The 107,697-nt window shown below is 40.0% G+C and overlaps 15 protein-coding genes across 25 annotated transcripts; 10 read left to right on the forward strand and 5 right to left on the reverse strand.

The window, feature by feature from the left end:
* Nucleotides 1-2,248: 2,248 nt before the first annotated feature.
* Nucleotides 2,249-8,702, forward strand: LOC148403943 (plastin-3-like). 2 transcript variants are annotated; one of them, XM_088384947.1, is made up of 16 exons: nt 2,249-2,385; nt 3,145-3,213; nt 3,729-3,880; nt 4,185-4,314; nt 4,393-4,525; nt 4,972-5,053; nt 5,475-5,640; nt 5,787-5,926; nt 6,136-6,231; nt 6,386-6,572; nt 6,940-7,018; nt 7,144-7,258; nt 7,348-7,481; nt 7,607-7,730; nt 7,941-8,065; nt 8,181-8,702. In XM_088384947.1, the coding sequence occupies exons 2-16, from the start codon at nt 3,153-3,155 to the stop codon at nt 8,311-8,313; spliced, it is 1,857 nt and encodes a 618-aa protein (XP_088241073.1). In that variant the 5' UTR covers nt 2,249-2,385; nt 3,145-3,152; the 3' UTR covers nt 8,314-8,702. The 2 variants fall into 2 exon arrangements, with proteins under 2 accessions (XP_088241073.1, XP_088241081.1); XM_088384955.1 differs by having other exon boundaries at nt 2,306-2,392.
* A 540-nt stretch (nt 8,703-9,242) lies between these two features.
* LOC148403944 (wee1-like protein kinase) lies at nt 9,243-11,749 on the forward strand. The gene is made up of 9 exons (XM_088376383.1): nt 9,243-9,640; nt 9,815-10,014; nt 10,093-10,141; nt 10,214-10,386; nt 10,488-10,756; nt 10,834-10,902; nt 11,097-11,182; nt 11,272-11,442; nt 11,627-11,749. Exons 1-9 carry the CDS (start codon nt 9,314-9,316, stop codon nt 11,711-11,713), a joined length of 1,431 nt encoding a protein of 476 aa, XP_088232509.1. The 5' UTR covers nt 9,243-9,313; the 3' UTR covers nt 11,714-11,749.
* Nucleotides 11,750-12,530: 781 nt separating this feature from the next.
* Nucleotides 12,531-13,816, forward strand: LOC148403945 (uncharacterized). The gene is made up of 2 exons (XM_088376405.1): nt 12,531-13,127; nt 13,239-13,816. The coding sequence occupies exons 1-2, from the start codon at nt 12,531-12,533 to the stop codon at nt 13,503-13,505; spliced, it is 864 nt and encodes a 287-aa protein (XP_088232531.1). The 3' UTR covers nt 13,506-13,816.
* A 150-nt stretch (nt 13,817-13,966) lies between these two features.
* LOC148403946 (cyclic nucleotide-gated channel alpha-2-like) lies at nt 13,967-19,559 on the forward strand. Of its 2 annotated transcripts, XR_015858626.1 has the most exons (16): nt 13,967-14,726; nt 15,014-15,103; nt 15,288-15,398; nt 15,469-15,660; nt 15,735-15,842; nt 15,958-16,064; nt 16,190-16,677; nt 16,765-17,043; nt 17,121-17,219; nt 17,321-17,698; nt 17,870-17,959; nt 18,291-18,424; nt 18,864-18,923; nt 19,007-19,123; nt 19,217-19,321; nt 19,395-19,559. XR_015858626.1 is itself a non-coding variant. In XM_088376365.1 (11 exons), exons 2-11 carry the CDS (start codon nt 15,015-15,017, stop codon nt 18,053-18,055), a joined length of 2,037 nt encoding a protein of 678 aa, XP_088232491.1. In that variant the 5' UTR covers nt 13,967-14,726; nt 15,014; the 3' UTR covers nt 18,056-18,148. The 2 variants fall into 2 exon arrangements, 1 of the variants encoding a protein (XP_088232491.1); XM_088376365.1 differs by lacking the exons at nt 18,291-18,424; nt 18,864-18,923; nt 19,007-19,123; nt 19,217-19,321; nt 19,395-19,559 and having other exon boundaries at nt 17,870-18,148.
* Nucleotides 18,360-19,559, forward strand: LOC148403947 (calmegin-like). Its single transcript, XM_088376417.1, has 5 exons — nt 18,360-18,424; nt 18,864-18,923; nt 19,004-19,123; nt 19,215-19,321; nt 19,395-19,559. Exons 2-4 carry the CDS (start codon nt 18,864-18,866, stop codon nt 19,314-19,316), a joined length of 282 nt encoding a protein of 93 aa, XP_088232543.1. The 5' UTR covers nt 18,360-18,424; the 3' UTR covers nt 19,317-19,321; nt 19,395-19,559.
* A 154-nt stretch (nt 19,560-19,713) lies between these two features.
* Nucleotides 19,714-22,226, forward strand: fgl1 (fibrinogen-like 1). The gene is made up of 7 exons (XM_088376394.1): nt 19,714-19,854; nt 20,005-20,164; nt 20,232-20,400; nt 20,487-20,584; nt 21,186-21,274; nt 21,397-21,584; nt 21,715-22,226. The coding sequence occupies exons 1-7, from the start codon at nt 19,786-19,788 to the stop codon at nt 21,905-21,907; spliced, it is 966 nt and encodes a 321-aa protein (XP_088232520.1). The 5' UTR covers nt 19,714-19,785; the 3' UTR covers nt 21,908-22,226.
* A 527-nt stretch (nt 22,227-22,753) lies between these two features.
* Nucleotides 22,754-24,657, forward strand: LOC148403949 (N-acetyllactosaminide beta-1,3-N-acetylglucosaminyltransferase 2-like). The gene is made up of 2 exons (XM_088376178.1): nt 22,754-23,075; nt 23,203-24,657. Exon 2 carries the CDS (start codon nt 23,207-23,209, stop codon nt 24,563-24,565), a length of 1,359 nt encoding a protein of 452 aa, XP_088232304.1. The 5' UTR covers nt 22,754-23,075; nt 23,203-23,206; the 3' UTR covers nt 24,566-24,657.
* Nucleotides 24,658-25,201: 544 nt separating this feature from the next.
* Nucleotides 25,202-27,368, reverse strand: eif1ad (eukaryotic translation initiation factor 1A domain containing). Its single transcript, XM_088376211.1, has 5 exons — nt 27,206-27,368; nt 26,678-26,789; nt 26,401-26,509; nt 26,207-26,315; nt 25,202-26,114 (listed from the first exon to the last, which is right to left on the reverse strand). Exons 2-5 carry the CDS (start codon nt 26,762-26,764, stop codon nt 25,901-25,903), a joined length of 519 nt encoding a protein of 172 aa, XP_088232337.1. The 5' UTR covers nt 26,765-26,789; nt 27,206-27,368; the 3' UTR covers nt 25,202-25,900.
* Nucleotides 27,369-27,659: 291 nt separating this feature from the next.
* ctsf (cathepsin F) lies at nt 27,660-32,459 on the reverse strand. Its single transcript, XM_088376168.1, has 14 exons — nt 32,085-32,459; nt 31,380-31,490; nt 31,071-31,152; nt 30,470-30,525; nt 30,265-30,337; nt 29,784-29,897; nt 29,529-29,677; nt 29,306-29,402; nt 29,150-29,230; nt 28,949-29,068; nt 28,706-28,770; nt 28,537-28,627; nt 28,244-28,302; nt 27,660-28,135 (listed from the first exon to the last, which is right to left on the reverse strand). The coding sequence occupies exons 1-14, from the start codon at nt 32,322-32,324 to the stop codon at nt 28,061-28,063; spliced, it is 1,413 nt and encodes a 470-aa protein (XP_088232294.1). The 5' UTR covers nt 32,325-32,459; the 3' UTR covers nt 27,660-28,060.
* A 240-nt stretch (nt 32,460-32,699) lies between these two features.
* aup1 (AUP1 lipid droplet regulating VLDL assembly factor) lies at nt 32,700-37,009 on the forward strand. 2 transcript variants are annotated; one of them, XM_088376189.1, is made up of 13 exons: nt 32,700-32,798; nt 33,171-33,227; nt 33,591-33,728; nt 33,868-34,018; nt 34,226-34,413; nt 34,596-34,668; nt 34,789-34,862; nt 35,157-35,223; nt 35,361-35,463; nt 35,544-35,675; nt 35,956-36,095; nt 36,250-36,338; nt 36,662-37,009. In XM_088376189.1, exons 2-13 carry the CDS (start codon nt 33,187-33,189, stop codon nt 36,705-36,707), a joined length of 1,242 nt encoding a protein of 413 aa, XP_088232315.1. In that variant the 5' UTR covers nt 32,700-32,798; nt 33,171-33,186; the 3' UTR covers nt 36,708-37,009. The 2 variants fall into 2 exon arrangements, with proteins under 2 accessions (XP_088232315.1, XP_088232323.1); XM_088376197.1 differs by having other exon boundaries at nt 32,797-32,815.
* A 550-nt stretch (nt 37,010-37,559) lies between these two features.
* On the forward strand, nt 37,560-41,301 carry fnta (farnesyltransferase, CAAX box, subunit alpha). Its single transcript, XM_088393266.1, has 9 exons — nt 37,560-37,749; nt 38,039-38,124; nt 38,468-38,582; nt 38,761-38,865; nt 39,015-39,141; nt 39,450-39,598; nt 39,795-39,857; nt 40,042-40,231; nt 40,300-41,301. Exons 1-9 carry the CDS (start codon nt 37,628-37,630, stop codon nt 40,447-40,449), a joined length of 1,107 nt encoding a protein of 368 aa, XP_088249392.1. The 5' UTR covers nt 37,560-37,627; the 3' UTR covers nt 40,450-41,301.
* A 3,813-nt stretch (nt 41,302-45,114) lies between these two features.
* Nucleotides 45,115-46,525, forward strand: tmem271 (transmembrane protein 271). The gene is made up of 2 exons (XM_088395544.1): nt 45,115-45,271; nt 45,335-46,525. Exon 2 carries the CDS (start codon nt 45,511-45,513, stop codon nt 46,303-46,305), a length of 795 nt encoding a protein of 264 aa, XP_088251670.1. The 5' UTR covers nt 45,115-45,271; nt 45,335-45,510; the 3' UTR covers nt 46,306-46,525.
* A 5,385-nt stretch (nt 46,526-51,910) lies between these two features.
* On the reverse strand, nt 51,911-74,214 carry pigg (phosphatidylinositol glycan anchor biosynthesis class G (EMM blood group)). Of its 2 annotated transcripts, none has more exons than XM_088381780.1 (13): nt 73,814-74,214; nt 73,523-73,728; nt 69,826-70,032; nt 69,209-69,397; nt 68,117-68,255; nt 67,603-67,815; nt 65,830-66,047; nt 65,196-65,480; nt 64,509-64,894; nt 63,550-63,741; nt 57,365-57,674; nt 56,092-56,255; nt 51,911-53,329 (listed from the first exon to the last, which is right to left on the reverse strand). In XM_088381780.1, the coding sequence occupies exons 1-13, from the start codon at nt 73,962-73,964 to the stop codon at nt 53,107-53,109; spliced, it is 2,883 nt and encodes a 960-aa protein (XP_088237906.1). In that variant the 5' UTR covers nt 73,965-74,214; the 3' UTR covers nt 51,911-53,106. The 2 variants fall into 2 exon arrangements, with proteins under 2 accessions (XP_088237906.1, XP_088237915.1); XM_088381789.1 differs by lacking the exon at nt 73,814-74,214 and adding an exon at nt 72,945-73,197 and having other exon boundaries at nt 73,523-73,663.
* A 476-nt stretch (nt 74,215-74,690) lies between these two features.
* Nucleotides 74,691-79,978, reverse strand: guf1 (GTP binding elongation factor GUF1). The gene is made up of 17 exons (XM_088374971.1): nt 79,604-79,978; nt 79,411-79,522; nt 78,831-78,979; nt 78,586-78,666; nt 78,427-78,504; nt 78,085-78,168; nt 77,938-78,002; nt 77,652-77,855; nt 76,812-76,951; nt 76,528-76,651; nt 76,234-76,366; nt 75,960-76,103; nt 75,713-75,846; nt 75,424-75,525; nt 75,169-75,288; nt 75,030-75,066; nt 74,691-74,946 (listed from the first exon to the last, which is right to left on the reverse strand). Exons 1-17 carry the CDS (start codon nt 79,790-79,792, stop codon nt 74,812-74,814), a joined length of 2,031 nt encoding a protein of 676 aa, XP_088231097.1. The 5' UTR covers nt 79,793-79,978; the 3' UTR covers nt 74,691-74,811.
* A 1,675-nt stretch (nt 79,979-81,653) lies between these two features.
* gabra2b (gamma-aminobutyric acid type A receptor subunit alpha2b) lies at nt 81,654-100,275 on the reverse strand. Of its 7 annotated transcripts, none has more exons than XM_088400925.1 (11): nt 100,104-100,275; nt 99,691-99,717; nt 99,253-99,322; nt 98,025-98,140; nt 93,797-93,864; nt 91,688-91,908; nt 90,496-90,578; nt 90,038-90,181; nt 83,945-84,097; nt 82,623-82,825; nt 81,654-82,475 (listed from the first exon to the last, which is right to left on the reverse strand). In XM_088400925.1, the coding sequence occupies exons 3-11, from the start codon at nt 99,318-99,320 to the stop codon at nt 82,167-82,169; spliced, it is 1,365 nt and encodes a 454-aa protein (XP_088257051.1). In that variant the 5' UTR covers nt 99,321-99,322; nt 99,691-99,717; nt 100,104-100,275; the 3' UTR covers nt 81,654-82,166. The 7 variants fall into 7 exon arrangements, with proteins under 7 accessions (XP_088257051.1, XP_088257209.1, XP_088257384.1 ...); XM_088401083.1 differs by having other exon boundaries at nt 99,253-99,325; XM_088401258.1 differs by lacking the exon at nt 99,691-99,717 and having other exon boundaries at nt 99,253-99,325.
* Between the last annotated feature and the right edge of the window lie 7,422 nt (nt 100,276-107,697).

A 107,697-nucleotide genomic window follows, 5' to 3' on the forward strand; every position in this document is an offset into this window, starting at 1 on the left:
TGGCACATACAGGCAGTGAAGTAAGACAGGAAATCATATGATTGTGTTTGCAAGCTTGCAAAAGTGGCTCGTTTGACCAGCATGTATTTGTTCTCTACTGCCTTGTGCACCATGACTGCAGTGTTCGGCATTTGGAGGGCCATACAAACACAGGATGTGATAGCACATCCTCTTGCGCTTTTAATACCTCTCCCACGTGTTGATAAACTCTCCGTGTTGGCGGCATTGAAGAGTAAACAAAAGGGAACAAGATTTGCTATTAAGCCTAATAGTCACTTCCCGAAACTGGAGAAGGACAAAGGGGAGTTTGAGGAAACACAAAAAGAGAGAAGGCCGTGAGAAATTTGATAGTAGGTGTTTTTTTTGCATGGGATAGAAAAAACAAATGTGATCAATGGAAAGAAAGAGCGATGTGAATTTCCAATCACTGGCCCTGCACAAAATACAAACTTAGGACATTCTGATAATCATTGATGTTATGTTATGTCAAAGGAGACCTAATGTGTGTTTTTGTTTTCTTGCAAGAGCAGGGATGGGAGGACCCAAAATGAATAAATGTGCTTTAAAAAAGTATGTGTTTTGAGATTGGCATTATTGGCATTATGGCTCTGTGAATATCTGCTTCATGTTTATCTTGCAACACACCATTTCTTGAAGTAATTTGTCCATTTGTTTCTTGCCAGCAACCATTCTTCCTCTTTGGTGGAGAACCTCAGTGTTGGGCTGGGTTAGGCAAATTAAGTTATATCTGTAAATAAGAGAATTACCATGCCATGCAACAAGAAATGTAAAAACTGGCACCAAGCAACTCTGCCGCCTTAAGAAAAATCCTATCAGTAAAGTTAATGTAATGGGAACAAGTGCTGCTCTGGAGCGTAACGTTTGCACTCTGGAGAAAGGTCATGTGAAAGCAGATTTACAGGCACATCAGTGTAAGAAGACAGGCGGATGAAATGAAACAGCCTTTGTCCTTGAATGCAATCCATTCCTTTTCTGTCTTGGGTGAGACGGTACCTATTACCCTAATTACCTAAACCATTTCTAACATACTGGCTTCATATCAATAAAATACAAGAAAACTTGCTAAAAATGTTTTTCTTTATGTATATTCTCAGTCACCCACAAAATCTACAAAATTTGAATTGAGACAACTGTGCTTTTTGTTGAATTTGTGTTTTTTTCATGACTATGGCAATAATGCTATTAGCTTAACGACATGCTAATAACTGCAGTAGTGCAGCTTGAATGACCGAACACATATCGTAATACTTTGATTTTATTTTCATCAGACAGAACTATGCCACAATTAAATGTTTTCTTTTATTAAAATAATAGCATCTAAATAGAATTTGAATGCTATCATACACAGATATGGAGTTTGAACTATGAAAGGGGCTTAATTAATGTTTTTTGTTGATTCACTATAGTGCTAACTTTCTGAGCACTGAGATATTTTAAAAACTACATAAGTGAACATGTTTGTGCAAGAAACAAGTTTTCAACTATAGACTGAAATTCACCAACGTACTAAAATAAAGTTGACAAAATAAGGCCTTCTCAAAAGTGTTTAGTGGGAATCGGCTACACGAGAGGAATTTACTCCGACAAGATTCAGCACATCACTGGGAGGTGGGGTGGGGAAGGGGATAGACTTGGGAAAAGAGGAGGGCTCACTTGCAAAGGTATGAGTGGAGTAGGGATGTGGAATTCATGCATGTAGAGACTGGTAGAAGCAGCAGTGCAACCTTTGGAGACCATGTTACAATCAAAGCAGATTGTCCCAATGTAACATTGTAAGAACAGGACTTTCAAACTGTGTGTCATTTCAAATTTGCTGTAGACATACTTGAGCTATGATGCACTCTGCATTCTTGCACAAGAAGCCATATTTTATTTCAAACTTGACTGAGGCTCTTCTTTCCAGATTTACAAAAGTATCTATGGTTAATTCTGACAAACCGTATTCAATAAAATAGTTTATTTACTAAAATACATGCAGTGTCTGTTTACAAATGTTGGGAGTTAAAAAAAAAAGCGTCAAGATTTTATTTTCTAATTGACTCCTTTCTTTCCACCACTGCAAATGAATTATATGGCAAAAATCGTACGCCTCTGATTTTGAATGGGAACTTTTCTTCCAAACGCATAATGAAAATGATGCTTTTCTTAGGAGGTCACTCGTCTGACTCCTGCTGATGGGAGAAACAAGGAAGAGGGAGTGCGAGGTTCGATTTAAAAGAAAAGATAGCACGGATGGGCGGAGCTACTTTTCTCGCCGCCGGGCGGTGTCGGCTGAAGAAAACCGGTCGCTTCCTCAAGCTGACACAGCAAGGACTTCTCTCCCAGGGGGATTTAATTTTACTCAAGTCACTTGTCGGACTTCAGGTAAGAGGTGAATCTTTCTCTTCCACTCATCCATGCTTCCCATATAACGTTGCACCTGTCATATTACACACCAGTCTAGAAAGATGCAAAAGCAGTGCAGTAGTATCATTATACTGTACATTTGCTTGCTATTCAATTCATCCATTTTATACATATCGTCTTCTTGGCATTATTGTATGTATTATCATTCTAATAGTCATATGGTGTAAATTAGAAGAAATAAATCCTAAGAGTTGAACCTGTAGTAGTCTAGGGTAGAGTGTAATGTAAGGGTATTTTTCAATGAATAATACCTTAACAAACTCCCTCGTCATTGTCAACGTGTGTGACTGTGAGAATGCGGATGAAATTGAAGTTACCGTACTCGCATTGTGTAATGGACAATATAAGAATGTGATACCTGAGATGATTGTGGTTATTGTGCCAATATGACTTTATGACCTTTCAGCAACTGAGGGAGAGGGGGGGTCAAGCTTACTAAAATTATTAAAGTTATTTTATTTTCTGACATTGATATACTTTAGACATACAATATACCGCATTTAAGAAGGAAAAAAAATTAGAATTCAGAGGGCGGAAAAACGGAAAACGTGTTCCTCCAGAAGCAGTGCCATCTGGTGGAAGTAAGGACAAGTGGCCGTGGGATAGAATATTATGCCGATTTAAACTATTTTACATTACTCTCTTCAAAAGACACGTCATAATTACATTCCAGCCACAGTACCTAAATGTAGCTTGTTCTCCTATGGCCTCTGTCAGGTGTTACAATGTCGCAGGAGATAAATGCAGAGGAAATGGAGGAGATCCGAGAGGCCTTCCAGAAAGTAGGTGAGTAAAACATTGATGTTGTGTATTGTTTTCACAGTCAGATTGACTTTTAGGTGAGCGATGGACCAAATACCCACAGCAGGGGTCATCCACCTTTCTTAAACCGAGAGCTACTTCCTGGGTACTGATTAAGGCAAAGGGCTACCCAGTTTGACACACGCTTCTGAAATAGCCAATTTGCTCAATTTGGCTTTCACTATGTGTTATTATTGTCATTACATTGTCATGTCATATTGTCAGTTGCAAACAAGATCTCATATGACATCATTTTGTTGTGACACAGTATATGTTATGGAATATTGATGAAATAGATTGCTGTCCAGGAGAGGATGCAGTATCACCGACAAAGCCCCGATTTAAGACTGAAACCCTGAACCTAAAGAAAAACACATTTTGAAAAATAAAGAGACAGATGTCACCCCCATCCTAAAAGAAATTGTCAAGAACAAAAGTATGCAAATGTTTTTTTACTTATGCTTTCTGTTCTCACTTTCTACCACATCCAATGCCTACAGACGTGGACAGCAATGGATACATCTGCATCAAGGAACTTGGTAATCTCTTTCGTGAGGTTGGTTTTTCTGTACCTGGCTTCCAGCTCCGGGAGATCATCCAAAAACTTGACAGAGACAAAGACGGCCACATCAACCTTGAAGAATTCACCTCTGTAGGTAACACACTAACTAACTAACTAACTAACTAACTAACTAACTGACTGACTGACTGACTGACTGACTGACTGACTGACTGACTGACTGACTGACTGACTGACCGACCGACCGACCAACTAACTAACTCACTAACTAACTAACTCTTGTCAAAATCGTTTTACATAGATCGTAAAGCTGCCTTCCAACTACAGTATTCCAATAATTGTAGTTGAGCAATGCTGCTTTAAAATCGTTCATATAATATAAAGAGAAGAATCAAGTTTAGGTTTTGAAATTGTGTGTTTTTGTGGACTCCTTCAGCTATTCAAGGAATTAAAGAACGACCGCATCGCCCAAGGGTTCAGAAATGCTCTCAACAGGAAGGAAGGCATTGTTGCCATTGGGGGCACCAGTGAAATTTCAAGTGAAGGAACACAACATTCAATTTCTGGTAAGAAATTCTTCTTCATGTTCATACCAGAATTTCTAAGTAAACATTTAAAGTTTACAAACTAGTCATGTCCTCCAGAACAAGAGCGCTATGCCTTTGCAAACTACATCAACTCTACTTTGGAGAAGGATCTCGACTGCCAACACGTGCTGCCCATCAACCCAAACACCGGAGCTCTATTCAAAGCGCTGGCTGATGGCATCCTACTTTGGTAGATTTCTAATGGACTGCCTAGCAGCATATTTATGCAATATAGGATCAGTAATCACATTAATATTTCATGGCCAAATGGATGATGAGAACAACTCTTGTTATTGCCATCACCTAATGTGGTCAAATAGACAGTTTTACCCTTTGATGTGTTTGTTGGTGGTTAACTGCCCAACTCAACATGTTGGCACAGATTTTTAATGAAATTTGGTGTGGGGTCTTTGGTTTGACACACGAAGTAAATTCACTTTGGATTTTTTTTAATGCTACTAATAAATGAATGCTTGGATATATTTTCATCTACCCTGCCAGCTATAGTTCCCTCAGGTCTATACTATGGATCTATGTATGTTTTTTTATTTCAATATGTACTAGCTTAGCGTTGTTTTATTGACTTAACTCAAACAATGTAGTTTATCCTACTGAACCTCTGATTTGTTTGCGCAGCAAACTCATCAACCAATCTGTTCCCGAGACCATTGATGAGCGAACCATCAATACAAAGAAACTCACTGCATTCACTACGCAGGTGGGGTGCCTGTTTGTATTCTGTTGTTTAGAATAGCATTAATGCGCCATTAGCATTGAGTCAGTAACCTTTTTTTTTTCCTCTTACAAATGTATCATGAAATTGACAAAGCAGACTGCAAAGCAGGTGTAGCCATGCAATCCATGTATTGATAACTTACGTAACTAACGTAATAATTTTACATGATTTGTTTCATACATAAATAGCTCTATAGGAGCTGGCTGACGTGTGAATTTTCCTACACCAACGGTTACAAGAAGTACTGTGATATGTACATGGAATTATATACTGTGTTCCTAAAAACATGTATGATGATGTGCTGCAAAAGCATGACACTGATAATAACATTTTCCTTGAGAAATCCAAAATATATTCTCACTCTTGGGAATTGTTTGCCTTTAATTGTGTTTGTCAAAAATAGGAGAATCTCAATTTGGCTCTGAACTCAGCCTCGGCAATCGGCTGCCAAGTTGTCAACATTGGGGCTCAAGATCTGAAAGAGGGAAAACCTCATCTGGCCCTCGGGCTCCTCTGGCAAATTATAAAGATCGGACTCTTTGCAGATATCGAGCTGAGCCGTAATGAAGGTACGGACACAATAACGTACTTTTACACAGTAAGATTGGTGGTGGATGGGAAATTGTAAACATCACAAAACCTACAGCCCGTTTATAATAGTAATACTAGGAGATAAAAATGTTGATTTCATCATTGTCCTGCTTCTTATGTGCAGCCATTGCGGCACTGCTGCTAGAGGGAGAGACTTTGGAGGAGTTGATGAAACTCAGCCCAGAGGAGTTGTTGCTACGCTGGGCCAATTTCCACTTGAAGAATGTTGGCATGACCCTGTCAAACTTTTCAGGGGACATTAAGGTTCGCTAACATGACTGTAATGCAAGATTTTGTACTGCACTTGTTTTGTGATTGTGCATGAATTCCATGATTGCATTCAAGGAAACTCATGGGAGGCACACAAGCCATAGTTTTTAATTTTGACAACATGAGTCATGCAGAAGAATTTCATGGTCTTTTGGGGGCTTTCAGGGCTTTAATTGAACCTTTTTCTCTTACTGTGTACGTAGGACTCCAAGGCGTATTTCCACCTACTGGAGCAGATCGCGCCAGATGGCAGCAAAGAGGACGTTGAGCGAGTTGAAATTGATATGACTGGACTTTATGTAAGATACCAAAGCAAAACCTATATGTACATATAATTTTTTCTTACGGACTACAGTATCAGGTCACTGAAAAACATATGCTATAAAAGATTCATCTGTATAGGGTTGTAGAGCTCATTGTCTCTATCTTAATAAGCTCTACGTGTGTCCTCAGGAGAAAGATCTCGCAAAGAGAGCAGAGCTTATGTTGCAGCAAGCCGACCTTCTTGGCTGTCGACAGTTTGTGACAGCTACCGATGTCGTGTCCGGAAACTCCAGGCTCAACATGGCCTTTGTGGCCACGCTCTTCAACAAACACCCGGCTCTGACGAAACCAGAGAACCAAGACTGGAATCTTGAGAGTAAGACTCATTCAGTTAACATTGCTTCGCAGTCTACTGTCTCAAAGTCAGGCATGTTTAAATTTCCGATGTAAAGAATATTAAATTCCCAAATAGGAAATAAAGGAGCACAAAACTAGGGCCAGACAGATATGGATTCATTTTCAGCCAATTCCAATGTTTGGCAGAATACAATTTTGATAATCTAATAATTGGCCAATTTAATAAAGATATATCATGAATATAATTTGTTTTTGGTCCCTTAACAACAGTAGGGATATGAATTGCAGTTTGAACATTTGTCTACTTAGAATGTCTTATATAAGTATCATGTAGTACATACATCTAACCCTGAAATGTTTGCCTCGCTTCTTCTTCTACCTCCAAGGTGAGACCAGAGAGGAGAGGACATTCAGGAACTGGATGAATTCCCAAGGGGTCTCCCCATATGTTCACCACATCTATGGGTCAGTTTCTCCACTCATCCAGTGACTTCCTGTCAAAAGCCACATGTTGGAGCAGTCGCTCTGTCTCCCTGTTGCTGTATTGATACTCGGACACCTAACTTTAGTGTGGATGTGGTTTCATGCAGTGATCTGCAGGATGCCTTGGTTATTCTCCAACTATATGAAAAATGTAAGGTTCCAGTGGACTGGAACAGAGTCAACAAGCCTCCATTCAAGGCCGGGTCAGGCCATTTGAAAAAGGTCAATTTAAAGTGTGCCGCCTTACACATTGGTAACTGGTTCCCAAAATTTGGGGGAGAAATGCATTTGTGTGTGTATCTCTGTGGCAGATCGAAAACTGTAACTACGCTGTGCATCTGGGAAAGAAAGGAGCTGGTTTCTCCCTAGTGGGAATCGCAGGACAGGATCTCTATGATGGAAATTCCACTCTCACCCTTGCGCTGATGTGGCAGCTGATGAGAAGGTGATTTATTGTTCATAACATCCCCCATGAGAGCAGGACTGAATGTACTGGACTCAATAAATCAGATTCCAAACAGGACCACGTCTTTTATTTTCTGATAAATATGATTTTTTATCCTAATCTAGGTACACGTTTAATCTGCTCGAAGACCTCGGGGATGGAGATGTGGCTGGAGAGGATTTAATAATCACATGGGTGAACAAAACTTTGTCTGAAGCTGACAAGACGTCCTCTATCAAAAGCTTCAAGGTAATAACAATATTTGTGAGGGTGAGCCTGGTTTATCAATATGTTCTGAAATTGGTTCATGGGCTAGTTGAAACAAAAATAGATGTTGAATGGTGATATGATGATATTTTTAAAGCTCACTTTGTATGTTTTAATCTTTAAATCTCACAGTTGTGTTCCAACAAAGGGTGATGCTTATATGGTAAAAATTTTATCTGTTTTGCTGTCCAGGACAGGTCACTCAATACTAGCCTTCCAGTTTTGGACCTAATCGATGCCATCCAACCGGGGAGTGTGAACTTTGAGCTGGTTCTAAAAGAAAATCTCACAGATGAGGACAAACTCAAGAATGCCAAGTAAGACCCACTTGTTCTCTGACTGAGCATTTTATAAAATCATACATATTGTACCATCCATTCCTGATACATCTTATGCCAGCGTGGCTGTAATCATGACTTTATTCTGCACTAGGTATGCTATTTCTATGGCAAGAAAGATTGGTGCTAAAGTGTACGCCCTGCCGGAGGACTTGGTAGAGGTCAATCCCAAAATGGTGATGACCATCTTCGCCTGCCTGATGGGAAGAGGCATGAAAAGGGTTTAAAGGGATGTTGATATTCATTTTGCTGGTTGGACTGCCGCACTGGTCCTCGGGTAGCCAAATGGGTACAAGGGGTCAATTTAGCAGCTTGGTGTTTCTTCATTTATAATTTTTATTTGGGGGGGCAACATAGTGGCTGAGTTGTTTTTGGGATCTCAAATCTGCGGTATATCAGCCTACAGCTTTGTCCGGTGCATGCTGGGGAATTCTGCAACCTCACTGTGAATAGGGCGAAGCCTGTTAAGAAATAGAAATCCAGAAATCAAAAGCCCTGTTTTTTTTTTTTACATACATTCTGTACTATTTTACATGGGGACTCATTTTAAGACTGTATGTAAGTTGTTATTTTAACCAGCATATACCGTGTTTTAATAAAACAATGTAAAACAGTCCTTTCACCTTTCACAATCTGTGATTCATTTACCATAATTTAATGAAGCTGCATTTATGGTATTTCGTACGATTATTCCAGTGGTTAATTTGATTTTAACAGAGAAGAACTATTTCGGAGACAGTTCAATACTGCTCTGCATCATGTGAGTGGCGTGTATGCTTTTATGATGATGAAGGTCATGATTATTATTACTATCATTAGTAGTGGTATCGACTATTAATGCAGCATATTTTATTGAAAGCAAAACTTCAAACTGAAGCATTATTTGTTGCCCATATTGTTAGGTGACAATATCCTGCCTACCTGAATATTTAGTATTTTTTATTTAGTAATTTAAAAACGGATTTCCATATATTTATCAAACACAAAGAAAAATACTCTCCAGAATCCTATTCGTACCATTTCTGTACATTTCGAACCAATCAAATGATGCGAGGATGTTATACTAGAAAATTTCGGTAGATGGCGACAGCGGCACTTTTATGGTTGCCAGCTGCCAACCATTCAAACGATGAAGTAGCACAACGAACCGCTGATTGGCTCCATCCCATGACGTAACCAACTGCCTGGCGGTGCTTTGAAAGCGTACGGGAGAAGACAAACGAAGCCATGGAGACGACACCGAAGCCGAGTGGGGACATCGAAAAGAGCGTTCCAATGCGCGAGCGACGAAGCACCGCTGTCAAGCGGCTAAAATTCCACAGTAGCCCCGTGAGGATTCGTTCATGCGGGGGTGACGAAGTCACGCTGTGGGGCCTGAAAGGCTGCGGATCACCCAGCACTGTTGTCTTGGCCACATGCTCCACGCCTACCAAAAAGCCTTCACGATTCTACGAGGACTCACCGGAACGAACCTCACCGCAAACCACATCTACGAACACTCGGTGCAAAAACGTCAGGAGACGAAGACTTTTGGACACGCCGCTTGATGCAACGGTTTGTATTAGACGATAACGTTCTCTGAGTATTCCAACTATTGTACATCGCCGTTGTTATTTTTCCTAGCGTGTTGCGTCTGTTATTTAACGGTCGAATTTTAAATAGGAGCTTCAAAAGTGACCGTTGAAAAATTACCTGTATTGATGAATATCACTTTGGATGTTTGCGCAGAGTGTGTTATCCCCAGCAAAGAACTCCAGCATCACCTTTCCCTGCAAGCGATCTCTATTCAAGAATGGGAAACGTTCCGCAAGGTCCAGTACAGAGGGCAGCAGCATCAGACCTCAGGTCAACTCAAATCCTTTCAGTCCCCTCTCGCTCCTCATCCAGTCTCCTCCACCGCAGAAGAACCAGTGCAAGAGAGCACACATGTATGTCCATTTTTCTGATCATTGGAGATCAGTGCCCATGTTCACATGCTTTCTCCACTGACTGTTTTTGTTGTCCAGGTCTCATGGAGAAGACAAGAATGCAAGTAATGCTAAAGGAGACTCTAAGGTAAACATTTTCTCTGAAGGTGATGTATAAGTCACGGGAAACGGTGGTAACCCCCATGTTTGCTACTTTTAGAGGTTAACTGCGCTAAGAAACGATGTGACGTCCCGGTATACCTCAGAGTTCCTCGAGCTGGAGACGATTGGAAGTGGACAATTCGGCGCGGTTTTCAAATGTGTGAAAAGGCTGGATGGCTGCATCTACGCTATCAAGCGATCAAAGACACCACTTATGGGATCGGTAGATAAGTAAGTGGAGCGTTTCATATGGCAAAAAATGGATATTGTGAAAAGTCAAGGGTTCTCATACATAGTGAAAACATTGAAATGTCTCTTTTCTTCCCATACAGACATTGCGTCATGCGGGAAGTGTTTGCCCACGCCGTACTGGCCCAGTATCCCAACGTGGTGCGTTACTACTCGTCTTGGGTCGAGGACGACCACTTGCTCATTCAGAACGAGTACTGCGACGGCGGCACGCTAGCTGACGCCATTGAACGCAACTCGAAGCGGCTCGCCTCCATGTCGGAAGCGGACCTCAAAGATCTACTGCTACAAGTTGCGCGAGGCCTGGAGTGCATCCACTCAATGTCGCTGGTGCACATGGACATCAAACCGAGTGAGTTTTAGTGGTTGTGCTACAAATAGATGCAGTGCAAATGGGAAAACTGACCGAGTCTTGTTTTGGATTCCAAGGCAACATCTTCATAGCCAAGAAGCCCGGATGCAGCTGTGACGAGGATGACAAGCCAACCTACAAAATCGGTATGCCCTTTTTTTTTTTTTCTCCCTTCTGTTCTGTTGCTTGTTTAACCCTTAAGTCATTGTGCAGGATGTCCTTGGTTTACGTTTCCAGGTTACGAATGGTGTGCACAGCATAAAAATACCTCAGTCGTAAATGAAGCCTGCCCCCCTTTCACTTGATTGACATTGGATATTAAATATGTGCCTTCTTCCAGGTGATCTTGGTCATGTGACCCAAGTAAACAATCCTCAAGTGGAAGAAGGTGACAGCAGATATCTGGCCAATGAAGTTCTACAAGAGGTTTGTCATCAATAGAGGGAAAATGGGGAAAAAATTGTACATTTGAGAACTTCACACATTCTAACCTCATCCCTTTGTTACTTTTGTAGGACTACAGTAACTTGACAAAGGCCGACATTTTTGCCCTTGCTCTTACTGTTGTTAGCGCCTCAGGGGCGGAGGCTCTGCCCTCCAACGGGCACAAGTGGCACAAAATCCGACAGGGTCATCTTCCCACCATGCCATGTGTGCTTGAGCCAGAGTTTTTCAGTCTTCTCGAGGTGACTGCAAAGTGTTTTTATACTGCCATCTAATGTACATGTTGACAATTACATACATTTGAAACCACTAACATGGATCAAAGGATCATTTTTAGACTGTAAATTGTTTCAGTCGGTCAAAAAATGCATCATGAAATTGAAAAACATTTTCATTAGTATATCCTGTACCTATTTTGCTTTTCAGATGATGATACACCCTGACCCAACAAGACGGCCTTCGACTCATGACATCATCAGAAATTCAGTAATCCAGACAACACACAGATTGTAAAGAAAAATATCAATAAAACTCTTGTGTAAAGTATGAGTCACATTTTCAGATTCTTACACATTTGCCTCAAAAAGTCACCCCCTCATTACCACAAATCCTGATTTTTTGTTCTCTAAACCTTTATCTCAATAAACATCAATAATTATGCTCAGACATGTGCTAAACTGTACCTGTCATAAAAAGCAGGATTACAGGAGATGGCATTCAATTTTCAACAAAACCTAGGCTGTGGTATAATACAGTTGGGTTCTTCTTCAAATTAGCGTTGTTGGCTACTAGAATGCCCTGCCATCGAGTGGCTGAAAGTAAAATTACATCCAACGTAAATGAGTCGCCCCAAAATAAGACGAGTCGTACAATTTTTTTTTATACTGAACCTGGGTAGGTGTGTGTTACTGTGCTGAGTGGAGTGTACAGGAATAAGAATGACATTTCTTCCAATTGGGTAGCGCTGCTGGAATCACTTTTGGGTAATTCTAGTAGGAAGTGGACAGCTTCCTGTTTCCCCTTTGAAGACATGGTAAAGAAAATTCAAGAAGTCGGCATGCGATCTCTACTGTAAGTTTGCCATGAAGTATTTTTAACATTTCTCATACAAAGAGTACACATACAAACAAATAGGATATACAGTATCTTCAACTTTTATGTGACTATCATCATGTGACATTAAGACATCAAGGCCTCAGATATCTTTGAAGGTTTTGCTTTTGGGAAGGTTTGGCCACGTCCAAGACAAATAAGAGTCAACATTATTTGGCATACATGTGAGTGGAACATTTTGTACTTGTTTAGCGTAAGTAAATTCAACTGGTAAATTATGCTTTTGAATGGATTGATGCTGATTGTCTCACTGGGTTTTAGCCTGGTCTACCAATTGTTGTCAGTCCTGCTGTCCTGGGTTCTGCGTAAAAGAAGAGGACGTGGCGCCGGTCCGATGGGTTGTGGTTCATCCAAGTCACGTGACCTAACGCCCAGCTATGACCTCCAGATTCCATGCAGGAGCGTCTGCAGGTTTCCCAACACGTTCCACAGCACCTGGATCAGTGCAACTCTACAAGCGGTGCTCCATCTGAAAGTGGTACAAAAGAATTTTGGACCCAAACGCTGCCGCCTTTTGGCTGAGGTGTCATCCATGACAAAGTTCGCTGAGGTATTCTGCAGCGCTCTCCGACATCCTGGACGGACATTCACTGACAAGGAAATGTTTGGACTTTGCCAGGAGCTTGTTTTGTTATGGCAGAACGACTCACTGGATCTCGTGCAGCCCTTGTTGTTTTGGTTCCAACAATGTGGTCTTCGGACCACTATGTCCGTAAAGGCAGTCAAGACGTGCCAACACTGCAAAAAAACAACATCCAAAACCTTGGACCTGGGCAACCTCTTTGTCCTGCCAGGACCTGCCACAAAAGAAAGTGTATCCTCTCTGTTTCGCCGTGCTATCGTTTCTGAGCAAGTGTGTGCTGCATGCACGCACGTGACAAAGACTGAATATTTCTGGACATTTCCTGACATCCTGACTGTTCAGCTCCCACGAGGAGACGCAAGTGCGCACGTCGGCGCCAGCGAAGAGATAGACATACATGTGGAGCCCCACCAGAAGCTTACATACACGCTGACATCCGTCTTGGCTCACAGGGGTCACGGCACTTACGCGGGTCACCTTTGGACCTACCTTCTGTTGCCGCACGGCACCATCAAAGCAGACAACTGCCAAGTGTCACTCATCGAGGGACGACCGCAAGAACTTCACAGTAGCGGTGTCCTCTTTTTCTACGAACGCCTGAGCGGCTAAAACAAAAAGCCGACCTTGAAGCTGTTGTAACTTTGTGTACTAGCCTAATTGGCATTAATTTTGTTGTATGCACACTTGAAGTCGTTGAAGTGTCCTGTCTTGTTACTTTGTTCAAATTATTATTAGGACCTTCAATATGTTGCCTCCTTGAAGTATAAAATGGTGTTTCCTAGAAATGACAGTTTCAAATTGCTCAGTGATTGAAATAGTTTACGTACAACGCACCTACAAAAAGAATGGTTTTGTGTGATGTCAGCTATGAAAAATCTGGTCAAAAAACACTTTCAAATGACTAAAACAGTTTAAGGTCATCATTTCTCAGCGTTTTCTTTGAACCTTTCATTTTGTCTTCTACCCAGGGAGAACTAAAAATATCCAACGATTGTTCATTCGGGCAAAAATTCAGAGACGGCAATGACCGGGTCAAAATTACTGTGATATTTCAAACGCCGACCCCTGTCCTAAAAACTCTATTGGAGGATTTTAGAAACCTTTGACATTCTCACGAGGGTTGCAAGGATAGACTAATTGGTGATTCGGACCCTCTATCGGTCTGTCGTTAATAAATTGATAAATAAATTAAGGCAAAGCTCTTAATTTACAGGATGTTTCTACCTTCATCTATGGTCATGAGCTGTGGGTTGAAATATAATTAATATAAGATCCCAGAAATAAGAGATCAAAATGAATAACGTCCACAGGGTGTCTGGGCTCTCCTTATTTACAATTAGTAACATTAACCTTCACAATCTTCGTGAAGCAACATCTAACCCACACGTCAAAATAGAATCAACACATTCTTAAGTTTGTTATAATGCACATTTCCCTCAAGTACTGTTTCCATGTCATTTATCTGTGCATGATTTCATATCATAAATAATCAAAATCCTTCCTTGTTTTAAGAAAAAATAGATAAGTACTTGAAACCAAAGGCTAGGTCTCTGTGTGCTGAGTCCCACATCTCTGTAATCAGGAGACACTTGTGGTTGTGAGGCCACTTCAAACGATGCTCTTGAATTCAGATGAGTAAAAAGCAACACATGCACATACACACAATTTGCATTTTAAAGTATTCTTTTGTCAACGCTTGCGTGTCATGTGATCATGTAGGAGATGTGTTCAGTCCTCACAATATTAGTCTTCACAATTGGTACGGCCTGAATCCACATAGTACATGAAGATTTCTTCATGAGCTGAACATCACGTCAGGAAATTTACCAGGTGTGTTGAACATCTTTCTTTCATCTTTCTTGAATAATGTGAAACAATTTTCCATCTTATTGGCATGACATTTGGTTTCCATGGTGATGCATGCTACTAAATGACTATTATGGTTTTGCCAATGGATGTGTTGTTTAGTATGTTTACTGACATGAATGTCCTTCAATCTCACAAAATTTAATCTTTCTTGCCATAATATGTGTACAGCATGACATCATCGCGTACATACAAGCTGAATGTTAAATAATGTTTCTTGACTCAACGTAACAATGAGCATTTGTGTGCAGTATGCCACATCCAGTGCACGATTCTCAAAGGTTGTCTGTGAAAACATGGGAAGAGGAGGAGAGTGACCATGCCGACAGCCCACTTAGCAGGTTCACGCACACTCCTTTGGCCTCTTGACAATTATATAAAACTAAGGTTCAAAATTGGAGACAGGAGTATCCAGACAATTTGATATTAGGATACTGAAAATCCTTTGACGAATGCTAATGATTGTTGTTTCATCTTTACTGCTTAGTAGCCCAGCTGATTTATCATGGCATTTGTATTTTGTAGAGGGCAGTCGATGTGCGATGACACTTCCTCAGAACTACAAAGAATGGCGGCCATTGACAGGAGAGATGCCAATTCACAGAATTCCCATCATGGCCGAGGTGCTCTCTCCAGGTATGAGATTGATCGATAAGACGAGCGGTTTTGGTGTCGCCGAGTTATTTTAAGATTTTGATTTTTTTAGGATAGTGAACATGGTGATGACTCTGAGAGAATGGGCACAAAAAAGCGTAGCTGAGGAGACACAACGGCCTGATTCTTTTTTGGAGCGTTTCCGAGGTCCCGCCCACTTGGACATACATGCCCCACCCAGCCGATTTAGTCACAGCCACAATGGCTCGGATACAGATGGTGAAATAAGATGCTCAAAAAGAAAGTAAGGAAAAGAACAATTTCAGAGAATGAAATAAAAGTTGCTTCACTCTTTATTACCGTATTTCTCTATTTTAGGAGGAAATGTAACAATGTTATCCTTTCGCCATCGGATGATGCGTATTACCACTGGCTGATGGTGATTGGTCCTGCTGTTTTTTATAACTGGACCCTGTTAGTTGTCAGGTTGGAAAGAGGTTTTTTTTCCTCTAATTGCTAAAGATCAAATATCTCAGATTCTTCTTCAATCACAGGTCTTCGATTCGTCACTCATTGTTACCCGTTGCATCTGGTTTTGTAGGGCCTGTTTTGACGAGCTGCAGACGAGAAATATTTTAGTGTGGCTAGTCATGGACTACATCTGCGACGGAGTCTACATCCTGGACATCGCTGTTCGTCTCCACACGGGTACTTAGCATTTATTCGGAAAATTCAAGATTGATGAGCCACGTGTGATGACATCACAGACTGTACTGTGGAACAATTTTAGTAACTTATTTGATATTGCTTTCCATTTACGCGTATTTCCCAAGGTTTCCTGGAGCAGGGCCTGATGGTGAAAGATGGGCACCGTTTGAGGGAAACCTATATTCGAACTTTACAATGCAAGCTGGACATCTGCTCCATCCTTCCAACCGATCTGTTGTATTTGACTTTCGGAGTCAGTCACACGCCTCTTCTCCGATTCAATCGTCTGCTGCGCCTGCCGCGGCTCTTTGAGTTCTTTGAACGTACGGAAACAAGAACGGGCTACCCAAATTCCTTCCGCATCTGTAAACTTGTTGTCTACATCTTGGTGATCATCCACTGGAATGCCTGCGGCTACTACAGTTTCTCCAAAGTCCTGGGACTGGGTTCCGACTCCTGGGTTTATCCCAATGCCTCGGATCCAGAGTATGCCTCCCTGGCCCGAAGTTACATATACTGCCTGTACTGGTCCACTTTGACGCTGACTACCATTGGAGAAACTCCGCCTCCTGTGAGAGATGAGGAGTATCTCTTCCTAATATTTGACTTTCTGGTAGGTCATTCAGTAACTTTTGTTCATCTAACACAGCAGTTGATGTCCCACAGTTGCTAACTGAGCAGTTTTTTGTTGTTGTTCCAGGTCGGCGTTCTGATTTTTGCTTCCATTGTGGGAAATGTTGGAGCCATGATCTCAAATATGAATGCTACAAGAGCAGGCTTTCAGGCTCGCGTGGATTCTCTGAAGCATTACATGCACTTCAGGCATGTCAATAAGGTGTTAGAACAGCGCGTCATTCGGTGGTTTGACTACCTCTGGACCAATAAGAAGACCATCGATGAACAGGAAGTTCTGAGGAGCTTACCCAGTAAATTAAGAGCAGAGATTGCAATCAATGTTCACCTGGACACACTGAAGAAGGTATTGATCATGTTGTAGAGTGTGCACATTCCAGCTCCTCCTGCAACAAGGAAATATTTGTGATTGTGCATATCTAGGTGCGTATTTTCCAGGACTGCGAGGCAGGCCTTTTGGTGGAGCTGGTGCTCAAACTTCAACCACAGGTTTTCAGTCCAGGAGACTATATCTGCAGAAAGGTCCGTTTGAAATAGAGAGCCAGCTTCAACAGAATACACATGAAGTACACTGCAAAACTTAAGCTTATGATTAAAATGTTATTGTTGATTCTTTTTCCAAGGGAGATGTGGGCAAGGAGATGTATATCATTAAAGATGGCCGCCTTGCTGTGGTGGGGGAGGATGGAGCCACGCAGTTAGCTGTACTCACAGCCGGTAGCTGCTTCGGAGAGATCAGCGTCCTGAACATCAGTGGCAGCAAGATGGGAAACCGCCGCACGGCTAATATCCGCAGTCTGGGATACTCGGACCTTTTCTGCCTTTCCAAACAAGACCTGATGGACGCGCTGCAGGAGTTCCCTGACGCCAGGGCTCAACTGGAGCAGAGGGGTCGGGATATCCTGCGGAAGGAGGGGCTCCTGGAAGAAGTTAATGTGTCTGCTGGGGAGGAGCTGGAGGAGAAAGTGGAGAGGTTGGAAACCAGTGTGGATCGACTGCAGGTCAGTTGACACCTTACCAGTTGCAGTCAAATTCTATCAATAGCGTTTTCACTCCTTTCAATAGGCGGAATTTGAATTACGAGCGTGGTCACGGAATAAATTAAACTCACAAGTCAAGGCACCATTGCCTTTTATAATGCGTGTTGGTTTCTCTCATGGTCTAATTTCCAGACAAATTTGGCGCGTCTGCAGAGTGAGTTCAACTCCGCTCAGCTTCGAATGAAGCAGCGAATGACAGCCCTCGAGCACAACATCACCACGGTAACCACAGGCAGCGGTTTTCTGTCAGACACAGATGGCAACGACAGCGTATCTGGTGGCGGCAGGGTGCGAAGCCAAATAAATATTCGGCTCTAAGTCCTCCTACGATATATATATATATTTCTTTTTTTTCTTGTAACCCTGATGGTATCGACATTACAGTACAATAAATTTCAATTTTAATCCTGACAGGATAGTTTGATATTAATTAAATAAATATTTCTGCAATTCTTTTAAATATGTACATACATGAATTCGCAGAGTCGTTGGTGCAAATGTTAAAGTAAAGATCATAAAACCACATGAAATTTCTTTTTCGGGATATGGAAAGTGCATGCCCTGCAGCTGTGTCAGCCAATGACTATTAACGACCAAAGGTCAACATAACTTTTCTGCAAGACTCCAGGAAGTGACTGTGGGAGTGTCCTGTGCAAAGAGTGAGAACACTGTATTTGTGGGAAAAAGGTAATTGTCTATCTATTCTTACTTGTGTTTTTTCTTCTTTAAATGGGCAATTGTGACTCTTTTCATCAATTTATCTCCATCTTCTAAGAGCTACAGTTTTTTAAAAAATACAAACCTCCTTTTTGTTGTGCAATGACCGATCAAGAGTAAAACAGAAAATCAAACTGTCTTTTATTTACTCTTTATCGCACGCTGATTATTTATTTTTCACGTGCGCGTGTGCACTGTACACTTTTCGTCTCTTTTTATGCTCACGCTTTGTGTGCTTATGTAGACACGATTATATACAATGCTTAATGAGTTCTTATCAGACACAATTAATTCATGCCTGAGGAACCCTAATCAACAGCACAAGAATTTCCCAAGCGTAATTGTTTAAATGTTTCTGTAAGTGTCAAGTGTTGTGGCGTATGTTTGCGCTGAGTGTGCTTCTTCACAGATGGCGCTTTGCATTGCGTTGATAGCAGCCAGTGTGGTGCCAGTGTCTGCAGCAGAACCGGTAAAACCTGCTTCAAAATAATTATAATTTTAATCTTGCTCATTGACAGAATTGTAACAGAATTGTTACATTTGTTGCAGCAGAGCCTCATCGAAGGTCTTCTTTTGGCCACGCATGAGCGGCCCTGGCTCTGGGCCGTCTACGTTTTCATCGTTGGACTTCCCGTTATTCTTTTCATCAGCTTGATGTGGCCTGACATGGTGCTTTGAGCTAGATGTTTTCTCTCTCAAAATCAGCTCGTTTGAATAGTCTAAACTTTAGACGACTAACTTTATACCTGTTTGAATTTAGAGGTTTGGCCCCCCTTATCAACAATATTACTATAAAAAGTCTGATGATGTACAACCGGATGACCCCAAGAGCTCGGAAAGGAAGCAATCAATCCATGTATAGCACAGGTAATTCTACTTCAAGTAAAGTGATTCACTCTGAACAATGCATGCAGAATAATGTGCTCTTCTTTTGTGGTAGGCAAAACTGACAGAACATTGGCAAGAAGAAAAGACACACGCTGTCACCAGAGGAACTGAATAAGATCCGACAGCTCCACGACTATGCTGTTCTTGACCTCCCCCCCATCCTCACCAAAATGCAACAAAAGAAGCGAAAATATCAGCAAATAAAAAGTGGAACATTTCTTTTGTTCAAATCTACTCAGTTACCCATAACAACAATATGAGTGTCCATCTGTTCCTAATATTTCCTGCATATTTTGAAAGTTCTATCACTGCAGCTAATCAGGCATTTCGTCAATGTCCTGGCCCTGGTGTTGTTATGTTGGGAAGAGAAAAAGAAAAAAAACACTGAATCCAGAAAGGAGGTTTGTTCACTTGGGATTAATTTTGAACCGACTCAGAAGAGGATGGCTGCACAACTGCATCTGATTGGCATTCATCTAAGCGTCTTCATAATTTGTTTTCATTCTTTCTGCGTAAGTCTCACCACATATAAAGCTGCAGCCCATTTACATTTGGAATAGCAGCTTTCCCAAATTCTATGAATTATTCTTTTATTGACTGTATGGCGAACGTGCGTAGTTACCAGTGACAATGATTTTGGCTGTTCTTGTACGCCCGTGCAGGCATCAGACCAATGTGACAAGGAACTGAAGAGGCTGCAAGAACAGGAGAATCATCTGAAAAGACAGCTTCAAAAACAAGATCTCCTCCTACGCAGGCTACGGCTGTTTAACCAAGCTGACGATGAAGCAAATACCAGAGTCAACCAAACCAAGCACGGAGGTCAGGATGTGAAAAGGTCAGCCACTCTTTTCCTGCGAGTTTATTTTTGTTTTATTTGATTTCACAGAGTTGGAAGACTGCTCCCACATCTACAGCGCTGGCTCTAAAGCCAGCGGTTACTACAATATCCGACCGCATGGCTCCAATGCTTCGGTCAGAGTCTTCTGTGACATGAGTGAAGGAGGTGGTTGGACTGTGATACAAAAAAGGATCGACGGAGCAGAAAATTTTAACAGGTGCTTCTGTTGTAGCCTCAGTAATGAAATGAATACAAATCAGACGGAATAGTGAGGAAGGTCGAAACATCTGTCTGTCCGTCCAGATCCTGGGTGGAATACAAGGATGGCTTTGGAAACATGGTTGCAGACCTTGATGAGTTTTGGCTTGGGAATGACAACTTGCATTCTATCACAGCACAAGGTCAGTATGTGTTGATCGTATCCTTTGAGCATCCATTTTTCACTAAGCGCTATACATACATTTGTTAGGATTGTTCTTTTTGTTTTGTTTTGTTGCATTTTATTTATGTTATATCAATGTTCCTTTGCTGAAATGAATTGAAATTCCACAAGATCATTCTTTGTTGAAGAAAAATAGCATTGTGTTGCAAGGCAAGGCAATTTTATTTAGCACAGCATCTCGTGTTTGAATTGTCAAACTAACAATTAACATAGGTAACAATGTGGAAGGGCTGCTCCCATAAGTGAAATACCAATAATATTTTGTTTGTTCGTCATTCATTTTTCTCTTTATAATCTGAGTTGCTTGAGAACAAGTGCTGCAAATTGTTGTCATGGTAACAAAAGCAGAACTCAGACAGCTTGAGTGAGAGGAGTGGTTTATAAGTAATTTCTCAGAGATTTTATTTGTATTTTTAAATTATTTCATTTTCTCAAAAAGAGCTCATTTGAATGAGCTATATATTGCATCTCTATACGTAGTATGGTTCGAAGAGAACAAGCTATTTTTAACTCAAATTGGTCAATAATTTGTCCAATGGAAGTTTTTCTTTTTGTTTTAGGCAACTACACACTGAGAATTCATCTGGAAGACTTTGAGGGCAACCATCGCTATGCCGACTACAGAAACGTCAATGTTGCCGATGAAAAGGTTTTAGTATCATATAGCACGATTATTCAAATCTTCTATCTCATACTTCCCCCATCACTTGTTGTGTCGCACTGATTTCAAATTAATTTCCTCTTGACCACATCTTCCATTTATCTTTGCAGGATCACTACAGACTCACCTTCGGCGCCTACACGGGCACGGCTGGAGACGCTCTGTCTGGCAACTACCAGGTCGGTGTGTCAGACTGGGCCGCTCACCAGGGCGTCCAGTTCAGCACCTATGACAAAGACAACGACAACTATCAAGGCAGTTGTGCGCGGGAAGATAAAGGAGGCTGGTGGTTCAACAAGTAGGCCATCTTTCAGGTTGCAAGTGAACACTTTGAAGCTATCTGAAATGGATATTTTTGGTACCTTGTTGGTTTCAAATACCTGCATCCTGATGCTTTGCCCTTTTCATTTGATTCTGTTTCTCCCCAGGTGCCACTCTGCCCATCTCAATGGCAGGTACTACCCCGATGGGTACTATAGTGGACTGACAGATGATGGTGTGGTTTGGTACACCTGGAGAGGATGGTGGTATTCCCTGAAACGCAGCATCATGAAACTACGACCTGACAACTTCAAAATGGACCCTTTGGATGACCCTAATGTTGTCCGTGGTGATCCTTAAGTCCAACTTGGATGGTGCCTTGAAATGTTTAATGAGTTTAATGCAACGGCCATTCATCTGTTCAATCGAGGCGCTCACAACTCGTCGATAAATTGCAGACATATTAGTTGCCTTTTGCAGAGGATAAAGAATATATGCATGAAGCTTCTTTTTCAAGAATTGCTCACTATCTGCTGAATTGCTGCTTTTTACGAAGTGACGAGTCCTTGGATCTCAAAATTTCAGCAACAAAGAATCCACTGAACGGCGGCTCTTAGCTTAAAAATGCATATTTCTTTGACTTTGTAGCAATTTACATAAAGCAACAAACTAAATAATATTTTGTTTTCTTAATGTATCAACTGGGGATGGCTAGGGTGTGCTACAGGCCCGTCAGGAATCTGCGTAAGCCCACACTCTAGCATTTGATTTGATTTTCTAAAATATATTTATAAATGATTTCCCCACCCTCCTTTGTATCACTCAAGGCCCCCGTAGAGGCAAAATCTTGGCCTGCTACCAATTCTACTTCATCAGGGCTGCTCTCTTTGACTCAATTCCAAATGTACCATAAAAGCATCACCGACGTTGAAATCACAATTCCGGTCAAACCTGACGGGGGCTAGGAAGTGATTTAACCAACAATATGCATTCATGTCTTCAGGACACTTTCACAGAAAGATTTGCAACATTCAATTAGGTGCTAGACTGGTTCTTCAGGGTGGGGGGGCTTTCAGGTGGGGGTGTTTAAGAAGAATGTGACCAATGTTAATGCAAATTTTAGTCAGCTTAAGATTTTGGGTGGGGGGAAGGATTGGAGCTGGAAAAACAGATAAGATTTGTTTTCCCAGTGTCAGACCCAGTGGATGTGTGCAGTGGTTTAATTTCAGTGGTTCCCCTTCACCATTGTGTGAATCGTTTTGTGGGCGCCTTCACTTCAGTTGTACCTGATGAGGCAACAAGTGGGCGGACTTCTTCTGCACATACCAGCAGCCTTTAAATTGGCTCCTCTGAAGGAGCAGTTGCAGTTTATCTCTCCTCTGAAATTAGAAGGATGTCATTGGTCAACAGACCAAATTATTGAAATCATATTTAAGCGCGTGAGGAACAATTGGAGTCATCATTGCAGCATGGGAAATTAATTCTATTTGCTTATCAGAAGAACAGAATAAGTCCTGGGCCAAATCAGGTGAGCAGAAAAAAATTTTTTTGAATTTACCCATTTAAAAAAAAACATACGTACATCTCAAATGCCAACTCAGCACTACTGCCAAGGATCCATTATTGAAACTAAGTTATCATGTGCGGCTTTGCAGTTCAATGGCACGGTGCCACTATCGTCGAGCATTGATCTGCGTATGCAGCCCATGCATCTTCCTGCTCGTGCTCTTCCTATTCCTCGGCATCATGGTGTGTTCAAACATGAATAAGACCACCAGAAGTATTCATTTTGTGGCCTCGGGAAGTTTTAAAAATAAGAACTTTGCGTCCATGCCCAAAACTTTCTGGAAGCTCCACGAAGAGGCTTTTTGGAACCAACTTCAGTTGACCCTTGATCGCCAATTCAATCCAATTCTGAATCCCCAAAATGCCTACATGAGGTTTAGGAGTCATGCCTTTTATGTTTCCCTTATGAGTCGAAGCTTCTCGGAGGTGACTGACTTGGATCCGGTGAGGAGGAAAATGGAGCAGCTACCTCTGCAGATGCGAGATTTTGTGAGCCACATGAAACGGAGAAGTTACCCGGTCCTCATCCAGCCCGCTGACATGACCTGTGGAGCAGGAGCAGTTGATGAGAAGGAACCACCGCTGCTCCTCCTTGCCATTAAGTCCACCGGGCTGAACTTTGAGAACCGCCAGGCTATCCGACAGACCTGGGGCCAAGCGGGCTGGGTGGCCACGCGTGGAATGGACGGCAGTCCAAGACAGAAAGTTGGGGGATATATCCGCCGGGTGTTCCTGCTAGGCAAGGAGTACCCCAGAGACTCTGGATGGGACATATCCGAGTTGCTGCAGGAAGAAGGCGAAGAATATGGTGATATCCTACAGTGGGACTTCAACGACACTTTTTTCAACCTCACCCTGAAGGACGTGCTCTTCTGGAACTGGTTCTCCCGCCAGTGCAGTAAGACACGCTTCGTATTCAAAGGCGACGACGACGTTTTTGTCAACACGGTGAACATGATCACCTACCTCCGCAATAAGCTAGAGAAGCCAAACGCAGAACACGCCATGAAAGAATTCATGGTCGGCGATGTCATCAGCGCGGCTTTTCCCAATCGAGTTCACCAGTCCAAGTACTTTGTGCCGGACAGCTTCTACAAGGGACTCTATCCCACCTACGCAGGTGGTGGAGGCGTGATGTACTCAGGCCAGCTGGCCAAACGTCTTCACAACATCTCTGGAAGAGTTCACCTCTTCCCTATCGATGACGTATTTGTTGGCATGTGCATGGCACGGCTTAACGCACATCCCATCCACCACCCAGGCTTCCTCACATTTGACTTCCCATACAATGAAGACAAAGAGCCGTGTGCATATCACAAAATCTTATTAGTCCATAAACGAAGCCCGAAGCAGCTAATTGAACTGTGGGACAAATTGTCCAAGACAAAGAACCAGTGTCAGCATGTGTCACTGAGGGTTTCTTACAGGAGGGGAAACACAAGAATAAACTAACAAAAAGTGCTGATGTTTTACAAATAAATTGCTTCCACTACAGTTGTATTTGAATCGGTTAACATCTGACCTTTTTACAATGCCATGTATGTCCGGGTGGTAATTAGCTCCCATGGTGCCACAAGACCTGCTAAACAAACATTTGACTAAGGTATGATTTGGTAAATGGGTCTTGAATCGAAAATTTAGATGTCACAAATGCCGTTATATTAATTGAGCTGTAAGTCAAAAAGAAGGTGAAGTAAATTGCTTGGCTAGAAATTACATTTCAACTGTTACATTTCTAAAAAATAGAATTCAGATATAGCGACTGAATAATTTTTCTCGAGCTCGGATTATCGACACACTTTTGATGGGAAAATGGATAGCGCCATGTTGAGCTAATGTTAGCTTGCAGGCTAGTCCATAGATTGTCACGGATCGGAATGGAGCAGGGTGACCAAATGCAGCTTGGACCAGGGTTTGTTGAAGGGAACAGGTAGTTGGAAGGGAGGATAAAGGGAACAAGCCAGCAGAACCGGCAAAGTCAACAGGACTGACTAACAGGTCTTGCAAACAAAAATCGAACTAACCGAGACGTGGGACAAGAAGACACAAGAAACTAGTGACAACAGAACATGAGAGAAGGAAACAAGAAAGGGTGTGACCCCGCAGACAGGATTTATATACGCGACAGGTAACGAGGCAGGTGACTGTGATTAGTACATAGATTGAGAGTGGACACAGGAAGGGAGGGGCGAGCACACAGACGCTGACAGAAACTATGGCAATATGCACATAATAAAACAACCGGGGACGAAACGTGTGATGTTTTCCTACATTAAAATTACTCAAAGACAACACAAATATTTTACACAAACCGTACCTGTGAAAAATTGCTCTTTGCAAACCTGACAATGGGTTTGAGTCCCATCTGTCCCTTTAGAAGTTTCAGTGCTGATAAAAGTTCATTCTTGATTCCACGAGGTAAGTAGTAGATAAATACTTTCCATAGGTTTAACAAAATGCTTCACAATTACTTATTTGGTATATATTCTGCTGCAAACTAGATATTGTAAGATAGAATTTGAAATTAAATTGATACAACGTAATGTCAAAGTATAGTTTATGAGCATACAAACAATATACAATCAGATTGAAATTGTCATTTGAAAAAAAATGTGATTTTTTTTTTTTTTTTACTTTCAGGAGATACAAAAGTGGGTGCCCCTGCACCGCTGATTACATGCTAGAATAAGGTCAGCTGTTAAAGTGTCCAGCAGCTGCAATGTGAAGGAATAGGTTGAAGGATGACAAAAAAAATGGAAGTGTCCCAACATGAGTCTCGTGCTCCCGCTATCGTTTTGTGTCATCTTCTTCTTGAGCATCACTGTCCTCATCATCTTCACTTTCACTGTACTGGTAAGTACAGCGGTTGGTGTTGACAAACAAATCATCCTCATTGTCATCAGAGTTGCTAGTGCTGGACTCCTCTTGGTCTTTCCCCTCTTTGTTATTTACTTTGTCTTTCTGTTCGATGGTCTTGTTTTCAATCACGAAGCCTACGGGCCTGGACAAAAACAAATAGCACAAGGACACTAAGCAATGCTGAGGTGAAAAGAAACACCGGTGAGCGTGTGTCTCAGTTGACTTGCTACACACCACAGATGACTTTCTTGCAGGTACATGATGTGATCTTTGTACAGAATGGTGCTGATTTCCGCCTTCACCTTCTCCCCCTCTTCAATCGGATCCACGATCACATAGTCACCTTGATGTGAAGAAACAAATATAAATGATTGCGCTTTGTTTACCATTTGGAATGGGTCACAAACACCACAGGTCTGCCAACTCACCTCTCTTGATCCAAATGTTCTTGCGGAATTTTGTGGGCATGCTCACCAAGAACATCTCGCCCTGAGCTGTGACAGCTTCATGGAGGTTGTTACCACGGCTACCAGTCACCTACAAGAGTGAGAGGGTGGGGCAGGGGGGTAATTAAGAGAGAAAATGAGCAAAAGCAACACAAAAACAAAAGGTTTATTCTCAGAAAACTAGTCACTACTTCTCTGCTTTGTCAGAGCAGAAATTAACTCATGTTGGTATCAACAACATAAATCATTCTGAGACAACCTTCACAATCTGCTGGTTCTCCGTTGGCACGACAAAGTCTCCAAGAACTTCCTTGACGACGTGCTTGCGTTTTGTGGCCTGTGACATGATCAGTGTTTCCTTTGCGAGCCAGCTAAGGATCAATAAAACATTTCATAGATGGTAAGAAACAATAATGAAGCAGTGAGACCTTAAGTAAAATTTAAAAACATTTCTTGCTTTTCTTGCCCATTGCGAATAAATAAAAACATCAGTGCTCCTTTTGAATCATTTTCACATTGCTCCATACTATGGACCACAAAAGAAATGACAGAAATTGACACTAGACAACAACAAACTCAGTAATGACATATTTTAATGTAATTAAACCCATATTGGAATGGCTACAGAGATCACATTATGCCTCGCAAAACCATATGTAGAAATTATAAGATCGCTGAAAGAGTAGTCTCGATAAATTAAATTAAAATGCCAGTAATCATCATGCTGACGTTTGCAGTCTCCCCATCGCAAACATTGGCCGAGTTAGCAATAAAGTTATAAAAGTACCTTGGAATAGTCAATCTTTACAGTTGCAAATCTGTCTCTAAATCTTGCTAGGATCCTAAAGTAACTTAAAAATAATCTAAAATCTGATATATCGACAGTCGAATTGAACCACGCGTTACTGTTACACCTCACTTCCGGAACAAGGGTCGGGACTTTCTTCTTCGTTGGTAGCATATTCTTCTTCTTCTTTGATATGATGATCAAGTGCATTACTGCCACCCACCGCCTGGGAGTTTAGACAGCAATCACTTTTATTTATTTATTTTAAATAAATGAATAATTTTTGGTCTACATTTTACTTTTACTCCCTGCATTGGAAAACAAATGCTGGTCATTGATACTCTTTTGTCAAAATAGCCTCCTAACTTACGTATGTCAACCTCTGCAGGTGACACTACATTAACAACTTGTTTATGCAAGTAAAGAGAGAGCTTAAAAAAGATGGAGCCTTCCATTTTAAATCCACTTTCATTTATTTCTCACAGCTTCCAACAAATAAAGCAAACCACCCAGTTCAAAGTTAAAGTTTAGTCAGCCAATGTTAACAAAATGGAGATTAAAGTTCATAAGCACAGTGGCCTAACTATGACAAAATGATTCAAAACCAGTACTCGACATAAAATCGACATAAAATCTACTGTAAAATAATTTCCAACTTCAATCAATTATCTTAAATTTAGTAGCAGTAGCGCTGGCATGCATTTTAAGGATGACTAGCTTGGTTTAACAGTAACATTATAGGAGGTCGTGTGGGTGTGGGAATGTTGTGCAGTCTCGCTTAAATGTGTGCTCACATTATGGTATTGTCTGTATGCAGATGAAAGCAAGAAAGTGCAACTTTTTTTTTTTTTTTTTTTAGCTGATAACAGCAGATGAAGCCATCCTGTTGATGCCACATGCACTGGAGCCCCTGTATAGGTAGTAGTAACCCTGTGTGAGAGAGAAAAGCATCATCAAATAACAGATAATGTTTTCATGTGCTCAGTTGTCATTTTGGCACCCACAAAAACTGAAAAACCTTTGCCTTGGATTTATTACCTCCTCTCCATAATCTTCTCCCCAGCTGTTTTTGATGGCCCAGAATGGAATTCCCTTACCTGAAAAGACACAACATAATGATCAGGAAAGGTGTATTGCTATTTTAACACAAAACATTCAAACTTAACATGTCCATAATTTGTATATTATTATTCTTTATGTTGATGATTCCCTAATGAACTCTGAGAGTACTTTCTATCACCCTGCTAAAGTAGTACGTAGTCTGTTATTTGAACCACTAAACTACTAGTGACCAAGAATAGAATTCAAGAAATTCATCAAAACTAACTTACGGTCTCCATAGCCCACCAGAAGTACTGCATGGTCAATCATCCAAGGGTTACAGAAGATCTTAAAGGGGTGAGACACGCCCTTCTTGTAAAACTGCACAACAAGTCAAATAAAAGGAATTAGACATCCTAATCACTTCTCAGGGAAGTAAACGCTGATGTTTTATTTTACCTGCATTGCAAAAGCATTCAGAGCTACAGAGACGGGGCCATTCTCAGCCAACCAAGCTGCAATTTCTGAGAGAAAAAAACCCAAACTGAAATGAATCCAACACACATAGTAACATTTGCTACAACTGTAATGCTGCCTTTACATGGTCAGGGTGACTTTGTTTCTACAGCAAATTGGCTTTGTGTGTTACATCTTGACATTAAAATGTCACTTTAAATGTTTTTGTCATCTTTGTGCTCTCACCATTCTCATCTTTGGACAGCTCCACAGAGCTGTTGATGTAGGCGGCCACCTTCCTGCTGGTAAAGTCGCACTTCTGCTTATGGCCAGTGTAGGAATAGTCACTCTCCAACTCCAGACCGCCTTGGGCACGCATGCACGGGGACCACAATTAGCACAAAGCTTAAAGGTTTTTTAAGTACCGCTCGGAACAATGGCATTTACCGAGATTCTCAATGGCTTCATAAGCATTCGACGGCAACCCGCCTCTGCACGCCTCGTCCAGCCCATCACAGTCAACCAGCTCTAAAACCCACAAGTAAAAGAAACACACACATCAACTCATGCAAAACTAAACACATTTCCGTGGCTGAACATTACCTTGTTCCGACAATGACTGCAGAGTTCCGTTTTTCAGAAACCATTGCCCTTCGATGTTACCTATGACTGAAAATGCCCAGCAAGATCCACACATACCCTACAAGACACAAACAGAGAATAAAAGCACATCAAGAGAAAGCAGGGAATGTGACTTTTGAAAGTTATATTGTGGATATTTTATTTGACATGCTATTTCGTGTAACTCTTTCTACTGAGATGGTACCTGGTTCTTAACAGGACTAACAGCGCCGTGATCCCTCCAATCCCAGCTGGCAGGGGCGGGGCTTCGAGGAGAGGGGGCCAATTTCATTGGTCGCTGAAGAGTCCACTGGCTCAGGAGTGGGTTCAGGTAAATCGAGCGAAACTCTTCCTCTGCAAGCAAAGAGAAACTGATGACTATCTTTTGAAAGCAACTGTAGATCGAAAAACAAAGCCAAAGATTATTTTGTGTTTGGAAACAGTGTGGTGGGTTACGCACCAGTTAGGTCACTGAACTTGGTGATGCCGTACTCTGCAGAACCTTTATCTATCGCCTGGATTTTTGCCGCGGTCTTAACATTTTCATGAAAGATCTGCAAGCGGCGCTCAGTCTCTGCAGAGTAAAAATAAAATAAAAAATACAAATATGATAACCACAATTTGTCTAGTGCATAAAACTGAATTAGTAACATGAAATGCCAAGTGGAAATGAAGTTTACATTTTTTACTTGTGCAGTATAAATTAAAAAAAAAAAACATCACAAGATACTGTATAGAATTTTTTTTCAATTCGATTGTATTTATTGATTGTCTGCATTGTCATGTCCACTAGCAGCTCGCATGACAATTTATAAAGATTCGAGAAAGACATATTCAAGGCAGCATTTTACGCCGAGGCCTGGGTGTTTTTGTTCTCGCCACCACATTCCTGATATTCATCTGAAGATGTGGAATGTGCAGTATACTGTATACATACTCACCCTCTTGGGTATTATAGACTTTATTGTATTTAATCATGAAGTCTTTGAAAAGTCCCAGCAACTCCACAGATTCCTGGTTAAAAAAAAAAAAAAAAGGTCAACACACGCTTAACAAAGCAAATCTTATCTGGAGGTTCAACTTGATTGGAAATATATTTACTCAACCACACAGACATTTTATGTCTGCATGACTTTTTTTTTTTACCTCCAGAGGCTGGTCAGGTGAAGCGTCCTCAACTGTGGTTGTTTCATCTGGTATAGCTGGTAAGAAAGAAATTGGAATATTTATTCCAAGTTGGAATAAATTACTATGACTATCATGTATAGAACTTAGTATTGTAAAACTGAGATAATGTGTTACCATCACGTTGAGCCAGCTGTGGAAAGACTGATATGAAAGCATTTAAAATGACCATGTATAGTCAGGCTTTTATTTTGAAAATTGCCATCAAAATCACCATGTATAGTTAGGCTTTTTTTATTTGACTTTTTATTTGTTTCAAAATATGGGTTTCAAACTAGGGTTAGTGTTTCAAAGTAGGGATTTAAATAGGGTTAGGGTTTTAAATTAGGGTTTGGGTTTCACAGTAGGGTTTTAAAATAGGTTTAGCGTTTCAAAAACCAGAGATCTGTTTATAAATAATCAGGAATAAAACAAAATGTAGGTATAAACATCCCACTGACGTGCCTTGCCGGGGTAAAGCTCAACTCTATACGGCCTTGGCATAACGTATGACAAGGGCTTTGCAAACACTGACATTATGTAACCATAGAAAATCATACTTCATTTTGGGACATCTGCTTACCCTTCGGTTGACATTTCTGTTTCAGCAAATTCGAAGTTTTCTGCCAGGGTATGTCCCAGATTTCAAACACACAAACCTCAGTCTAACAGGAAAAACAACAACAAAAAACAAGTTTAACAAGAATCCTTTTAAATTGATTCTGACTGGTGCAATGTCTACATTTACATTGAGCTATTTTCACCTCGTGGAGCTGTGAAAACAATCAACGACTGATAATAAAAGAACTGAGTGTGCATGTCTGTAGTGTCGAGGTCACCTGACAAGAAACAACCCAGCTGAATTGGAACAAAAACAAGACAGCCTGCCTACCTTGAGCTGTTGTAACTCGGGATAGAAGTCACATGTACGGAGCATGGTGGATTTCTTGCACTGAGTATTACTCATCTCCACTGTTATAGTGTAGCGAATACCCTTGACCAGCTGGAAAAGAAAAAAAAAGTATATTATGATTTAAAAAAAAAGCATCTATCATTCAGTTATTTATACATTGTCCTGATTGGTATGAAAGAAGATTAATATATTTGTTTTTTCTCAAAAAACTGACTATATTTATCCCCCCAAAAATGCAAATTTATTCTCCAAAAATGTATATTTTAATCTTGTGTACATTTTCCTTTGTTTCAGGTTGGCCCAAATTTCTTTCACGCTTTGGCGTGTAATATTCTTGTTGAATTGCTGCCCTTGCAGCTGGAGGTTTCTTTCTGTTGATGAAATTGATCTGTCACAATCCCAGCGTGACAAAAGGCAATCATTTGGAAACTGTCAACACGCGCAATGCCATTTCCAGTTAGGTAAACAAGAAACGATTGAGATGTCAATAATCCGATGGCGTTCGAATTAATTTTGTAAATAAACATTTTCTTCATGCGTTTTCATCAAGTTAGCGTATGCAAAGCAATGCTTTCTATTTGTGCTGTCATTTTAAAAAGACATATTTGAACAATATCAAAACATATATATGAACTATATTTTTAAACTTTTAAACTACTACATTTTAAATCATCCTATTCCGACCTGTTTGGTTGCGGAGATGAGTCGGCTGACTTTGCGGAGGTGCATCGCGTTGGAGCCCAAGTTGTAGCGCTCCTGAGCGAATCGCAGCACCTTCTTCAAATCTGGGTCGCTCTCCGTCACTTGGATCGGGGAACCCGGAGGACCCAATAGAGGCCGGTCCATGTCCTTCCCAAGCCCGACCGTGGCGCCGAATACGGCGGCCAAGGCCACACAGACAAAGGCCTGACACCCCAACGCCATGTCGTTCTAATGAAAAAAGAGGCCGAGTGTGCAGATCGTTCAGTTAAAATGCGGGAAGTTGTCCTCCTGCCAAAACAAACGATTTTTCTTTTTGTCTGCACAAGGGGCTGTTGTTGCCAAACAAATCCTGGAACGGCTTTGTGGGAGGAGCCAATGGTATCAGAAGGTGCGTTCAAGAACTTCTGTTGCTGTCATTTTTTAAATGCATACTCGATTTGTAACGTAAAGTAACCAGCTACTCAACTAGTAAAATTACCTTTAACAGAAATTAATTTACAGTACGTGTGATAAAGTATAGTACATGCCCACTTGAGGATTACATAAGTGTGGAAGGTTCTTTTATTTTGAAAGGTTCTGTACCGCACTAAACTACCTTCTGAAATAGCTGATGTATTTTCACTATGTAAGACATGTGAACCATCCGGAACAAACTGTTGGAATATTTTATGATTTTGCTGATGATCTACTATTATAGTATGTTATCAACGATCGTAAGATAATTTTATTATCGTTTTTTCCTTTCTCTTTCCCTGTTTTGTTCGTTTTACTTTTATGAATCTGCCCCGGAAGTGATCCAGCTAAGGTTATCGGAATGAATACTCAGCCTTGCTAACAGAACCGAATTTTCAGCTAACTCGTAAACTTGCACTTGTGGTTCTGTAAAAAGGTTTCAATCCAAATTTCGTCATATCCTCGAGTAAACAATAACTAAATAAAAATACACAGAGGTTTGCTGGCTGCGTGTTCTTAGAATGACACGGTTGTTACTCTAAACGTGATGAGCGATTTATTTTTAGGTAGAAGCATTTGGTTGTTGCTTTTATAACAGTGTCCTCTTGCGTTAAGATTTGACGGGACAGACATGGAGACTCCGGTTATTGAAGATATGATCGACTTTTGCCGGTAAGTCATTGAAGGTTATGTAACGCTAGCTGCCACATATTCGCAATTGGCCAGAATATTGGTAATTAAATTACCTTTGCAGCGATATAGACTGCAAATCTATAAACAAGACCTCATTTCAATGTGAGCTAATGCTTCGATCCAAATGGTTCTTATACAACTTGTTAAACGTACCACATGTGCGAGACATTATTGCTACGTGTCAAAAGTAAAAGCTGGTTGAAGTGACAGGTCAATTAATTTCGTTCTGCACGCATACCAATAAATTAAATCGATTCCAAGAATTTCCAAAATGATCTTTTTTGAACATTTGCTATAATTTTCCATGTTATCTGCCTCATTATTCCCATTTGATTTGCACAGGTTACCCAAAGACACACTTGTCTTCCTACTGTTGGTGATTTACTTTCCAGTTGGCATTTGTTTGATGTTATTAAGGATTTTTATTGGTGTCCATGTATTCTTGGTCAGCTGTGCACTACCTGAAAGTTTTCTAAGACGGTATGTAAATGTACATTATCTGTATTTTTCTTTCTCGTACAGCAAACTTGATTGTTGAAAATGTTGTCACCGAATGTAAACGTGCTCGCTCACACTGTTCATGCAAATACTTATGTTTTCTCTTTCTCTGTTGTAACAGATTCATTGTGAGGATTATGTGCTCAGTCTTGGGAATGCACGTGAGGCAGCAAAATCCTCGATCCAGAGACAAAAATACCAAACTTTACATATGCAATCACGTGACAGAGTTTGATCACAACATAATCAACCTACTGACCCCCTGCTGCACTGTGAGTCATTGTGACTTTTATTTGCTTGCACTTGATATTTTATTTTACTGAAGGTACACTTGACCATCCAACGTGGAACAAGTTTTGTGCGACTGATTTGCATTTTTGACTGAAATTGAGTCAATCAAAGCCCATTCTTTGATGCTCACTGCTGTATGAATACTGAACGGACGAATGTGTTAACTGAGCAATCTGTGTTCTCATCAGCCCCAGTTTGAGGGCTCCACAGGTTTCGTATGTTGGGCCAGAGGCTTCATGGAAGTGCACTCTGCACTTGGCAGGGGAGCAATAGGCGAGTCGCTTCAGAGGTACTGCTCCACCGAAGGTGCCTCACCATTGCTGCTTCTCCCTGAAGAGGACACCACGAATGGACGCGCCGGCCTGCTAAAGTTCAGGTCAGTGCAGCCACTTGAAGGCCCCTGTGTCTTCAGATCTGATTTCCTCTGTATTTTCCCATGAAAATATATAATAAAATATTTCCAACATGTTCCCATTCAGACAAATTTGTTCATAATTATTTTTGATCATGTTTATTTGTGCACGTTCTAACCAATCTATCTGTATTCTTCTTTCTCAGTTCTTGGCCCTTCTCTTTGACAGACTCCATTCAGCCTGTGGCCTTGAGGGTTGCAAGACCTCTGATTGCTTTGGTAAAATAATTGACTTAAGCTGTTATATGAGCTAGCGATTAGATTTCCATTGTTTGTTAGGAAGCTATTACAAAACTATTTTATAAGTATTGATTTATATTTGTCTATATTTGTCTGCAGAGCACACCAGAGAGCAGTTGGTTGATAGAGCTGTTATGGACATTTTTTTCTCCAGTTACAGTGTATCATGTAAGGTACTAAATATCTTTGTATCATTATCTCTTTTATCTTGGTTAAACTGTCAACATTTGTACAGTATGTACTACAGTACTTAGTACAATATCTTGTCATGATAGAAAAGTCGCAATTCATCTGGCACCAAAGCAACTTTGTTTTCCGTAAATTGCTCAAGCGGTTAATTCGAAGCTTCAAAAGAGAAAAAAGTCTCACGTACCACCTCTATTTAATTCCAGTCAGATGAGACTTTTTGTTTGTGTGTGTGCTTAATAGTTGTTCAAATATCCTTACTTTTCCCCTTCTGCCGACAGTTGGTTGCCATCAGTTTCACGAGAGGATGGTGAGTCCTCACAGGAGTTTGCCAACAAAGTCCAGGAGGTAAAATAAAGCCACTTGAGTAGCAATCTGCTAATCTGCATTGTCACGTTTTTGCTGTGCTTTGGCTGGCTACCGTTTGTAAGTGCTCACTTCCGTTCCAATTAAACTGCGATTACTGCGTGATTTTGTCCTTGCAGCTACTCGCCTGCGAACTTGGCTTGGTCACAACCAAGATCACTAAAGCCGACAAAGCTGAGCACATCAAAAGGAAACGACACGCCCTCCCACAAACGTCTACGAGTAAGCGAATAAATCAACGGGATGCCAACAAACTTCACCGCGCCGCGGTTGTACTTTGATGGATGTATTTCTCCCGTTAGGCTTACGACCTGGCTCGATCGGCCTCGGTTTCACGGCGCAGGGAACTGATGAGCCTCGGATAGCTCAAATGGCCCAGCAGGTGAAGGATGTTCTTCCCCACGTCCCCCTGAGTGTCATCACAAAGGACTTGGGTATGATGCAGTCAGCACACTCTTACTCCCAACATCCAACTTGTGCTGTCCTCAGCAAAATGTAATCTTGTTTGAAAAGTAATTGCATTGAACTGCTTCAACATCATACGCCAAACGAGGAGTTGACTCTAATTGGGACGTTTAGAAAGTGCTAAGCAATCAATAAAGTGGCCAGTTAACAGAGACCGTGGCAGTCAAGTTGACCCGTGAAGATAAAATGTTAAGTATGACCTGTGTTTCCTCACCCGAATCTGAAAGTTGTCTTTTGGTGATCTTGCAGCCAAAACCAATTGTGTTAACGTCACCATAACAAACCTGTTGGAATATAAGGAGGGATCTTCAGCGGAAGATTCGGAGGAGTCGCCATTTGGGGCTTCAGCGAACAGCACTTTTCCTTCCACTTGTGCTCAGACCTTAAAGGTCATTTTGAATTTTCTTTTAAATGTGGACATTCCCAAAACAGTTTGTGTTGGGAATTTCAATAAAAAATACCCGAGTTGTCATAAATAAATACATATTTTTTTAAATCAATTGATCTTGATGCAATTTTAATTTCTTTTTGTCTTCTCCGCAGCCTGCTGCAAAATCTTTTGGGAAATCACCTGTTGACAGGCATTTGTCCCTTCAAGAACGGAAAGAAGCGCTGTACAATTTTGCAAGAAGGTTTGAATTTCTTGTCCTCATTACTGTTGTGTCATAAACATATTACACCATCTGCTATTAGCACAAAAGAGAAAGAGGCTGCCATTTCCATTACAAAATGATACGGATTAGTTCCTAAATCTTGGTTTAAGCAGGATCTAGCTGTTTATCAGAGGACAAATTTGTAACTATAAAGTAGCACTAATTGAAAAATACATGCACTGATAATTATCTCCAGCAGAACCTCTACATTATGATGTCACTTGAAGAAGCTGAATATAAGTATGTTAGTAACCGTGTTAACCCATATTAAGGTATGTAACCCTTCCCCATTTTCTTTCCAGACGTTATATTGAAAAATATGGATCGGATCAAGAAGACAGTCACTGAACACTTTGGTGAGGTCAACAAGAAAAAAATAATCAGTCTGTCTAGTGCAAAAGATGATTTTTATATTCAATCAACTGGTGGCGGTGTTGGGAAAACAGACTTGCTAGACAGTTCAAGGAATGTTCTCACCAAATACAGTTTAAGTTGGTGGAAAGGTGAATAATGCATGTGTTCAATTCTTCATTCTTGCTGATGCATCATTTTGATAACACTTTGTATTATGATCCACTGACTGTGAATCATCTATTTATTTTTATAATGTTCAGAGTCATCAACTACAAATAAAGTTCAGTTTGACCTTGCCTTTGGTGGAATTATTTATATCACGAACCAGCAACCGGACTATCTGGATGATCCAATGCAGATCATCTGAAAGTGAGGCTATTGAATGTGATATTTTAAGTTTCAATATTTTGTACTCCGCAAATGTTTACTACAAAATAAGATTATATACGTATACAGCATTGTTAATTACAGTTTCTATTTATTTTGTCTTAAATGTGGACCATCTCAACCTGACATAAGTGTCAATAGCAAAATTAATTTTGTACCAAGACAAAATTGCATTGCCAGCGTATTTAATTACTGTATACAAAGAATTAAATCGATCCAATACTTTTAACATAACATGTTTCATATTGAGATAGAGCAGCATAGTGGGGCGTTCATATTCCGTATGTATAAATTAATGGCTTAATGTTGTAAAGGAATTTACTTTCCATGTTAGGACAGAACTGCATAGTCAGTGGAGTGTTAAATTCATGCATAGACAACTGCAACATGAAAAAGTTGACTTAAAACAGTTTTTCCATTGTAGCAAAATTTCCGATTGGCCGTAAATGCAACTTAACTCAACCCGGAAATTGCGTAGTAGCTGTTCCTTCCCCAAGCATTGTGATTGACAAGCTAACAAGTTAGCAATGTCGGGGATTGAGGATTATTCCAACGATTCAGTGACATTTAAGGATGATAACGAGTTTAATGTAGAGGCGGGAGACCACGTTGACGATGACTTTGATAATCATCGATATACTTTTTACAGGTATTATTGTGTTACTCAAACGTAGTTGGGTCTAACTAGCTACCTCCTCATTTAGTTCAACCAAACGCAGCGTCCACTTCTGAATGTGAATGGAAATATTTGGGGGTCAAGCAGCAATTTGTGTTTTGCATTTGTTTAGTACACAAGTCACTGAACAGCTTTAAGTGCACTATTTACAAGTGTTTTTACTTTTTGACTGCTGTAATCGTGTTTAAGTCTAATCTTAAACATGATTTTTTTTATTAATTTTAAATGTGTCATCTGCCAAAGTTCGTGTTGTGTGTTTCAGAGACAGGAAAGAGTGGGCTGACTTGGAACCTGTTCCTCAAGATGATGGACCAAACCCTGTTGTCAAGATTGCTTATTCCGAAAAGTGTAAGTTTGGTCAAATATTTGGCTTTTTTGGTGGCTGACATAGACGGGCACTTTTTTAAAATGCTGTCTGCAACATGGCTCTGTCAAGTTCCCAAAGATTTACAGTACAGATAAAAAGCATGTTTCCTCTTTGCTTGTCTGTTAGCAAGTATATTTTGTCTCACTTAAATGTTTAATGAAGCCGATTGGCAGATTTAATATCTGGCAGAAAGCCCCACAAATCAAAAATTTAATTTCTAAGTAACCTTTATTTATTGAATGGAAAACGATTCCAAGATATCACCCCGCACCACTTTGTCTATTAATGAGTCTAATATTTCAAGCTATTTGTGTTTTTCAACAGTCTCAGATGTTTTTGACTATTTCCGTGCCCTGCTGAAGAATGACGAAAAGAGTGAACGAGCTTTCGCCTTGACAGCAGATGCGATTGAGCTGAACGCTGCAAATTACACAGTGTGGTGAGATCACAGTTTGAATTAATTTTTTTGTAATTACTGTAGCCTCCATTTTTAAATAGCACACTGTGATCGTTTTCTAAAGGGTTGTTCATTTGTAACACTATCCTAAAGTCATATATTTTGAAGTATTTTTTGGCATAATAATAATGGTTCTGTACTGTTGTGTGGAAACGTGCAGGCACTACAGGCGGGTACTATTACAAGCGTTGTCAAAGGACCTGAGGGAGGAAATGAGGTACATTACAGCCATCATTGAAGATCAACCTAAAAACTATCAAGTTTGGTGAGTGTATGTAAGAAGTGGCAGACCAATTAATGCTTCAACGGAACATTTGTTTGCGCTAAATAATTTAATCCGTTTTTAATTCAGATTGTGCAGTTTTGTTGTATTTTTATGGACCGAATCAGCAAGCAAGTTGTTCTCACTTCCAGGCATCACAGACGTATAGTGGTCGAGTGGTTGAATGATCCCTCAGAGGAGCTGGAGTTCATTGCAGATATCCTCAGCCAAGATGCAAAGAACTACCATGCCTGGCAGCACAGACAGTGGGTCATCCAGGTTAGTTGTGCTACTTGTGTTCTGAAAATCTGACGACTAAACAAAACCCTACACTGAAAGAACAGCTGAACTTTATTTGGGGTCAATCAGAGACATTTTAAATGGTGACAGTTGTGTATGAGTTAATGTTGGGATAAGTTTTCATCCAATAATTCTTTGTCTATGTCTCACTTTTTGTTATGGAAAGGTGGCAGATGAAGAGATACAGATTATCACGCACATTTGGAAAAGTCGAAATGTACCAACGTACTCTGTGCTCTAACGTTTTAGTTTTATTTATTTATTTCTACCCCTCATCAAACTTTCAGGAGTATAAACTGTGGGACAACGAGCTGGAGTTTGTGGAAAATCTCTTGGATGAAGATGTGAGGAATAATTCTGCTTGGAACCAGAGGCATTTTGTCATCACACACACGACAGGGTTCTCAGATCAAGTCATTCTCGAGAGAGAGATTGAGTAAGTGTGGCACTTTTGCAGAAAGCTTCTTCAGATCACATCCACATCTTTCTCAGAAACTGTCAACAGTCATTGCATGTGTATGACAGAAAACCATGAAAAACAAAAGGGATACATCTCAAGTGTTGTGTTATGTTTTGGAAATGATTGCTTCCTAACTGACTTAATGTTTCTTTTATTTGTATTTTCATGTAAGATACTGTCTGACCCAGATCAAAAAGGCCCCCCACAATGAAAGTGCGTGGAACTATTTGAAAGGGTAAGGCATTTGCCAACAAAAGTTCATATATATATATATATAAAAAAAACAACAACTCAGGACTGGTTTGTGAATCAAGATTTGACTCCATATGATTGATTCACAATTTGTCTGAGTGTGTCTTAAGGAAGTGGATACATAAATCTTTATTTCTGACTGATAGTGTTTTTTGTTTCTTCTTCAGGATGCTTCAAGACAGAGGTTTATCATCTCAGCCCGGGCTCCTTGAGAAAGTCCTGGTACTAAAGGAGACGCGTTCTTCATCTTACCTTCTCGCATTTCTCTTTGATTGTTACGAGGATGCTTTGGAGAACGGCAGTCAGAAAGGACAATCGAAGGAAGACCGAGTGGACACTTTAAAAAGCGCTCTGGAAGTAAGTCATTTGACTGTCTAGTGTTACTTTGCAGTCTGAGACCTGTGTGTTTGTTTTTGTCTTCCAAGATTTGTGAACTTTTAGCCGAGGAGAAGGACACCATCCGCAAGGAGTATTGGCTGTTTTTGGGACGGTCTTTAAAGAACAAATACGGATCGAGTGAGCCAGTTGACGCTGAACTTCCGTCCCTGGCGGCTGACCAGCAGGAGATGAACTAGATGCCCGAGTCCCACTCCACTCTCATTCATTTTCACTGTACATTGTACTGTACTTGTTGTGTGTATTGCCGCTTTCCCCCCCAAACAAGTGTTACAGTTGGTCAAGGAGGGAAAGGAATGGGAACTATGGATGAGATACAAAGCAGATATGTGTAAAGTCCTTCCTTCAAAATTCTAATCCGTTCAAATCTGCACAGTCAAGCTTCGTTCATGTAGTTCTTTTTTTCATTTGGCTGTTGTTAGTGCACTTTTTTTTAAAACAAATTAAATTCCGTTCAAGTGACATGTCACTTAAATCCATTGTCTCACTTCTTTCCGTTCTTTGCTGGTTCAGTAAAAATAAGATAAGGCAGCTTTATCCGAACACTATTTGTTCTGCTTGCTCCTCTGAGTCGTGCTCCTGCGGCAAAAGTAGCCCTCACAAACACATTAGTACTCAGCAACATGCCCCAAACGCTGGGAAAGCGTAAATCGATTGACTTGACTTCATCCAGCTGTTTGCTTCATTTCAACGTGTGCTCCCCCTCTGGTTTTGAACTGAATACAGCAGACTGCGTGCTTGCTACAACAGCACTCCTTGCTTCTTGGCTCATGTGTACACATCGTCAGCATTTACATAGAATGTACCAGATGGTGTGCTGACCTGTGAAAAATCGCTTTTGTACGACAAACCAGGAAGTAACTGTTCACTTAAAAGTATTTGGTGTCAAATAAAGCAGCCGGATCAACTTCATCTTTATATGGAGACATGAAGCATCAACGTGAGTGCTGACAGCGCTCTCTGCTGGTTGAATGTTGAAGGCTTGCTGTATAATTGAAACGCTGTACAAAATAAACCGAAGTGAGACTTTACCTTTTGTTTGTGAGATGAATGTATCAAAATACTAGTGAATGAGAAGATATTCTGTGCGTATTTTTTTTTCCCAGGGGAGTGGGGTGAAGCTATGATACCTCAGGGGGCCAACAATAGTGATGTGCATTCCAGTTCTTTTAAGTGAACTGAATCTTTAGAATCGGTTCACTCAAAAGATTTGTTCAAAAGAATCGTTCGCTACACTTTCTTATTTATTCTTTTTTACCTCGTGTAGTGTACCTATTGAAGTGTCCATGAGGTGTTCCTAATCGGCGAATATAAAAACAAGGAATAAAACACCGGACAAGTTTTAACATGAATATATATATGCATACACGTTATTTAAAAACTACTAAGTGTTATAAAATCAAGATTACTCAAAGAGAAGCATTATCTCCCCGTTGTTGCTTAACGGCGCATCACTTCATGCAATAAAGTTAGCCGTTAGCTTGAAGAAAACGTGCATAAAATAAGTGGTGTTTCAGTGAGTGGTTCTTTCTTTCCTTGGCAAATCGTAAATCTACATTCTGGCTTCCATAGTTCATGCCAGGAGACAACACGTTCTCTGACTGATCCGTTGACGCACGAAAAGGTAGTTCAGCCATTAACTCGTTCGCGAACGGGAAAGTCAGGATTAGTTCCCTCACTGATCCGTTCTCGCGATGAACTGGAAATGCAAATCACTCACTCACTGACACTCACATATCCGTTCAGTTGGTGAACAGGAAATGCAATTAGCGACTCGTTTGTAAACAGGAAGTTACGTCATTTCTTCTTCGTTTTGTTTTACGGCGAGGTGGCACCAGCTTCAATGCGCATTACCGACACCTACTGCTTGAAGTCATATGAACTGAAAAAGAACGAATCTCTTTAGGAAGTGATTCGTTAAAAACTCTGGTTAGGGTTTAAAACTCTGGTTAAGGTTTCAAAGTAGGGTTTTAAATTAGGATTAGGGTTTCAACCTAGGGTTTAAAACTGGTTAGGATGTCAACCTAGAGTTTAAAACTCTGGTTAGGGTTTCACCCTAGGGTTTGGATTTAGAACTAGGGTTTCAAATTAGGGTTAATGTTTCAAACTAGGGTTAGGGTTTAAGCTAAGCTTTGATTTTCTTGTGTCGACTTTTTTCCTAGCTACATGGTACTCCCGAGCAAAGCATGAAAGCCCTCCACAAATGGTCACAGTTGTGCTGTCCTTGATCTCTGATTCTTGTCTGGTGTTCCTTCTGATTAAATTGGCAGGGTTTTCAACTCCTGCACTGGATCATCACTTGCATATCTGCTCTCATGTTACTCATGAGACGCTCCAAAACTCTGATGATCATTGGCCTAACTGTCAAATTACCACCATCATCATTGTCTACGTATAGAGTTCCCCTGAAATGCACTGTGGAAACTTTAAAACCATTAAGCAATGACATCTATTCATCCTCTTAAAGGCGTAGCTGAACAATTGCAGTGATGGCACTGGATGGGGAGAAATGCACTTTGGATATTAATCTTGTTTCTGCATCGTCTGCTTCCTCAGACTGGTCTGTCAGTGCCTTGCAGTTGACTTATAATTGGCTTCAATATTTCTCAGCATAATTGAATGAAATGATCGTGATGTCAAGTGACACAACACTGCTCAAGCCTGAAATCTTTTTCATTCAAGTCTCCTTGAATAAGGAAAAGAATGTCGACCTCTATTTTACTTTATTTTTACAAGTTCTTTTTACCTTTTGACACTCATGAGGGCCAATTGGTAAGATGTATTAGCAGGTATTGATGTTGACTTGTGGTTACCACAACTCGGCATGGACTGGGTTCGGCTAACCCTAACCAGGTGACTGTGTGAGCATCTTGATGGGCTTCGAATGACTTTCAAAGGAAGATTTGAGTTCATCCAACGGATTCACAGCCGTGAGGCCTGCTCATGTGACTTTCCTCGCCATGGCCTGTTGCTGCTTAGTGAACCGCGCCTGACAATCATCCGTCTTTCGAGTATGAATGGGCCTCACACTGACATAGTATAGAAGAGGTACGGTATGCCACGCTCGTCCAATTTATCACATGATTGAATACGGCCATTTTCACAGAATTTAAGTCGTTGCTCCAGGCCGCCGGTGACTGTTCTTTTACTGAAGCGATTTTCAAAGCCTTGTAATTTCCAAGTTTATTTGAAGAGCTCTTATTCACAACTACAAGGAACAACAAAAGTTGAAACTTGAGTATTGACGATGTACGTGTCACCAATTAATTGATGCTCCCTGAGCAGCATAAGGTATGACCAACATTTGGATTTTATGTGTGACAATATTTTCCGATTAAAAAACTTCAGGGTTCCCCCGCTTGAACTTTTTGAGGTTGAAGGTTCGATGCCTCAACAGCACCAGAATGTAAATGAATGGCACTTAGGTCAAGCTACTGCTAGCCAATTCAACTAAGAAAATTACTTACTAACTGTTATTGTATGTTTATATTAGTGGAGTGGAAGTACACATTGTTTGATCACAGCTAGGACAGATAGCAAAGAAATGTTAAATGTCTTGATGGGTGAGAAGGCCCTCATACTGTTGACTTTGTTTAATTTGGAAGCATTTATAGATTCACTTTTTCATAGTGTCTCCTTTAAGACATTAGCAGGTGTGCAATCTGTCTAGACAGGGAGTTCCCAGTCTCTAAGTGGGATAGGCTGCAAATCTGAATTGATTTTTTTTTTATACTTTCATCTGTTAGGTCCAGTGGAGAGCCCAGCCACTGTTTTTGTACTGACATACATATTGAGGCTGCATCATCATCATCTCTTTCTCGCAGCAATGTGATGATTTATGCACACATCTTTCTGCATTGATCTGGACTAAGTAGAACTCCTCCTGCCAATAATCGACCTCGTAATAACACGAGAATCCTCCTCACTTATATCTGTTCCACAAAGGAATGCTTTCTCCTACACACACAAATGGTTTTAATACAGCCAATGATGGATCATTTGGATGGAAAGAAGTCGAGCTGGCCAAGTTTTGATTCAGGCATTGCATTCCAGCACCACGGACAGCGCTTTTGAGCTCAGAGAATCCATCAGACTTCCAGCATTATGGTTGTATGATGTGCAAGTGCAGAAACAATTGACAAATCACAATTCATGTCTTATAGTCTTCGTCTCCAGGGAAGCAGCAGTACCATAAAACAGACTGAAGCCTCTTTTTGAAGATATGTTCAGTATGCCACGCTCTGCTTTTGTGAACTGAGTTGAGTTCATGAGAGCTTGTATCTTTAAAAACTTGTAAACTGGCTCATTCATATGTCAGTCGAGGAACTGCCAAATATTTTGAATTGTATATATAATATAATATTATACTCAGTTATATTAATGAAATAAGGGGTAGGTTAGGCAACAGGTGGATTTTTTTCCCCGAGACATCAGTGCATGATAAAATCCGTAAGTTTTTATAGGTGCAACTTAACAAACAAAAAAATTAAACTTGTTTCAAAAACCTGATGTGCTAGAACAAAGTGAAGACACTTTTTAAAATTAACATCAAAGTACATTCAAATGGATTTTGACCAGTGTTATCATTCATAATAAAAACCTTGACTAAATATTCATCAGACATAGGGGCTTACTGCTGACCAACTGTTATAGATGCAAAAAAAAAAACACTTCAAATATGTGAATTATGAAAAGACGTACTACATTTTGAAAATAAAACAAAGGGGTCTCAAAGGCGCCTGCGATCTTTGTCTTTTATTTACATCCGCACAAAGCACACTTCACAATAGAGACATTTTAAACATTATGCAAATAACTTGGAGTCCACAGCACCTGTGGCATAGGTTTTAGAAAATGGACACACACGCACGCGCACACGCACGCGCGCACACGCACGGCGCACCCCCGCAGCCAGCCCACTCTTTGATGAGGAAGCAAAGGGTCCGAACTTTGCGGGGATAAGCGTTGATCAATGCTCGCGAATGGATTATCGACGGGGCGGTAAGTGCAAAGCGGGCCATGCCTTCCTGGCATGAATTAACATTTCAACCGTTCCCGTAAAAGCGTCGGGAATGCAGAGAGTCGCCACAGCGGCGCGAACCGCCGCCGCCGCCGAACCGGCCGATGAGAAGGACCGGCTGACGATGGCCGACGGCGACCGGGGTGCTCCCGGACCAGACGGAGGATGAGGACGGCTGCCAGCGGAGAGGGATTGAGAGCGGCAGCAGAGGTGGAATATAATGAAGTTGAGTGGGAAAGGACTCTGCGCCGTCCTGTCCAGCACCCTCCTCTTCGCGTGCGCCCTCTGCGAACTTGTGCTCGGATTAAGATGCGTCTCGCTGGGCTCCAGCGTCAGGGAACACTTCCACCTCGGCGCTGCGGCCGGAGCCTTCTACTCCGGGCTGCTCCTCGGCAGCGGCCAGGTCCTCCTGGGCGCCGCGCTGCTCTGTTGCACGGGGAAGCCGCGCGGCCGGAATTTGGTCCTCCTCGGGGTTGTGATCTTCCTTCTGGGGGTCCTCACAGCCTTCTCCGGAGCCGTGGTGGACGGGGACACCGCTTCCCTGGTAGAGAGGAAGTATTCCCACTACTGTGTCCATTCGGGCCAGGTGAGCCGCGCCTGCGAGGAGCTGAGGGAGTACCAGAGAAGTTTGGTCATCTCCTCGGTGCTCAGTACGCTCGAGTGCCTCCTGGGTCTCGCCAACCTGGTGCTCATCCAAAGGTACAAAGCGGCTCAGTTCTCCAGGAACAGGCAAGTTCAGAGGCACAGCTCCGGGCCCATCATCTTCAGCGAGGAGCGGGACTGCTCCTCAGCGGACTTTCAGCCTGTGTCTTATATCAATTTAGCCGTTTTGAGCGTGTTGGACGAGAGCGGCGGCGCGGAAGCCCAGCGCGGAGGGCACCCTTCCATCGAGCTGCCGGGATACTCTCCTGCAGACCCGGAGCTCAACCACAGCTTCCCCTTCTCCTACCCGCTGCCCAGTGAAATGCCGCCGGCTTATGAGGACATCTTCCCCGCAGAGGCACGCAACACATAGCCGAGCCGAGCCGAGCCGCTGTGGAACAACCACCGGAGGGGACATTTTCTTCCAGTTGCCTGCTACACTTTGCATTACCATCGCCGTCACAGTATTGACGAGCAACAGGCTAAAATAAGGCAATGCAGGCACATTAAGGCCAGCAGCTTGCACTTCAGTTTGTGTTGGGAAATTTGCTGTTCAGATTTATATTCGTGAATAAAAAGTATATTTAACCTCATGTCGTGCACACTGAACTTTCCCAAAACACATTATTGACATTATTATTATTATTTTTAATTTGAGTTTTTAACATGCAGCACTGTGGCCAAATCAGCTGTTTTTTGTTTGTTTGTTCTGCAGGAATGTAGTAGGGATGGACAACTTTAAATACTGGCAAAAGTACTCCTTTACATGAAAGAACAAAAGCTAAAAATAAGTAAAAAACAAAACAAAACATTTTTTTGGTGCTAATTTTATACGCAAAAATCAATTATGATGTTATTGAGGCCTTTGTCAAATTGGATGGAATTTGGAACATTTCCAATTACCCGATAGCATTACAACATAAAAGTCAGGAGAAGTCTACGCGAACATCTGAATTTATCTATGGTGAAAGAAAGAAAGAAAGAAAGAAAGAAAGAAAGAAAGAAAGAAAGAAAGAAAGAAAGAAAGAAAGAAAGGTGTCATTTGAACAGGGGTATGTAGACTTCTTATAAACCCATCTAAAAGAGCTGTGCTTTCAAAAGGCCTCAGACTGTTTTGTTGCGTTGACAAGGAATTTCAAGAAGTATTTAGTCATAAATCATAACACTCATCCTTTTATGCTCACTATATGGCGATCTGTCTGAGAGATAAATGAAAGAAAAATCTCTTTTTCTCAATGTTAGAAAAAAAAAAAAAAAATTAGCTCCACCTCAGGAATTGCCTTGGGGAGATAATCCAGGGGAAGCATGGCGGAAGACGCTGATAATGTCAAAAAAGCAGTGAGTATAGGCCCTTTCGAAACAAAGTACTCACAAATGAGCAGCTGTCAGCAAGAACTTTTCACTTGACATGCCTGTGTTCACTTTTTGTGGATATTAATCTATTATTGATGATGGGAGAGTTGCGTAAAGAAATCTCAAAAGATTTTCAATGGGTTGATCCTTGCTGTCTCGGAAGCTACCCGGAAGAAAAAGTCAAAGAGACGGACGGAAAAGATGGAATTCATAACGATGGCAAAATGATACACAGTAATCCTCTCACCATTTTGACTACGTGCAAAAAGTGAAATCTATGATCTAGAAATAATCTATAAAAAGGTAGGCTGTGATCACTTGCCATCAATTAATCCAAAGAAGTTTTTTTTAAGGTTTTTCATTTACATGCAATGGATTCGCTCCCGATTTTATTTAGGCTTAGTTTTCTTCAGGCATTTTGATTGTCACTTTTTTTTTTCATCCCCCAAATAAGGAAAATACCCATTTTCAAAATAGGCTTTAAAAACAAATATATTCATTTCCACAAAAAGTATCATGACTAGCTCCATCTTTTAAATTGTGTAACTACTTGAAGCACTACGTACAAGCCAAGTCCTGTTCTTCTACTATCTAGGATTTATCAGCGACTGCAACAATGTTTACCGCTGTTTCGCTTTAGCTTCAACACAACGGCCTGTCTATTTGCGTTAAAATATTCATGTGATCCAATTGGGCTGCCAAAACACAGTATACTGCATTCATTTATTTGAATTTCCAGTGCGTAATTATGACAACTGTGCTCTATAGATTAACTGCCAGCCAGTGCCAATGTGATTTCATTGGAGGCCTTCGAGCCTGGACGAGAATATTGAGTGTGCTCGATCAACCGCTTTATTATTTACAGCTCCGAGAGTGAGCATATTTTATTGTAAAGTCACATTCGGTTTCACAAAGTTGGATCACAGAATTAAAGTACGAGTTGAGCGAAGGTGCACACCCTCTGGGCACAAATTGATAAAGCGAATTTGTCATTACTTAGCTGAGTAAGTGCTGAGATTTTGTTGCTAATTTCATTGTAAAAGTTTACACACGTGCACGCGCACACACACTCGTGGTCTATTATCATAAAATCAGTGTTCTTTGGGCCCAAGAGGCTATTCTCCGCCTGAGGGATCTTTAGTTGGATTGTGTAGCTGCATTAGTGTAATGAGCCTCTCGCTCTGGTCACAAAAGGTAGCAAATCGCTGATTTGCAACTCTCAACGTCCTCACTCAGAGGCGTCTGAGGAGCGCAGATCTGCACAAGTGATGGCGCTGCAGAAATTTGGAAGAATGATGAATGTTGAGATGTTGCAAAGAGGGCTGAGGAAGTGACATCAAAAGTCCCTGGCGATCCCGGAGACACCTTGTAAATCAGCGTGTGTGTTATCACGTTGTCACTGAACGCTGGAATGGGCTAGCACTGCTCAGGCATCAGGTTCTCTTTCAGAGGTATATGTAAATTTAATGATTATTACTGAGGAGAAATTTGCTCTGCGTGATCCTGAGAAGTGCTGACAAAAACAGGTACGCTCAAAATTGAGTGAACCTATCTCGAGGGCAACATCTTTTTTTTTTTTTTTGCATCGCACTTGTAATGGATCTTAGGAGAGAACATAGAAACATATTTTGAGTGTCTAGCAGGGGGGGAAAAACTGCTGTCTATACTTGCGGAAACAAAATCAATATCCCTAAAAGCCTTTTATCAGACATGCATCCATTTGTCTGTGTTCCATCCTGCTGCAACATGAAGAAAGCTTCAGTGGTTTTTAAAAGCCAAACAATGAGCCCTTGCTGACCAAAATGGGTTTTGTTGCTGATGTACAAGCTTCAACCTGCAAATTTTTATTAGCGAGCATTTATTGGCAGAGATGCTGACGTTTTGGATTTAGAAGTTCCTTTGAGTGAGGAGCTGTTTACCGTATAGTAAAAGAGCAACACTGTTAGTTTCAAAAACATTTTGGCGTAAGGCTATGTGTTGTACACAAACGTGGATATCTGGGCAACATTTTGCCATGTTTGACAATGATAATGCCCAACGAATTTCCAGTCGTACTTTTTCTAGATGTAAAAAGCAGGATTGCAACAAATTACATTTGATAATTTTCAACAAAAACTCTTTAAAATGATTGAAAATTAAAAATAAAATTATGAAAACTAGACTGCACTGAATTGCTTCTTCTTTCAAATTTACATTGTCGCAAACTAGTGTGGTGTCATCTAGTGGTCAATAGTGGAATCACAGCCGATAGAAACGAGAATTAGACCAAAATATAAAAACAAGATTAAATCGTGTCAGCTTCAGACACCATAATTACACAATACAAGGCGATGAAAAGACAGCAGTAAAGCAAATCATTTGTGGTTCTTCCAACATTATTTGGGCAGTGATTCGATAATATGTTATTTTTTGTACAAGACGGACAAGAAGGACACAGACATATTCATTCAACAAATATCGTTTTCACTATGTAAATGCTAAACATCTCTGGTGTCTTTTGTTATTTCCATTTTCCCAGCACAATCCGACTGGGCAAAATGGCATGTTTTCACTTTTCATGTCCTTTCTTACCTTTGCTACAAGGTAATGAGAGTTTGTTTATGTGTGCGTTTGTGGTATACCCGACAAACACAATCGTATATCACTTCTATTGCTGTGAGTCCATCTGTCCTATGGGCATATAAGGCTGGCCTTGCAGCCTCCAGATTATTGATGAGTGTTGCCCTGCTTACCTGCGGAGGACTTAAACCATCTGTCTGGGATAGAGTACACTGTCAGAAACAACGGCTACAACAGGTGCCCGTGTTTGTTTTCTTTTTGTGATGTACCCTATAGGCTTCACAGTTGAATCCCAAGGCACAAAGTACAAATAAGTAATACAAAATTAAGGGTACAAACAAGTTTTAGGCCATAATAAATGCCTTTGGAAAGAGGCCAAAAAGCAGTGTTGACAATCTGCATGTTGAAAGAGTCTCTACATGTCTGATAGCATAATCTATGTTCTTCTTCTCTCGTAGAGATAAACAGTACGCAAAGACTGCCATCTAGGTGTCAACAGTGTAATTACAACTTCAAACTGATCAAGGTAAAAAACCTTTTTCTGAGCCTATCTGGAAAACAATCTGGAGTCATCATCACATTGTAAATTGTCATATTCTAGTAAATGTATGCAAGCATCAAGTTTGCAAACAAACGATCACTACTTTCTTGGAATGAAGAGTGAGCCAGAGATGCAGTGCGGGGAGGGAGAAGAGAAGGAAGCACTGGCACAGTCTGCAGGCCCACCAGTGAATTGGGCGTTCATCAGCAGCAGCGTGTGCAGCGGAGCCAGCTGGAAACTTGTAATAACCTCTTTGGCTTGCCGCCATCCACCATTTAGCAGACAACTCCTGGAGCATCAGAGTGCGGCTGAGGTAAGGTCGTTCTCACAAGAAAACTCCAACTCAAACGCACAACTTCACTTCCAGACAACTAGTCCACATTTCACATCAAGTAAATTTATGATCGAGTGACTTGAGACAAGATCGTCATTATTTCAGTATTCAATACTTTTTTTTGAGGCACCTTTCCTGTGTAAATCCAATAAAGGTTGGGAAACACTGCTGTGTGACAGAATGGTTTTCATGCAGCACTGCTTGTATGAAAGCGTGATTACTTTTATGGGGATGGAGTTTGTGGCACTGCCTGTTTACAATGTTAAAGCGGCTTGGTCCTAGTTCATATGCTAGCAGGTTTGATTTCACCTTGTGGCAATAAAGAAGTTGAGGGTTTGAGCATCTGTTAGAAGCAAAGGAGCCACCTCGGAAGCTCCTCCGAGAGGCCGAGTGATTATTCTGGTCTTTGTGAGGTCATTAAACTTGATTATCTTTTGGCAAGCCAACAAATCCACAGACAGCCTGGGTCAAAGAGGTATTCCATTTTGTTTCCCGAAAACAGTTTTAACATCTGAGCATGATAGAAACATGACAATGTGAATGTCATAAATGTTGTGATATACAGTATAAGATGCTCCATTCATTTTTTGCTTCATGATGACAAATCACATCCACCAGAAATAAAAAATGTGTTTTGTATTAGTTTGAGCAAGAGCATGCAGGGGTATGCATTTAAGTAAATTAAAATACAGCAACTGGAAAGCAGATTTGGACAAGGCGGAAAAAATTCAAGGAGAACGATGACAAGGAATACTGGTGTCGTGTTACTGGCAGTGCACATATTGATCATTTGTCTAGCTGAAATCCGTTATAAGAACTATGACCCACAAGATCAATGATGACAATGTTTACAAATATGAATTCTTAACAGTGTTCAGTAACTACACTTATTGCCTCAGCCTTACTCAGAAAATACACAATACAACTACGGTATATTTTTTTGGGACTTTTTTTGTTCTCGTTAGTTCTCCTGATTTTGATTGCCATCTGTTGGGTCCCCTAACATTTTAAAAATCTCAGCACGTTTTAAAAATCAATTCTTAAAAATCAGTTTGTCAGCCTCCTGCTTAAAATAGTTGATTAGTCTGGAAGAATGGTTGTGAGCTATTTTGAACTGCAGTAAAAACAATTTCCTAGGCTAATCACTGAAAAGGAAGATGGAAGTAAATTATGTTAAAGCTCAACATAACCTTAATATGTGGAAGGTCATTTATTCTAAGATCAAGAACATACATAATGCTTAAAAAAAAAAAAAAAATCCATAATCACCTGCCACTTTTCATTACACATTTGATTTGGAACTTTACAGAAATGACAAGATATATAAATAATTCAAATTAAAATAGGATCAATGGCGCTAACAGACACAAACACAGAAGGTTGCATAGTTACTGCAAAATACATTAACAAGCCACAAGACCAAAACAAGAGCTGTATGGCCGTACAAATATAATTATTACTTAGTGTAAAAATATCACAACAGAAACTATAACCAATATGACAATAATATACATATATTTTTAAATAATTCCCTCTCACTTTTCCAGATGAGCGAAATTCGATTTTCAGAGGGGGAGAAGAAAAAGTGAATTTACAAGCAGCCCTGGCTCCATGTGTAGGATTTTTTTTTCTAGCGCAAGTGGTGACTTGGGAGATATTGGTAATCTTGGCCTCAGGTTAGAAAGTCTTGCAAGGCGGCCAAATTCATCTAGCTGAGTGACAAGTTTGGAGGCAGCACATCTTTGTCCCCAGAGGTGTCAAGTAGCACTTTGGTCGCTTTAACCAACCAAATTGTTCACCCCATTTTGTCAGTGAGTAGAATCAGGTATCATGGTCCCATGTTTCCAAATTTCAACATAATGTTTGTGACCCCTGGTGCTCTTACGAAAACAAACCAAAATGATGAATCAAACTGACAGGTTTGATAACAGAAGCTCCCTGGTCATTTTTGGCGGAATGATTACGATTATGATTCAAGGTCATATTTTCATCCGTTTGAAACTTATAAATTTAATTCGTATTCTAGAACTTTGTCATCATTATTGTTTTCTTTTGCTGTCCTGTATTAATCTGTCTATCTCGCTCACTCACTCTGAACATGACACGATATAAACATCCCGTGTTTTTAATACGATGCAAACTACAAAAGCAATCGAATCATTTTCACAGTAAATCAGAATTTAGTGATCACTGGGCAAATTTCTATTGCGTTTCCTTTGGGTCTGACAGAGCAAACCATCAAATGCTGCCCTGTATCGTTAAGAAGCCCTCTTTTTGGGAGTCCCTGAGATCTTACAATCCTCAAAAACCATTTTCACTTAATTGGACTTTCAATTCTCTTCCCTTCAAAAGTCAGGGCAAACTCTCTTACTTGGCAAGAAGCTGTCTTAAGGTGCGGCAGAGGTGTGGCTTTGTTCCACCGTGTTGAAGATGAGACAGACGCCGGCTGTGAGAAGCAGGTGCATGGCCTCGTACAGTAATTTAGGAGAGAAGACGCTCCATATGAAGAGATGGTAGCGCAGGACAGTCACCAGAACAATGTAGGCTGCCGCGGGCACCGACCTGAGCAGAGCCAAGCAGTAGCAACCGTGGCCCATTGCGGCAGGACTCCTGCGGAAGGGAAATGCATCATCAGACAAAAGCGAACGCACAGGAAGAAAATGGCAACATAACCGAAAGTTACTGTTCTGGAAATGAACCATTTGTCTCCAAATATTTGGTGACACAGCATGTGGCCCATTGCCCAAGGTTAGTGTTAAGCTATGTTCCAAGGACAGACTTGCCTTACTAGTTGAATTTTTAACTGAATTTATTACTCTCATCATGATCCCTCAAGGGGAAATTCAAACACTGTTTTAAATTGTGTTGTAGCCCACAAATAGAACCAAATCGTTACATTTGGCCTATACTTTTGTTTGACCAATTTTGTTACTTGCTAGTTCCCAACAGCAAACTATATTTTCACAAAAAAAGCTCTTGGAGCCAGAAGGTTTATCAACCTGCAAGGCAGAAGGAAGAAAATAGAGAAAAGGGTGACAATAAAGATGATTAATCAACCTTCTCGTTTGAGAAAACGTGCAGTGGTGTGTAAATGAGCAGATTTGACCAGGCAAAAGTCCCAGGTGAGGAGGAGGGAACTTCGTGCACATTCCAAAGAGGGGGAGAGAAGAAATGCAGATGGAGTAGGAGACGCGGGAAGGAGTCCAGTTTGGAAGGAGATATTTAAACAAAATACCAGTAAGAATGTGTTTTGGTTATATCTATGCTAACTGCCATGAGGATTTCTGATATGTGATCTCGTTCACTCGCATAAATTCAAAGCATTCAAGAGTTTTTATTTTCAAGGCTTGTCTTCTATGTGAAGCTAAAGCAGTTCCAGACTTTTGTGAAGTGTCTCACTCAAGTACCTATATTCCTATGTTTCACGATAGCTTAGCACGGCGTCTCCATTTTCCCCTTTTGTGATAATGTTAGTAAGTTCTAGAAATGTGGTTTATTCACCGCCAAGGAGGTGATTATTAGTGACTTAAAAGAACACATTGTTTACCCATGCAAGCTACAAGCTGGCTAAGTGGCGCATGATGGCAGAGTATTGAGCATTTGGCAATAGGACCTGAGCAGTGATTTTTTCCCCCACAGGCATGATTCCTTAAAAATCATATTAGAAGAACAAGATGATGCCAGAGAGGGTCGATTTTTGTTTTTTGCACTGATCATTTTTACTAACGCGCCACAGTCGACTAAGTGATGTGATTTTCTGTAGAAACAAATCTGGACATTTATCTGTCTTGACAATCTAACAAGGATGTATTATGTCCTGCATTGAGAACAGTTAACGAGCTACATTGAAAGTCGTATGTAGTTGCGAGCAGCAGCGTGAAACGGGCAGCGGGCGCAGCATTCATTAGAGGCCCCAACATGAAAGCGATGGGCCGACCAAACAACATCCTAACGACTAGCGAGGGAGAGCCACGAAGCGTGTGGCGAGGACGCTTTTACACAGCCGCTTGGCAAATCAATTGTGCTGTTAGACTAAATGTAATTTAGGCTCGGCTTGCCTGGTTGGTACAGACGCCCAGTGAAACAGATCAATGTGTGAGCGCTGTGTTTGAAATTATTTAATCATGCCTTGTGAGATTCTCTTGTGCTTCCCCAAATTAATTAGGAAAAGCAAGGGTACGCAAATGACTTTAATCCCGGCATGATCTGACATTTTGGTTTCTGGCAACAGATACGTGGTTAGGGACATGCCATCATGGCGACAGTTTTCACAGCATTACAGATAACCTAACAAAAGTGAGAATTTGTATTCATTCATTATAAATAGCAGTGAACATATTTTAGGGCAGTGGTTCTTAAGGTTTTTGCTCAGAATAAAATATTTAGCTCTCCAAGATCCACAATAATGGCCAATGTTAAAATACAGTAGCATAGTGGACCTATGTGTTCATTAGAAATGAGGCAGCATTTTTTTTTTTAAAAGTATATTTAATAATAGTAAAAGCCACTGTAGTGTTATGCAGTGTGAACATGACTGCATTTGGAGGAAAATGAAATATTTTACTAAACTAATACTTCACTTCAAATGTACAATTAAATTAAAAAAACACTTTTACAGATTGAAGATGTACTGTACTAAAGTAGTAAGTACAACTGGATTGTACTTAACAGATGTAGTCGACTGGATTTAAAGAAATTTTATACATTGTAACATGCACAGTTTTAACATTATTATTTTGCATACCACTAGAGGGAGACCGCGGACTACTAGCTGCACGCAAACCACACTGAGAATCACTATTCCAGAACAAAAAAATGTTCTGAAAGTATGTTCCAATACACCGCCCTCAACTGGTTTCCCTCGAGACCAAAATGTAGCAATTCTTTTGCCGTGTCGACCGTATAACATACTGCCTGATAAAAAAATTAAAAAAAAGTTTCTGTAATCCCTCCATAATTTTCAACGTAATTTTTTTGCGAATAGATTTCACCCGATGGTAGGATGGAATGAATTCAGACGATCATCCAAATGCTATACAATGTTAAACAACAAATTCAAGATTGTCAACAACTACAGTGTTTGGCATTCTCCAATTGGGCAGTGCACCCAAAAGCTGATTGATGGTCGAGTGCAAACAATCAGATTCCAATAAAAAGGTCTGATGAAATGAAACCATCTATTGACTTCTGATTGAATCACCATCCAGGGTCTCCCTTAGGTGCAAGAAATATAAAATAACACACAACACGTACTACATTGCAGAGCTTATTAGGTTTTGGACAGAAAGCACCACCAGATACTTTTTTAGGATCCTACACAACACAATCCCAACAGAGCTGCTGGACAGTTTATAGAGTAAGAAAGCACTCACCTGTTTCTCTCTGAACTGAGGTAACAGACAAGGTGGCAAGCCCAAAGCAGTGGCCCAGCATATGTACTGAGCGCTGTTAAGAAGATGGCAGGAGCTTCTATGTAGTTGTCTAAACCGACAAACCAGACTGAGATGTCCACAGTTGAAATGCTGTTGGAATTACCCTGCAAGTGCATGAGTGTTTTATTTTAGCATTCAAAGCAACATTTGCCAAATAAAAAACAAAGAAAAAGAAAAATCCATGTCTGAGAATTTGAGGGTTTAAGTTAGTCCATTTTTCATTCATGAGCCATCAACGTCAAATGAGTCAAAAATCAATCAACTATGTACTTGTTTACATGAGAAGAAGCCTCCGTGATCTTGCAAAAAAAAAAAAAAAAAAAAAAAAAGGTTTCTGTGTGATGACATTATTAGTAAGAAATGAGGACTCATGTCGTAAACTATTCTTTTCGCAACAGGCTCCACTCATGACACTCTTCATGGCCCCGAGAAAAATACTTCAGGCTGAATTGTGTTTGTTACAAGCACCCAAAAAAATCGTGACTTGAGATTTCATTATGAGTCACTGCTGTACAAGTATCAAGTTTGGCCACTTTTCACATCACTGCGGTGATTCATATTTTCCTACAGACGGTTGCTCAGTTGCAGCGGAATTCGTCCCCATAGATCTCTACTCAACATTTGTACAAACTGGCTCATACTGCTCTAGGTTCATTGCCAAGGTTTGGTGTTGTTTTGGTGATGTCCAGATTGGATTTTGCATTAGACATAACCTTTGGAAATAAACCCCTAAAACTAAGGCTTTCCTCAAAACAGAAGATTGTAGTTGTTGACTGCTGACAGTTAAGTGAAATGGGGTCCTTATATATGTAACTATTGTAAAGACTGTAGGTTTTTTTTTTTAAGGAAAGTGTTTAGCAAAGATAGAGTGGATGACAATGGAACTGGCACAGCTCAAGGCAGACGAGATATTATCATTCACTTCTACCAGCGTGAAGGCCAACTGGACAAATTTGACATATGTTACGGTGCGAGCCTTGAATGCCCCTTAAACACAAAAATGAATTCTGACCGTGAGTTAAAACTCACCTGGGGCCAATATTTGTCAGAAACTGTGCATCACCCTTTGGTCAAAAAAATACAATGTCATTTAGCGGTTTGCTAATTCCAAAGGTCGTCAGTTAACATGGACGGATATATCTGAACAAGTTAAGATGGAACGACCCCGAAACAAATGTAACTTGGCATCAGTGATAAGTTTCTCATTACGTACCTGGAAGTAAAAGAAGGCCTGACCAAACCAGTAGTGCATGATGGTGGTCTGGGCTGCATCATAGTGGAGCTTCTTCCAGATGAACTGGGCCATAAGTGTTTGGACGAGCAGACAGGAGCACAACACCGGCAGGTTGTGGGGACGAAACAACAGTGAAATCAACAGGACCAGGCCACTGTAAATCTCCCATAGCCCTCTGTTCTTCAGTTTGGCATCAGCTGTGATGATCTGGGACCGCAGCAGGTCCTTAGTACCAGTGAAGAGGATACCCAAAACAAACACGTATACGAAGCGTGCTTCCACGATGCCCCTGGAAAAGACAGTGACAGACAGGGTTACTGATAAAAGGCATGCACCCAATTGAATTCTGGGTAATCCCGGCTGACTTCAGCGTTCAAGCACATACCGTATTTTCCGCACTATAAGGTGCGCCTAAAAACCTAAAATTTTCTCAAAAGCCGACAGTGCGCCTTATAATCAGGTGCGCCTTATATATGGACCAATGATCGAGTTTTTTATACTATTGTTATACTATGATATTATACTCCCATAACACATGAAGATTAACCTGCTGAACTTCTGACTACATCTCAAATATGTCTGAATGGTGGATGACACAATTGCGCTTGCTAGTTGCTGCATCATAATATAACATTGACGGTTATAAAATGCTTATGATGTAAAAGTGAATTTTCATCACTATTTTACAATGTATCACATTACAGTCACTTATTATTCAGACTACACTGTGCTTCTGCTCCATCCTCTCGGTCAGTACACACAGCCAAGGTAATATCAATAATTTAATGTACGAGACTGGAAGACAGAATAAACCGCCTGAAGGAATCAGACCGTCTATCACTGTACTGCACTCATTGGGGGGATTTCATTTATTCCCCCTGCATTAAAAAAAAAGTTTCAACGGATATGTTTTTTTTTCCAGTTCTTACACCTTTGCAATATTCATTTGTTCTCGTAATATAACTTTGTTAAGACACTTTATCGAACCTGTTTGCATGTAAAACACTTCTCAAGCTCATGTATTCCAATTAAAAAGTTCAATATTTATATAACATGCATTTTTATCAATCCTTACACAGTAATATTGAAAGTAAAATTGTTTTGTTGCAGTTGGAGAGGAAGCTAATCCCTTAGCTTGCCCTCTATCATTAAACCCAATACTGAAAATGTAATTTGTCTAAATTAAAGATTTGTCATCTATGTTGAAAGCTTAAATCCTGTGTAAAAGAAAAAGTTTCAAACTAATGAGAAAAATCTCAGCGATTGACAAGACACACTTAACTGGTGGTTAAAAAAATAATTAACATACCAATTCTATAACGAGTATGTAGAAAAAGAACAAGCAAGCCGGTTATTTTCAAATGTCTGCTTCCATTCAAAGGCTTTGTAACCATAAGCAACGTTTCATTTCCAACAGGGTGCCATTAAACCTGCAAAGTACTAAAGCATAATGGCAGACCCTAAAGGAGCTGAGCCAGCAATGGAAATGTATTATTAATCTGTGTTTTATGGAATCTGGTACAGAGAAAAGGGGTAGAGCAATACACTTCATACACGTCTCTCTTCATTATTCATAACTCTCACAACAATATGGCAGATATTGCACTTATCACTAATTAATGGAGAGCAAAAGTTGTGATTTTGCAAAGTGAATAAACGATTTGAGTGGATAGATTTCCGTAACTCGAATGCTGAATGACAGTGTTACTAAACGATGACAAAGTAGCCATCTTAATATAATAATGACAAGTATCGAAATATCAATAACCATAATTCACCTGACTCATCTCTTGATTACTCTGTTCCATCCATCCAATTTCTATATACGTACTGGAGCCTATTCCGGCTGACTTTGGAAGTCAGGCAAGGTATGTCCTGAACTGAAGTTTCGCAAATTGCAGTCTCTACACTTATGAAGTGTAATTTATTTTCAAGGCACTGTGGTGAAAAATCTTTACCAGCAGTAAATGTGCATTTGTTGACAAGTTAGGTGTCACGAGGCAATAAGGAGAATAGGCACTACTTTTCATTTCAGAGGTATCCAGGCTGGTCTATCAAAAGAATTGTTTCCGGTGGTCACAGCATTCCCGTTAAAGGCAATGAGAGAAGCCGTTTTGGTTGGCAGTGAATGGAGTCAGCTGCCCACAACGGTGCAAACCTCCCTTTTTTTTTTTTTTTTTAATAAATGCGCCGCTTTGTAGGCATCTGTGAGATTACCAACATTTGGTCTAACATGTGACATCATACATTTTGAAACGGCTGCTGTTACGTCCACCTTTTGCAGACAGATTAACGTTTCATAAACATTTTCTACTATGCCTTTTTTCACTTTTCCATTCTCCATTGAGTCGCCCCCCCCACCCCACAGACACACACTTTAGAGTTCACTAACAGCAATTCAATCAGTTCCATTCTGGCCACTTTGATTGCTTGAGTATTTCTCCGCAAGAAGATGATTAGGAGAAAGAACCTTGAATGCCATCGTCTTTTCCTATGATTCATTTTGAAGCTGATTTCTTTGAGACAATGTGAGGAAATAGTACTTTGAACTTGTTATGGCTCATCGTATTTTTCGATTAGTATGGCTAATGTGACCGTGTTGCATGCTAGCACTCGATTCGAGCCATCATTTGCTACTAGCAAAATGGCCCTATAGATCAAATCAAATAATTATTTTGCATCTTGGTTGCACTGTATATCTTGTTTGTGTTATTTAAATGTTAGCCCCTCATTTTCTTTGTGAACAGTGCACAAATCGCTGGTTAGTTTTTAGGACTTTGCAAGAAAGCATGAGCAAGGGGAACAAGATTTTAAAGATTTATCGTGGCGAAAACATTTGATCAGTGTGTTCAAAGAGTCTTAAAACACACATCCCAAATCACGTTGCATGATTGATGGGTCTCTTATATAATCTGCAGTTTTCTCACTATGGTTGTCACATGCAGGGCTTGCTTGGAAAATTATGATTTCCCAGGGGGATATCAATCTTTTCCTTTTCCCTTGTATGTTGCCCTGACCACATCCGTCACAATTTTAGTGTGCTCTTGTGCCATTTAGAAAGTGGGGAAGTTCTAACATCTCACGGGGAGAATACACCACAACACATATCAAACTCAAGATGAAATCACTATGAGGAGGTTTGAGCACTGATGGAAAAGCAGATTGACTGGCACATTTTTTTTTACTCTTCATGTCCGTTACACGTGTCATATATGTTGCCTTCTTAACCCGGAACATTCCAAATGTCAGATATTTGAATGGTTAATAAAGATACCTCGTCACGACAAGGGGAATCAATCTGACTTGGTATGGTGTTAATAGGAGCAACACAGGACTGAGAAAAGTATCTTAAGGTAAGGGAGCAGAGAGGCTGTCGGAATTTTACGTTACCTTGGAAACAAGCCCTGGTGTGGTTAAGAAAGCTAAGACTGTGTCCAATCCCCTCATGTTTTAAATGCCCTCTTCATAAATCTCCTGCATGAAACTAGCACGTTCAGTAAATCAGCCCAACATCCAATTCACGGCTGAAGGAAAACAGTGAAAACAGCATTTGCAATCCATTATAAAAAAGAAAAAAAGAATTGACTGACAATATTTTGAGACTTTTTTCCCCCAAAGGTCAAAACTTTTTTTTTTTTTGCACTCATCGAATTCCACAATAATAGTTTCTTTTGTATTTTTGCTTTTTTCTCCTATATTTGAATTGTGACTGGCTCACTTGTTTTTTCAGGCTTTATTTTGTAGGCGCTAGCTAAGTGCCAAAACAGGTACATCTTCCTTTTTGTGCCATGTAGTTTTTAGTGTTTGGAAATTTAGCAGCTCTTTTCAGATTTTCTTTTGGATCGCAGCGGCACATCTGACAACTGCCCTATTCATGAAGTTATCTTGCAAAACATGTCACGATCCTGCAAAATTAGTTTCAAGTTTAATAAGTGTTGGCTGAATGTGGAATATTACTTCTGACAGATAAAAGTTCAAGACGGTTTATACAGGATTATACAATGGATATCTTGGACAGAAAATAGATTTGTTTGGTCTTGTTTGGTTATGTGGGAGCGCATATTTTATTGATCAAGGGTAAAAGGATGGTGAGGATGAAGGACAAAATCAGAGCCATATTGGCCAACTCCTCTCACGATGAGCTGTGACAGATGGGAAGCTCGTTTAGTCAGCGCATCATTCCACACAGGAGCAGAACTGTGCGCTTCAGGCGCTCCTTTGTGCCCACTGCCATCACGTTGCACAACAGCAGTGTGGGCCACAACTCGTCACTATAGTTTCTTCTCTACCGATATCAATCGACTCATCATATGTATTGCAAAGTCCTGGCATTTTTTTTTTAGTCTGTCATTTAAATTCAATGCATTCATTTTTATTATTCTTTAAGCAATATACTGTGTGCTGCTGTAATACCAGAATTCAGGGCATCATTAAAGAATTATATAAATATAAGTATTACCGGAAAAGTACAATGCCAATGACAGAGCCGAGGTGGGTCAGCAAGTGTGAGTGTGTGTGTTTCTATGGCTGTACGAGGTTCACAGGTGTCTCAAGATGGGTTTGAATATATTTCCATTTTTAAGCGTGATCTGTATGCATGAATACATCTGAACTGGAAACAAGCGCAACAGTCTTGTACAAGATGAAATGGGTTCATGTGCTGTGCAGGTGTGAAGTACAAACACACGTACAGTACAGAGATGAAAAACAAACACTAAAAAGGTTTCGGTTTTTGAAGCTCAAATGGAACAGATAGTGATGATCCGCAAACCGCTGCTTTGATGGTGAGATACTTCAGGTTGGAGATTTTTTTCTTTTTTTTATCTTTTCTTTTATAATTGATTTTGCTGTTCTTTTTTCGTTTTTTGTTTAGCAATAAACATCATAATGCAAATGTATCAAAGATACATTTCTAGTAGGGCTGGACCGATTATTGGCCAATTTTAAAATGAGACAATTTTGACCTTTCAAACATTGATCTAAATTTGAACACTACCCATTTACAGAAGTTGTAGGCTACACAAGAACCACTGGTCTAACAGAAATCTATACCATAATCTTGTATCTTGATCATATTTATAATGAAATCTGCTGGTAAATTACTTCTATGGACCGATCATTCAAAACCAAGTAAATTTTTTTTTTTTTTTAACAAGCAATGCTTAGGTGAGAAATGCAAACTTTGTAAGGAATTGGCCTGGATATTTTACATGAAACCTTGTTAAATGGATAAATATTAAAATGGAGGTTGCACTAACTACGCTGATGACTTTACAGGCAGCTGCTTTTTAAAAGAAATATTTGCTGAAACAGATGACCACAAGTGTAGGAGATTGAACATAGGAAAACAAATAAAATGTACAATACTGAGAAAAGCTACTAATGCTGGTTGAGGTCTAATAAAAAAAAGCTAGAGGAGGCATCAGCTGTCAACATGTCAATCATACAGTTTGTTAAAAGGGTCTCGGCCTCCTGCATTGCCTTATTCAGGTGCCCCTAGTATGGATGGGAATGACAGGTTGTGCATTTAATTAGGTGAGCAAGTAGAAAAGGCTGCCAAGGAGGACAAGAAAGGTTATGAGAGGTCAGGCGACTGCATGGTAATAGCTAGAGCCAGCCTTTGTTGACTACACAGAGGAACTGCACACATTGGGGGTAAAAAAAAAAAGGAAATCTACTGAATTCCATCCATCCGTCTATTCCTTCCATCCATCTATCTATCTATTCACCCATCCATTCATGTTGTTCAAGTTACTCTAAAAAGGGGAATGGTAATAATGCAGCAACATCGGGAGAAAAATGTAAAATTTTAATTATATGACAATTTTAAATTTGGTAGATTTGAGCCAATAATGACTAGTGCTGATTAATTTGACTTTCATCACAGTAGAAAAAATAAATAAATAAATAAAAACGTGTGCAATATTTTTTTACATAAAAAGAGGAATAAGAGACAAAAAGACAGCTTTAGCGTTTACTATTTAGAGGATAATTTAAATTGGATTTTATGATAGCATTAAGAAACAGAAAATCAGAAAACATGGAGTGGGTACACTCGAGTGTGACAGCGTGGACTGAAATCCTTCCACGGACAAAGAATGGCAATATTTTTTTTTCCACAGTCATAAGCAATGGTCATGGTTAAATGGGTCATAAAAACTTACTTGGACATGTTCCGACCGGAGTGTTGCCAAGGAAACAAGACATTGCCGACAGCTGACCGGTAACTGTAGACCCCCAAAAGTCCAAGTGCAAGGGCAACCTTAGACACCAACGAGCATCGTCTTTGAATCAGGAAGTAGATGAAAACCAAACAAAGAGCAGACAGCAGGGACAGGACCAGTTTGTGTTCGGAGCTAGGAAGACAAAAAGATAAAAACATGGAATTTTGCTATTTCCAAGTTATGATTCTTTTTCTTTTCAAAAACATACAAAAAACACAGCCACTACATAGAAAGAAATAAAAATCCCAATTTGATTTAATTTAATTAAGTTACAATATTCTATTCTTCAATGATGAATGAACTATTGAGCTTGAAGGATGAAATGGCCCACGTTATTTTTAAGAGTAAACACATCATGAATGCGTCACTTCATTTAAGGAGGTTTAAATAACAGTCGACTTTGAAATCTAGAAACAAGGCATAAAAAAAGAAGCCTTGTTTTGTAGTTGGGACAGCAGAGGCCTTAAGCAGTGTGAGGCAAAATGAAGGCGTACATCTCATTATCTGAGCAAAAAGCAGTGCAGGTACGAGATAGGACAGATGGGGAAAAGGTCAGACTCCATATCTTCATTCTACACTGACATGCATGTTAAGGAAGCAGTCACAATGCACTGAGCTCTTGAATGAATATTCATCGGTGGTTGACTCTAAAAGATACTGCGAAACAAGAGTTTTTTTACGAACAGGAATCCAAGATTTTCGTATGTTTTGATAAGGGAGATCGATAAGTACAAACACATAATTTGTACATATTAAAGGGGACGTCAACTAAATGATGTCCTATACAATAAGTTCTACGGAGCTGCATACAACATTATTGTTAATATTTTTCTTTGTTTTTTTTTTTAAGACCCAGAGAGTCATATTGCATATCACATTTCAAGATTGGTCAGTCCCACCTGTTCAGCCAATGGCCTAGATCAGGAAGATGAGCCCACTGCACACCTGTCTGGTTGAGGGAGCGCAGCAGTCGACAGCAGAGCAGAACAAAAGGGGGCGTGGCTAAAGCTAGCCACTTCTCAGAGTAGAGCTCTTCCTTTGGGTTGTCTTTGTAAGGAAGGACTTCTTCTTCACCTCCCAGGCCGCTCTTCTCTCTGAAGTACTTGCGACACACGTCCTGGAAGACTACAAGGCAGAGGGTGCTGAGCAGGAAGTACCAGGTCTGATGCTCCTCCTCTACGAAGCTGCTGGCCGCCAGACTAAGAGTGTGACCGGCTGTGCCCGCCAGCAGCAAAACGTCCAACTCTGACAGGGACCACTCAGTGCTACTGATCTTCAACGGGGACTGTAAAAAGGAAGATGACAACTGTGTGTGATAGGTAAACTAAACCATCAAGTCTACATATCAGTATTTGATATGCACCACAGTAAAGTTTTTTTCCGCTGGATTTCCATTAGACTTTTTTGCTGTATCAGCACCTTTGCAAGTTCGCAGAAAGGAATTGAGACGTGACCTTTAAAGATATACCATAATGAGAAGAGAGACGCAGCAATGGAAGATTTATCGGACCAATTGAAAGAAGAGACTTAAAGTTTTAGCCTTCAAAATAACGATACCACCCACACATCTGAAATGCGCAACTCACCTTTCCGTGTAACTTAAGTCCCAGGGGGGATCGTCTCGTCATCATAGCGAGCAGCAAACAAGACATGGCTGAAGTGAAGGCGATAGCGGCAAACACGAGAGCCCAGGAGAGGCTGCAGAAGTAGCAGGAGCTCTCGGCAGATGTACACACCAGAACATGCACCGACGCAAGGAGCAGGCACAAGAGGTAAAAAGGTAAAGAGAGCAGGGCCGACATGACTGGAAGGTCCACAGCTGCTGAGTTGCTCAGGGCTTCAGGCATTGCCAGTAGTAAGAGCAACAGCAGCTTGGAGGGAACAAAGTCAAAGAAAAAAATTAGTATTAGTACGATATGTAGTAAAGTAATTACATATGAATTTAAATAAGTGTCAATATAAAGTTGTCATTGTTATTAGGTTCTAAGCAAGGTACAGTGTTCTGTGGAAAACTGATCTTATGCACGAGTCAATTAAGTTACAAGCTTAATTGCGGAACAGATTAAAGGTGTAAGTCAAGGTATCGCTGATTATCAATTATTTTGAAATCAGAATAAAACTATAGGTGGACTGGCTTGTGTTTGATTTCAGAGCTTTCAATCACTAGTTACGCCATGCTATTTGAGAAAAATACTAAAAAAGAAGATTCTTGGGGTTTACCTGAAATACAAAGACCATTCCAGCAATCATGGAGTACAGGTCGTACTTGCCCAGCTGTTTGCTGAGGGCTGAGCTCATGGCGGACAGCGCCTCCAAGTACTGCTTCAGGACTTTCTTGCCCATGTTGGTCAAGACCTCGGACACGTTTCCCTCCAGGTAGCGCTTCACCCAGCTCCCGTGTGCCTTCTCTGCAACACGGTACTGTTCAAATCCTGCCTCTGGATCAGGAAAAAGACAACCTGTTTTATACTATTCATTACAACATCCAATGATGTAAACCAAAAATCTGGGTTTTTGTTCAATTCATCAGTGTTTGTTGGATGATGAAGATCAACATTATGGAAGTTGATTGATACATGAATGAGTAGTCATGTCCTCCGAAAAATATTTAACTGTGAAACACAGCAGCAAAGCTGGTTATAGATGGTGACTTTGCCAGAGACACAGGGGATGCTAGAAATATGAGATCCTTAAGCCACAGGCATGAATCATACAATATCGATGGGCCCGCCTCATGTTTCATCAGAAAGTGGAGCAAAAGAGTTGATGGCCCTTCAAAGACGGCTTTGAATAGAGGTGCAAGAAAAACAAAACAAGAAAGCTGAACATATTGTTATTACTTTTACTTTGCTACTCTTAATAATTCATCTCATGGGATATCTGGACAAATGAAAACATTGTTTTTTTTTCGCTTTCATTGGGAAAAAAACAACAACACCCAGTTCACCTTTACTTATTTAAAGTTGTTTTTCACCCCAGTCAGTCCATGCTGACCCTAACAAGCTACTTAATAAACATCTCAGGTGCAGGGACAACTCGCGATTCAATATTATCTGTGTGGGGAAGAGAAAAAAAAATAAAAAATGAATAAACACATCAAGAAGTAGCTCTACTGAAATAATTTCCATCTCATCTGATCACCATGGAAACCTTAGACAAAAATAGGAAGTAAAAATGTCAGTCTGTCTCTGCCTGTCCATCTAATAAGAACAACGTGCAAACTCCAAACAGAAAGGGTAAGACAGCAAAATGTTTCTCCTCTTTTTTTTATATTCTGGTAGCAATCGTCATATATGGTTACCAGGTTGCCATCATAGTTGGCCTGCCGCAACCATCCTGTCACATCCTTACATCTGTGATGGTGAACGCGAGTGGTACAAGTTGATTGACTGATTTGTCCTTGAAGAACATCATGTCTACTTTTGTTGTATGCTCTCCTACTGAGTTCCCCTTTTGTGCACATTCATAAGAGAAGAATACAAATATATGATGTGACGCTGTCACATCTAAATGGGTCTTGTATTCTGGCTAGTGTAACAGGTTAAGGTCACCTATACGGACACATGTACATTATGTTTGCGTTGCCACACACGGGGGTCCACAGCAAAACAAAATTAGATAATTGACGAAAAAAAAAAGGCACTGAGGCGCTATATTATGGACATGTTTTGTAAGGGGTCGGCACAAGAGGGCAGGCAGATGACGACATTGTAATTCTAATGGAAATAAGCAATTGAATGCAAAAATAGTCCAATAAAATGTGCATCACAATTGATTGCTATGGTGATGCAATACGTACGAATACAGGCTCAGGGTTATTTAAATAAGTATTTATTCATAATTTTGTTTCAGAGCATTTTTTCAAATCGAGGGACCAAAAGAAGGACTTTTAGCAAACAATAAATATATATCACTATAATGAATGTAAGATAAGTTAAAAGTAAAAGTGTGTGTGTTGCCCATTCGAATTAAGCCACTGGATTTTTCATTTACCTTTCTCATAGTCTGGAATGCTGTCTTTGAGCAGGCAGCTCAGCTGGTGGCCATTGAGATGCAGAAAGCGCAGCTGGTCTCGAAGTGAGCTTTCCTCCAAAACACTTGCAATGACACGGCCCACGCTGTTTTGAGATATGGGCAGGCCCAGGGCCAGGGCCAAGGTTGGAGTCAGATCCACCTGCTCAATTTCATCAGGCTTCTCCATTTCCACTGACAAAGGCAAAAAAAAAGACAAACATATCTATTTATTCAGCAACAGAGCTGAAAAAGTGATTACGATCAAGAAAAATGAATTTGACTGTACCAGCCTTTATCTTCAAGTATGTTTGTTTTCTAATCAGAGATGAATAGCATTAAGACATCTTCTTTCTGAACAATTCAACCTTTGTTCCTCCTCAAAATATCAACTGTGTGCTTACGACAAAACTTGTTTTGCAACACAATTCGTGAAGGCTGTTCGAGGAAAATCATGGTCAGCACTTTGAAGAAAAACCAAGACAAATGTGTTTACCTTTCCTCTTGAAAGCGGGGCTTATGAGCACCAGGGGTGTATTGACTTCTGGTTCTGAGGAGCCTCCGTGGCTCCCGGTTTCTGACATCCCGTGGTCCGCACACAGAACAAGCAGATAGGGCAATGATCCCTCTACCTCCTACAATCACGAAAAACACAGAATTGCATGGACAAAGCCAAAACATTAAAACAAACATGTTGAGAGAAATCATGTGTTACATTTATTACACTACATAAAGAATTAATTTGCTCATGTGCACTTGTGGCCATGGAGCTAGAGGGCTGGGCAATGTAAATATTAATTTGGAGAGCAATAGGATGAACATGAGAATCACTGGGAGAAACAATACTAGGATTATATACCACTTCATCTGTTTTTGGATTGGTAAATCGTGGGATGAAGTCACACAGAAAATTATGCAATACAATACTGCGGTTGCAGGGAGAGGGAAGTTTCCTTCGTGCCCTGTCGAGGTGCCCTTGAGAAACTATCCTCCAAATTATTGACACAGTTGTCTGATGAATAATTGATTTACAGTGGATTCTAAAAGTTCCAATGCCTTCAGAGTCTTCAACCAAAATGTTGTAAAAATACTTCATTCACGATGGCAAAAAAGGTGAATTTGCCATTTTACCATGACAATCAAACTGCAAAATAATTTGACACGTATGTTGAGTCCACATTACTGACAAATTGTTCCCACTAAAACAATTCCAGCATTTTTCTTTTACTTCTTTAGAAAGACCTCTATTTAAAGATTCTAACATCCCCAACTTCCAGAGAAACAATAATCACATTCAGCGATTTATGGTGGCCATAACAATGCCAGCAGTTTTATGAGGTGCTTGGTATTTTGTGTCGGGGGTTCAAACACATTTACACAATTAATTTAAGTGTGTGTGAGTGTGTTTCCACTCCCAAAAAACAATACAGATTTTGAGAGAAAGGGTGGACGCTGCAGTGCAGTCATCACAACCTCTTTTGCGTTTAACGTAAAATGTCATTAATTGTAGCAATTCATTGCTTGATCTCTAATTTGGTCATAGAGCCTGCTTAGTTTTATGATCGCGAAGTTCAATTCTCACGTGTACCTTTGAAATGAGGGCAGCGTGGATCTTCTTAAGAATATCGTCCATCTCCAAAAGTTTGGGCTGAATCATTGAACTGTGGGGTCCACTGATATGACCAATGTGGTCAAGTCCAAGGTAGTGGAGGATCAGAATGTCCCAGTCGTCTCTCTTGAGCGTGCCATCCAAATGGCGGGTCACATTGTTGTCAACCTGCGTGATACCAGATAAAAAGACTCAAAAAGGGAATGCTATAAATAAATAGTTTTTTAAAAAGTCTATGTGTATGTCCTCTGTAATATAAAAATAGTTTATAGTGTTTAAATGAAATAAAACAGTCTGGCCTATATTAATTTTCAAGTTACAAAATGACAGGCATCTTCCATTTTTAGTCATTTTCCCTCCTTAGGTGTGTTTTCTTTGACTGTAAATCTGCGAAAATGAGCGCTGATTAGATTAGCACCATTTGCATATGTTACAGATTGCACACATGTCAACATCTTTTGCTCTGCTCTGACATTTCACTTCAGCAAATTAGCACAGCATAGGCTTGAGCAAATTACAATGAAGTCCCATTTTGCAGTCATCTAAGTACTCGGGCATTTTTGCCAAATTCGGCTTATCATAAATGACGATCTTACCTCAATGTAGTCAGACACAAAGGACGTTGTGCCATCGTACTCCATGAAGTGTTTGGGGAAGAGGCGCACCCATGTCTCATCTCCATAAAAGATCATTTTTTTCCCCGCTGTTTTGGCTTGCCAAATAAGATTGTCTTCCAGTAAGGATGGGGAATTTAGATTCATCACCACATCAATAAAACCCGGAATACTGCCAGTGGTAAGAGCCTGGAGAGGCACATGTTTTTGTCAACAAAAAAAAAAGCATTTCACGATGTAGTAGAAACATACAATTACATCATGTCAATAAAACTAAATACCATTAATTGGAAATTCATATTAATGGTAGAGAAAAGATGCATCCTTTATTTTGCATCACACATTGATTCCCACAATACCAAACGTTCTTTTTTTTTTGCCACAAATGAAGAGATAAAAAGAAGACAAAAAGTGACCAATAAACTATCATGGGGGCAATATAAAGGCCTAAAGCTAGAGAGTTTGAAGGAACACTGCTATACGATGGACCCTATGACTTGCCTGTAGCTCATTTGGCGATTCTCAGAGGTGTTAAAAAATCCAAGCTGCAATATGGAGGTTTTATTGTCTTATGGGCGAACCTTGTTAGGTCACTACTTTTAAAAAGCACATTCAGCTTGCCCCCCCCCCCTTCCAAATATCTCAGCAGTCGTGTTTTCATTACCCAACGTCATGTTATGTACCAAGTTTCAAAAATGCAAAAGGCTCCAGCCCACCCACAAGCCTGATGAAGATAAGGTGTCCGAAAAATGAATGGATGGATTTAAAACACCGCTTGCACAGTTCAGGAAGTCTTGTGACTCTTGGACAAAAAACATCAGCTCTAGCTTTAGATGAAGGTTTTATCTTCCTCTAAACAGTGACAACCTGATAAACAAACTGACATGACAGTTAATTGCTGCAAATAAACTGAAGCAGAGATGTTGCTTTTGCTTAATTCCTGGCTCGGTTATTTACTACAGCTTGTCATTGCAACAATCATTCCGCTGCCAGTGCCGACGCGATCTCTTTGGAAGAGATGGATAACTCCCCCTCCATTTCTTCAAATGCAATCTCAGTGAGGTTCAAAGACTATTCAAAGACTCAGAACAAATAAAATAAAGGCTGTTGTCAAATTTGAGAAAAAAAAATCAAATTACAAGACGAAATGTAGGATGAGCTGAAAAACAAAATGTCAGCTCAAAACAAAAAGTATATTTTAAGATCCAGTTGCCAAATACATTGTGATGCTGGCTGAAAGAACTGGACTGGTCAGATCATCAACAGTCCTACAGTATGTCTCTGCTCACCATGTGTCACTGCTTGAATGTCAAATACAATATCAGTGGGGCACACGCTCGACTGCTGGCACAGAACGGTGGTGTGTGTGTGTGTGTGTGTGTGTGCGTGTGTGTGCGTGTGTGTTGGGCGTAGGGGAGTCGCACAGGAGCCAAACCAACATTTTGATGTCTGCTGACTACTCAAAGGCAATACCAACGTGAAACTTGCCGTGGTCATGTGCATAAATTGCATAAAGTTGTGAATAAATAATCTTTAATCAATATGTTTAAAAAAAATTCAAATTCTTAAAAATCTAAGATTAATATTACCATTTGCAGCTCTTACACCAGATTTTTTTTCCCCATTAGATCATTTGGCTCTCCTGAAAGTAGTCCTCTACATCCATACACCTAACTCCTGAGGCATATACTCAACTTTTAGACATCCCCCCCCAGAGTTGCTGTCATTGCTGCTGAATTTTCACTCATTACCTGAATTTACTGTCAAAATTGAGTGCATCGGAAATATGCACTGACAGCTGTGCCGGTCAGAGACAGTGAGACTCAGCTGGACGTATGTGAATGACTGAATGGGGGGGAAAAAGTCAATTCCTTGCCAGCTTCATGTCAAGAAATGATGTAAACTTCTAGAAATAACAAACATGTTTGCAGAAATACAAACAAAGGTCAAATTAACGGTTGTGTCACAGTGCTGTGATGGTCTGAGTCAAATGTAGGATATGCTAATAGTAGGTGTGTGCTGCCACCTACTGGTTGGGAACAAATTCGGTTTAAATGCTGTACAGAACTAAAAAAAAAAAAAGACCCCCAAAGACAAAAAAATAAAAAAATACGACATCCTGATGCTGATGATTATTTACGAGTATGTAGCAATAATTTGGGGATTTTATTCTGCCTGTGTTCCAGTGCATAAAGAAAGGTCCATTGGCATCCAAGAGCAAGACAAAGCAGCACTATTGACATCTGAACATCTCTTAAATGAATGACTTCCTGCTGCCAGACCCCCAAAATGACATTTAGCGCACTTCTCCAACAGTAGTGATGCCTTGCCTTGTGCTCTTGCCATCAGTAAATCTGTAATTCACGGATTATGGCGGAACATCTGTCTCACTCCTAAAGGCCACCTCAATCCCTCCCAGCTCATCCCTCCTCTAGAGCCTTCGTGACCCCCTTAACAGAACAACCCTGAATCTTAAACTGAATGTCACTTCGGTCAAAATCTGAACTCAACAACATTCTTTGGGCACAATATGCTTCTAATGTTGCACAATAACACAGAATTAATTTCATAGTTTGTTCCCAGTTGCCTATATTTTGTACTTTTCTGAACTTGACCACTTAAAACACTGCTGGGGCAGTTGATCAAGGACTTCTAATGACCAATAAATTGGGCATTAAAGATGAAAAATTACATGAAAATCAGGACGCTCAACTACTGTTCTGCTTTACCCGACAGCTTGTTTTGTTTTGATTCCCCATTTTCATAGCATTCCACGAAAATACCTCCAATGCAGCAATACAGGCTTTCCCAGCCTGCCCACCAACTGTCACACATAGCAAAAACAAGCCTTGCTGGCTCTGTTCCCATATTGACTCACCATCTAAATATGAAAACTCACCACCTTTTTGCCTTTCCAGTATATGATCCGTGGTACATAGATAATTTCTGCTGTTTAAAAATGGAGGTAGAGTGAAGTTAAAGCTTTCTACTAGGGATGGAAATCAACAACGTTCCTTGAAAGTGGAGCTAAAGAACCAAAAATTGGCTTCTTATTTGAGTTCATTGAAAAACAATCATCACTTGTTAATAAAAGTTCCTACCTGATCATCACTAGTCCTACAATGATGAGACTGTTCTTTGTGTGGAAGGTCAATCACTCACCACAACCTTAGGGACAGGCTGATTTGGCTTTGTGTATTTCATTATCATGTCAACTTCACCCTCTGTGTGGCCTCCTGTCTCTGTTCTGTCTGCATTCTGTCTCTCCTTCCTCCTGCAGTCTTTCTCAAGTGTGGCTGACCACAGGCACATCCTCTCTTGACTGACTAGGGCCTACCTCACTGTCATCACAAGCTGCATGCACGGGCAGGACAAAAAAACATATATTAAACCCTTTCATTTTCAGGAAAAATGTTTGTATTTTACATTTAACCTACTTCAAGGAAAGAGCAGATGCCATTTATTCTTTATGTCTGCATAGCGTCTCAGTCAGACTAGCTTCTCAACATTACAAAACACTTATCTGCCACATCTGGTCATCAGTGAACATGCAAGCGTACTTACACTGTTTGGTGTTTTAGGAGGAAAAAAAACAGTTTTATCGTTTCTCATTTCTGTACAGCCCGTGGGGCACATGGATAGGATAAATTACTACGGACCAGACAATTTTCTGACTTACTTTGATTCTGGGCATGGTGACAGTTGGAATTCTAGCTTTAGCCACATAGCTAAGTGTCGAGCCTCTTTCCACCAGGTGTCTCGTGTAGGGCATGTACGTGCGACCATTGGCTCCAAACACAAAGTCCTCCCGCAGAGCATCGACTAACATGATGACAACCCTTTTGAATAAGGGCTGAGGGATGTGAGACGAATTGGGCGAGCCCACTGAAATTTAAAAGACATACTTAATAGGTGGCTGCAGTTTTTTGATGGTGAGTGATTGAGTGAAAACAAGCCCGGCTGATCTTACCTGACAGCGGCTCTGCAGGCAGGTTTTGCCTGCTCTTAGACGACAGAGAAGACTTGACAGGCACAGGGAAAAAACCCCTTAGGAAAAGTGCAACGCCCAAAACTTCCAATATTAAAATTAATGAAGCAAATGTAGACGAACGGACTTTCATTTTTTGTACTTGATGATGCGACACTTTGGGTAGTTGAAATAAGTTCCCTTGGTGAGTTAGCTAGCAACCACCATAACGCGTCCCCGCATATTTTTTACATAACATTACAGCTACACATTCAATTGCAGCTGATGAGTACTACATTGCATAGTAGACCGTAAGAATAGAAGCAGTATTTACCAAGCAATTAGACCACAAACAATAACAACACATCTCGATGTTGCCATTCATAATACTTCCGCGTTTTTTGTTGAACTACGGGAAGCGCATATGGTCAAATAAGTGATTGCCCCCCTCAACAAAGAAAATATGCGCAGAATTAAATGCAAATATTTAAAAATGGGTAAGAAACGGTATCCATTACAGGACACAATTTTAAAAATAATGCAAGTTGCAAACGTTCCCTGTGTGCTTTATCTGGATATTTAATAAAGTGGAAAGAGAAGGAGATGACGTGATAATTTTTTTTTTGGGTGGGTGAGGGATAACATTAAACATTTCAATTATTTCTATCAGTTTGCTTTTATATGTGCAGTGACGTGAGAAATAATATGAGAAGTATTAGATAAATAATCCATTGTATTGTAATCTAATCTTATATTTTGTACATCTCTGTTGTTCATGTAAATGAATTACCTTTTTTGTAGCCAGTATCCAAACTGTGAAATGTTCTTATGCTTAAGCTTATTTTATTCAACTTTGTGTAGAAAGCCAAATTTAACACAATTATTTCAGTACTATTTTATTTTGAAGTGAACAATGCAGTGTTTCAATAACATACTACCTCTATGGACATATACTACAATCTTTCATATAATATATATAGTACAGTATATTTACAGTAATTCTATTTGTCTGTCCTCTTCAGAACATTGATAAAAACATCTTTGGGTACTTCCACATTGCCAATACGCCTCATCTTTTTTTTGCCTTCTGCTTGTTTCTTCAGGAGCTTCATCTTGCGTGTTATGTCCCCACCATACTTGCAACAAAGAATTAATCATTTAATTGGTGAAAACATCATCACAAATAACAGCATGAATAGAAAAATCAAATAATACTTACACATTTTGCGACGACATTTTTTCTGTACGCCTTTATTCTAAAAAAGCCACACATTGAGATGTTAATTTTCTAAAGGCATTTTTTCGCTTATATTTTCAATGATTCATGGTGTATAGTAAATAAAAAGCCTTTCACTCACGTCTCTCTTGCAATGATTTTACTTCCAATAGCTGCTTGTACAGCAATTTCAAACATTTGCCTTGGTATGGAATCCTTGAGTCGCTCACATATGGCTTTTCCTGTGCTGTATGCACGTGCTCTGGAAAGACAAAAATTATATGTATATATATAATTTCATATATAAATATATACATATATTTTAAAATATTTGTATTTAATGAAATGCAACTTGAGGTGTGACTCACAGAGCTAAGCTCTTCTGTAAAAAACTTACCTGTGCACAATCACAGTGAGCTCTTCCACTGGGCGCCCATTCAATAGAATGTCCATCTTGATCAGGTCAGCCACCTGGTAGCCTGCATTTTCATAATCAAAGCTATGAAGGACAAAAATCAAAATAATGTGTTCAATAACGTGGAGATTATAATAACACAATCAACAATCAAGTGCACACTGATATGTTTTTCTTTAATGATTGTTTCATTAATTCAGCGATTACAATGCCCATCCTTTAACCACATACTAGAAGGCAAAGTAAGTTTGCCAAACTTGCATTATTTTACCTGGCATATCCAGAAGACAGAGACTTGAGGAGATCGTAGAAATCCACAACAATTTCATTTAAAGGGAAAAGATACTTCATCATCACACGATGGTCATCGACGTACACCATATTATTCTGGATGCCTCTGCGATTCTACATGAGTACAAACAACACCATTTTTTTTTCATTAAAAAGGGCAGAAACAATATTCAGTCACATGTCTAATAAGCAGAAGACATCTAAAGTAGGACAGAAAGAAATCTTACCAAGCATAGAGTCATAATCTTGCCAGTGTATGTGTCAGGTGCTAAAATGGTCCCCAGCACCATTGGTTCCAAATACTCCGACACGACCGATTTATCTGGAAACTGAGCTGGGTTCACCACTGTGATCTCCTCCTTGCCATGTTCCTGTAACAAGTTTACACGTGCAAGTTGAGCACCTCATTATTTTCAGTTCCAGTTTCTTTTGATTCCACCATACCTAAGAAGTACAATTTAAAAGTAAGGATTGGAATTTCGATCTAGGACCACGTCTTACCTTGATGAGTTTAGGTGACGACAGCACCGCCTTATAAGGCACCGTTGGCGCTGTTATGATGACAGAAGCATTGTATTCCTGCTCCAGCCTCTGATTAAACACCTCCATATGAAGAAGTCCCAGGAAGCCCAGCCTGCGGATTCCCACAAGTGTTATACATAACATTCATTATACGAGACGCTGTTTGAATTATTCACCCATTAACACTAAGACATGTCTGAATTGACATGATACAGAATTTAGTGCAGTGACCACCTCTTTAGTTAGGGATTGCAAGACCAGTTTGGTACTGACCTCCAACCAGCTCCCAGGGCCATACTGCTGTCTCTTTGCACTGTGACACTGGAGTCGTTTAATGTCAGTCTGTCGATGGCGCTACGAAGGCCCGGGTATTCTGATTGGTCCACTGGATACATACCTAGAGAAAAAGTGATCCACAGCTACATTCAGACAGCTGGTTTTGTTGGTGTTGGTTAAACATCACAACCCGTTTTCTTAATCGGTATATTTAACCTGGATTGTTTTGGGGTTTTTTCTTAGTACAATTGGTGACAATACCACATGAGGATATTTCTTACCAGCAAACACCATTGCTTTGGCTGGCTTAAAACCAGGTAGAGCTTCTACGGGCTGGCCCTGGTGGTAGAGGGTGTCCCCAATCTGCGCCTCTTTTACCTCCTTCATCCCGGCTACGAGGTAGCCTACCTGTCCGGCAAATCTGAGACACAAACGACCCCAATCTTCAAACAAGGCTCTCAAAAGTAACAATTCTCTGATTTATCTAGTCTTTCATGAAACGCACTGATTTATCTTTTGTGTTTAATCAAAATAAGACCTTTGCAGACATCTGCTTTTATTTTGTAAATCAACGACCATCAATCCTTCTAGTGTGATGTTGCTAAACTGTTGTTTAGCGGATTTTTTAATCCGTAAACAATACCAAATAAACAAAAGTAATTGGTTCATAAACAGTAATTGGGGAAAAAAAGTTTACAAATGTTTATATATACTATAATGCAAATAAAACTGTATCCAATTAATTGATAGAATGATCGATTCTAAAAATATTCAATAGCCCTAAACATAACCCCGTTTTCATTATCACAAACATTAAATATGGATTATATGATTATATATTCAATTTGATTTAAAAAAAACATTCCATATGGGCGTTTGTTATTCAGGGATGAACAATAACAGAAAAAAGTAAATAATGTTATGAAGATTAGGTAACCTTTCCCTTTTTGGATATCCTACAACCCACTCTGAGATCTCTATAATACACTGTCTGTGTTGGATTACTTCTCGGTATGACAATTCAAAAGCACATCACACTATTTGTTGGTCACATTTCTTTGATTAGTATGATCCTGGAGGAGAAAAAAAAGTGTCATGAGTCAAGTCAGAATGCATCTTACAGTTTCTGAGTTGGGTGCTCCTCTGGGCGAAGAAGTCCGAGCTCGTTGACCTCGTAGGCTTTGCCAAGATGCGCTGACACGATCTTGTCCCCTTTTTTGACGTGACCCGCAAACACAGCGATGTTAGCCACGACTCCTCTGTAGTGGTCAAAATTTGAATCAAAGACAAGAGCTTTGAATGGGTCATGAACAATTGCCGAAGGCCTGAGGGAACATGGGGGGAAAAAAATATTCAGTGAGTATGTGTCAACTTTGCCTCATGTCTTAAACGACAAATTCTTCTTACGGTGGAATTCTCTCTACAACCGCTTGGAGAACCTCTTCAACATTTGTACCCAGTTTAGCTGAAATCTGAAACAAGAGGAATACATATAAAAAATAAAAAATAAACATTTTCATTCATGATGAAGTGGAAAAGCATTCCTCAACCTACCCGGATGCAGTCCTCACGAGGAATATCAAACACTTTTTCAATCTGTGACTCCACTCTCTCTGGATCCGCGTTTCTCAAATCAATCTGAAAGATAGTAGCATATCATAGCATGTATAAAATATGGTGTAAATATCATCATCATGTAAAAATCATTAAATAATGAAAATAACTGGGCTTTCTCCAGGTACTCTGGATTACTCACACATGCCAAAAACTACTTGAACATTTGAAATGTGACAAAACACTCCAAAAATATAAATCTCAGTCAGGCACAAATGCAATGCACTTTGATTGAATTGGGACTTGAGGATGTTCCACTCAAATAAAAAACAACTTAATTACCTTGTTAATAATGGGGATGATTGAGAGCTGAGCTTCAAAAGCCAGGTAGAAGTTGGCCACTGTCTGTGCTTGAATGCCCTTGAACACCACAGACATCGTCAATAGAATGCATCAGCATTTTCAGAAACAACCACACTGCGGCCGGCCGGCTCTTGTAACCTGATTGGCGTCGACAATCAGGAGGACACCCTGACAGGCAGATATGGAGCGAGACACTTCATAGCTGAAGTCAACGTGACCCTGTGGAGATGCATGTGAAATTACTCATCATCAGCTAAATAAATAGTAAACATACTAAAAATTGGACATTCAATAAGTGTTACAATGGCTAACAGCTTGAAAGATTTTTCTTTTTTTCCCCAAGGAATTATAACAAAACAGCAGTCAAATAATAGCCCACTTACTGGCGTGTCGATGAGGTTTAGGAGGTGTTGCTTGCCATGATGTGTGTAAAACAAAGAGGCAGTCTGGGCCTTCACGGTTATGCCCCTCTCTCGCTCCACCTGGAGTTTATCCAGCACTTGTTTGTTTTTGTCCGTTTTTGCTATGGCCCCTGGTAATGACAGCCATTATTTACAACTTACCTCAAATCATTTTAGGACAGACCGAGATGAACGATTTACGGAAACTCATTGGACATTTCTAGGTCCAGCTAAACTACATAAAGAGCTCTAGTACCCGTGATAAAAATAGGTTATTTATATTGTTTGATTGGGACTTATAACAAGGTACTGCAGTGTTTTTTTAAATAGGATTTTTTTGTGCATGTGTGTAAAGGGTTTAGTTGTCTGCATCAAACTGAAATCTGATTTACAAAGGTATTCCTAAGAGTAGAAGAATGTAATTAGATGAGTTTGCTTTCATCATAGCAAAAAAAAAAAAAAAAAGTTTACAGATCTCAAATTTAATATATATACATAAAATATACAATAAATCCAATCTATTGATTGTTGGTACATTATCCAGCTGTTTTTACAAACATACCTGTCATTTCCAATAGTCTGTCAGCCAGTGTGCTCTTTCCATGGTCGATATGTGCAATGATGCAGAAATTCCTGATTCTATCCACAGGAAACTTGGATAGGTCAATGACTTCCTACACAACATAATAACACAAACATTTGGTCAATGCTTCTGAATAGAAAAGGTTTATGTTTACTTTCACAACCGGTCTTACTTTGTCACATTGAGTGCTGAGGTTAGAAAGCTGCAGCCTCAAATTTTTAGAAGGAATGGATAGTTTCTTCAGCCAGCAATGTCTTAGCACCGAATAACTCATACTATGGTTTGGCATTTTCCCTCTGCACATTTTCAACAGTAAAACACATCGAAACGGTAGCGTGGACGACAGAAGCATGATTAACATGCGTGAAATTTAACTATACACGACTGACAGGGTATAATAAAACAATGCAATTAATGATAATACCGCCTCATTGCTTAGTATTAATGGACAGAGGTTAGTATTGTAGAAATCCCGAGATTTTATATGCGTATAGTCCTAAAACAGTGCCGACCACAAATGTCAAGGGCGCTGACATATTTGGTTGCCGCAAAGGATTCTGTGAAATGTAGTTTATAGATGCGTCTACCTTTGTTGTTTGCACTATACGTAGAAAAACACGATATCCTAACTACAGCATGCTAAATGCAAATAATACAGCCCAACAAATTTATTTTAGTTAAACCCAAAGAACATGTTGAACATTTTATTTTTTAATAAGCACGTTCTTGTCGAACATCCGGAAATCCCGCCCACAGCCTGCCGATGAATAAAATCCGACGCCAGTTGCTATGGTAACAATCGTTCATTTGGCATAGCTTTTTTTTTTTACTTATACTTTGAGACATTTCAATGTTCATTTATCATAGCTTTTTTCTTTTACAAATACTTTGACACATTTCAATGTGTGTGTAATGTGTTTTGACTAAGATTTATTGTTGCATTTTGATGTAATGACTAATCAATGGCCACTTATTTATCTTCACAATAGAATCCTTGTTCATCTATATTTGCCTTTCAATGATTTTTAATTGTAAATGCAATGAACCTGTGTATCTACTTTCAGTCATATTTTTGTTTCCTGGTGTCATATTTTGTATCCTGGTGTTTCCTGGAGTTTTCCCCCCCCAAATGTGAAATATGTGCCTTTGCTCAGTAAATGTTGTGTAGGACCTTTTTTTTTTTCAACATCAAAACATCAACCAACATTAGTATTGCCTCCAAAGTCTCTTGCTAAAAATCCAAAAATAACAAGTAAATATATCATTTTAAGGTGATATGTTTTATTAAAAACTGGGCGCAACGACCTTGTAAACAATCATTCTTATCTAAAATGTATAAGAATTTCAATAGGACGGCAACAATAAGTCTGAAACGAAGGAATGTTGAGAGGGATAAGAAAGCAAGCCAGAGTGTTATGCCATGCAACATTTGATCCAAAAATCCAATAAAAAATAGACTGTTGTTGAGTGGGTAAAAAAAGGGAAAGCACAATATCTGGCTACTGATGAGGGGCGGAAGGTATTTCTCTTCACAAAACATTCTATTCTCTCTGAGTGTCAGAAAAAAATGTAACACAAACCACAATAGCACTGCCATACCCTCTCACATTACAACACTAGAAAAAGACTGTCACTTTTTTTTTAAATTCATCAGAATTTTTTTTTTTTTACTTTCAAAGTAATGCAGGAATTAAAATATAAATAAAACTCAATGTAAGTAAACACAAATGTTTTATACTATATACGACACCAAGAATATTACAAATGAACTGTTTTGGTTTTGTTTCTCACCTCGCTACACAACCATTGTGAAATTGTATTTCCAAAAAAAAACGCTTGATTGAAAAACTGTCTAAAAAATAAAAGTTAACTGGTGATAGTCTGGTTAAGGTAACCTTGTTGACTTTCTATCAAAAAATGTCCACCCCACATCCTTTTATTTCTTATAGGCTACATGTGACAGCTGTAAATTCTATTCTGTCTGATTTTCTTGCACCATTACTTCTCTTAGTGGTCATATATGGAAATGCATCTTAAGGCTTGTTTCGTGAACACATATCTCAGCTTTGTATAAATTGTAATTTTTAAACTTTACATTTTTGTCAGTCATTATTATAAAATGTGTAAATTTTAACCAGGAACACAATGAATATGTTTACTTGTATGCTTCTTTTAAACATTATTATCGTTTTTCAATATTGATTAGAGCTCCATGCTGATGGTCACGGGTAATAAAACATTTATTCTGAAACAACACTATACAACTGTGTTTTTGCATTGGCTTGGACAAAACAAGTCAGGCCACTTTTGAAAACAGAAGACAGTCAAACGTAACAAAAACATAATCAGAAAATCTCTTTCACTCGGAAAAAAAAAATGACATAAGAAAATATCAAGAAAATGGTGTTGATTACATCCGAATTTAGAAGTGACTTTAAACCATTATATATGTTCGTGTTCACATTGATATTATATGTACAGTGGTCACATACTTAAACTGGAAACGGGAGATACACATTCTAATAGAAGTCATCACACAATGAAAAGGGAATATAAATAGACAGACATTTACAAAAGACAAGAGTTGTCAAAAGTGCTGCAGACAGTGTAGAAAATAGGCGGAGCTAGAGGATCACACTGCAATCCAGGACATCACTCTGCAAAAGTACGTACACACAGTTGCTGGAGGTATTTGGTTCTGAGGCCTCCTGACCAAAACTTATTGAAGCTGGCGTCTAAGTGGAGGGCACCATGTCCTTGATGATGGGTTCTCGGTTTAAGTAGGTGGCCCAGTAAACCAGGTTGAAGGAACCAAAGAGAACGGGAAACAAAATCCTTGACATCCTGTCAATTTTGCTAACGCTATTGAAAGTCTTCTTGCTGTCTGGGATCTTGCCATCTCCTTTGACCTTGTTGGATTCTAAAGCACCTCCTTTAGCAATGGTTGGAAGCGTGCTTGAATCCTTGGTAATGTTAGGTGCATAATTGGCCACTGCTACAGCATAGGCGTTGTTCTTCTTGATCACAGATGTCCTCTCTTTTTTCTGTTAAGAGAAAAAAGAACCAATTGAAATCTGTCGGAAATAAGCGCACCAATATTTCAATTCTTGAATCTTGAATGAATCAGTGCGGGGTGTCGCGATAGCATGAACATGGAGACATCATTGTCAAAACTTTTTTCGTCTCATCACCTTGTCGGTCACAACACTCTTTCCATCCCAGGCCCAGCCGCGCTTGGTGAAGTAATTAACTGTGGCAAACTCAATCAAAGCAGAGAAGACAAAAGCATAGCAAACAGCGATGAACCAGTCCATGGCGGTGGCGTATGCAACCTTGGGAAGGGAGTTGCGAGCGCTTATACTCAGCGTTGTCATCGTGAGCACCGTGGTTACCCCTGAAAACACAAAGACAAAGTTAAGTTACAACCCTGACAAAACTATAGTCAGATTTGTTATTATATGGAGTGCACAGGTCTAGAGGGTCCCTCAAGGGTCAGTTCTTGGACCCCTTTTGTTCAGTCCGGGTCAAATGTTTCACAACGGCAACTATCACTATGCAGATAACACCCCCCTATAATATTTATTAGAGTTTCCAAATGACAGCAGTTCAATTACCATGTTGCGTCATAAAACAAACAAAATTTCCTTCAGCTGAACCAAGACAAACCTGAGATTTGTTTTCGGCAATACAGAAAAGAGGGTTGTTGTTGTTGTTAGTAAACACTTGGCGTCACTGTTTTCTAAAAAGCATCTTGGGATGCTGATCGACTTGGACCTAACTTTCAGCAGTTGCAGCAAAATAGCTAGCTGAAAAACATATTCAGGCTAAAGGGTTTCATGATCCAAGCAGAAGAAAAGAATCTCATCCATGCTTTTATCTGCAATCCACTTGATGATTACAATGAGTTCAAAGAAGCATTTATCTATGTTTGATGAGCTCGAGAAATTGAAACATCAATCATTACACTTGTATCAATTAATGCCAACATTTCTCATAATTGCATTGATCTGCCTGCTGTTACGAACTATTAAAAAACAAGTCAGCTTCTACTTTTCTTCCTGGTCAACAGACTAAGCACGAAAGCCCAGATAATCATGAATATTCACTTCTCATTGACCCGGGAGGCCAATTTGTTATCTGAAAGGAGATCCTTATTTCCCATGTGGTTTCTTCCCTGAGTCAACCAGTCTTCGGTCACTCTTATTACTTCCACTTGGATTACAAACAAGTTCAGCTATATAGAAAAAGCAGTCAAGCATTTCAAGCACGTCTCCTCTTTTGAAGTCCCCATTCTCCGTTGCTTCCAAACATTTTCATTCAGCCTTGCGCTTACAAATAGGAGTTTTCCAAAATTAAGATCATTCCAAATGCTTCCACGTGTGTTGATATTCAAAATCATGAGGAGTTTGGTATACTATAGATGTATTGTAATAACCTGCTGAAATGATGATCCGTTAATGATAAAAGAATGAGCATTAGAAGAATATAGTCAAAAAGTGATGCACACACTTACCAAATACAGTTCTTGCCGGCACTGATTCTCTATTCAGCCAAAAAGACACTTGGGAGAGGATGACGGTCATGATGCATGGGAGGTAGGTCTGGATGACAAAATAGCCAATCTTCCTCTTCAAATGGAAATGAGCGGTCATCACGGTGTATTCACCTGAGCAGAAGAGGAGGTCAGTTTAAAACATTGCAATTTGCAACTCGGATGGGAATAGGAAAAATGTCTCAATAATATGACGAATAATAAATGGTTTGTATATATATTCTATGTATGCAAAACATATCGAGAATCACTGTGCAAGTGCACAGCGTGAGGCAGGCCTTGTGCATCGAGGCTCTATCTCAAAGCGAAGCCACGATTAGACATGAGAAGGAGATGTGTTACCCATGGCAACAGAAAAGAGAAACATAGCTCATTTATTGCCATCTGAAATGAAGGCCTGGTTACATGAGACAAGAAGAAAGAGGTGGAAATGGGGAGCTGGTGTCAATTCCAGCAGTTAATTCCTAAAGATTTTTATCGTTATGTCTTTTTATTATTACTAGGTGTTGAGCTGCGGAATTCAGAGGTATTGAGTGCACTTACAGTATCCCATGGAGCTATATACTATCTTGTGTAATTTAATTTGCATGCCGGCATCAATGCCTGTGTACTGGATTGGGGGGGGGGGGGGGGGGGGCATGTGTGTGTGTGTGGAGAGAATCAAAAGGATGTGCTGGATTTTTTCAGGAGAAGCCTGTGATCGCTTGTTGAGAGGGAATACAATAATTAGAGGATCTCACAAACGTTGGAGACACCATCTCGTGTTCACATCTCATTAATACAGGACACAGAGGTGCCCCACCGCCCATTCTGAGCACACTATTACGGTTCATGTTAAAGATGTTTTTTTGCTTTAAGTGGATTTTCTCACGATGGCCTTCACGGTGCCGAATGATGTCCTTGTGAACAGTTGGGTCAAAAATAACCAAATTCGGATGCGGTGAGTGACCTGATCCACTATTTGGGTCAATTCGACCCAATTCTCTCAAAATGAGTGAGTCATTTTGGACATACAAACCCTGAAGGTTTGGTCAAATTGACCCAAGTAGGAGGTCGGCCCCTTTTTGCCCATTTGTTTTTTTAGAGATACACAAATACCATCTTTGATGCCACTCTGACTCATCTGACAGAAAAAGACCACTTGTCAACAGAACAGCTTCCCTGACCTCATTCTTTACCTTGATGCCACAGATTTGCAGTGCAAGGATCCAGTCATTCCCCATGGGTTACACCAGAAAGCCAATCTTGAGAAATGAAGCGACGGAAAGAACAAGGAACCTAAACTAAAACAACCAGAGCTTTTCCCCAAAGATCCATCTTGAGCCTTACGCCATTTCCATTTGCAATGAGTGTTACCATGGCAACCGAGCCTCAGAAGGAATGTGGGTACCTTCGCATCAACGCGGTATAAACCCACATACACAATTGCTAACTCCCCTGGTAACACTTTTGGCAACAAGCTTCTCATAGCAATGACAGCCTCTGTCATCTGAGCAAATGTTTGGTGGTTGTGCTATGACCACAAGTGCTAACCTGAAAATGCCCTCGTTCTGCCTTCCAAGGTCTAAACCACTGATTGGTTCACTTGAAATACTATACATTTGCGTCTGTTTTGTTTGGTGGTGTGCTGTGAGATTGTTCGGATAGAATATATGTGCCTTGGCTCACTAAAGGTTGGAAAACACTGCCCTAGATCATCCACACCAACCACTCCCACCAGGAGAAAACACGGTTTCCCCGTTCGTGGGGGAAGTGTTTCGCTATTGTTAGTCAAAGCATGTCTGTGCTCTCTCCTTGCACGTAATATAACTCCATAAAAGCAATTTCATTTGGACAAGCCTTTATTATCGACAATTGCCACAACCATTAACAAAGAGAGCATGGCTTTCATCTTCACAAGCTATTTAGTCTCAGTTGTCTTGGAATTTTTCATTTATGTCTGCCAAAATGTTACTAACGGACAAGTGAAATAATCGACAGTTATTCTCACACCGAGTCTTCGTGGAATCATTTAGACCAGCTCAGAATCATTAGAGGTTCTAGCAGGACTGTGATCTCTGATATTTGTGGCGTCCAAAGCCAATTAACTCATTCACTGACAGCCCAGTTGAAAATTGATCTTTGACACCTATAGCCATCATTGGCAGTAAATGAATTAGTTACTGCCTTCTTGTTGTAAGTAACTGGTCACTGGCGGAGCTAGGATTTATTTTGCCTGGGGGATATCTCAGGGGGTCTGGAAAACTTCTACAACCCAAAGTTTATTATCTGGCACAAACAGAAATATGCTCGTTTTAGAATTTATCTTCCCATTCAGTAGTACCGTATTTTCCGCACTATAAGGCGCACCGGATTTTAAGGTGCACCTTCAATGAATGGCCCATTTTAAAACTTTGTCCATATATAAGGTGCACCGGATTATAAGGCGCACCTTCAATGAATGGCCCATTTTAAAACTTTGTCCATATATAAGAATTATACATTTGGCCCGCAGGCCGGACTTTGGACACACCTGCTGTACTGGCTCAATATTGGTCCATATATAAGGCGCACCTGATTATAAGGCGCACTGCCGGCTTTTGAGAAAATTTGAGGTTTTTAGGTGCGCCTTATAGTGCGGAAAATACGGTAATTCAATTTAACATGTCTGCAGCTTCCGAAATCATTATTTTTCCCCCCTTAAATTGTAATATTTATATTCATTTGCTCTTCTCTTTTCAAGTGTCAGAAAATCATGAATAAACATCAATAAGACCAAGAAACTTACACAACTCACATCCTTCTTTCTATTATTCACACCCTGAAATGCCAAGGTCCCTCTTAGCTGCACAAAACAGTGCGGATTAAATGACAATTCCTTCCAGCTCGCTTCAGACCTGTGTTGTGTATGTAAAGCATGCAGCTGCACCCAAGTGTACAACATACAAGTGCTTTAAAGTAACAAGTAGAACATGAATGAGTTGTGAAATTGTACAAATTTTGCAAACGTGTGAGGCTGTGTTCACATGTTTGTGCAAGATGTCCATCCCAGTGACGCCCGAGAGCACATTTGCTCGTACCAAATGACCTACTTTGCAAATACGCTACATTAAGCCCTGACACACCACTAATGAATGATTCATTTAAAGTCAGCCAATCAGATAATGTGGAGCGACTAGTTCAACCAAAGAAACACTCGCAGCCGGGCATTTTCCTCCTATGAAGGCATCATACACCACTTATCCTTGATAGAAGCGTTTAGTTCATGAAAGGAGAGTCGTGGAGAGCGAAATGGATGCTGGAATTCCCTTGATACCGAAAGGAAGTCACTGGGGGAATAAGAATTGAAACCGTTAAGAAAGGGAGGAGACGGACAGGATTTAATTTCAAATCGTGAAAACGACTTGTAGTTATTCCGTGACCTGTGTGGACAGTAAGTCAAAAAGACTGGACGACCAGATGGCATTCTTTTCTTTGTCATAATCAAGAACCTATTTGTAAGATTTTTTTTCAACAATGAATCTGACTTTTATTAAAAAAAAAGAAAAGGTTTTCCATTTTCCTCCCTAGATTCAAAACTACAGTAGGAGACCATTCCAATTGTAATAGTGCAGAAAAAGCACAAATATAATTCGATCATTGGTTCAATCAGAAAACAGGCAAAAAATGTTGATTATTGTTTTCCAAATTAAATGTTGATGTTTGTAAAAGTTTATTTTAGATTCAAAACACATAACGTAGGTTTGGTTTTATGAGGCACTACATTAATTGAAGAACATTTACAATTGATGGCCTGAAATTTGGAAGAGTTGGACAATTTTAAACTAAATATGGTCTATAAATCACTTGATCAAAAATAGTTATGGAATTAATTTGACAATTGATTAGTTATCAATGAATCATTGCACCTTTATAAGTTAGTGCAGAGTAGCAATTCATTTGCAAAATGAATGCATAGACTTTTCTCAAAACAAGTACCTTGAGTGTTATGTGCCATTGCTTGAATATTTTGTGTTGTGAGCCAAAATCTTAGTTCTAACTACAGTTCAAATAAATTGAACGTAAGAAGCCACTGTTGCTAATCAAATTAGTCATATTTTACAAGTACTAACTACAGAGTGTCTAGTTGTGTGTTTAATGATAAATCTGCAGTTATTATCATTGCATGTGATAAACGCATTCACCAACCCTTCCTTGAACATCAATAAAGATCATTTCCATGAATAAAAACTGAGAAGCCGACTCCGCAGACGGTGACGCAAGACAAAGCCTATGAGGAGAAACTCCAAATAAATGAATGAGACACACAACTGAGCCTTGATTCACATTTGCAGGCTGACAACTGGTTGAAAAGATGAAAGCAGCAGTGATCTCCCAGCACTGATGACTCTCCCTTGGTGTCATGCTGTTTGCGCAAGCAAATAATACTGCTAAAATTAGATCAATGCTGTCTTGAGAGTCACACACACTTTCAGATCTCTCATCTGTTCCAGAGCCTTCTTTACGAAAACAAACAGCTGAGAATAAATTGATCACATACAGAAATTAAATTAATTTAAATCAATTGAGTTTTCTCTTCCTTTTTTTTTCCAGTAGGCTATGGTTCAAACATTTTATCACTGTGGAGTCATTCATGTGCAATTCAGGCATCTACACATGCAGCTTGTTTGATAGGACCACAATTGAACCACAATATTAACTTTCTGTCAATGTTGCTTGATTCAAACCCCAGTTTATGTGCACACCAAGTTGTTTTACTTCTCATTGGGAATTTTCGCTACTAGAATCGGACAATAAAATCATTGATAGGCACAGCAGCCATCATTTACGGTTCCGCGAGCATCCCTTTCTATCGCAACAGGCAAATATATTTCCTATGTTTTTGTCCAGAGCTGCAGCAACATCATTCATCTATTTTTATGGCTATAGTACTTATTTATTTCCTCCAACTCCCTTGAGCACACCAAACACGCGCAGAAAGACACAGTAAATAGTCTGCCCATTTTCATTCTCCATGGGGAGCTTTGTTAAAGTGGAAAGGCTTGTAGGAGCTGTAGCACACCTGTCATGCTGCTTTTGGGTTTCCGGTCCTCGCTAAATGCAAATTAATGCTACAGTGGTGGTACAGTTTATTTCTTTCTGTGACCATGTTTGTATAGTATCTGAAATAATCTTTTCTACTGAAATGGTTAGAAATGCCATTAACCCCCCCCCCCCCCACCCACACACACACACACACAAAATACTTAATAAAAACGATTAGAATGTAAAGTATTTGAGCATACCAGTAGGTGGTACTGAGCAAATGACGAAAAAAATGTAGACACAAATGAAAATGTACTTCTGCTACTACTTCTACTCAGTAATTTTTCAAAGAGGATAAAGAATATATGCCTGTTAGTATTGCTATATACTTTGGGTTGTTCAACTGTCTGTGTTCAAATATGTTTTGCTTAAAGAACTACAACTACAGATGCTAACTGTTAGCAATTCGGTGGTATTTTCCATTATAGCATTAAGCTACGAAGGGCCGTTTGATCGTTTGATTGAAATGTATTTGATGGTTAGTTTGACGGTAAACTTTAATTAAAACTGGTATTAAACAGGTGGAAGCAACTATTTTTTAGGGAAATGTTCATTATATGCAAAACTACTGGCTATTGTAAAGTGAGTTAAATTGAGTTTACTGACACCATACAGGTCTTATATGACAAGTTTGCGTTCGTCGAATGATTGAATTCCAATCAATTTAATCAAAAATATCGATCTTACTTTTTTCCAAGTACAAACAGGAACGCCAAAAGACTTTGGTCACAAGCGATACCTGCCAAAGGCAACATAGAGTTCACCAAGACAAGTACAAAGCCACAGTTTATTATTCTCAATGAAACTGTTTGGAGGTGTGGTGTGATGTTTTGTTTCTGCGGCCCTTGCAGTTCGGGCGAATGAAGACCTAATAAATAAGCACCCACATTGATGTTTAACCACAGTGGTGAAGGACTATTTACTCGAATGTGAATAGTGTGAAATGAAGAAGTCCAAACAGTAAACTGCCTCGTCTGAGTTTGAGCTTACCTGTACTTGATTTAATAGTTTCCTGGCCCGCCGTTTGTCCAAGTAAGTCATACTGATTCAGACGCGAGCTTTCTCCTTCCACTACTACGGAATCAGAGGCATTTAGAGTCCAAGCGTAAGTCACTTCTGAGATTGTGTAGGCGTCTAAAGAAAAACACAACACACACCTCTGTTTGAAAGGATGCATACAACTGAACCAAAATAAGCAAAGCACAATAAAACCTTCAATCTTTGTCGTGCTCCTTCAATATATTCATTATCATTTCATGAAATTGCATGTGTTATGTGTCAGGACTTTCATAGCTATCATTCTTTGCCATGGTTATCAGTGATGGAGACATACAATTTGCAATGGCTGCTTAGTTCCATATAACTGTGGACAACAAAAATACCTTAAGAAGGACGGAAGACAGCAAAAACTCAGCAACAACACCAAAATTATTTTTAGCATTACTCACAGCTGCCAAATTTAAGCGGACAGGAATGAAAGTCCATTGGGAAATCCTCTAGATGCATCGGGCACTCTGCATGCACGGTTAACCTGCATTAGATTCACAGAAAAATACACTTGAAAAATGCATTCGAAATTCACCTTTCAAACCCATTGAAGAAATAAATTCATTGAATGACAAATATTATCAGCATTATTATAGCTCACTCACACTCTGGGCCTTACAGACACAAACGAGCTAAGTATTCAAGTACCTGCTTCACAGTGGTGATCTATGACCCTGGCCAACTTTACACTAACTGCAAGTAGAGATCTGCTTGCAGTTCCTGATGAACATACTTTGCGTGCTTTGATTTTCTAAATGGACTCCAGTGAGTCTATTTCTTCTTCCGTAATGTCAAAGACTGATTTTGAAATGAGTGATCTGCTTTTAATGGCCAAAAAGTAAGTCAACTGTGTTCACTCTCACAATGGCGCAAATGACCCTTTGAATTGCCAGTCTACAAAATACCACAAAAAGAAATTTCCACCCTTGTGTTGAGTGAAGTTCGTGTTTGAATATCTGCTTGTATATATTACTTTGTTACCTTTGTTAAATAAAGTTACCCTGGACCACGAGGTAAGGAATTCCAATTTTGTACTAACTACCAATAGGCTGAATTAAATTAGCTAACAATGTCAACAACAAGGAGTTGTATAACCTAAACCGGTTGTAATTTTGCAGCATTCCAATTGCACTTGAGCATTTTTTATTGGGAGTCAAATTATTCCAAACTTTGGACATTCTGCCTTTTCTCCAATAACAGTCCATGTGGAAAAATAATCACTACAAAATCCCGCAATACAGTCTAGGGAAAGATCTGGGACGGGCATATGCAAAAAAAAAAACTAGAATGACTGTATATCATCATTCATATGGTCTTTCTTTGCATTGATAAATAGATGCCATGTGGCAAAACAGTATATGCTTGACTGAAACTGTGTCCTTTAAGATGTTTCTGCGTCCTCATGAAAATCTGCTGAACTCAATCTGTATTCAAATACAGTCTACGCATCGAAAAAAAAAAGGGCTTTTAGAATTATCGACTACAACATAAAACTCCCACCACGGCGAGAGCAAATCTTTCCTAAGATGATTAATCGCAGCATATTGATTCAAACTGTATCGCAGTCAGATGAGTTTGTTTGACGTAAATTACCTCATTGTGTACAACAACGTCCCGTCATCTTTGATCCTCAGCAATTTATTGGGCATGGTCATGTTATGAGCCACAGACTTCTTCCCATTGTGGAAGAAAGTGTCGGGGGTCCAGATTTTACTCGCCATCAGGTTGTTGAGAGGCAATATATTCATTGGTCCATGAAATTTTAATCTCTCATCCTTCCAGGCTTGCCTGAAGAAAACATCAATGGTGTATTCCTGAGGGAAGAGAAAATGTCATCAGTCCAACTGTTACTGTTTGTGTGTATAGCGAACACAACAGACTCCCGAGCTTGGTTGAAAAATGTGAACTAAAACACATTGCACTCTGCTGTCGTTTCTTATCGCTCTCCACCTGACACATTAAACCTGAGAACTGGGTGACTTTTACGATTCGACGGTATATGAGAGGTGAAGCCTGCGCTTGTGTTCCTCACAACTCCCAGCCTGGGTGTTTTTCCCAAGATGGCTTTGAGGCAGGGAAGAACCCCCTGACCCATAATTCTCTGTTGTCAAAAGAAACCACACATACCAGCGCAGAAAGCCCTGCACGATGAATTGTGTGTTAAAGTGTGTGTTTACCTGATTCACACATAGCCAGTGGAAAAAAAAAGACAAACCCCTATTTAGTTGTTTTTTTTTTTTTTACTGAAAGTCACACCAGAATTGTGAAATCCTCCAATGAAACATACATATGGAAATATTGAATCCCAGGATTTGAAATGATCATGATGGTGGTTCAGGTCAATGTACAGTAATTCCCAACCAATGTACCACAGCACATTAGAGAAAATGATCAATTTTCACTCCCCGAAAATTTGCTCATCAGTCAATGCCAGTGACCTGTAGAGACAGGCAGATCTTTTTCGCTAGATGGCAGAAAGTGCAATTAACACGAGTATCCATCAGACTTGGCGGAAACAGGTCTGTCAAAATGAGTGAGTATAAGTCTTGTGCTGACACGCAAATCAGGCGCAGATGCGCTGTCGACACAAATAGAGCCCCCCCCCCGTGTGATCAAGATCATCGTGTCACTATAAATACAAAACACAAATATTTGAGTCTTTTTTTTGTGTGTGAACCAACGTGCTTCTCCTAATGTGTCTTGGCTCAGAATAGGTCAGGTAAGAGTAATAAAAAGTGTAATTGTTGTGAGGGGCAGCAACAGAAGAAAAATGACTCAATCATTTAGGCTGGAAACAAATCTTTCGCAAGATTAATCACCCTTTTTAAATTAAACAGTGCCTTTTGGTTTTTGAAAGCCTCATGCATCACGTTGGCGCCAAACACTATTGTCCTTAACATCAAACTCATTTTGAAGCTATTATCCATCCATCCATCCATCCATCCATCCATCCATTATTTGAACCGCTTTATCCTCACGAGACTCGCGGGTGTGCAGCAGTGTGCGGGCGGTAGGCGGGGGACACCCTGAACTGGTCACCAGCCAATCGCAGGGCGCAAATAGACAAAAAAATCGAATTAAAAAAAAACAGGAAGTTGAATGAATTAATAAGTGTCCAGACCATTGTTGTTGGTTTTTTGTAATGGAAAATCAAGTCCTAAATTCATGGACAGATTAAGCCAGTCAGATGTTGGTGGTAATCAAAATTTCATGTTTATTTTTATTAAGAGGATTTTTATCATTTCTCCTCAACATGATTGATTCCTTATGTGAGACCTGCTAGTCACGACTTTGCCTGTTTGTGTGCACGCGAGAGTGAGTTCTCATTTCCATTTCATTCAGAGAGGAGAGAACTGAACAGCCGCATTTTAGCCGTTCAATCAACGGATCAATCACTTGGAAAATGGGTCCTCAACAAAGGCAGGGGACATATACGATATGAGGTGGAGTGGGTCGCATGTCTCAGAATGATAAGCGGGGAAAGCCCCGGATAAACAAAGGACTGGGGGGAATAACAAGAGGAGTTTCAATAATTCATAAGATGATTACTGTCACATGAATAGACGTCGTGCTTAGAGAGGAACACAAGTCCCGCTTTAGTTCTGTGGCGAATGGTGTGTGCACCACCAAAATAATGATGTATTAAAGGAGGCTTAAACAAGGAGGATTAAATATTTAAAAAATACGTATATCTGCCCTCACCATGTCTGTGTCTGAAACAGGTCCAAAACTGGTGACGAAGATGTCCGTCTTCACCTCAGTGACCCTGTCTGGAAGGCACAGCATAGTTTGATGTTCAATAAAGCAGCAAAGAAGCACAAATTAAACTACACTGGGCAATTTTCTTTTAAACAAATGTTATTTTTAACCCAGAAGTTTTAAAGATACAACACAAGAGCATCCCCAAAATGTAAACATGCTTAATTCTACTCGTATGGAAATTGTAAATCTGCCAAATTTCTTTTCCATCTCCTCTCTCTGATAAAGCATTCAAAGGGAAGTCAAGTAAAAAAAATATTTACAATAATATGTTCTACACGGCCCCACTAGTCTCAATGGTAGTCTAATTAATATTGCATTTGTGGTATATGAATTACTCATCAGAATCCACTCATTTTCTTCATCTCCGGGGGTGGCCATTTTGCCACTTGCTGTCGACTGAAAATGACATCACAGTTGCTCAAGGCTCAGCTAACAACCAATTGTGCGTCAGCTTGTGTACGTTACATGATCAAACTCAGAGACCAAGGTGAATTGGAGGGGGGGGAAATCAACAGATTCAATCAACAGATTTTTTTTCCCCCCGATTATTTCTGTAATGCTTGAACATCATTTTCTTTGTCTTATGTTTTGTTGATGGAATCTGAAAGTGACATTCAGCATAACAGAAGGTGGCTATATTAACCCCTGGACATCAACCTCCCAATGTTGCTCTCCTGCATCAGATCTGCAACATCAAGTCCATTTGCGACTTCCACATGCTGTCTCTTTCAATAATTACTGAAGCTGGAGCTCACGGGCTCGGTCAATTTAAAAAGCTTTCCTTTCCCTTTTACCCAAACACTCATAATCTAAAGACATCATTAGTCCAAGCTAAAGTGCTCCGATGCATTGTAAGGCTGGCACTCACTCCCATTGCTCCATCAAGAAATATTACGGGCTGGCTTTCTCATTTAAAAAGTATGTGAATCAAAAGGAACAGCAGGCCATCAAGTGCATCGATTTTACTTTGACAAAATGCAAGTTACATTTATGTATGTAGACTTATTTAGTGTTATGAATCGAGTTCATATAAAAGATGTCATATTTTGAGGACCCACCACATGGGCCCTCCATTAGTGTTACTTAGGAAATATCATAGGCATCAAAAGGTTGTCCGCTGATTTATTTTTTATTTTTTTTGATGGTCTGTATTTCAGACTGAATGTGAAGTTTCATCAATTACTCCCCCCCCCCACACACACACAACTTGCCCTCTTTAGGGTAGTGGATGACCTGAAGCTAATCCCAACTGACTTTTTATTTAGGAACCATTTTTACGTAGCTCTTTATGCAATATCTTTGAATTAAGCAAAGTGTTAATGTTCCAATCATGCATAATGTCAGTGATGCATCATATTAAATACAGTATATTTCAAAGGAATGAAACCTTTGTAGGCATTTTCTTCTGTAGGTCATGATGGCGGTAATTGGAGAACTAAGTAAATTTTAGGATGGAACTGTATAAAATATATCACTGAGGAAAACAATGATTTAGTTTAATGATCATGACAGACACCTTTGGTTTGTATCGCTTGTTTCAAAATTTGTTGCAGTTCAAAGCACAGAATTTTCAGCTTTGAAAACAACCATCGGAAATTAAATCACACCAAGCCTCCGGACTCAATGAATCTGATCGTATTTAAAATAAAATACTGCATAATCGATTGTTCTTCATCGAGCCATTGTTATAATTTAGGCTAGTTGAAGTGAGGTAGAGAGAAGCTGACTAGACTGAGGGGGTTGTGCAGTGGAGCTGCTATTATGCTCCCTTTGGTCCTTCTGGATGAAAAGACATCATCCTTGTGTATTTTGTTGAATTGAAGTCTACATTTCTGTGCACAACAAACACGTAGAGAGACGACACAAAACCAACAGTGCCTTCTTGTTGCAGCAAACTTGGGACAGCACAGGCTCCCTGGAGTGAAATGTTTTACCCAGAGTGCATTTAATGCCTGAGGATGACAGTGAGGTTATTTATATGAACATGAGGACAATACCTAAAGTTCATTTCTTTGGCGAGAAAAGCCAAACACGCTTGCCGTAAAATCCTCGTTCCTTGTTACAGACTGGTTTGCTGAACCGTGTTTAATTGGTCGGATGAAACGCGCCTCAGTCCTGGCGCTTTCCAAATGTCGGAGAATCCATCTTACACATTATTTGTATTCATCCAAATAAAATGCAGAAAGTAACACCTTTCACAATTTCCACATTACTTATTTATACAGGTCACAAGATTAAGAATAGCTGTGTGAATTCAATTGTAATTCACACCTTATGTGGGCGCACTACATAGCACCTCAGTGACAAGCATAAGTCTCATATTGATTGGGAATATTTTTAAGATTTAGGATTATCAGCACCAGAGGCGGTGGAACTAGGGGGGGTTACTGGGGGCATAGCCCCCCCCACAAAATTTTTGTCTTCCCTTTGATTTGCCCTTTGCTCACTTCAAGACAGATAGACTGAACGCTGTTTTTGTAAGTTTTCCAATAACAAAGTTCTAAGACAATGCTGTTTGCTTGCCGCTTCTATGCCTGATACAGAATAAATATCATTTAAACATTCACTCCTGTGGACATTTTATATGGTAATCTACTGTAGTCAGTGAGGGGGGTTTCATGAAAATGTAAAGCCCATACCCGCAGGATGGTTAAGCATGGAAGACAAGGTCAAGTCATATTAGCATTAAATTGCATGAAGATACTTCCCATTCCTGGAAGAGACATGTAATGTTGGCGTGCAGCAAAGGCACCACTTAAAAGGCCAATTAAGGACGTCAGCACCAATTTCTTTACCATATTTTGCACTGTGAACTTTTTTTGTGTAGGTTTGATTTGGGCTCACAGAGAACAAAACAGCGTGACTATAAACCGAGTTCAGCTCACAGTCTCATCGCAAATAATGTGCAGTGTTATTTCATGCAATGCATTCTGCAGCCACAGGAACAAGATGCTACATCTCAAAGGTGTCATGCCCATTTGAACCCAACAGACAAGTGGGAAATATTTTTATGATTTGCACTTTAACAACAGTCTTTGCTTTCAACCTGATGTGTTGATACTTTATTGGCTTGGAGTGAAATGAAGAGCCATGTGTGCATTTACACTCACACTTGAGTTACGAAACAGGAACATTTTTTTCTCTCCCTTGAAACTTCCCAGTTGCCTCAAGGGGCAAACATGAGTTGGTCTTGAAAACCTCTGCCCTAGATTTCGCTCTTCTACCTTTATGATTAAGTCCAAGTGTGAAATGGTTTGACTCATATACGTTGTATAGTGAAACGTAATTGTCAACCCACAGATGAGATATAAACATATATCACATGTGGAAATTCAGATACACACGTACGGATCTTCTGTACGTAAAATGGTGCATCAACATTTGGGGCACTACGATATATATTTTCATTTAAAAAAAAAATAAACACACTAACAGCATTTGTGACTGAGGAGCAGCAGTGCACAACACTGCCAGACCAACGAAGATCTGCTCCCCATATGGCTTCTCCGGGTTGATGGCCTCAGGAATTTGAATTTCAAATGGACCTAAATCCTGAGGGAGGTCCTCGGCTTTGGGGTGACGGGCCAGTCGGAAATAAGATGCCGATCATACAAGGTGATGAAAGAGGCGAGGACGGAGAGGCACGGAAGTACCGTTTTTCCTCATTTATTCAAATTTACAGCCGTTTGCTTCCTCTGCAAAATTACATTTTAAGCCGTCACCACGGGGGAAATATTTGGTGTCATAAATGTTGCCTTTTTGAAAATATGACTACAAGAATCATTCCATTTAAAATGCACCATTTTGCTCAAACTGCTCCTCTAAAAATACATAATTTAGTAAGATGCGTACTTGTAGATAAAAAGACTCATCCAACAGTTAAAAAAACACTTTTTTTTCTACGTTTGATCGTCAAATGGGTCTTTTTTTCTAGGAAACAATGTGTTATATAATCTCAATGTTATGTGTACACTGTGTGTTTAACTCACTATGGGCGGGGGGGGGGGGGGGTTAACGTCAAAGGTTATCTGTGCAACAAATGCTAATGTTAAACCAAGTGTGTTCAAATGAAGCCGTTCACTAGCTTTGTGAATATTTAGTAAAGGGAAATATGCAATGGAATATTGGCAAAGATAGCAAATTGAAATCAAATGTAATATTTTCTTACCTCCTAGACCAGGGCGAAGACGGTTATCATAGCCATCGAGCAGGCTGTCAAGGATGCGTGTGAATAGGGTGATGTTGGTTTTGAAGGCATCAGAAGTGGTGTCTGCCTTTACCGATCTGCTCAACAGACACATGACAACAACATGACACGCTAGAGAAGCTTTCATGAACATGATTGGTTTTGAAGAGTAGCTGCAACTCCCAATCCCCCCCAAAGAGTTGATTCATGAAACAAAATGTGCTTGTTCCTTTCTCATTACAATGCAGAAAACATTTATTAGCCGTCTAATACAAATTTCATTCAGTCATGCAGATTCATTGTGAATGAAGTCACCAAAGGTACTTTTGTACATTATAGCTGAACGTAATCAACAACTTTGTCAGCTCAGGAAGAAGCCGCCTCGGGTCAGTAATATTTCTATCATAAGGACGGAAAAGAATATGGAACATTTATTTGAATACATAAATAATTTATTGGACTATTTTTCCCTCAAATCTAATATATATTGTGAGAATGCTGAATGAATATATAATGATGTTAAAAGATACTCAATGATGTGGAATGATATTGGTGAAAAACTTGCAATATGTCGCTGAAAAGTGTGGAATGATCTAAAATCATATCGAATGATATTGAACGTGCCACTGGGAATGAATGGAGATATTTTGGAGTGAATGTGGAATTGCGAGGAAACTGTGAACACTTCCAGCATCCACACAATAAATGCAACATGAAAATAATGTAAGCTATGATGAATTGTTCATTTCCAACAAGTCAATAATAATCCAACCCATCTGTTTTATCAGCACCATGCCTCCAGGTTATAGCCAGACTGAGAGCACAGAAGGCGTAAACCAGTTATTATCAAATGGTGGCTCGCGGGCTGAATCCTCCGAACTGTCCAATTCACGACTGGATTCCATTATTTTGAGGCTCAAAGAGAAAATATCACACTAAAGCAAATGAAAACAATTGAGACTGAGGCTAAATTTCCGACAGTTATGCACAGAAATGAATAAAACAATAATAAAAATATCCATGCTGTCCGGTAAAATAATGGCCCTCTGACAAATATAGTTGGTGACCCCTGGCGTAAATTGCCTCCTTGGTGCGCAATATGTGCGTCCAAGGATTACTGAAAGGCAGAAGGTCCCTCAGACATCTTCTAAGTGTCTCCCTTTCACAAAAGCTTAAAGAAATGAAGAAAAGAAAAGAAAGAAAGACTCACCTGGTTATCCACAAAGCCATGAGCGGCAGGCAGGAGAGGATCAGAGGCGCGCTCTTGCCGCTCCACATTGCTGCTTCAACACCGACACAAGCAGGACGCCCACCGCAACGACAACCAGTGAATAGAAACATAACATCACAGCAATGCATCGAGGAAATAATGAAACCCCACGAGTGGGAAAAATAAGGAGACGATTCGGAGGGGGGGTGTGATTGGCGGTAATTAGTATTCAGTGACACGTCCCACGCACCCACGCACTGCCACAAAATACGAGCTCCACGATTTTATGCCTTGCCACCAAATAGACAATGATGATCAATTTACAAATAGAATACGCGTGATGTAAACAGAGCAGAAAAAGAAAGCATCACCCCTTTCTCCCACGCCTTTGCCGTGACAATGGTTGTACGTGATTCTTTTGTGTCAAAGCGCGCTCACCTCAAGTGCACAAAGTACCCACGGCAGCTGCAATCGTCGACGGTGGGGGAGAAAAGAAAAAAAAGGAAAAAGTTCAAGTCAATTCACAGCTTTGAATGGATGGAAGCGATGAATAGATGGAAATGTGTCACGAGAATCACATCTCAATCCCAGTCAACTGGAATGCACCGGCTTCCATCGTGGCTTAAATGAGGCAATTAGATGATAGAAATGCGTTGGGGACAAAAAAAAAATGGGAGCGACTAAAATAAAATAAAAATAAATCATAGCAAGCAGTGAGAAGCTCTTGCTTTCAAAGGGTCTTGTGCATTATCATCTTGTGGTCTCGATGTGATTCGTGATTAGCAAGAAGCACATTGAGCCCCCCCACCACACGCATACACACACTCCAAAAGGCTAAGGAGGACACTTACTGGGTCCTAGAGGTAGCTCCAGCTCCAAGAGCCTTTATTGGAATGCGCGCATGTTAATTAATGTAGTTTCCGCCCCAGCTGCCTGCTCTCAGTATGATAACGTATTGATTATGCAAATTTGGTCTTTTTCTGAACTTTGCTTCGAGGAAAGCAATGTTTCCAAATGGGATTTCCTGGCTTTAGTTTGAGCGGAAATGCTATGACGTTTGGAGTGCTTACGGTTGCTGAACCAGAAAATCAACCATAGTGGGGGAAAAAAAAAACATTGAGAGAAAACTGTTGTTATACGGTGAGTTACTGTCTTTGTCCAGCAGAGGACAGTCAGTATGCGTGCACACAGAATATAAAACAACACAACTTCTTTGGTGTTTTGGTGATACTGACATTAAAGCGTATACACAAAGAGATCATAATATTAGGCGCACCATGAGATTCTAAATTTGCCTTTACAGAGATTTGATCAAGCGTGGTTATTGCAGTCAACAGAAAGCTATTTATTTATTTATTTATTTATTTATTTATTTATTTATTTATTTATTTATTTATTTATTTATTTATTTATTTGTTTATTTATTTATTTATTTATTTGTATTTTATTTTATTTTATTTTATTTTATACTGACATTAAAGCGTATACACAAAGAGATCATAGTATTAGGCGCACCACGAGATTTTAAATTTGCCTTTACAGAGATTTGATCAAGCTTGGTTATTGCAGTCAACAGAAAGCTATTTATTTATTCATTTATTTATTTATTTTACCCAATGTTGGCTAGTTTTGCCCCATTAGTCTTCATTTAACCAAAATTGCTCACTTTTGGAATATAGGAGCAAGCATTATATTTAGAACTTCCCAAGTTCTCAGGCGTGCCAGTAAATAAATGTAAAAAAAATAAAATAGAAGAAAATAAATAAAATATAGTCAGCACAGTGCCACTGTGCTGACTATATTTATTTTCATTGTTTACTATGATGGATGTAGTTTGCAATGGTGTCTAGGGGCACTGTGTTATAATGGTTTGTAATATGTTGGCCCTCTCTGCTGAAACACAATATTTTTGATTGGATCAATAGACACAGAGTCAAAACCCACAAAGCTGGTGCACATGCATTGCCCCCTTTGGTCATCTTGCTTTGTACAAACTATTGGAGAATATTGTGGGCTAATAGACCAGCTTCTGTTGCAAGCAGTTCAGGCATACTTATAATACTCAGCATCATCATACTAATAACTGACTTGGCTTACTCTAATTAACCAATCAGAGGATGCAAAAGTGATGGTGATGATGTTTGAAATCTGATTGGTTAAATAAACAGTCCCATTGCTAAAAGACTAAGTTATTGCTATCACAATTGATTTTTAAGACACTGCATAGATTAGATATGTCCTGAAAAAACAGGGCTGGACTGGCCATTTGGCATACAGGGCAGATGGTGTTTTCTTGGGCTAATACAATGCCATTAAATTATTTTCTACCATTTTATCCCAAGAGATCAAACCACAATTTAGAGGAAGCATTGACAATATAGACAGCAAACCAAAGTGGCAGAGCTACGTGGTAGCCAGGGTTCAAGAGTTGGGCCAGTCCAGTCCTCCTGGAAACAATGCAGCCTAGACATATGTTACAATACAAAGACAATAGACTGCATGCTAGGTGTAAAATATGACAAATTCTCGGAACAAAAGTTGGTTCAGAGCTTCTGATAGTGTTTCGACCAACAGAGAAAGCCCTAATGGCCCCAACCGAGTGCTGAAATTCCTGCACTAACTTTATCCATATTCATTGTCAGTCATTGTGCCAACTGGGACACATTCATGACATGAGTAAGAGTGATGCAATGCCTTGCAATAAATGATGCGCTGTAATAGAATGGAACGCAATCCGTGAAGTCAAAAACATGTTTTGTGTGAAAAATATAGCATCGGTTGAAGGAAAATAAAAGGCTTTTGTTTCTTTTGGCCAAGCTCCTCTTCGCCCCACCTTCACCGTTGGACTTGATAACAGGCCCAGGGGTCACGTTTATTGAGACGACCCACTCATTGATCACCTGTCAGAGGTATAGATTAGAGCGCAGATCAATGGAACAAGAGTGCGCCGTCTGAAGTGAAGTGCATGGGAGGCGGCAATTGTGTTTGATAATGGTCTGACCCCCGAGGTCCATCAGTCTGTTTTGATCTGTGCGTGACTGAGTGCTTGTTGTGGGCTGCTTTGCTGCCTCTTAAGCCAGGGAATGTGCTGACGGATCATCCTCCACACATCTTGCCCTACTGCTGTTTTTACGGTCGACTTGCACAGTGGCATCGATTCTTAATAGATGTGTAATGCATGATTTTTCTTTTCAGTTCTGTTCTTCTACAGCTTGTTGTAATGTAATAGGTATATTGTATATAGATATATGCAGATATAAACCATACACATATATATGGTTTTTATCCACATATATCCATGTAATCATCAAAAAAAAATTAAAATCGATTTAAACTTTGGAAAATATGCATCCATGTAAAAAAAAAAATTAAAAATCGATTCAGTCCAAAAAATTATTTACTTGTTTTCAAATTTGTAACAAAGACTAAATGCAGCTAGGGCAGCACGGTGGTGGCCCATTGGTGAGCATGTCCACCTCAGAGTTCAGACCTATCTGTGTGGTGTTTGCATGTTCTCCCCGTGCCTGCGTGGGTTTTCTCTCGGTGCTCCAGTTTCCTCCCACATTCCAAAAACATGCATGGTAGGTCGATTGAGCACTCTAAATTGTCCGTAGGTGTTATTGTGAGCGTGAATGTTTGTTCGTCTATGTGTGCCCTGCGATTGGCTAGCGACCAGTTCAGGGTGTTCCCTGCCTACCGCCAAAAGACTGCTGGATCCCTCGTGAGGAAAAACGGTTCATAAAATGATTGGATGAATGTACACCAAGCCTGATGCTAAACACAATATCTGCAATGTCATCTTTGATTTGACCAGGTTGCAACAAAGCACGGTGACATTTTGGGGACATGGTCGCGTGAGGCTAGTGTCTGTTGCTGTCATATGCATGTCTAGCAAAGCCGGAAATGCTGTGCAATTCTCTGACCTGTTTCCTCGGCAACAAGCGATGAATGGAGGAAGATTGATGCTGCGTGAGGCTGGAAAAACGAGAAGCCCAACAATGGGCCATCCTAAAGTGATGCCACCCTGAAAAGAACTGTGTCAAGTCATTATGCAGTCAGAGTTACAACGTGATTAAGAACCTGTCATCCACCGTTATTATCAAACGGAACTATTCGTATTGTTACAAACCAAATGCATTGTTGATTTGCATTTTATATTTTTCTCCATGAGACAGAACAACTTTACATTTAAATTTCAGCTTTACAGGTGCCATATGCAGGTGGTATGTAACATCCTTATAAATTATATTGTAACACATAGCAGATGTGATAGTAAAGGTAATTACAGCCACCTAGTGGCACAGATTGTTTAGTTTTTTGATAGTGGGAAACATTTCCATCGAAGCTCAAATCTGTATGTTGTTGAGTCCAAATGATTACTTTCAAACAGGACGTCGACTACTGGGCCTTTTAATGGACTAAAGAAAACTACATACATCCAATGTCCAGCTGTTTTTGTATCTGTGTCTTGTTTTTGAGGGACTTTGTTGATTAAGTATTTTGGTGGATATTCCATGTGCCTTGTTTCCTTTTTGTTTTTCCAATTTATTTTTTAGTACAGACCCTGCCTTGCTTCTCTTGACAAAATATACCGACCAAAGTGGAGGCCCCAATTCAAAGTCACGCACAAAAACGGGACTAGACTCACCATGACATGACCGTAGAAACGTGACTTGCGACAACAATGAACCGACAGAAACCAAGGAATTGAATACAAGCGAAAAGACACGAGTGACTGAAAACCTGCTTGGTTACCAAATTCCAAATGAGTACACATGATCAAATGCAGATCCCAACCTCAGTTAGTTTTTGAAAGTCTAAACAACTTGTGTAGAGCAGTAGCCGCTCATTTTTGAGCCTGGAGCAACACACGTAAACACAAGTTCATGCAAAGTTCATATTCTGCCATGTAATGTCATCATCAGAAAATATTCTGCTTATGTCTACATAGCTGCATGCATCTTATATAACGCAATAAATGAATCACAACCACGTACTGCTGATGAGAACAAAAAGGTCTGTTCCCTGACCTTAGTGAAGCTGGTAATGTGGCAGTTTGTTGCACTCACTCACTCGCTTGCCTCAGGTTACCAGGGAAACTACACAGAGCACCCTTCATCTGTGTTTTCGGTAGTCATGTCGCAATTGCCGTCTGTTGACAATAAGTTTGAACAACGGCTATATTTTTATCCATGGCTAAAATTAACTGTGGAGCTAAACCGTGGGATCCCACATTTTCATCTTCCACAGCTCGCTGTTGTCATGCTGGGAAGCGTCATAGCAAGATCACGTCATAACTGAAGGGAGTCGTTACTAAGGAAATGGAAGCACATGTTACGGAGGAAATAACACAAATTTACGATGTGCTGCCTGTGGGTAAATTGAGTTGTATCTTTGAAACAGTGACATTACAATCACGGTCTCACTCTGTGTCTATGACTCACTCACTCACTCACTCACTCACTCACTCACTCACTCACTCACTCACTCACTCACTCACTCACTCACTCACTCACTCACTCACTCACGGCCACAGTACTGCATTGATTGGATGTACATAATGGATGTATATAATCATTCACAATCTGCTGTGATTGATTACAGAAGCATGTCATGTTGTTGCCTAACACAATTTCATCAATATTGCTGCAAAAGAAAATACAACTGAACTTTCAAGGCGTGAAGGAGGAAACAATTATTATTGAAATATATATTAGAATAAATAAGAGGTGAAAATAGTAAATAAAATCGGTACGAATTGTTATCTCATTAATGTTGATAATAATACTAGCATCATTTTAAGACATTAGGCAAGTTATCAATGTACATTTTACAAATGTAGGTAATTCTAATTGGCCATGCAGATTGATTATTTATTTATTTATTTATTTATTTATTTATTTATTTATTTATTTATTTATTTATTTATTTATTTATTTATTTATTTATTTAATTAATTAATTAATTATTTAATGGTGCTGAGGTTCCTCTGCTACAAACAGCCACCAGATGGCAGAGAAAAGTCAAATTTGTGAGCAGTGAGCTCTGAGGTTGGTTCTCAGTCTTCTTTTCTGCTTTCTTTTCAAGAAAAAAAAAGGGAAAAAAAGTACAACTGTATAATTCTTAAAACAGGTGCATGAGCATCTCATTATGCAAATCCACATAAGTGAAGTAAACGGACTATTAGTTTAAATGTGTGCCTTCAGTTTGTAGCCTATAACTAAAAGCAATTGGACAATGAATACCCTTATGTTTCAGTGCGATGATTGTACCTTGTGATTATTGAGGGAAAAAAATCAGGATCTGTTTGATTGTGTCAAGAGCTGATGAAGTGATAGGAAGTGGACATGTAATGCTTCACAGCACGTGATGATTAAATGCCTGACAGGAGGCAGATGGTAAAGCTAGCAGGAGTTCATGGCATGCTGATTTTTCGAGTTAATGTCACCACCAGTCGCTCTGTTGGACTGTGAAGGTTATGTTTCCGTGACACACACACAAACACACACACATGCACGCACGTTCTCTTTCCGATATGACGGAATGGGGAAAGACATTGGAATTTTTTGGGCTTGATTATATTCAAATCCATCAAAATAAATAGTCACTCCATTATCTCTCAACAGCACACGTATGATTGGGGTCAAAGGCCGCCTCTAATTGGCCACTTCACCGATATTTCATCTTCATAGCCAACTTTATATATCATCCAGTCAGATGTTGTCACTCCAACAACAACACAAACAAACTTTCAAAAATGTATCACGTTGCACCAGCTTGCATGGGTCTGGAAAACTACGAAAAAGTTCATCTGTAAGTGTGTCATCCTACTCTCAACCCTGGTATGTTTATCCAGCAAATAAATGATCCAATCTATATTTGTCTCCCCTCCCACTGACTTTTCTTATATGGAAACCAGGCAGTCACAACAGTTGTGCTGCTGTGCATTTATTCATCCTAGCAGCACATCTTTATTGACACAACTGCAATGAGCAACAGATTTTGCAATCACAGGGCACAAACGACCACACTCACAACCTCACCTACGGGCAATTTGGAGTGCTCAATTGGCCTACCATGCATGTTTTTGAAATGTAGGAGGAAACCAAACCTATTTTCCATGTATTGAATCAGTGTTTTAGGGAGAATTTTCAGTGTTAAATGTTTTTCCAAGTGCATTATAGTGGGTCTCAATTTCACGCAAATTTTGGACATTCGTGGGCAATCCAATCTTTCACAAATAGAGGGAGTTGACGTCACAGTAAATTGTTTAAACAAATTAGATCAATCCAATGTTAAAACTGCTAATTGGTTATGGACACAAAATTTATTATCGCATCATCTTATTAGAAAAATCCACTGATGAGTGTTAGGCCAAAAACAATTTACTTTCTAATTCACCCCACAAATGTCTCATTTTATCGAATGAAGAGCACAAAAAAGAACTACAGCAACAGTGAACTAAAAAAAAATGATGGGAAGCTGACATTATGATAAATAAAACCTCAAAGCTTCTCGGTAGCAGCTTTGGAGGCATTAAAAGTAAGAGGAGTCGGCATCTTTCTGGCATCGGGAGCGACAGGCCTGATAGAAAGAAAAATAGGAAACAGGAAAAAAATCGGCACAATGCAGCGTTGGCAGCTCCATCAATCATGTGCACACTTATTTAGAGCACATAAACAGCAAACATCAATCTGTTGTTGACAAGCTCCTCATTAGGACACGCCTGGTCTCTGTTTTTGTGTTGAGCTCTATTCTACGTCTGCCTGCTCGCCGAATACAGACAGAGAGTGAGCGAGGGAGAGAGCGACAGCGGGGCAATAACGGCAAAATCAATTTCGCACATGACTGCGTGCGGGAGAGATGAGTGGCAGCGGGCATCTTGATCTGTCTATCAGCCCGCGTGTCTCTCACTGGCGCGACAGCATCATCCCTCGTGTTAGACTAACAGATCAACAAGAGCCAACGATGGCAACTACATGGATGAAGAGACAAGGCGCCCACCACATGCATGCGCACACACACACACACACACACACACACACACACACACACACACACACACACACACACACACACACACACACACACACACACACACACACAAACTGCATCTATGTGTGACGTGTGTGTCTGCAGGTGAATGCTCAAAGTAAACTCATTCCAGAGTTTGAGCAGAAAATATACTGCATGAATGAAATGAAGTGTACCGGGACAGTTGGCAGTGGGTCCATCTTAGCACACTAGCTTTTTTTTTTTCTACTGCTGATTATAAAAAGCAGAAATACTACTGCCCTCAGGTGGTCAAAGCGCACACAACAGAAGGAGCAGCAAAATGTCCGCTAACCTGAAGCAAAAATCGTGGTTAAAACGGTTTCATTCCTTACATTCTGTAATTATATATATATATATATATATATATATATATATATATATATATATATA

Source organism: Syngnathus floridae, chromosome 1 (genome assembly GCF_059516105.1).
Source record: "Syngnathus floridae isolate MCC-2025c chromosome 1, RoL_Sflo_1.0, whole genome shotgun sequence".
NCBI classification, from domain to species: Eukaryota; Metazoa; Chordata; class Actinopteri; order Syngnathiformes; family Syngnathidae; genus Syngnathus; species Syngnathus floridae.

What these genes read in the sequence shown, in the direction of transcription:
- fnta (XM_088393266.1), top strand. Translation starts at nt 37,628, where the DNA reads ATGTCGGGGATTGAGGATTATTCCAACGATTCAGTGACATTTAAGGAT. An exon ending in CATCGATATACTTTTTACAG is followed by an intron (nt 37,750 to 38,038) that starts GTATTATTGTGT and finishes TGTGTGTTTCAG; the next exon opens with AGACAGGAAAGAGTGGGCTG. An exon ending in GATTGCTTATTCCGAAAAGT is followed by an intron (nt 38,125 to 38,467) that starts GTAAGTTTGGTC and finishes GTTTTTCAACAG; the next exon opens with TCTCAGATGTTTTTGACTAT.
- gabra2b (XM_088400785.1), bottom strand. Translation starts at nt 99,401, where the DNA reads ATGCATTGCTGTGATGTTATGTTTCTATTCACTGGTTGTCGTTGCGGT. An exon ending in TCTTCGCCCTGGTCTAGGAG is followed by an intron (nt 93,865 to 98,024) that starts GTAAGAAAATAT and finishes TGTGCCTTCCAG; the next exon opens with ACAGGGTCACTGAGGTGAAG. An exon ending in TCCGCTTAAATTTGGCAGCT is followed by an intron (nt 90,182 to 90,495) that starts GTGAGTAATGCT and finishes GTTTTTCTTTAG; the next exon opens with ACGCCTACACAATCTCAGAA.
- LOC148403949 (XM_088376178.1), top strand. Translation starts at nt 23,207, where the DNA reads ATGGCACGGTGCCACTATCGTCGAGCATTGATCTGCGTATGCAGCCCA.
- fgl1 (XM_088376394.1), top strand. Translation starts at nt 19,786, where the DNA reads ATGGCTGCACAACTGCATCTGATTGGCATTCATCTAAGCGTCTTCATA. An exon ending in CAACCAAACCAAGCACGGAG is followed by an intron (nt 20,165 to 20,231) that starts GTCAGGATGTGA and finishes TTGATTTCACAG; the next exon opens with AGTTGGAAGACTGCTCCCAC. An exon ending in GCATTCTATCACAGCACAAG is followed by an intron (nt 20,585 to 21,185) that starts GTCAGTATGTGT and finishes TTTTTGTTTTAG; the next exon opens with GCAACTACACACTGAGAATT.
- aup1 (XM_088376189.1), top strand. Translation starts at nt 33,187, where the DNA reads ATGGAGACTCCGGTTATTGAAGATATGATCGACTTTTGCCG. An exon ending in CCTGAAAGTTTTCTAAGACG is followed by an intron (nt 33,729 to 33,867) that starts GTATGTAAATGT and finishes CTGTTGTAACAG; the next exon opens with ATTCATTGTGAGGATTATGT. An exon ending in CAAGACCTCTGATTGCTTTG is followed by an intron (nt 34,669 to 34,788) that starts GTAAAATAATTG and finishes ATTTGTCTGCAG; the next exon opens with AGCACACCAGAGAGCAGTTG.
- LOC148403945 (XM_088376405.1), top strand. Translation starts at nt 12,531, where the DNA reads ATGCTTTTGAATGGATTGATGCTGATTGTCTCACTGGGTTTTAGCCTG. An exon ending in GACCTGCCACAAAAGAAAGT is followed by an intron (nt 13,128 to 13,238) that starts GTATCCTCTCTG and finishes CTGACTGTTCAG; the next exon opens with CTCCCACGAGGAGACGCAAG.
- LOC148403944 (XM_088376383.1), top strand. Translation starts at nt 9,314, where the DNA reads ATGGAGACGACACCGAAGCCGAGTGGGGACATCGAAAAGAGCGTTCCA. An exon ending in ACACGCCGCTTGATGCAACG is followed by an intron (nt 9,641 to 9,814) that starts GTTTGTATTAGA and finishes ATGTTTGCGCAG; the next exon opens with AGTGTGTTATCCCCAGCAAA. An exon ending in ATGCTAAAGGAGACTCTAAG is followed by an intron (nt 10,142 to 10,213) that starts GTAAACATTTTC and finishes TGCTACTTTTAG; the next exon opens with AGGTTAACTGCGCTAAGAAA.
- ctsf (XM_088376168.1), bottom strand. Translation starts at nt 32,324, where the DNA reads ATGGCGTTGGGGTGTCAGGCCTTTGTCTGTGTGGCCTTGGCCGCCGTA. An exon ending in TTAGTCCTGTTAAGAACCAG is followed by an intron (nt 29,403 to 29,528) that starts GTACCATCTCAG and finishes TGTGTCTTGTAG; the next exon opens with GGTATGTGTGGATCTTGCTG. An exon ending in GAGAAGATTATGGAGAGGAG is followed by an intron (nt 28,136 to 28,243) that starts GTAATAAATCCA and finishes TCTCTCACACAG; the next exon opens with GGTTACTACTACCTATACAG.
- guf1 (XM_088374971.1), bottom strand. Translation starts at nt 79,792, where the DNA reads ATGTTAATCATGCTTCTGTCGTCCACGCTACCGTTTCGATGTGTTTTA. An exon ending in GTTGTAGAGAGAATTCCACC is followed by an intron (nt 77,856 to 77,937) that starts GTAAGAAGAATT and finishes ATGTTCCCTCAG; the next exon opens with GCCTTCGGCAATTGTTCATG. An exon ending in GCCCTGGGAGCTGGTTGGAG is followed by an intron (nt 76,367 to 76,527) that starts GTCAGTACCAAA and finishes GGGAATCCGCAG; the next exon opens with GCTGGGCTTCCTGGGACTTC.
- tmem271 (XM_088395544.1), top strand. Translation starts at nt 45,511, where the DNA reads ATGAAGTTGAGTGGGAAAGGACTCTGCGCCGTCCTGTCCAGCACCCTC.
- LOC148403943 (XM_088384947.1), top strand. Translation starts at nt 3,153, where the DNA reads ATGTCGCAGGAGATAAATGCAGAGGAAATGGAGGAGATCCGAGAGGCC. An exon ending in ACCTTGAAGAATTCACCTCT is followed by an intron (nt 3,881 to 4,184) that starts GTAGGTAACACA and finishes GGACTCCTTCAG; the next exon opens with CTATTCAAGGAATTAAAGAA. An exon ending in GGTCAGGCCATTTGAAAAAG is followed by an intron (nt 7,259 to 7,347) that starts GTCAATTTAAAG and finishes TCTCTGTGGCAG; the next exon opens with ATCGAAAACTGTAACTACGC.
- eif1ad (XM_088376211.1), bottom strand. Translation starts at nt 26,764, where the DNA reads ATGTCACAGGCCACAAAACGCAAGCACGTCGTCAAGGAAGTTCTTGGA. An exon ending in AGAACCAGCAGATTGTGAAG is followed by an intron (nt 26,510 to 26,677) that starts GTTGTCTCAGAA and finishes TCACTCTTGTAG; the next exon opens with GTGACTGGTAGCCGTGGTAA. An exon ending in CTGCAAGAAAGTCATCTGTG is followed by an intron (nt 26,115 to 26,206) that starts GTGTGTAGCAAG and finishes GTTTTTGTCCAG; the next exon opens with GCCCGTAGGCTTCGTGATTG.
- pigg (XM_088381780.1), bottom strand. Translation starts at nt 73,964, where the DNA reads ATGAAAGTCCGTTCGTCTACATTTGCTTCATTAATTTTAATATTGGAA. An exon ending in ACGCTGCCCTCATTTCAAAG is followed by an intron (nt 68,256 to 69,208) that starts GTACACGTGAGA and finishes TCGTGATTGTAG; the next exon opens with GAGGTAGAGGGATCATTGCC. An exon ending in GAATGGTCTTTGTATTTCAG is followed by an intron (nt 65,481 to 65,829) that starts GTAAACCCCAAG and finishes GTTCCCTCCAAG; the next exon opens with CTGCTGTTGCTCTTACTACT.
- LOC148403946 (XM_088376365.1), top strand. Translation starts at nt 15,015, where the DNA reads ATGCCACATCCAGTGCACGATTCTCAAAGGTTGTCTGTGAAAACATGG. An exon ending in GCCGACAGCCCACTTAGCAG is followed by an intron (nt 15,104 to 15,287) that starts GTTCACGCACAC and finishes TGTATTTTGTAG; the next exon opens with AGGGCAGTCGATGTGCGATG. An exon ending in ATAAGATGCTCAAAAAGAAA is followed by an intron (nt 15,661 to 15,734) that starts GTAAGGAAAAGA and finishes TCTCTATTTTAG; the next exon opens with GAGGAAATGTAACAATGTTA.
- LOC148403947 (XM_088376417.1), top strand. Translation starts at nt 18,864, where the DNA reads ATGGCGCTTTGCATTGCGTTGATAGCAGCCAGTGTGGTGCCAGTGTCT. An exon ending in CAGTGTCTGCAGCAGAACCG is followed by an intron (nt 18,924 to 19,003) that starts GTAAAACCTGCT and finishes CATTTGTTGCAG; the next exon opens with CAGAGCCTCATCGAAGGTCT. An exon ending in GCTTGATGTGGCCTGACATG is followed by an intron (nt 19,124 to 19,214) that starts GTGCTTTGAGCT and finishes GTTTGAATTTAG; the next exon opens with AGGTTTGGCCCCCCTTATCA.